This window comes from Balaenoptera musculus, chromosome 20, assembly GCF_009873245.2.
Source record: "Balaenoptera musculus isolate JJ_BM4_2016_0621 chromosome 20, mBalMus1.pri.v3, whole genome shotgun sequence".
Taxonomy (NCBI): domain Eukaryota; kingdom Metazoa; phylum Chordata; class Mammalia; order Artiodactyla; family Balaenopteridae; genus Balaenoptera; species Balaenoptera musculus.
The window spans coordinates 31088797-31232975 of NC_045804.1; the positions used below are offsets into that span (position 1 = coordinate 31088797).

Consider the following 144179-nt stretch of genomic DNA (forward strand, 5'->3'; position numbering starts at 1 on the left):
TAAGAAGGAGTTTCAGGAGTACAAAGGAGGAGGAAGTGTTTCTCAGGGTGCCAGGAAGGCTTCAGCAAGGAGTGGCAGCTGAGCTGAGCCCGAAGGTCAAGACAGGCATTCATCAAATGGGGAAAGGAAGGGAGCATGAGCTGTGAGAGCATGACTACTCATATTTATTGAGCTCATACTTTGGGCCAGGCTCTAGTCTAAGTTCTTACCTGTATTAATGCATGTAATCCTCGCCTGTGAGGTTGGTACAAGTGCTATTCTCATCCTATGACTGGGGAAACTGAAGCACCAAGAAGCTAAGTGACTTGCCCCAAATCATCCAACTGACAGATGGTGGAGCCAGGATTTGAGCCCTAAGGTTTTGTTCCAGAGGCTTCCACCTAAACACTGCATGCTGCCCCCTGCTGGTAGGACTGAAGTACAGGTGGAGAACAGCAGACAGGGCAGGAGCTAGAAGGAATCTGGAGGCTGGTGCTCAACTGGGACAGGGTGTCTGCTGCATGGTAAGAAGGCTGGGTTTCACTCTGCAGGTAGTGTGGAGACACTGAAGGCTCGTAAGTAAAATAAAACAAAATAAAACCCAATCACGCTTTTGGAAGATAACTTTGGTGGAAGACTATTTTGGGGTGGGAGTGAAGAGAGAAAGTACAGGGACGGCAGTAGGTAAGGAGGCGTCCCTCTAAGGAGAGCTGAAGCAAGTCTTAACCAAGCCAACAGCACTGAGGACAGAGGGGAGGGGGTATTTCTGAGAAACAGATAGAATCTGCCTTTGATTTTAAATATTGCATTTAGTTCTCAAAAAGTCAAATTAGGGGGGATGAGGAAGAAAGAAGGGTCAGTTCTGTAGGTTCTAACTTGGTGACTTGGTAAATTGGTGCCAGTGGCGCGGGGGGTGGGGGAAGGAAATACAAAAAGGGGAGGAGTTAGTTTATTTGAGAGCAGGAGGAAAGTGGAGTATAATTTAGAGTTATATTGCAAAGAGCATTAGATTCTCAGCTAAGCTTACTTGGTTTAATTAGAAAATTGTGCTAGCCAGGCCGTGTTGTTTCCATTTTCTATTTTCTTCATATTATGGTGGTTTGACATCTTAAAAACCTTTCTGGCTGGGGGGAGACTGCCCCTCTTGGTGCTAGACAATTGTTAGAGATAGCAGAGGACTCAGCTGGGAGCATGCCTTTGATTTACAAACCAACCAACCCAGAGCCATACCTCCTCTAACTGGCCTGCACACCCCTGAGGACAAAATTCCTTTGCCTTAATTATCCCAGGGCTGGGTGCTAGGCAGCTAAGGACCACCTCTATAGCCTGGAGCCCGCTGAAATTATTAAACTAGCCAACTGTAGACTGTGTACCCTTCCCTGCCTTGTCTTTCCCACAGAAACTCCAGTAAAGGCTGTGGCCCAGGTTCTGCCCTCACTCCTGCCCCTTCTGCCTCTTGACCAGCACTGGTGTTTTCCCATGTGGCCCCGCACGGGGTGCCGTGCCTCCCATTCCTAGGACCTGTGGTATAATAAACTTGTTTTCCTGAGCCTTTCCTTGTCTCCTCTTGTGGCTGCACCTGACTGATCATCACCTGAAAGAATAAAAAACAGGCAAATTCACCAACTCTGACGCCACAGACTGCGCTATTATCCTCGAGGGGAGAGATAGAAGAATATAGTTACCTCATTGCAAATCCATCTCTCCTCATGGAAAAACAGTTCTAGGCAGAGATAGTATGTAATCCTCATATACTGAAAGCATTTTTTTAGACTATCAACTTTAATTTTGATAAAATAATTTAGCTCCAAAGGGTTTGAGTTTAATTTTGTCCATTATTTGGCATCTAGTTAGCATTTATGTGCACGAGTTGAACCCAGCACTTGAAAAGAAGGAGGCAACTCTCTGACAGGGAAACTGGTAAGACTCAAAACCGAAAAAAAGGAGGTTGAGATAACCCAACATATTGTCTGTGAATGAATGGGGAGGAGGCCTGGGAGCCACCAAAGGCCAAGCAAGGCCCTTCGAGAGTGTGGGGCCGTGTAGGGGAGTGGTAATCAGTACTCAGATAGACCAGGGCTTCTCAGCCTTAGCACTACTGTCATTCTTGAGCCAGATCGTTCCCTGTGGGGCTGTCCTGTGCAGTGAACAATTTTAGTAGCATCCCTGGTCTCTACCCTCTAGATGCCAGAAGCAGCCCCACCCCCAAACCAGAGTTGTGAGGAGCAGAGATATCTCCAGATGTTGCCAGCTGTGCCAAGGGGAGGGCGCAAAATCCTCCCCCTTTGAGAACCACAGAGAGAGACTTAGATTGGATTCCACTTTCTGCTACTTATTAGCTGTGTGACTTCAACATGCTAGTCAGCCTCTCCAGCTTCAATATCCTCATTCCTAAAATAAAGAACGCAAGGGGCATAAGTGATTTTGTCTGCCAAGGACCCTCTCCTCTAACTGGTCTTCCTTCCACTCCTACCATTTCGTCCCAGTTGGGGTGATCACATTCTTACCATCTACAGCCATTGCTGATTAATCCCAGAACGGGCAGCCAACTTAAGCTGGGTCCATCTGAGCCCTTCTCTGGGATTTTTTTTTTTTTTTTTTTTTACTAAAACCAAGAAAGATCTGAAGTCAGGCAGCCTGATTCCTCCAGCTCTGTTTTTTTTCTTTCTCAAGATTGCTTTGGCCATTCAGGGTCTTTTGTGTTTCCATACAAATTGTGAAATTTTTTGTTCTAGTTCTGTGAAAAATGCCATTGGTAGTTTGATAGGGATTGCATTGAATCTGTAGATAGCTTTGGGTAGTATAGTCATTTTCTCAACATTGCTTCTTCCAATCCAAGAACATGGTATATTTCTCCATCTGTTTGTATCATCTTTAATTTCTTTCACCAGTGTCTTGTAGTTTTTTGCATACAGGTCTTTTGTCTCCTTAGGTAGGTTTATTCCTAGGTATTTTATTCTTTTTGTTGCAATAGTAAATGGGAGTGTTTCCTTAACTTCTCTTTCAGATTTTTCATCATTAGTGTATAGGAATGCAAGAGATTTCTGTGCATTAATTTTGTATCCTGCTACTTTACCAAATTCATTGATTAGCTCTAGTAGTTTTCTGGTGGCATCTTTAGGATTCTCTATGTATAGTATCATGTCATCTGCAGACAGTGACAGTTTTACTTCTTTTCCAATTTGGATTCCTTTTATTTCTTTTTCTTCCCTGATTGCTGTGGCTAAAACTTCCAAAACTATGTTGAATAATAGTGGTCAGAGTGGGCAACCTTGTCTTGTTCCTGATTTCAGAGGAAATGGTTTCAGTTTTTCACCTATGAGAATGAATGATGGTGGCCGTGGGTTGGTGATATATGGCCTTCATTATGTTGCGGTAAGTTCCCTCTATGCCTACTTTCTGGAGAGTTTTTATCATAAGTGGGTGTTGAATATTGTTGAAAGCTTTTTCTGCATCTATTGAGATTATCATATGGTTTTTATCTTTCAATTTGTTAATATGGACAGGACAGGAATAAAGACACAGACATGGAGAATGGACTTGAGGACATGGGGAGGGGGAAGGGTAAGCTGGGACGAAGTGAGAGAGTGGCATTGACATATATACACTACCAAATGTAAAATAGCTAGCTAGTGGGAAGCAGCTGCATAGCACAGGAAGATCAGCTCGGTGCTTTGTGACTACCTAGAGGGGTGGGATAGGGAGGCTGGGAGGGAGATGCAAGACGGAGGGTATATGGGGATATATGTATACATATAGCTGATTCACTTTATTATACAGCAGAAACTAACACAACATTGTAAAGCAATTATACTCCAATAAAGATGTTAAATAAAACAAATAAAAATAAAAATAAAAAACCAAGAGAGTTAGTCCCTCTCTGGTGGAAGAAAGCCAAAGAGTTTAATGAAACTCCTAAACAACTGGAAGTCACGTAGTGCACAGAAGAGGCCAGTTTGCAGAAAGAGAGAAGCAAGAGACAATGAGAAGGCAAAGAGGAGCCTTCCCAAGCTCCCCACACTTTCCTCAGCCAGTGTGACTTTCACTTATGACACCCCAAGAATTTTCATCAATAAAAAAATATTAGTGCCCGTCTCATAAGGTTGTCTTGAAGATGGTCTGTGATGATACAAAGTATTTAGTACAGAGCCTGCCCTGGTCTGTGTTCTGCAAATAGTCATTGTCATGGTTAAGATCATCAGTATCATTCTTATTCTTGTGAACTTGGCATTCCAGAAACTGAACAGCCCGTAGTTCCAACTGTGCTATTCCACACCTGTGTACCTTGTACCGGGCATACCTCTCCTGTTCCCCACCTTCCTAATCTACTGCTATGCTATCTACAAAACCTTCCCGAGGCCCCTCTCTGAAGACTTCCTAAGCCATTCAGACAGAGTCAGTCACTTCCCTCTTCACAGTCCCTTTTTCTCTCTCAACTGTTCAGATCATACTGACGTAGGTATCTAGTTAACTGGCTGTCTCCCCACCTGACTGCAGGGAACCCCATACTTCTCTTCTTTGCTTTAATCCTCAGCATCCAGCATGGCACTTGGCCCCGAAGGGTCCTCCATCAGTGTTTTGTACACTGAGGAGAAGAGGACCTGCAGAGTCAGGAAGACAGGCCCGCTGAAAGCTCCTCAATCTTCATGTTCCCTGCCTGACATTAAAAAAAGAAAAGCACTAACAGATGGGGAATCATGTGCTTGGAGTCTAGTAAAAGTGGCGCCCAAAGAGCCAGGAAGCCTGCTTCCAGCTCTGTGCAAAGACCGGTAGTAGATGTGAAGCCTGCGAGATATGACCAGTAGGAACGGTGAGCTTAGAACATGTCTGTCAGTGTGTGAGAAGACCTAGCACCACCTCTAGCCAAGAAAGGCCCTTTCTCCTGCTTCTCCCACTCTGGCTCTCAGCCTCTGTGATGTAAATGTCCACATCCTCACCGTTACTCAATGGGAGAGAAGTCCCAGCAAGACTGTGTGCACCTGGCTGGCACTGCCTGGTGGCATTAAGGCCATGCAACTCACTTGCCTCACTCTGACTCCATGCCCAGCAAGGATGCTCCCAGGGAGAGTGTCCATATGGGGCAGGGAACACACTGTCCAGCTGACACGAATTTTTAAGTATTGCTTGAAGTTCAACATACCTGGCATGCCCAGAGCTCCTTTCCAAAGGAAAGCTGTGCCAAGTTAATATGGTGGCACATGGTTTGTGCCACGTGTTTGAGTTAAACCAGCTGCCTTGGCCTCTAGTAATTGAATCGATTACCAATGTCCCAACAAAGACACCCACTTATAGGCATCAGGTTGGCCAATCACTTATGAGATGGCTCACTTGAAACTCCGCCCAGTGCAAAAACTCGATATAGAATGGTGACGATGCCTACGGATCAACCTTTGTCTTGGCGTGAAGACACAATGAACAGAGGGAAGTTTGTCCTGCATCTCTGCATGCGGAGAGCAAACTGTTCCTGTTCTCTCCAGGTCTGCAGGATGCGGTGGTCAGGGAAGTACTTGATCCATGACAGCGTGTGTCCTTAGCACAATTTTGTGGTCTTCCTCTCTGCATGTTTAGCCTAACATTAAATTCTCATCACCTCAGGGCATCTGGCCTTACATTTTCCATGCACCTAAAAGAGCCTAATGCGCAGCTTGGAAATTATATTTTAGAGAGTGACTAACGCTAATCGATTTTGCTGAGCCTGATTGACCCTGGATCCTGAGAAAACTGAAGACTAGATTCTAGGTCATGGCAAGTCCTTGCCTCTGTAGCTCAGCTGTCTCTAACTTCAGTTATATTTACTAGATTTGAAATATTGTCACGTGGTAATGAAGCCACAAATTTCTATTCCTCAGCTTTTAGTAAGACACAGGAAATGGGCATCCCTCCTCTACTCTGGCTAAAGAGCTATTTGGAATCTGCTTTACTTAATTCTTTCATTGAACTTCAAACTCATGTCTTTTGGAGTCTGGGAGCAATAGAAGGTGGCTGCCCTGGGGAAAGGGAGAAAAGGGTGAGAAGAGAAAAGGACATGTGTGTTTGGATGAAAAGGAGCATCTAATATCATGGACCAAATAAACAGAAATGCAAACGCACAAGTGGGAGCGCCCCTGCAAAGAAGCAGAAAAACAGAAAATGCAAAAATGCCCCACTAAACAAGTTCTCACATTTGTTTAGTTCTTCACAATTTACCAAGCACCTCCATGTGCACTATCTCATTTAGTCCTCCAAGCGTCTCTGTGAGCTTTAGTTTATATTTTACACAAAGAAAGTGGAGATCTGAGAGGTTTTTCAAGGTCACACGACAGAGATAGAATTTGAACCATTTGGAAGCCCAGCAAGTTTATTGGATGGATGATTACCATTCATTTACTGTATGGAGGTTAAGAGCGCAAGATTTGCAGTCAAGCAGAACCGTTTTCAACTACAGCTTCTCCATGTCTCAGCTAGCCATAGGACCATGGCAAGTCACTGACTTCTCTGAGTCTCACTGTCCTCAGATGTAAAATAGGAATAACAATGCTCCATACCCTATGCTGTTGTTGAAAGTAAAAAATGAGATAGTGTATTGAAAGTGTTTAATGCTGCGCTAGAACACAGTTAAGCACACAGTAAATGTGCCTTTTCCACCTTCATGTTGTTGTAATTATTATTTTAGTAGGAGCAGTAGTAGATACCGAAGTATGTCTCGCCCCAAACTCTGTGTTTATTCTACTGTAACACACTGCATTGATTTTTTTTCTCTCCCTTTTTCACATATATCTTTTTCTTTCCTTCTCTTCAACACAGTTTTTCTTCACCTTCCTTCCTATCACACATCCATAAAGCCTCTGGCTTTCAATAAACACACACATACTTGGCTTACTACCTATCTGTTTGTCCCAGTCTTTCTCACTCGCATTTACTAAGCACCCCAGGACCCAGAGCTGGGATAGGAAGCCCAGCCATGGTCCTTTGCACGAGTCATCCTTTGGAGGAGAGCTTAGCCTTCCAAACACATGTTTGATTGTTTTTGGTTTGCATGTTCCTGCACCAAGAAAACGGATTTGAGGGTCTCCAGTAGTTAAGCTAATTCAATATAATTTTCCATTTTCGGTGTTTTAGCTGGGATAGAGGTTTCAGGAAGGAGAGAGAGAAAGCTGGGTTAGGTGTATCCAGCTCAACGCCCATGTGCTGCCTTTTACTTCTGATTTAATTTCCTGGATAAAGTGCCCTTTCTGGCAACAAGATGAACATCTTCATCTAGAAGTTTGGCTCCCTGGCATATAAAGACTTTTATAACCCCAGTGCTTATCTCTCTCCACCCCAGGCTCCCAGCCCCTGGTAGGGTACAGTGGCAGGCATTGTGTGCTCAACAAGGTTTCACACCCATTGGGAATCTGAAACACAGACACTATTTACCCTGCAAAGACCTTTCTGCAGACCTGCAGGGCCAATGCCAAGGTGGTTGCCTCACATCTGCCCCCACTGGGCTGTGAGAAAGACATCCTTACCCAACCTCACTATTCAAACTCCTGAAATAAGACAGGTAGAAACCATTGGTTGGGCAGAAGGCTGATTTCCAGAGCTTCGGGCTGTGCTGGCATCTTTTAAGAAGTGGATTCTGAGAAACCTTTCTTCTATGGTCATTTCTATTTTTAGGAGAGTTCCATACCCCGGGAGCCTCTGTTATCCTTCCTTCCTTGAAGAGGCAACTGAAGAGTTTTCCACTGACTTGTCAAATGTTCTCCTTATAGTATTTATTTGTTTGGATTTATGCAACAGAGGTTTAGTTTTGACTTTTTCCCCCCCAAGCACATGCAGGTTAGGACAGGAGTGCTAAAAATATTCATAGTTGTAACCAAAAGCATTCAATAGACTTGATTATTTGCACATATACATAAAAAGCAAATTGGCCATTGCCTCTGCCTCTAGGCTCTTATTTACCTTAATGTGGACAACTTTGTAGAAGGTCTTGTAACAAACCAAACGAGCCATCGAAAGTGAGCCATTCATATCAGCTATGAACTTGGATGAACTTTGTTCTGTTGCTTGATATGAATCAGAGCCCAGGAAACTTAGAAATAGCGTTATTCTGTCCTTGGAAATAAAGCACCCACTTTCCCTTGGGGTCAAAGGTTTTGGTCACCCACAAATACACAGTCAAATAATTTTCAATAAATGCACCAAAGCCATTCAAGGGGGAAATAAAAGTCTTTCCAACAGTTGCTGCTAGAACAATCAGGTATTCCCATAAGAAAAAAATAGAACCTCAACCCCTACCTCAGTGCTATCCACAAAAATTAATTTGAGGTGGGTCATTGACCTAAAAGGAAAAGCTTAAACTATAAAAGCTTTAGCGGAAAATATCTCCAAAACTCAGGATTCTTAGTTCACAGAAAGTAATAACCATGAAAAAATTTTAATACATTTCATCAAATTAAAGTTCCATGAGTACATGAGTTTTTGCTCATGGAAAGGCAATGTTAAGAAAATTAATAGGCAAAACAACAGCTTGGAAGGAAACACAACACATATATTTGTCAAAGGACCTGTACCCAAAGTATATAAAGAACTCCTAAAATTCATAATAAAAAAGACAAACAACCCGATTTTAAAATGGGCAAGGAACTTGAACAGACACTTTGCACAGAAAGATGTACAAATGACTAATAAGCACATGAAAAAGTGCTTAACATCACTTGTCATCATGAAAATTCAAATTAAAAGCACAATGAGATATCCACCCACTTCAATGGCTAAAATACTTTAAAACTGACACCACCAAGTGTTGGTGAGAATCCAGAGCAACCAGAATTCTCAACTGCTGCTGGAAATGTAGAATAAGTCACCTACTTCAGGAAGGTGTCTGGCAGTTTCTCAGAAAGTAAAACATGTATCTACCCAATGAAACCAAGTCCACTCCTATTTGTTTATCCAAGAGAAATGAAAACACATTCACAAACTGTCAATTTCCTTTCTCCATATCTTTACCCATGTCATTCCCTTCTGGAATTCCCTTTTTCCTATCCCATCCCTGATTTCTGCATGTACAAATACTAGGCAGTCTTAATGTCCTGTTTTGAGGAAGCTTGCTGGTTCCCTTCCCTTCTCTTTATCCTCCAGACCTCTCCTGTACTCTTTCTGTGTTTCTCATAGAACATCACTTTTCACATTGGTTACATATGGCATATCGCCAGCCAGTCTCTAAGCTCCCATCCGACCTGATCCCTCTGGTCTAATTTATCTTTGCACAGCACTCAGAGCTTTACACAAGTTGTTTTGAACTAGTACCGAATGAATGACTGAGTGGACACATATTCATCCAATGACACGCTGGACTTACGGTCAGAAGATCTTGGTCCGAATGCTGGCTCTGTCCAATGATGTTGGATAAATTCTCTGATCTTATTTGCCTTTATTTAAGATAAAATAACTCAATGACTGTGGTAGACTCTTACTTTGGGGGCCTCCCAATGAAGTATGCCACCCAACTTCCATGCCCTTGTATAGTCCCTTCACACACTAACTCAAGGCTTGGCCACGTGTCTTGCTTTGACCAATGGAACATTAGCAAGAAAAGTCCTGATGAGCTCTGCACATTGGGGCTTCTCTTAGATGGCTGGCTCTTGGCAGCCCTGAGCTGCCACGTAAGATGTCAGACTACACTGCTGGAGAGACCACACAAAGAGACCATGTAAGGAGGCCACATGAAAGTAGAGAAACCTTGACACTCCATGGACAGGAAGAGAAGGCTGGCCATCTCAGAGTCCCAGCTGAGCCTAGGCCAGATTGCAAGATGATGAGAGAAAATAAAATGGTTGTTCTTTTAAGCCAGTAGGTTTTTGAGTGATTTGTTTGGAGATGTCACTTCCATCTATCCATTTTTGCTCATTTAAGACAATCTTATAAGGCACATATATGCCAGGCCCGAAACTAAACTTCCTTGAGGGTTAGATATGTCTTATTCATCTTTTTCTCCCCAGTTCCAGCATAGTCCCTGGCATACAGTTGGTGCTCAATAAATGTATGTGGCATTAGCTAAAAGTCTGATGTTTTTGGAATTTGGTTGAAATCTGAAATATTACAGCACCGTCTCACTTAGAACGGTAACTTATCTTTCGTCATAATTTTCTAGTGAGGAGAAATGTAGAGGTCACTTGATCATATGCCTTTTACGAGGAAACTGCAGCTCAAAGAGGGAAAGGCACTTGCCAGAAGTCACCCTGCCAGGGGCACCCTGCACCTGGTCTCCTGGCTTCCAGATGCCATCGGGGGCTCCAGGGAAGAGCCAATGAGACTCCAGCGTATCCCACCTCAGAGGCAATCTTTACAGAGGCCTTTCTGCCTCATTGAAAGAATATTTTCTTTAATTTGTGCCCATTCCTTCTTTCAGTCCCTTCCCCAGATGATGGTACCCTAATCTTAGCGAGGAGACGTAGGCGGGGTGGAAGACCCCGATGCCTGCTGCGAGCTCTCCAAGCCTGGATGCCAGCGCTCCCACCCAACCCACACCTGGTTGCACGCAGTGCTCAGCGACCACCAGCGCCCTGCGAACAAACTGGCAAAGCTGCAGCCGCTGCGATGGTCCTGAACGCTTATACCACTTTAAGGGAAACTTTACAAAATTATTTTAATTACCGTGCAGATCTCGTAACCCAGGCACAGTCATATGTTCTCTCCTAGAGCAAATACTCCTGAAATACCATTCCCTGTGTCTCCTGTCCTCACTCAACTTCAGGCCAAAGTTTATCCCTATGAATACACCCTTCAAAGCGTGGGAAACAGTTCACAGAGAGTCTCTGTCGTCCCCCTCTCTGTTTTTTGTAACTCATTAGAACTTCTAGCAAGTACGGGGCAAGAGAGAGGGTGCTAAGCTTGGCTGGCGCCGGGAGAAATATTTAGAAGGGTATTTTCAAGTCGATCTAAACCAATCATTGTCGAACTTGGTTGCTCCTTAAAACCACTCCGGGAGCTTTAAAAACTAATGTTGCCTGGATGTCAGCCCAGAGGTCTGATTTAATTGATCTAGGATGCGGCCTGGGCATCTGGATTTTTTTTTTTTTTTTAACTCCCTAGATTATTCCCAGGTTGAAAACTACTGAGATAAATGTCTCATTCCTCTTCTTACTCTGAAAAAGTTAGATTATCAGCCCGGGTCGGTGGCCCAGGGGACCTGACGCCCTGACGCCTGTCTCTTTGCAGCCCGCCAGAGCCGCACGGTCCCAGAAAATTGGCGCGCGCGACGACGCTAAACACGCAACGGCGGGCGGGCGGGCCCGCCTGGGGCCCCGCCCCCGCACGCCTATCGGCGCGCGGTGCGGGCCCTGACGTCACTCTTGTCAGGCCGCGGCACATGGGCGGCCGGATGCGCTGAGCCCGGCGCTGCGGGGCAGCGGAGCGCGGGGGAGCAGCGGCCGCCGGCTCGGGGAGGGGGTGGGGTCGGACGGCCCGCGGCCTCTGAGCTCGCGCGACGCGGCCGGGCGGTGCGGTGCCTTCCGCCCTCTGCAGCCGTCTGCATATTTTTTCTTTCTTTTTCGCAATTTTGAACATTTAACAAGACGAGGGGTTCGAGGCAAGTGAGAGCATCCTGCACGTCGTGGAGGAGCCCGCGGGCACTTGGCGCACTCTCTGGGGACTGCACTGGGAATCCGAAAGTTTTTTGTTTTTATATTTTTACGCAGATGTATTTATAAAGACATAAGTAATTTTTTTTTCTTCCCTGTCTCCACCGCCTTGAAAGCGAGAACTTTTGGCAAAGGACGGAGGAAAAAGCTCAGCAACATTTTGGGAGGAGGTTGGGGTTGTTTTTGTTTTTTTAAGAAAAAAAAAATTTGAGTGCATCGCGATGGAGAAAATGTCCCGACCGCTCCCACTGAATCCCACCTTTATCCCGCCTCCCTACGGCGTGCTCAGGTCCTTGCTGGAGAACCCGCTGAAGCTCCCCCTTCATCACGAAGACGGTGAGCGCTGCCCTCCTGGCTGCCCCGCTCTGGGAAGGAACAACGCTTCCGGGGCCCCCTCCTGGGCCGGGCACCCCCGCTGGAGCATCCATACCCCTCCATCCCTGCCCCCGGCACCCCGGCCTTGCTTTGATGAAATCGAGGAGCTCACCTATCGCCCCACCCCTCCTCCTCAAAGAGGGGAGGGGACCCCCTCGCTGAGCAACGTTTAAAATAGCGTTGGGGACCTGGCCGGGCCTTCCCGGGTCCCGCTCGGGCGGCGCAGGTGGGAGATAGAACTTGACAGGTCAGTGTTCCCTAGATTGAGGTTCACCCGCACACAGAGTGAAACCGCCTGCAGGCAGGCAGAGCAGAGCGGGCTGGGGAGAGAAACCACAGGGCCGGCTTCCACGCGGGTGGGGGCTCGAGTCGGGGGTCCCACTGCGGAGCCTGTGTATTGGGATCCTGCTTATCGCTGCTGTTAGTTGTTAAGTGTTTGGAACTCCCGAGGTGAGAGCGGAGACGCCTGTTCTCCCGGGCTGGGTGCTTCAGAAAGGGGGGTGGGGGGGTGCTGCGGTTGGCTGGGGGAGTGGTCTCTGGGCGGGATGCCGCGCACGCCCCCAGCGCTGCCACCTTCCCAGTGCACTTTTCCTGGTGGGAGGGGAGAGCGGAGCAGGCTCACGTGTAACCGCGCAGGAGCCTTCTCTGGCTTGAGCCTTTTCTTGGTAAGTCCCAAACCTTCCCCAGGCAACCTTGGTTGGAGCGGGCCAGGAGGGGTCGTGCGAGGAGGCGCCGAATCCAGCTGGTGCCGCCAGGGATTTGTCGTTTGGGTTTCATGCCTTCGATATCACAGTAGCAGACATGAACCGTGCGGTGAACCGTGCGGCTCAGAGTGTAAAGTCTTGAAAGATCATTTGGCTACAAGTAGCCCGGGATTACTCGCATCTTCTTTCCTAGGGCAACCTGTTGCATTACAAGAGTTGAGGGGTTTGGTTCACCGTCTGCAGAACATAGCTTCCCTCTTAACTCCCCTTTAAGGAGGAGCACTTGGGAGGAAGGTGCTGCCTGCAGCCTTTTGCATCTGTGGGTGTTTTAAAGTCAGATTCTTGGGAGATGAGACCATAGAGGATTAGAATGAATGGCGGTGGAGACTGTGTTTCTGTGAGGAAGAAGCTCAGAAGCCAAATTGCTTAATCCCAGATGCCACCTGCACCTGGGACTTGTCCCAGATGCCACCTGCACTAGACTTGTCCAAATCCAGAGCGCTGGTTAAAGACCTAATGGGGTGAGTGATACTTCCAGGTAGAAAGCAGCTGCACACCTCCATCACAGGTATACAGGGGAACCACCTTTTCTGATATTTGTGCTTTTGACAGGTTGCATACGTGTATAATTTTTGAGTTGGATCATACTTCAGTGTTTGGGGAAGAGGAGGAAGAAAACACTTTGTATTTAAAACCAAACCAAAACAAAAAACTCCTTTTGTAAAATACAACGTACCTCAGTGGCTTTAGAAGCAAACACATGTGGGCTAGGCAGTTCTCAGCTTTCCTCTCTGCAATGTGAGGCATTGGTCAAGCTCCTGTTAAGTCTCAGAGCCTCCATTACTTCACTGTGAATGGGGATCGTCGCTATTTGCAAGTTTATTATGAGATTTTTTGGGGGAAAAATATATGGAAAGAACCAGGGATGTTAGTAGGTGCTCAGTACATGGTATCAAAAAAGGGTGGAGAGTCCCTGCTTTACCAAAATTAGAATTATGAATGCACTGGCTTTCTAAATCTGAATGACCTCATATTGTTACTGTAATGAATTTTCTGGAGGATAAATCATGCCTGGTTATTGGCTGTTTTCTTAAAAATCACAGCAGTTGTATGTAATTGCAGGTGTTATTTTACCACTGTAGATTTAAATTATTGTCTCCTCAAATAATGCACTGAATCCTGTGCTGTCTTGTTTATATCCCAGATCAGTCTCTAGCCCTGTCCTGAGGACTAGTGCTTTCTCTCCAAAGTAAATAGGAAGATGTTGAAAAACAGGCAGAGATCCATGTCCTGCCTGAACTTTTAACTCTAGATCCACAAGAACCAGCAGCTAGAGGAGAACCCCGGCATTTGTGGGAAGTAGTTTTGTAGCAGAAGCCAGGAGGAGTGATTAAAAAAGCAAGACTTATTCAGTTTCTTTTTTAAACTCCAATTTCCTCCCCACCCCCCTTTTTGCAGCATTTAGTAAAGATAAAGACAAGGAAAAGAAGCTGGATGATGAGAGTAATAGCCCGACGGTCCCCCAGTCAGCATTCTTGGGACCCACCTTATGGGACAAAACCCTTCCCTATGACGGAGATACTTTCCAGTTGGAATACATGGACCTGGAGGAGTTTTTGTCGGAAAATGGCATTCCCCCCAGCCCGTCTCAGCATGACCACAGCCCTCACCCTCCCGGGCTGCAGCCGGCTTCCTCAGCTGCCCCCTCCGTCATGGACCTCAGCAGTCGGACCTCTGCACCCATTCACCCTGGCATCCCATCCCCAAACTGTATGCAGAGCCCCATCAGACCAGGTAAACTCTCAGAAGGTTCCCCCTTCAGGTGGGGAGGAGGGGGAAGGAGGGAGAGGGTGGGGGTGATATAAACGTCTTAATGATCAGGGGTGCTTTAGCACACTTGAAAAGTGGAGTCTTGTATTTCATTGTAGTGGTTGTCCCACTTCAATGAGCATATCATCTGGAGAGTCAGCTAAAGGCAGATTCTATGGAACCTACCCCCGGAAATTCTGATTTTTCAGGTCTGGATGAGGCCCAGGAATATGCATTTTTAACCGGCTCCCTGGGGGATTCTAATGCAGCTGATCCAAAGACTGCAGTTTAAGAAATATCAACCTACAGTTAATGATTTGGATAATTTAGGCATCCATCTCATCTTCTGTCTCTTTTCCTCATTCCCCAAATACACAGAAAATAGGACCTTGCTGAATGATTTGGGTAGACTGTCTATAAGGCTGTGGTTTACCTATATGCATTGTTCTCTGGCCCAAAGGAAAAAAATGTGAGTCAGGGGTGTGGGACAGATAGCTTTTCCATCCATTTCATCTTGTGTTGTCGTCGATTGAGAAACTAAATCTAAAAGCAGCTCTCATATTAAGCGTGGCTTAGCCTTCTTCAGCATCAGATCCCGTCTCTCTCTTTTCCCTATTCCTATAAACCAAATTGTTCTTATTTTTTTTTTTCATTTTCATCTGTTCACCACACGTAATCCACTTTTATCAAAACCCACAAGGCCACAAGGCTGGCTTTAAAAGGTGTTGAAATATTACACAAAAACGTTACCTGAAATGACCAGTACTTCAAAACCCACCGCCAAATGCTCAGATATAAACACAAGTTGAGGAAGCTCTGTCTTCGTGCCTTTAGCACCCTGTCGTACAAAATGAACAGGAAGAAAGGCCATTTCACGAGCGCAGGTAACCAGGAACAAAGATGCAGCCAGATAAATTGTCAGGAAGGTCGCTGAGCCGAGGGCCTTAGCTGCGGGGAGGACAGAAAGCAGGACGATGGGAGACTTGTGCTAGAGATCATTCCTGAAGTCTATGTCCTCAACTCGTGTAGAATTTCTGTGACACACAGAGCGAGATTAAAATGAAAGGAAACGGTGCGGAGGAGGAAGAGAACGCCCCTGCCTTGAAATGTTAGTGTTGGAGTTGAAGCTCTCCCATCAAATCTCTCTGTGCTGCCCCTTCTCCAAAACCCACCTTGAATTATAACTTCAAGGCTACTGGCTGGAATGGCTTTAAGTCTTAGCCTCTGACCACCTCAGAAGGCCACAGGAGCTTAGGGAAACACTCCTTTATGTGACCCTGAGCCCCTGTTACTTAGGACATACAGGCTGTTTTCCCAGGAACAGACAACAAAATAAATAACCATTCAGAGTGAGAAAACAACCAGGAGGAAGGGGACAGAGCCCCAGTGAGAAGGCGCAGTTATGCCTCAGTCATCTTCTCTGCAGAATGAGACTGACCACTTCGTAGCCGTGTGACCTTACAAAGTGATGCAGTCTTTCTGGGCCTCAGTTTCCCTTTGTGTAGGAGGGTATAATTTCTATTTGATTGGACTATTGTGAAAATTAGAGACAGTATGTATAAAGGGTCAAATGACTAGCACTAGTTATTTTTTAATGAGAGCAGTTACGATCATTATTCTGTGTCAACTTTCATCATTTATTCCAATTTCTGTCTTCTGAAATACCTTCATAAAGTAATTAGGTACAGTATATAACCCTTTATTCTGGAGAGAAATGTCAGGAGATTTTGAGCAGTAGTTTTTGGCTTGGGGTATTCTAAGCCTAACACTTATAATCAGTTGACAAGTATTTCTCAGTTTTCTGTCACGTACAAGATATGTGCCATGTTAGAAACTCTGTATTTTTTCCCAAGAAAAATGCAGATATTGGGACCCCACCCTTAGGTTTCTACTGAAAAATCAAGAATTGGGGTTTTGGAGTTTGAAGCTTCCTTAAAAGTCATTTGTCAGGGCTCACAGAGTCAGTATTAATTAATGACTTTCAGAAACTTCTGATGCCCGAATCAGGTTTGCAATCCATAACAAAGGACTGCTGAGTTTCAGTGGCTATCGTTTTGTTAGGTTATGGAATTAAAAGGCACTAGGATCCAAGGGGGCACTGGCATCTAGATATAAGCTCTTCATTTAAACGTCTTTTTTCATAATGGAAACACACTTCAAAATAATACTCTTGAATTCATTTAAACTCAGTGATAGTCCTGACAAAAAAGGAAAAGATGTTAGAGCTCTTCTTAAAATACCAAATGCAGGTAAAATAACACTGCTTTTCTTACAGTGGTGATCATTATAAAGGTGATAATGCAAATTAAAATTCCAGGGAATGTGGAATTGTTGGGTGGTATATCACAAGCAAACCTGAAAAAAGGAGGAAGTTATTGATTATTCTCTGTAATCACAGTGGTGACCAGAATAGAAATACCAAGTTAATCTTGAGGAAAATAAGTCCTCAGAAGGGAAGAGCACAGATGTAGCTGTGAACATTCTGGGAATTGTAGAATTTCAGTCTAGAGCAAGATTTCTCCGCTTTGGCACTGTTGACATTTCAGGTAAGTCTCTGTTGTTAGGACTGTCCTGTGCATTGTAGGATGTTTAAGGGCATCCCTGGCCTCTATCCTCCAGAAGGCAGTAAAACCACCCCCTCCCACAACCTGTGACAAGTAAAAATGTCTCCAGTTACTGCCAAATGTCCCCTGAGGGCAAAATCACCCCCGTTGAGAACTACTGATCTTGACTTTCGATTTGAATGACAAAATCTGGGCTTAATTCGGAGTCCTGTCACACACATGGATGCTTTTTACCTCCTGTAATGCTTTATGGCAAAACTTTTGAGAAGGTCAGGAGACCTCAAGTTGCCAAGAAGAAATATAATGTTAATAAGAGTATACTTATACACTTTTAGTTGGTAAAACTGAGACATCAGACTAATCAGGAGATAATTGCAAAGCAATTTTATTAAACATTTGTTTTCTGCTCTCTGCTCAGCATGCATCTTTTGAGTTACACTCAGTAACATTGTGCCATTAGTGCTGCCTGTGTGGTTGAAAGGAAATGAAGCCGTGAGGTGACAAATTATGCATTTCTAGGTTTACCCCAAGTGTGTCTTGGAATGAAAAGGTGAGCGTTCTTGTGAATTCTCGTACTGTTTACCCTGACTGCCCTCCAACCCCTTTCCTGTTTTATGTACTCATCCTTATTCCTCTGTCTAGCTATCTGATCAAAGAATGAATTAAATATCTGAATACAATTTTCCTTGAAGAAATGACCCAGGGATCCATTGAAACCTCCTGTGGCTATGGGGTTATTGCTAAGCTTTCTGGGGTGACATCTTAATGAAGGAAGAGTGGTGGTTCCTGGATGCTATAGCCACCTGCACGGGCTTCTCAGTCACCTGAGATGCAGCTTCCTGGACTTTCCCAGGCCAGCAGAGATGGCAGGAAATCATCCTGACCACTTCGATGTTTGCATGTCAGATGCTATCAGAGGTGGTACCCAGGAGTGCTTTCCTGGAGCTATGTGCTACATACTGGAAAAATAAGAATCAGTTTGCCCTGAGAATTGAGCGATTGCTTTAAGGACAGCAGTCCCTTTAGGGAAGTCATCTATAGCAGACAAAGGCAGAGTTATTTTTAAATCACATGCTTGTAAAGCCAGATTTGAAATTGTTTCCTCTGGTGGTTTTTCTTTGAATAGCTTGGGGGTGTCCTACCACTTTAGACCCATATTCAGCTGAGAATTACGAAGCCTCTCTTTCCAGTTCTGAGCACAGAGCCTAGGTTGTGATGAAGGCTGGTTATGGAGTGAAGTGAAAACCCTTACATGTGGTGGTGAGTGGGAAGAGGAGGGCATGAATGGGTGGCCCAAGGAGAGTGAGGAGGTAGGGGAGACCCCATGGTACCTTTGCAGGATGGAATCCGTGTCCTGGAATTGCTGACCTTGCCTTGTAATGAGCTTTTCACATGGAAGGAAGATGCTGGCTCTGGGATCTGAACAATGATGGAGGGGAGTTCTGTGCTGGTGGTTCTGGGATTATGAGAGTCCTGCTTAGGCAACAGGCTTCTTTTGGTTTTTCCAGCATCATGAGATGAAGCTTCAGTTTCTCCCTCCCCTTCAGGGCATGCAGTTCATATATTGTCCCTTCCAGCATGTTGATAAATCTGCAGATTGGGAGCGCCCTGATTGAATTGAGGTGCACTGCGCCCCAAGTATATCCTGGAAGTGCTTTTCATTCATCAGGATCAAGGAGATCACGAGGGGAGAGAGACAGCTTTGTTCTGGAAGCAGGCAGACTTTTTTCTGTTTCTTGTAAAGGTTTGTCTTCTCCACCACACCTTATAGAGGACAGGCCTGCCGTGTTCTCTTGGCTTTGTCGTGTGAAACATTCCCAGGACAGTGGATCCTAGCCTTCTGGCAAAAGGTATTCCCAGACAGGTATGGACAGCAAGGGTGACTGGGTGCTTAAGAGTATCAGCTCTGGGCCCAGGGACTTGGGTTCACATCCTGGATTTGTAACCAGAGGTCGATTCCTTGACCTCTTTAAGCCTTGGTTTTCTCATCAGTAGAATGGACACTGTAAATAGTCCCCCTTTTGTGGGGTTTTAGCAGGGTGTGTGGCACATGCGTACTCAGAGCCTGGAGCTAGAATGATGTCGTGGCTTGCAAGCAGGGAAAGGAATGGCTTATTCCCAAACCCGTTCTCCATTTAGGGATTTGTTTCATCCAGTGCCCTTCCCTCTGCAAAAATAGGACATGTGTTTTGTTTTTTTTTTTTCCCCAGCATGCCCAGGCCCTATTCCATATAGCCTGCCTGACTTTTCTCCTTTGTTCTGGGTTGGGACGAGCCACTTCCCTGATGTTACCCCAGCAGCTGCGCTTCTGGGTTAGCAACTCCTGTTCCTCCAGTGTGGAAACAGCCGCTCACTGGGTGCCCAGCCCCCAGGTCTCGTGCGAGCCCCGGGCACCCTGGCTGCCTGCCTGCATGACCGTGTGCTCCAGGCACGTGGCTGTGCCCTGTGGAGCTCACCCAGCTCCGGGTGGCGCGCTGGCTGCCTGCCACCCTCCCGCCCCCACTCTCGCTTCCCTTCCCAGGCGAACTACAGCGAGTGCCAGCGAGGAATTGTAATCCTGACCCTGGCATGAGAGAGCTGAGCTCTGGAGGGCCGTTCCCATGCCAGGGAAACCTGCTCTGCCCCACATTCTAGCCAGACCCCAAATGCGGCCCTCTCTCCTGCCTGTCTGCCCAGAGGCGCTGTGTTCTCTGCGCTGCTACAGGAGGCGGGATTCCTGCAGGCCAGCGCCTGCCAGGGGGCTTGCCAGAGTCTTTGCAGTTCAGCGCTGTGTCTACCAGACTAGAAAAATAGCAACATCAAGACAGAGCTCGATAGAGGAGAAGGAAGGGGGTGGGGGTGTGGGTGCGAAGAAAGGAGCTGTGATAACGTCCTGGTGTAGAGAGCCAGAGGATGAGAGACAGCGGTGACTTATTAGGTTTCTCAGAAACCTCCTTTCCAACCGGCACTAATCACTTTTACCCAGGAATCATTTTTTATGTCTCAGCAGTGGAAATGGAGGAAAGAGGGAAGGTAGTAGGGGAAGTAATGAGATTGAAAAAAACATTGGAAAAGAATACATGAGAGAGGGATGGGGAGGTACAGGGCCTGTATTTGATTCTGTAAGGGAATGATTGAGAGTATTGGTCCCATCTAATGTCTTCCTTTATTATAATATTTGGTGTCCCCGCAGCAAATGTCTTAACCTGAAACCACTAAACCATTGTTTTGGAATAAACTGAAATGTGCTGCAGACCTAGATGCCTGCTGGCTCACCATTCAAATGTCCATCAGAATGACCTGTGTTTGAAAAGACACAGATCCATCCAGGCAGTATAGCAGTGTTTTAGGGCATACGATCCGATAAACAAACACACCTTGTGTAAATCCCATCCCTGCCATGCCTGCTCACGATCTCAGGCAGGTCCTTCAAATGATCTGAGCTTCGGATTTCCCACCTGGAACTTCGGAGTAATCCCTGGACCTGCCTCCTAGGATTGTTGAAGTTCATATGGAGAATACTTGGCACAGTAACGGGCACACAGCAACGCCCAATAACAGCTGCTCCGAGTGGCTTTCTCATTCACATCTGATCTCATTTCTCATAGGAGGACCTCACACTGGTCTCCTAGGCAGTCTCCATACTTTTCCCTTCCTAGCCAGTTAAGGCCTCTGGAGTTGGAATTCCTCCTCTGCTTCTCTGCCGAGTCTTGCTCTCCCCTCTCTTCGCCTCTGAGTTTTAAGTAGCCTTGGGTAGCTAACTGTAACCTTTATTCAGTCCTCCTTGTTCATGAGATTAAAAAAATCAAACAAGCACAATGCAGTTCAAAGAAGTTCTTGAGTAGAGGATTTCTCCATGACATATATGGCTAGTAAATCAGTCAATCAATTGTTGTTACTATTGTGAATTTTTACTAGTAGGCAGTAATTATGCTTGAAGGAAATACAGTGACCTCAGGGGTAAAGGAACCATAAAGGCGTGTTAGGGTGCTGGGAGAGGAGAGGAGTCTAGTTCATCCTCCTGCTTACAAGTAAGACTTTACATTAGCATTCCAGAATAATAATTCCTCCTTCCCCCCAATGGTCCTTTAATGGATAAATCTTTCTCTTTCCACAGATTTATTTTCTCATCTTCAAAGTAGCATCTTGGTTGGGTTGATGTGAGCTTTCTCATGTGCATGAAGGGCCAGCATGGTACCTCACCTAGTTGGCCAACCCTTACCCCAGATCCATACTGTTACTTTCCTGCAGTCAATGGTATGAAGATGAGAAAGCCGCAGAGGAAGCTGGCGGGGTGGGGAGCCATGAAGACGGTCCCCAGCAATAGCATCAGCTTTGGCTTTGTGCTGCCCCCTGGGGAAGACAGACAAGGGTGTGACTTGGCTGCTGGTCTCAAGGAGATGGCAGTTTAGTAGGGAAGATAGAACTTGTACGTAAAAAGATGAGCGACAGGACAAGCTTGCATGTTCTCAGTGCCAAGTGATGTGTACATAGAAACCTCCAATATCTATTGAAAAGAGGAGGGTGAAAGAGTAAGCAAGAAAGTGAGTAAAACATTTGAAAATTAATAAGGGAGCAGTGCAGACGGTGAGGGCTGCTAGGCTTCACAGGAAGCAGTCAGTGCCTGGGGCAAGAGGGCCTGGGGCGAAGCTTCTTGCAGGAGTTGGACCTTGTGTTGGGCCTCTGAGTGAGTGGTGGAGGAGCCAGGATGGTGAGTGGCAGAACGTGGAGGCAGGGATGCCCACGGGTGTTTAGGGAACAAGCTGTGGATCCAGTTTGGCTGGTGCAGAAAATTCATATGAAGGAGGCAGGAGTGTGAGTCTGGAGAGGCAGGTGCCAGCCAAGCTGGCAGCTTCATGCGTGCCAGGCTACCGAGCTTGAACTTGATCCAGGAGGCAGTGGGGAGCCATTGAAGGTTTTTGAGCAAGGAAGTGGCATGTGGACGTTTCCTCTTGGGTTCAAGGTTGGATTTGAAACATTTTTAGATACTTCACAATAGTTTCCTCTGGCAAACCGGGACTTCCTTATTTTTGTTATTTTGAAAATAAATACTCTCCCTTGAACATAAAACAGCTTTTCAAAACACAATGTTCTAATGATCTAGAGAAAGTAATTCAAAAACACAGGGTTTAAGTTTCACTTATGAAGCCCATAATTTTGGCAATTGGGGGAAACACTCTTTGGCAAGAAAATAGTTTGAGGGATTTGAATGATTCAGAATTTAAAAGTCCAAAAGCAGGCCTGATCTCATAGGAGTAAAAAAATAGATTTTAATAAGCCCAATCCATTAATATTCATGACTTTACAATGCCTCTGTTATAAAGCTTACTGGGTTTGCAAACAAGTATGTTAAACCTATTTCTAGGAGTGTAGGTTTTTGTTTTTCTTTGCGTGTGTGTATACGTGTATGTGAGAGAGAGAAAGAAGGAAGACTTCGGTGATACAAATAATACTTGATTATAAGGATTACCTGCAGCAGTAATATCAGGCTGAAAACACTTAGGCAAGTGTTTGGCCAGCTTAGTAATTTTACTCCTGAGAGACAAAGGAGTCCTTATTACAGTTTTGTATTCTTGAGTCCTGACCTTGTATTTGTGGCTCTCTTCTTCCCTGAAGCCGGAATTAGCTGCACATCATGCAGAGATCTGGTGGCTGGGGTTGGGGGTTGCTGCTGGAGGAAAGGGACTTTGTGGGAGCAGACAGGCTCTGGGGGAGTGATGGGAGCTGCTGAATGGCACCTGCACGAAGTAACTCACTCAGGTACCCCTGAAGTGTTCTCTGAGATCAAGCCAACATGACAGAAATAAGGAGGAGTTGCCCTAACCCAAACCAGTTCCCTTAAGTAAAAGAAAAAAAACCAAAACAGTCAATGTGTGCAATTGCACCTCCAGCTATGTACAATAGACAATTACAGGAGTGTTGGCAAAATCAGGCATCTGTTGGGGAAAAACTATTCAGTACTCGTTTCTGTCAAATTGGCTTCTGGTGGATATACACTCCATGACTTAATGTGAAAATTCCTAAAATGTTTGTTTTCCTTCTTTTCTGACTTTAGCTAGTATTGTTACTGTTTCAAGTCCCTAACCATCCAGCTCATAATGGGAATCCAGTCTCATTTTCTGTCCTGAAAAATTATACAGTTCCACTGTCACACAGATCTCCTAAAAGTTTTGTTTTTAGAAGTTTAATCTAGGATTTTTTTTTTTTTCATGAATGATTTTTGGAAGAATGCTTTGGAATTTAGGGTCTTGTAACGAGAGATGGCTTGTGGCTAATTAAACCCCTTTCCCTCTCAAATCTTGCCTGGGAGACCCTAGATTCCTAAAAACAGTGAGTGCATGCTGCAGAAGGGTGCTCCAGGGAGCTACAACATTAAATCATCTGTGACAAAATGTTCTCTTAGAAAGTGAGATTGCATAAATGGTTCAGCAGAAGTAAGTGATTTGGCAGAAACTCCTTGAGTGGGAAAGAGCAGTGCTTTCTTTTGTAATTAGCTCTGGGTAACAGTCTGCTTTGATGTCCTTGCTGTGGAACCCAAGCATGGATAGTGGAGCAGAGAAGGAAAGCCTCACTGCTGCTCTGTAAGTGTTTTTGCACTTAATGGAAAGAGTTAAGTGAGGCTGTCCATTCATGCACAATAAATGCCTCTTGAATTGATTTGAATGGGTAAAATGAAGGTTTGTTTGGGGAAGGATGCCACCAGGCCCTGACCAATGGGAATCAAGGCTGTAAACCAGATGAACAAGATCATCTAGATAGGCAGTAATCAGATTGCCCACAATAGAGATCTCAGTACCCCAAGGTAGGAAGAGTTCTTCTAAGGAGAGTGGCAAAGAGTCAAACTCCATCTGCCCAAAGGATTGATCAGAAGACTTAGTTCACCTTAGAATGGATTCATTGTGTTGTGGGCTTAGTATCACTGAAGGAGATTATGGAGGCTTTTACTAGAGAAAACTTTAAAAATAGGATGGAGATCGCATATCCAGTTGGAATAATACTGCTTTTAGAGACCAAATGCCACTGAAAGATATATAGAGGAAAGAGTAAATAATATAAAATGTAAAGATAGAAATAAAGCCTTGATGGAGTTTCTGAGGCTAGAAAAGGAAAATTTGTAGAACTGACAATAGGAATTTCACAGAATTCATTTCATTACAGTTCATTTCTTTTTATTAATACACTTCCCCAGGGGAGTTGGATGCCTTTTTTTCCTCATAGAATCTAAAGTGTGTTTATTTCAAATGGCCAGTAACACATGAATGATTTTTAAAATAATATTTATATTCATTCATGTCAAAAATATTTTTTAGCATTGTAAATGAAATTGCCCCAAATATAACAGGGCATTGAGTGATATTTAGTTATTGGATTCCTTAGATGTTTAAAGGCAAAAGACAGGAAGTCTCAGTATTACAAAAATTAGGTATAAAGAAGCAATTTGAGTTTACTTATAGTCTACTTATTTCTCTTTTTACCCTCAAGCTTACCTGGCAGTAACATTGCATTGACTCAGATTTTGTGATCATTTGGTCTTACACTGATTAAACTGAAATTGGTATCTTTGTCTTCTTTATAGAGATATTGCCAAACACATTAATTATGCAAATATAATTTTAGGAGGCACTTATTTGAGTACAAAGTAGGCTTTAAAGACATTAGCTGCATGTATATACATTGATGTTCTTAATCACAGCGTATATTAGCGAGGAGCAAAAGAATTTCTGTCATTTAGACGTTTCAGTAATTCAGATTAGTCTTCCCACCAAATTGTTGCAGTTTATCTCTGTCTGCCCTTCTCCCCCACTTGTCTCTACCCACTAAATTTTCATATTTTTAAACTTAGATTTTCATATAAGGAAATATATGGAAACGAAAGAGTGTTTTTGTTCATTTATGTACCGTCAGAGGGGATGTCATAGACCAATCCGCAAGGATGGTGGTTTTCTCTCGAATTTTACTAATGAAATAATCATCTCCTAGGGCAGCCTCCTCTCATTCTTCCCTTCCCCTCACCGACGGGCAGCATAATGTGGCTAAAATTCCAGCCTTGGCTTAGATCTTGGCTCAGAGCCAGACTGACCCGCTCTCTAACTCTTCTGCCTTTGGTTTCTCCTCTGTAAGTGGAGGTGGCAGTATCTGCTCCAGCTGATTCCTGGACAAGTAAACGAGATGCTCTATGGGAAGCACTTAGAACAGCGGCCGATCTGAATGAAAGCTTTCACCAGTTTCATTTGTATTCTTTTTTTTTTTTTTTTAACTTTAGAGATTCTATTTCTTTTTTAAAAAATATTTCTCCATTTATTTATTTATTTATCTTTGGCTGCGTTGGGTCTTCGTTGCTGCGCGCGGGCTTTCTCTAGTTGCGGCGAGCAGGGGCTACTCTTCCTTGCGGTGCACGGGCTTCCTATCGCGGTAGCTTCTCTTGTTGTGGAGCACGGGCTCTAGGTGCACAGGCCTCAGCAGTTGTGGCACGTGGGCTCAGTAGTTGTGGCTTGCAGGCTCTAGAGCGTGGGCTCAGTAGTTGTGGCGCATGGGCTTAGTTGCTCCGCGGCATGTGGGATCTTCCTGGACCAGGGCTCGAAGCCGTGTCCCCTGCATGGGCAGGCGGATTCTTAACCACTGCGCCACCAGGGAAGTCCCATTTTTATTCTACGATTACTATTTTTCTCTTTTCCTACCTCCATCATCATCTTATGGACACTTAAGTGGGAACGAATCTTGTGCTGTAGTAGTGATGGCCAGCGATGATTGCTGTAGCAATGCTCTCTGCCCCTTGAGTCATTGTAGGGAAGAAAGGGTGATGGAGAGGCAGAGCCGGAGCATTCTAGGTACTGACATCTGTGAGAAGCTATACCCCACCCCCCAAAAAAAACCCGTTTGTGATCCCGTAACAGTGTAAGTGCCTGCTTCCTTGGATAGCTCCGTGGGCAAGGGCTGTGTCTTTCATCTTCACACCCCTTACCGTCCTCTGACTCTGTTCCTGGAAGACCTTGAGGGGGTGAAGGGGGAAATGGGACTTAATTTGTTTCTGTTAGTGCTCTCAAGCTTTTCCAGCGTGCTATAGGATTTGTGACTGGGGTTTCTTCTTTTTCCTTTTTTGGTGACACCTTTGGGTGGTGGAGTGGAGGACTGGCAATGCCCCTAGCTGTGGGTGATGGGCTGCTGAGTGGGGGAGGCGGGACCATGGGTTTCCACGGAAACGGACCCCCTAGCCTTCTGCTCCCCCTGGTGCAAATCTCTCAAACATTTTCTTAACCCTCCCTACAAGATGAAAAGCTGGCAGGGGGTGTCTCCAGAGAGGAAAAATAGACCCTTCTGTTAAGGTACAATGGAAACATGAGGAAACTGAGAAAACAGAAGTAAATTATTCGGAAGAAAAGTGTGAAAATAGTTTTTTACACAAAAGGGAAAGCTAGAAGTCAGTTAATTTAAGAATTGGGATTAACCTGATATAACTTTGCTTTGCAACCAGATCAGAGATGTGGAGTTCTTGGCATGGGTCTTAATATAGTACAGTGTGTGCATATGGGTGTGGCAGGATAAACCTTTTAAAGGTACAACAGTCCTGCCTTAAGGATAACAAAGTACATCAGCATCAAACTAGTCAAGACCGTTCCCTCTTGTGAGGGGCGTTTGAGTTCAGCTAAAGCTCCCTCAGCATATTTTTACATCCAATCACATATCTCTGAGCTTTTATAAAAGAGTAGGCACAACGCTCCTAAGTTTAAATGAGCTAAATGCATATGAAATCATAGCCATACCCATTATGTGTTAAAGCTGGGACGCTGCTAAGCACTCAGTGTAAGAGGTTGTAGGAAATCAAGTCAATCATATTAGAAATGAAATTGGGGGACTTCCCTGGTGGCACAGCGGTTAAGAACCCGCCTGCCACTGCAGGGGACATGGGTTCGAGCCCTGGTCTGGGAAGATCCCACATGCCATGGAGCAACTAAGCGCATGCACCACAAATGCTAAGCCTGCGATCTAGAGCCCGTGAGCCACAACTACTGAGCCCTCACGCCACAACTATTGAAGCCTGTGCACCTAGAGCCCATGCTCCACAACTAGAGAAGCCACCGCAGTGAGAGGCCCACACACAGCAACGAAGAGTAGCCCCCGCTCGCTGCAACAAGAGAAAGCCCACATGCAGCAACGAAGACCCAACACAGCCAAAATTAATTAATTAATTAATTAATTTTTTAAAAAAAGAAATGAAATTGGTTCCTGGAATTTAGTCTGCTTGCTAGAGGATTGGCTGTTTAGGATCCACTGCCAAAGCATGTTTTCTCTTTTCTTCGTCAGCCCTTCCATCCTGATTACAAGCTGCTTAAAAATAAATGTGGGCCCATCTCAGGGGCCAAAAACCATGGTGATCAGGATGAAATCATTTTAAGGCAGAAATAACAAACTTTGATAAAGACATTCAGAGAAACACAGTCTTAATAGTGTCAGCACACTCTTGTTGGAGCCTTTAGACACTAAACTATTATAAATCAGATTTGGAGTCAGAGGTCGCCTGAGAAGCCATGATACCCTGGGCAAGTCACTTAAATTCTGAGCCCTGTTTCCTCGTCTGGATCATAGCGGCCTATTTTGTAGGAATGCCGTGAGGGTTAAATGCTATTAAATGGGCTAATCAGTGAGCAGACCTGGGAGAGTTGCCACTCAGTAAGTTTTAACTCAGAGTGATAATCTGGTATTTAAACATCACTTTCTACAAGAATGTACTTGTAGTTCATATCTTTGGAGTCTCACTTTTAGATTTCCGAGTTGCTGGGCTGAGTCTTTTCAAGCCCCATGATGCTCCTTTAGGTACACTAACAGATCTAATTTATTGTCTCAGCTATGCTGTTAATTACCTTAAGCAAGTTGTCAACCTCTCTGGGCTTCACTTCTTCATTTGTAAGATGGGAATAATCTATGTTTTTCTAACTTACAAATAAATATAAAATAAGATAGTCAATTAGAAAATTGACCAATCTAAATTCAAATCAAAGTATAAATCATGTTAGTGTTTTTATTTACTTTGGGTTTTAAGTGGTAAGAGGGGAAAACACATAGCAATAATTTCAAAGTAGACCATTTACAAAGAACACAGAATTTGGAATCAGCCAATCTAGGTTCCGGACCTGGTTTGCAAGGATTGGTGGTGTGTCTCTGGACAGGGCACTGAATCTCTCAAGGCCTCAGTTTTCTTATCTATCAAACGCGGGTGCTATTTTTATCTCTGTGAAGTGGAAGACAAATATTCAAATTTTGGTGCAAAAAATGTAAAGCTTCTTGGGGTGATGGTGCTGCTCCCAAGCTGGTCGATGGATTAAGAGTCTGACGTTCTGCCACTCATAAAGGATGACAGAGTTCAAAAACTAAAACTGAAAAGCAAAAGGCATTTGACACCTTTGGGGAAAAAAAGCAACGGCATTGAAGCTTGTTATGTCCTAAAAAATGGTCTTCATTCTGAATGGGAACCGCTGACTTCTCTCTGGTGTTCAGCATTCCAGAGGAAGCGTGAAAGCAAGTTATCTGGCTAGAGTCATTGCTCCAAGGGTTAGATTTTTTTTAAGCAGGGTTTTATTAGCCAGAGAAAATAATTTTTAAAAAAGGAAAACCCCAAGACCCACAGCTAGCTTTGATGGCAACTTTTCTAGAAGGGCAGTTGCCAGCTGCACTTTGGCCTGCTCCTCTGGGTGGCGGGATTCCGGTTTGAAGGAGCTTCCCATGCAGCAGGTTTCACCTCAGCCGGTTTGGATGGATTAGTAGGTACCTGGAATGTCATCTCAAAAGACTGAAACTTGGTCTGGGCTCAATGGAAAGAGTTCTGTGATTGATTAGGGATGTCTGCCCTGGGCTTAGGTAGGACCATATTTGTGCCAGGTATTTGCTCTCCTGACAGAGCAGGTTGGGAAGATCCTTTAGTACTTATCCCTCCAGTGGGCAGAAGATCAAGGACTCGGGCCAGTGCTGTTTCCGGTGTCCTGGAAAAGTGTTTATCCAAGACCCTGGCAAGTATTGTTTTCTGTCAGCGGAAGTCTTAACTCTGGTTAGCTTCACTGAATGGAAGAAGGGAAGTCTGTTGATTCTGTACCATGGTCACAGGACAGGAGTGGCCAGGTGGAAGGAAGCTATAATTCCAACAGTCCCTGTCAGATGCCCGTGGATACTCCAGCGGAGCACAGACTGGGGTGCTTACTGCTCGGCAGAGGCAGCCGCAAACCACAGAGCCTGGCAGGCTGTGGCCAGCGGTCACGGCCGCAGAGTCCCTGGAAACCTGGCCCTTGGAAGGACCAGCAGGCTGGGCCCTCGGGACTCCACACACTGTGATTCTTGACATCGAATACAGAAGTTCTGTTACCTTCCTTAAAAAGCATTGGAGAATTTACCAGTCTACTTAGGATTGGAGATGACCTTCAGTTATCCATGTTAGTAATTCTGAAGTTTTTTTTTTCTCTTCAGCTTTGGAATGTGCTTTATGTTTTTGTGCTGTTGATCTGCTTTCCTAGGGATGTTTGAACACTTCAGATTTTTCTTTTAGTAAAGCATGCTTTGGGGGAGTGTAGTACTCTTCACAGCTCCCCCAGTGTGCTTCCCCTAGCCAGCCAAATGTCTTGGAGACCCCCTAATCTCCTAACTTTAAATCCATCAACTACACTAGTGGAATAATAGTTGCGATTTATTGAGCACTTAGTATGTGCTTCCAGGCACCAGGGTCACTGTGTGACAAGGGATTGGTGCAGGAGTGTATGGGGCAGTGGGGTGAAGTGGGCTCAAGTTTAAACATTGTCTATGGAGAAGCTACAAAAGAGTTCACTGAGAGTGGACCTGACTTCCTCTGCTACTGCGGTTTCCTGCTGTTTCCAGTGACTGCACTTGAGCTGTGCATATGATTAACTTTCAATTATCCTGAGCCGATTAACTGGTTTGCAGATTAACCAAGGTGAAGGCTCACCTGGGCCTGGGAGGTGCTCATCATCTCAACTGCTCCATAATTAGCTGGTTATGGCTGATTGCATACCCCGTGGTCCAGGAGCCTGAGGGCTGGGCTGCTGCAGGGGAGGGGAGACGAGGAGCAGTGTCTTCTAGGACCTTCCACTCCCTTCAACCAGAGGAGACCACTGGCTCATAAAATCCTGCAGTCTCTAGTACAGTCCCTGGGAGGTTCAGAGGCTCCTGGGGGTCCTGGTGCTCTGCCCCTGTCCCCGGTACCTTCCAAGTTGGGAAGATCAAGTTGACTGGAGGGCACAGTGCATTTGAAATTCCCAGAGATGAAGTGATCTAATATGTTGAAAGGGGCGCAGTGAGCAGGGGCACTCATCCCCCTTTTCTTCCTCAGCCCGTGAACCACCCCTCCATCGCCACCCCAAAGATGTAGTTGACAGGCTTGAGACCCTGAGCAGTGGATCCCTCCTGTGGTCATAGGAGGCCAAGGCCACAGTGGCAACGAGGTGAGAGTTGCCCACAAAAGCAAGGTGTTTGCCACACCTTACACCAGCCCAGAGTATACACAGTTTAACCCAGGAGCCAAACTCCTGCCGTACTTGGAGTGATCTCAGTTTTGTGGGGAGGAACCTTGAATCCCAGGTAAACTCCAAATCTTGAGAAAGTGTCCATGAAGGACTTTGGTCTATGGCCTGTCAAGGAAGAACAAGCCTTTGCACAGGATGGTGTTTGATGGGCTTCTGTGGATTATCTTTATGTCTTAAGCAGTGTTCACCCGAGCACCTGGCACGTCCTTTCACCTCTGACTCCGTGATCATCCTGCACCTGCCAGGCCTGGATGCCGTGCCTCAGTACAACCCAGTTTGCCAACAGCTGCGTTCCCTTCTCAGCCTGGGCCATGGGTTTCCTTGGGTCCTTCTCTTTGGCTCACGTTTTCCCAGGGCTGCTTGTGTGTACAGTCTAGAGATCACATTTTATTAACACAAAGAAATCTGCTTGGGCTGCCTGGCTCTCACAGTCACATGGAGAGAAATGTGCTCCTTCGCTTCGCCAGCCCTCCGCTCTCTGTGCAGAATACAGCCGAGAGCTGGGCACCGGGCCAAGCTTACATTTCACTTTGGAACACACTTTCACATCACTCGTTGGCAGGACATCCACGGCGGTGTCTATTTGGGGGGTACGTCAGAGAAGTGTTATTTCCCTCTTCTGCGTGTCGAGAGAAGGACCTTTAAAAAATGTTTGACTTTTCCCCATCCTTGTTGTCTTCAAGGTGCCCAGGTAGTTAGGTGATCCAGCGAAGTGTGGCAGCAGCGCGTGAGAGAAGCCCCCTCCCTCCCAGTTTCCCCTGTTTCCTAAATCAGTAAACATAGCCAGGACTGCCTGGGACAGAGAAACTCAGGCCAAGGTAATAACATCAAAACCAAAGTCCTGGAACTCTTGAGTAAACTAGTTACCCTCCCAGATAAAACAACTTTGTTGTCCAAATCTTCCTTTCCAAAGATCTAAGACTTTTCAAATGCTGGTCCAAGGCCAACCATTGAAAGAAAGAACTTCAGCAAGCCTCCTGGAATGGAAAACACTGTTAAAGTAAACAAATGAACCTCTTCCATTCAGTTTTCCCTTACTGGCCTATTTTTATTTCTTATTTTACCACCACCCCCCAACCCCGGTACTTAACATTTTGTAATACTCTCCCTTCTTCACTTCTACTCCCATCTCTATCTCACTTTTCTCAGGGAGCAAGCTGATCATTTTGCCTTCAGTAGCACAAATATCTAATTTCAAAAAGAGGAGTTGGGGGGCTTCCCTGGTGGCGCAGTGGTTGAGAATCTGCCTACCAACGCAGCGGACGCAGGTTCAAGCCCTGGTCTGGGAGGATCCCACATGCCGCGGAGCGGCTGGGCCCGTGAGCCACAATTACTGAGCCTGCGCGTCTGGAGCCTGTGCTCCGCAACAAGAGAGGCCACGATAGTGAGAGGCCCGCGCACCGCGATGAAGAGTGGCCCCTGCTCGCTGCAACTAGAGAAAGCCCTCGCACAGAAACGAAGACCCAACACAGCCATAAATGAATAAATAAATAAATAAATAAAATTAAAAAAAAAAATAAAGATGCCCAATGGTACCCTGGTAGTTGTTTTAAAAAAAAAAAAAAAAAAAAGAGGAGTTGGGGGAAAGAGGTGGTATAATTCACTTCTTTTGGTGTCCCCTCATACTCAGTTCTTACACGTGGATGCCTGAAGCCTGACTTGGGTTTGAAAAGAAATTTGGTCCTGGAATTTTAAACCCTTTTTAGGAAAGATTGGAATGGTTAGAAAACAAAGGTTTACTGGAATAATACTGACTTTTCTCAATGAAATAGATCCCTCCTGCAACAAAAAAGTTGAAAATAAACTCTTCCTTCCCCATCACGCCAACCCATAAATTCCATGGGGATTTCCCAAGTGCCAAAGCTTATTCTGATTCTGGTGTTGACCACTTTGGGATGTTGCTTTTGCCGTCGGTCCCATGCAGCCAAGCAACAGCTAATCAAGATTTAAAGAAACTTTTTCCCACAAGATGCATATGCCACCTGCTGCTTCATAGGACAGGCCACCCGTGGGAAGCCCCCTCTCACTGAGAAGGGTGCCCAGAACCTTGGGGACCAGGATGCAGTCTCCTGCCAGTCACCTGGTGAAGCCTTTGCTTACTCTGCAGAAGGGAGGGGGCAGAAACACATTCCACCTGCAAGTAATTAGCTTTAAAAATAATGCCAAGTTCTCATATGGTGGGTAGATGCCTCAGCTCAGTGCAGGGTGGAAAGAGTGCTACTTCACAGAGTAAAACCGTTGCAATCACATTAGTCATTTCAGGAGAGGTCAGATAAGGTTTATTGGAGAGATGAAAGTCACCCTGCAGTTTCAAAGAGTTCTCCTGAAAGCATCGAGAAATGGTTGAAGTTCAGAAGTTTATTTGAAGCTTTGTTTCCCTTCCCCTTATAAGAGAGACAGGTATTTTTTAGTCACATTTTCCTTTTTGATGGACAGAAGATCTGGCGGATGACTGGGATGGTCTGGTCTGCAGTCAGCGGCAGGTCTGTTGCGTGGGCCATCTGCTTTCTGCATGGGCCGTGGTGAATGTGTAACCTCTGGCTAGTTGCCATCTGCCACCCAGCAAGACAGCACCTCGAGGCTTTAACCCTCTGCCCTCGCTTGGGGAGGTGTTCAGGGAATGTAATTTCATGTCATAATTAACTGAAGCAATGTGCAGTGCTTTTCTTAGTGTGTTATAATGGCAGGACACTTATCACTCAGAATTGACTGTATCGGGACTGCTTTGACAATCAGTAGGTTAAGTGGTTGGGCCTGAGTTTGGCCTATTCTCGTGCCAGTGTGGGTACTTGAATCCTGTGAGAGTTTTGCATAAAATGGGTAGAGGTGTGTTGAACCCAGTTTTCCCCAAAGCACTTCTGTGGACTCTGCACTCGGCTTGCGAGTGTCTCAGAGGCACAGGAAAGGGTTTTCTCTCGGGCACCTAAGCCCATGCTTTACACTGTAGTTGGTGTAAGTGTTTACTCAGTAAACATTTGTTCAATGATTGAAATAACAAAGACATTACTTTCATTATAAATGGTTTTACAAGAGCACTTGTGCTCACTTTAATATCTTCAGTGATGCTGGCAGAATTCAGTTCAACATGGCGAGTCTTTGCAAAAGGTCACGAGAGTGTGATGAGCTCCTTTGCGGCAGAACTGAGTCAGGGTGGTCTTGGAGGAAGGGACATGCAGACAGAACCCTGTGGGCAGTGACACGGCCAGGGCTCACCACAAGGCTTCGGTGAGCTGCTCTTCCATGTGAACATTTTGCTATTTTTTGATTGGTTGTTAAATAGCCAAGGATGAAGTGTTTTCAGATGAGAGATCACAAATAAAGGTGGATACTCACCCCTGACTTTCCATCTTCAGTGACAGACACAACTGGAAGTCAGCAGCTCCAGACTCTACAGTATTCCCAGATCACCTGTAAGAGTTCTTGAAACTCATCGAACAGTTTTTTCTTTTTGTAAATTTATTTATTTTATTTATTTATTTTTGGCTTCATTGGGTCTTCGTTGCTGCATGCGGGCTTTCTCTAGTTGCGGAGAACGGGGGCTGCTCTTGGTTGTGGTGCACGGGCTTCTCATCGCGGTGGCTTCTCTTATTGCAGAGCATGGGCTCTAGGTGCACAGGCTTCAGTAGTTGTGGCACACGGGCTCAGTAGTTGTGGCTCACGGGCTTAGTTGCTCTGCGGCATGTGGGATCTTCCCGGACCAGGGCTCAAACCCGTGTCCCCTGCATTGGCAGGCAGATTCTTAACCACTGCGCCACCAGGGAAGCCCATCTAACAGGTTCTTAATTGGAATTTTTTTAAACATGGAATTCGTAATATTTTATTTTATTATTATTTTTTGGCCACTCCACGTGGCATGCGGGATCTTAGTTCCCCGACCACGGATCGAACCCAGACCCCCTGCAGTGGAAGTGTTAAGTGTGGAGTCTTAACCACTGGACTGCCAGGGAAGTCCCCTCTTAATTGGAATTTTAACTGAGCAAATAAGAAGTCCCATGTTGGGCTGGGGGAAGGGAGGAGTGGAGAGGGATGTCACTTTTTTTTAAAAAACACCAACTTATATTTCTTTGGTTAATAGATGCGGAGGAGGCCTCTCTGGGTGGCGTGTGAGGATGTAACTTCCTTGAGCATAGGATTTGACTGGTTTATGGAGTGGTGCTTCTGCCCTTACCTGCCAGTGGTTGGGGTCACTAAAACAGACACAGCCCTGCTGGAGAGGAGAGGGGCTTCCGAGGTCCACACCAGGAGCAGCTGCAGACCCCCACTGAGGGGTGGCAGGAGGCTGCCCTTCTGGCTCACTGCCCCCACAGCAGCAGGTCAAGAGTTAGAATAGGTGGGTGGCTGGACTTGTGACGTCCTCAGCAGTCCCTGAGCAGAATTCATTCTAAGCCCCCAACATGTTCTGTGCCCACACCAGGGAATACAGTGTGAAGCTTCTAGCAACACCTGGAGATGCTCGACCCTTCCCACGTGTGCATGTTCAGTTTGCTGTGTCTCAATTTAGTAGAACGTTGGGGAAAATAACCTCCCTCCTATCAGGGTGAGGTTGCAAAGGTCTCTGGAAGGAACAGTGCAGAAAATTATTCAAATAACTGAGGCATTTGAAAAATTATTTTGAGAAAGATTTAAAATATTTTTAAAAATACATAGCAAGCACCCTTCCTCCATTATCCAGAATTAACAACTTGGCATATTTACCATATATGTTCATATATAAATTTATATAGTCATCTATGAATTTAAACATTATAGATCAAGTTGGGGTCTTGGGGAAATTTTTTAAAAAAGCCATGTGTGAACTCATAAGGCAGAACAGAAATAACTCCAAATCTGCTTTCTCAGATGTGAATCCCTCCTGGCTCTTTGGGTCTGTTGTATTAATAAATAAGCCTGGTTTTAGTCTAGTTAGAAAAGAAGGCCAGGCTGGTGCATCAGAACGCTGCATTCCTTTTGGTTAGACTTTGTCAGAGGATAGGCAGGCGCCTCTTTGGCACAGAGTTTCTGGGTGTTTCCCTTTGGAATATAAAAGGAGTATCCCTTAACCCCAGGAGAGACCGCACCAGAGCCATCTTCTTCCCTCTGTGCTGAAGAAAAACAGACAAATCCACACAACCAACATTCAAAGAAGGGCATGGTGCACCCTGAAGACAGGTAGTGAGCTGTGACACTGGCTCACTCCAAGGACTGCGGTGTCATAGGGATGCCCGTTACGGGTGGCAGCCGGAGTGGTCACCATTGTGCCTTCTCTCCTGGTTGGTGAAATCCTGCGAATCAGGCAATCTACAGTGTGCACTAGTTTTTCTCTGAACACAGAGCTTCCATCAAACAGATGGGTGAAAAGAAACAGCGTGATAATAGCTAACCCTTCTCTAGTGTTTACTGTAGTCTGGGCACTAGGCTAAGTACATGTATTATATCATTAAATCTCAAAACAAACCCTGGGCACTGCTATTTTTAGTACTAGGTAGGTACTATTATTATGGTCCTTTCACAGATGAGAGAACCAAGACCCAGAGAACCGAGTAAATGCTGACGGGAGCCCAGTTAGTAGACAGCAGGGCTGGTACGTGCAGCCCCACGGTCTGGCACTAGCATCCATGTGCTGAGCCGCTACCTCTCCTGCTTCTCCGTAGGAGGCACTTTGCTCCATGGAAGGTGGAGAACTCCTGGGACCTCAGAACCCCCGTGTGGATGGCACAACACAGTGTCTTAGGTGTACTGGGAACCTGGGTGTGGAGGGGATGCAGACGAAAGAAGCAACAAAACCAGGCCAGTCAAATGCATTGTCTGTGGCGGCCCTGAGGTCTCCGCAGCCAGGGCCTGGAGAGGCCAGCTTTCAGAGCACAGGCTTTACTTTTAAATCATGAAGGGTTTAATTTAAAAATGGATTCTGTGCTTTGGTGTGACTCTCAAATCCACAGTGCCTTCCAATTTCTTAAAAGTGAAACTCTGTGAAATGATAAACACAGCCATCCAGAAAGAGTCAGGGACAGTCTAGAGGGGTATTGGGAACATGTCATGCCTTGGTGCCAAGCCCACGGCACAGTCCGTGTAAGGCAGAGAGCAGGAATCATCCTCGTGGTGCCCATCCTTTGCGGATCTGCCCTGGTACAATAGTGAGACCCATCAGTCCGGAGAATCTCAGTCTTCCACGCAGAGATCCCCCCCTTCAGCCGCCCTGAGAAGCCCACATACAGAAGCACGCATGGCTGTGTGGATGTGCTGGGCGGCAGCTCTGCACTTTGCCGTCAGCCGGATGGAAGGAGTGTTCGCCTTCACGTGCTTCTCAGAGATGTGCTTGCTGAGAGCTCCTTGCAGATTCAAAACATGGGGGACGTGTGCTCTTGAGAGCTGTGTATGTGAAGCAGCACAGAGCATGCAGCCGGCACTTGGTAAATATTAGTTCCCTTCCCCTTCCTGTGTGTAAGGCAAGTTGTACAAGTGAAGCATCAGCAGTTCGGATGCAGAAATAGATCTCCATGTGAGGACGTGGCCTCTTTTCCTTGAGTGTGGACCAGATGTCAGGCTGCCTGGTGAAGACTCCAGGAACGTGGCAGCTTCCTTCTTAGGGGCTTCGTTGCTTCTTCACTCTATGGAGAGGCCTCCCTCTCCATGCACTTCTTGCATCTGAAAAACAAGAATGAAAAAGAGGATGGTATAAAAGTCTCAGGAATGAACTTTCTGTATTCTCCTTCTTAAAAAGGATTTGCGTGTTATTTGGATCTTACTTTCAAGTCTGATAACCTGTTCATCACATCATTATCCCTGTTATTTAATAACATGATAAAAATTAATGTTGAACCACAGCAAATGGACATTTGTTTTGAGTGCGTTTATCCTTTTCCTTACCTGACATTTACTGAGGGCCAGCTATTTACCAGGCACTGAACTAGGTGTTGGGAATTCAGAGATAAGGAAGAGTCCATCCCTTGAACTTGAGCAGTTTATGAATTGCAAAGAGATAGATAAATAATTGCGAATAAAGTGTTAAGGGTATGTACAAGGTGAAGGCAAGAGAGGTCAGCTGTGAATGGGGTGCAGGGGGAAGATCAGAGATGATCTTTGAATTGTGTATTGAAGAATAAGCACAAATTGTTCAATAAGAAGGATACATTTAAGTGACTCATTGAATTTTTCTTGTCTGATATTAAGTTAATTTCCCTTAAATATGCTCAAGAATTAATTCAGATCATAGTGTTAAGGGACATGGGACTGGAATAAAAAAAAATGAGGGGGAAAAAGGAGAATAAAAAGAATGTATAGGGTGGTTAACCCACAGAGGGGCTAACTCCCTCCTACCCAGAGAAGGGAAACCTTGCTGCATGGTGAGGGACCCGGGCTCTGCACTGCCAGGTCAGCCGAGCCACGTGTCTCAAACATGGCAAGTTTAAAGAAGTTGGGAGGTTATAGGCGGCATAACAGATGTGATTTGACAGTTGCTGTGGCAACACACCCACTTCCAGAAAATCAGTTAGTGGGAGGGCAGGAGAACTCATGGTACTTGCCCTGGGCTGCCCTATGCCCCACACTGCCTGTTCTGGGCCAAAGGTGTGGACAGATTGAGAAGGACAAATGCCCCACATGGCTGACTGCCACCTGCCTTTGTGGAATTGACTCTGGAATAAGATAGGAGATGAGTAAACCAGAACAAAGACAACAGGGGAACAGTGTGGAGGAGGAGGGGGAGTTCTGAGCAAGCAGTGCCAACTCCTTTCAGGAAAATACCTCCCAAGCATTGTATTTGAATATATTGAATGACCCATGGATTTCTATGAAAAAATGCATATGGCATAAATGTGTATAAATCTCCCTTTATGGAAGCAGCAGCAGCAAAGAATGCTGTAGGCATAAGTAAAAGCATCCCTAGAGTAGCAAAAGGACTTGAGTTAATGAAAAATTGGTTTTGAAGTTTTGGCTGAAGAGCTGAGTGATTGCCTCTGTGGCACCACCTTCTGGCAAATCAGAGATATGACATGGTGTGAATCCTCGGACTGTATAGGTGGTGGGTTTTACAAGCTTCAGTGTACCAGCTACTTACCTCCACAGGGGCTATTTCCTCCAGACCATTGGTTCTCAACCTTGGCCTCACTCGAGAATCACCAGTGGAGATTCTGGGAAAAGTTATTTAAAAATATTTAATTACAAAGTAATATATGACCATTGTAAAATAAAGTCAGAACTGTGCAGGTGTACAGCTTGAGTTCCTATATCCCATTCCTAGATTTAACAGTCAACAGTTCCTTGGATACTCATCCAGACATTTCCTTTGTGTTTATAAGCATATGTGAGTGTGTGTATAAATATATTTGTACATATATTTATATAGAGATTGATTGTGTGTGCACAGAAGTATGGAAATATATGTATATGCACACACTATACATAGACTATATACTATACATAGTGCATATATACTATACATAATGTGCAACTTGCCTTTTTTACTTAATATCTTTTGGATATCTTTTCATACTAGTACATATAGATCTATCAGCTGCATGGAATCCCATTGCCTGGATATGCCATAATTTATTTAACAAGTACCTTTAGCTTGTTTTCATCCTTGGTTGCCATTCTCCGTACATTCAGCATATCTAAAGTTTAAATCCCTAGATGTGGAACTGTTGGATCAAAGTATGTAGGCTCTAAAAGAATTGTACTAGTTCATACTCCCACCAAAAGTGTGTGAGAAGGCTATTTCTCCTTTCATTAAAAATATAAATAAGTAAAACAAAACAAAAATACAGAGCCCCAGGCCCCATTTTCAGAGCTTCTGATTGAGGTGGGAGGGGTGCTGAGCATCTTTATTTTTTTAGATCCACAGGTGAATCTGGTCCATAACCAGGGTTGGGAGCTATGGCCTTAGATAGAGGGGGTAAAGTTAGGAGCCGTTCTCCTAAATGATGATGTCTTGGTTATGCCCTTTCAGACCCAAACAGCAAGATTTCCCTTACTGTGGCCAGCTGGGGAATAGAGCTACCCATTTCCTCTGAAGTTCTTGTTAAACTAGAGATCTTTATTTAGACAGACATAAAATTAAATGAATCTGTTATTTATAAGAGTAGGATTAAAGCTACAAGAGCCAGAGAAGTAACACCTAGGTACAGTTTGATACTTTTCTCACTATTCTGTAATTATTTGTTCATAAGTCATTTCTCCTTTAAAGACTTTTAAGAAATAATAGTTTAATTCCTTTCCGTGTGGCTTCAGATGCTATTAGAAGAGGTAGAGTTTGTGGATATTAAAGTCAGTACCTTGTTCTCTGATTTCAGTATGAAGAGCTCCTGGGCTGGTACGCAGCTGGCCAGCTTTGGGAAGTAACAGTGTCTCCTTTCTCTTGCTTAGTTAGCCTCAGTAGCTGGAGAGAGAGAAAAATGACATCTCTTTTCCAGAGAACCTATTGTAAGCATTCTCCATCTTGGGGAATGATTCCTCCTTCACAGCCTGTTTCATTCCTCCCCTTGAGGCCGTGCCTTGCCATCCTCTTCTGTGTCTCTGTCCACTGAGCTGCTACCAAGGACCGTGTCCCTTGCTCTGTGGCATTAGGAAGCTGTGTCACGCCTTCACTCCTCCCACCAACCCGAAGACCATCATTCAATCTAACAGCAAGTCTGTCTTTGCCGTTTTGAGGAAACACCCCTGCACCTTCCCGTTTGTCGTTTGCCCACATTTCTTTTCAGTTGGTCTCTTTATCTCACTTCCATGTTTAGGTAAGAACTGCCTTCCGTTAAGTTTGTATTAGGAAATCTGAGCCGATTGGGATGGGGGGGGTGGGGTGGGAAGGGGGAGGAAGGGGACAGGGGGCTGGTGCGCACTGGAATGACAAAGGATCTTAGAGGTGCTGGGACACTCTGGATCCACAGAAAGCTTGCAGGCTATGCTGGGCCTTCCCGTCTCATGTATCATGCATGGTCCTGACGGGCCCCGGCCTGAAGCTAAAGAAGAAGGTGTGCCGCAACACTAAGGAACCCGCACAAGTGTTTGATAATGACTTAGTGTCTCGTTTCTATTTACCTAAGAGGCACACAGACCTCACCTGTGCCTGTGGAATAGAAAGGCAGATTTCTGCCCCATACAGATTTCTCTACATGAGGCAGGAGCCAGATGGGTTTAGCTTGGCTAATCTTAGTACAAGCTGGAAAATTCCAATTTTTCCAAAACAACACATTTCTAAGAAATTGTCTGGTTTAGAATATTATTCTAGCATATGTAAGGGAACCGCATGACTATGGGCTGACTTACTGCGGGCTTATAAATATGTATGAAAATTTACCTGCGGCTCCCTTTATCCCGCACCAACATGGTGGTGGTAAGAACTGCACTCAGTAAGCCCCTCCATTTATATTCCTTGTCAAAATCAGTGGCTGTTGGGCCATTTTCCCCTTGTGTGGGACTTGAAGTTATTTGAGAAAACCTGCGTGTACGCCTTTTCCCAAGTCTTGGCTTGCATCTGGATGTAAAATCAGACGCATGACGCATGCTCGTTGAATGTTGATTCAGATTATAGATCACTGGAAACTGTATATGTTGCTCTTTAGTCTTCCCTTTTCCTCTGCCCAGATGACTGAGACCGAGCTGTCACTTCTTTAAAATAGAATTCCTCCCGTGATACCTCATCACAAATGTATATGCCGGTCAGGCGATAACAAGACCGATGAGTACCTACAGGAAGCAGAGTGCCTGGCAGCTGCTGCAGAGGCTGGCAGTGCTCACCTCACCCCGGATGAGACACTGGGGGGCACAGAATCCACTGTGTTTAGTTACCAGCTGACTCTGTGGAATTAAGTTGATTTTCCCCCCAAGAATCCAGATCCCTGACTTAGCGTAACGCCACCCCTCACCCCCACCGCAGCTTCTGTTGCCTAGCAATAGTTATTTAGTAACCTTTCAGAATTATCGTTAACTAATAAAGGAAGAGGAAGAGAACATCCCTATTCCGTGTTATATACACAGCCTGCGTTACAGACCTCTCTGTCGTAGGCTGGAAGGGGTGTCTACAGGCATTTTAATCTATCACCCTCCCTCTCTCTCCATAGCCCCTGCCCTCCACCCCACAACATACACTCTCTCTAGACCAAGAGTAGAAAAAGATGTCACAGGCCAACAACGTAATAGGCTGGGTCGCTCAACACCCCTCACAGAGATCTCCCCCAGAGAAGGCAGAGCAGACAGGAACGTCCTGAGGACCATGTCAGAGCCCCAGGATTCCTGCCACAGGTGGGGTCTAGGTGTGGGCTGCTTGAAGGGGATTGTTGGCTACCAGCCTGTGGCATTACTTTTGTGGGTGGGCACGTGCGGGTGGCAGTGGAAGTGTAGAAAGGATGGTTAGGGCTTTGGAGCTGGCCCTGGTTTGAACGTAGGCTCTTCCAACTCACTAGCTGTTTGACCTTGGGCAAGTTACCCAAGCTGGTTGATTGCTTCTCCTCTGTTCAGTGGAGTTGATACAGCTCCCTGGTTTGGCGGCGCAGGGACTGCCTGTGAGGGGTTGATAACATAGCTAGGAGAACCCTTCCTCGGTCAGTCCCACTGCACCAGCCTATCCAAGGATTAGTTTACCTCCTGCCTTTCTGGCTCCTCTAAAGTGCTGTCCACGGAGTCCTCTTCATCTACCCGTCTCTAAGATGTCCCTGGTCCCCCAAGGCCTTGTCTTTGGTTTTCTTCTTGCTCTGTATTCTCTCCTGGGGGAATCTCAAGGCTATGAAATCTGTATCTCTAGTTAGGATTGCTCTCCTGCAGCCTGGACTCATGTTTAAAGCTGAGATCCACGTCCTTTAGCATCTTTATATCTGTAGCCCAGAGGTGCCTTGGACTTGATGGATCCACAATCAGATGCTGCCTTCTCCTCTGAATGTGCTCAGGACACTGTATTCCGTATCTCAGTGAATTTTACCACCTCCTTTCTGGCTGTCCAAGCTAGAAACCTGAAAGTGAATCTTGCTCTCTCCTTCTCTCTCCCCTATATGGACTTGACTGAGATGTATATTGATCCCACCTCATTAATAACCCTTAAACCTACCTGGTCCTCTGCCATTGATGTGGGCGAACCTCTCACCATTTCCTGTCTCCCCTCTGATGCCTTCTCCTCTTGGTTGCCACAGCGTTATTTCCTCGATTGCTCACCATTCCCTTGAGGATAAGATCTGACCATCAAGGGCCCCTCTCTGTCTGGTCTCAACTCTTCCTACCCCTCTCCTTGCCCTCTGAGCTCCAACTACCAACTGCTTTCAGTTCCCTGCCTGGCCCATGAGTTCTGTCACATCTTTATGCCTTCACAGATTCTGTTCCTCTGCCTTGATTACCCCTTATCTCTTTACTTTCTGGCCAATTTCAAGAATCCACCAAGATACCAGCTCCCTCTGAGAAGCATTTCCTGATGCCCCTGCACTCCCTCCAAGGATCTGGATTAGTGATGCACCTTTGGACTCCACCCTTTGGTTCCCTGGGCAAAGCCCTCCCATAGCACTTAGCACCTGTACTATGAACACCTGTTAGCTTACCTATTTCCACGTCCAGACTGTATGCTCCCAGGCGTGGGTTTTATTTATATATTTCCAGAGCTTAGTCCATAGTATGTCTCAATATATGTTTGTTAAACAAATCAGTGTTTTAATCAACAAGCCTTTGTTAATCATCTTCTATGTGAGGCATCGGCAAGGGCTTTGCCTGAAAAGATTTCCAGTCTAGTTTGAGAATAGATAATTGCTTAAAAGCTGTAGAGTCACTTAACCTGATAAAACTTCCAGGCCAGCATATGCTTAAGTGCAAGAGGATATAGATATTAAATGTGAGGGAAGTTGGAAGTTGTCACCAACACTGGGACAGTCAGCGGGAGGAGGACTTGACTTAGGCCTTGAGGGATGGTGCGACAGGTAGAGGCAGAGAGGATGAGAAGCGAGAATGTCCAGGACACAAGGCTGACCAGTGTGCCTGGAGCAGAGAACAGAGGTGGGAGTGAGGATGTCCTTGACCTCCAGATGGAGAGCTTGGACTGGGAGGCAGTGGGAGGCCACTGCTGCCTTTGATCATGGTAGAGATGTTCCAGGAAGAGGAACCTGGTGGTCGTGGTGCAGGACAGGATTGCAGGTGGCATAGAGGCCAGTGAGGAAGGCACTGAATTTGTCCAGGTCCTCAGAGGAATGGCCTGCCCTGGCCTGTGACAGGGATCTGAACTACAGCAGAAAACCTTCACTGAACTTAAGGATAATTTATTGCAAGAGCTAGAATGAGCCTTTGCTGTCATCCCAAACTCTTGTCCCATTACATAACGGGTGGTCAAACCGAAGCCCAGGGAGTCTCCCCCACAGTTCCCGTAACTGGCATGGTCTCTGGATTCCGATCCTTCTGCATGAGAGGGGTGTGGTTAAAGTTCAGAGCCTGACGGAAAGGAGACGACAGTTCTCAGGCTGATGGTCCCTGGGAGCTTGGAGGATGAGTTTGGCTTTGAGACGACGCTGAGCAGGAGGCCATGACCAGCAGCGCCCAGACTAGTGCAGGATTCTCTGTGAACTTTGGGGTGAGAGAATTTCAGAGAGCACTGGCCAGGCGCCAAGGCAGGAGGCTTTAGAAAAGCTTGTTTACTTTTGGGTACTCAACTTGGAGACTCGCACAGGAAGGAATTTTTGTGGATCTCCTTGAGCAGCCGCAGAACCACAGACACACCTGAATCCTATTCATGTTCATCCGGAAACTCAGGCTTTAAAACAATTCTGTTTTTCTTCCTATGTTTGTTTGGACTGGTTGGGGGGTTGAGAGAGGAGGAAGGGTGTTGCTCAGGAGAGTGTGGGCCACTTGTTTGCAGTCAGTTCCTGGGTTCACAGTGGACGTCAGCAAGCCCTGCACTTACCTCATGCTCTGCTTCACTCCTCTAAATCCAAACAAAAAACTCACATGGCCCAAAGGAGAATAGTCAGTTTAATAACTCACCATGACAGCACTTTGAAAACTGCGGGTTTCAAATGACTAGGCCTGCACATTTTCACCAACTCAGACAATTAAAGAGACTCCAGGGACCTAGGTGGTGCTGATTCCAGCGGTGCATGTTGTCATTAAAGATGGAAAGAGCCTCCAGGTATGGAGAGCTTGTTTCTCTGCTTGATAAGAAGGTAGCCCCAGCCTAGGGGGACCTCAGTAAATTGCTTAGTGGCTCAATTTCTCCGTAGGTAAAATGTGCCCATGGGCCCTACGTGCTTCGCAGGGTTGTCAGGAGGGTGGGATGAGGCTGTAGATACTCAGCCTGCACTTGAACCAGGTCCAGATGCAGCATGTAAATGCAGGCAGGAGCTTCTCCTCTGCTCCTGCCTGGAAAGCTGACATCACCACCGTGCACACATGGGGGCTCTGAGGAGGGCCTGAGGTTAGGACTGTAGTCCCCACTTTATCCTCTCCAGATGTCTCTTGTTGCTTATCCTCTAGCGTGTGGAGTTGCAGAGGGGCTTGAAGTGGCCATTCTGGATTATAGCCACTGTCACTGTTACAGCCTCGGGAGGATTGGGCCTCTGCTCTCTCAGAAGAGACGGCTGCGGGGACTTCCCTGGTGGCTCAGTGGTTAAGAATCCTCCTGCCAATGCAGGGGACACGGGTTCGAGCCCTGGTCCGGGAAGATCCCACATGCCGTGGAGCAACTAAGCCCGTGCACCACAACTACTGAGTCTAAGCTCTAGAGCCTGTGAGCCACAACTACTGAGCCCATATGCCACAACTACTGAAGCCCACGCACCTAGAGTCCGTGCTCCGCAACAAGAGAAGCCACCGCAATGAGAAGCCCACGCACCGCAACGAAGAGTAGCCCCCGCTCGCCACAACTAGAGGAAGCCTGTACATAGCAACAAAAAGCCAGTGCAGCCCAAAATAAATAAATAATAAAAATAAAATAAAAAAGAAGGGATGGCTGCTGCACAGAGCATTTGAAGACTGGCAAGCAGGCAGTTGGTGGGACTCAACCTTGCATTTCCCAGGTCTTCACCCACCTGCGTTTCCTACAAGTGCAGAGGAAGCCAGGAGGCCTGCTTTTCTCCAGCCATGCATGTTCCATGACTTGGGGTGGAGTGGCACAGGGACATGAGTGTGTGGGGGGGAGGGACAGCACACCTTGTTTCCAGTTTATGACACTCCCTACGCACCTGTGGCGGGGCAGGGGTGGGGGTCAGTGTCGCAAGATCTGAAATCCAGTTCACGCAGGCTTTGGTCTCTGGCACTGTGAGTACATTTCTGGCCACCCTATTACTTGTCTGCACACGGAGGTGCTGTGACAGCAGTGGGGAGAGGCTCTCAGTCCCTGGGAGAGCAGGTGGAGGGGACTCTGCTGCTCTGTCTTGGGGACAGTGGCGTGGTGGCCAGGGGGCCCACAAGTGCCCTGACCCCTGGATGGAACTGATCTGCCCCATGTCCCTGACTGCCAGCGGGCGTGGCTCTGAGCCGCTCTGCTCTCGCCTCTCAAGTTCACCTCAAGGAGGCAGGTTTCTTGCTGACTCCACTGGCAAGACATGCACCGATCCACACCCTTGGAATGAGAGGCCTTGCTAATCCAGTCCCAGCCTCTGCCAGATCAGGCAGCCTCTGCCAAGTCAAGTCAGGGCCATTTTGGGTACTGGTGCACAATCCCAGAGCAGCGTGCTGGTCCTGGACACGGGTCACACTTGGTGACGTCCAGCAGGCTTTTCTTGGGCTGCAGCTGGAGGGAGGTGTGTGCTGGGGGGCTCAGGGAGGGATGTGTGGACTCCACACCCCCGCCCCCGAGTGGCCTCCCCACATCCTGCCCATCCCAGCCGGCCCCAGCAGACAGAGGAGGGAGCAGGGCTCTGCATGGTGGAGTGGCTGGCCCCAGGCCACAGAGCTGTTTGGGGGCAAAGGCACCGTGAGTCCAAGTCTGTCTGTGCTTTCTGATGAACCGGGCCATCTCCCAGGACGGGTCAAAGTGAGGGACGAAGGCCGGAGCAGGAGCCTGGAACAGTGTTCCAGCTGTCTCTGCCCAAACCCAGACCCAGTATTAATTGGCATACTGATAATTCAAGGGTATAGACGTGAAACATGCCTCCCCCATGACGTGGCCTCTGCAGCCATAGCCCATAACAGAATAAATGAGGCGTGGTCTCTGGCTATCCAGAAGCTCTTTAAAGATGCCTGAGTGAGATGTAGTGTTGACAGGAGCCCTAGCCCTGAGGGTCATTAGTTGTTTTGTCATTGAAGGAGTGCCCTTGGCAGGAGCTCACCATTCAGGAGGACGGAGGTAGTGGAGGAGGGAAGGGACGGAAAGGAAATGGGGTGGCTGGCTGCCCGTAAGTTCCTGGGGCTCTTGTCCGTAGCCGGAGGCATTCCTGCCCCCTTGGGGGACCATCTGCTGCCCAGGAACCCGGTGGGCCATGGGAGACTGAACTCCACCAACCTCCCGCCAGCTTTCTGGCTGCATGACTTTGTGTATGGGTGTTGGGGGCGGATTTCACCTCTGACCCTCCACTCCCTCATCCATAAAATGTGGGGCGGGCTGATGGGTCAGTGGAACGTTGTACTTGAGGCCAGGAGACCCAGGTCCTGATGCAGAACTCTCAGTTGAGAAGCACACAGTCCCTTGCTTTCCTTTGAAGCATTTACATGATTAAGAACTTGGGCTTTAGAATCAGAAGAGTCGGGAGGTGAGATTCTGTTTCATCTACTAGTTGGGCAACCTTGGGCAAATCATTTAGCTTTCTGAGCATGTCTTAAACTGTCTGGAAAATGGGGTTACTAATGATTCCACCTTCACACAGCTATCTTGAGGATTAAGTGAGGTGATACACTGGCAGGGCCTTGGCGAGGGGGTGCTCCTCCCGGCCACTCGTCACTGTGACTAACAGTGGTTACTCAGCGGGCAGGGGAGGCTTGTCTGCCAGCCCACGGGGCTGCACTTCATTCGCCCTCTCAGTAAATGGTAACAGACAGACCCTTCCTAATGTTCACACGTAATGGATTGGGCTGGCTCCTCAGTGCTGTGCTTTACCCATATTTCTGTTGACAGCCGGTTACTGTGTGGAGAGAGTTGTTGGAAAAGAGCTGCTTTGATCAAAGCAATCTTTATAGAGGACCTTTCAGTGTATTTGTTCCACAATCACAGACGGCACTTACTGGGCACCTTGTCTGGATATGGCACAAATGAAGTGTGTGTGTGTGTGTGTGTGTGTGTGTGTGTGTGTGAGAGAGAGAGAGAGAGAGAGAGAGAAGAGAGGAGAAAGAGAGAGAGAGGGAGGGAGAGAGAGAGAGAGAGGTGGTGGGGGGAGATTTGGTTTTGCCTTGAAGTCAGTGTATCAGCTGAGTAAGGCTCAGGACACTTGAAAAGTCTCAGGGTTATGACAGATTCCCAGCCGCTGGAGTTGAGAAGGACACTTTCTAATATAATCTTTGGTTAAGCCTTTTCTTTCTCCTCCTCTTCTTCCTTTCTGGGGGTTTGAATGGTCTTTTCTTGACAGTATTTAAATTTTATTTATTTATTTATTTTTGGCTGTGTTGGGTCTTCGTTTCTGTGTGAAGGCTTTCTCTAGTTGCGGCGAGCGGGGGCCACTCTTCATCGCGGTGCGCGGGTCTCTCACTATCGCGGCCTCTCCCGTTGCGGAGCACAGGCTCCAGACACGCAGGCTCAGTAGTTGTGGCTCACGGGCCCAGTTGCTCCGCGGCATGTGGGATCTTCCCAGACCAGGGCTCGAACCCGTGCCCCCTGCATTGGCAGGCAGATTCTCAACCACTGCGCCACCAGGGAAGCCCAAGAGGTAGGTTTAAACAAAGGAAAAAAATTCACCAGTAGTTCCTGTCCTCACAACAGACCTTACTAGGAAATACGGAATATTTCTTTCTGGTCCTTTATTCACAAACACCCAAGTTTATATCGTATAGGTGGCGGAATGAGAAATCAAACCGAAGTCTGACTCACTTCACAGCTTAACCACTACCCGGTACATTTTAAAACCTTACTGTGATATTAATGTTATTGTATAAGCATGTCCCCAAATATACTAGCTCAGCTTGTAGATCAGTCCTCTCTTGCCATGACAGTGTTTACCAAACACTCACAAATACTTGGTAGCATACACAAATGAGGGTTTATTGTTCACTCGTCTGAAATTGCTGTGGGTTGGTCAGGTAGCTCTGCTGATCTTGGCTGGACTCGCACATCTCAGGAACAAGTGATCTGGGCTGACCTAGACTGGCCTGCCCCACGTGCCCTTCACCCCCCCCCAGGAGGCTAGACCAAGCATGTATATGGTGGTGACGAAAGTGCTGCAGAGAAGCAGCAGGACATGCAAAAACTCTTTAGGCCCAGCCTCAGAACTGACACTCTGTCACTTCTGCCACATTCTGTCAGCCAATGCATGTCACAAGGCCAGCCCAGATTCAAGGGGTGGGGAAATAGACTCAGCCTGGAACTGCAGAGTCACGTGGAACAGGACACGGGTAGAGGGAGGGATGAGACCTCTGGCCATTAGGACACTGTTGCCTTTGCAGAGTGCTTGTTGGACAAGTTACCAGGTTCCTGCCATCGGAATAGAGACTAGCTAAATCAGCCTCAGAGTTCAGAAAGCCTGCATCCTTAGGGTGTACTTTTGAGGCCTTTATTTAATCTCTGTACCTAGTATGGTAACTCTTTACATACCCTCAAGTGTTAACTGCAGTCTTCTAAGTTAATTGGCACCCTGTAACGTAAGGATTCTCGGAAGCAGGGTGTTTTGCTGTGAAGGGAGCCCTGATGATGGTTTTCTTCTGAAAGCAGTTGGTACAAAGAGGGTCAGAAGTGCTATTTCAAACTCAAATTATGACTCTCTAGGGTCAAAGAGGTCGTGAGAAGCAAACAGACCACAGACTGGTTATGGGAAGGAGAGGAAGATCATGAACCAAACTGAATCACAAGGAATTTCACCCATCAGTTCTAATAGAGAAACCATTGGCCAAAACCAAATCATTTTCTCTCTTCTCAGCATTCTTTATAGAGAATAATGTTCATCAGCTGGCTGATGCTCGTCAGTGGTAACGCTAGGATATGGTGTCTGTCCTGACAGTACGGCTGTGTTTAACTTCCTGAATGGGGAGCACGTCAGAAAGGTTGGAGATGCTGTAATTAGTCTTGACGGTTAAGTCGTAAATGTAGCTACAGTTTATTACTTTGATGCAGCCATAAACTAAAGAAATAAACCATCAACTTGAGATTGGGACACGGAACACAGATTGTGGCTGTATCCATTCATTGATGACTTCTAGCTTATCAGCTAATTGAACGTGAGATGCTAAATTCTTTTTAAGTATGTAAGAATAAGAAACAGCCTATCTTCAGTTATGCTATTTGGAGGTTTAGGCATGCCTACTCTGTGACAAAAGTGGAGGCCAATTTTGGGTTTGAAGGTAACTTCTAATCTTCTAGATTTAAGCCCTTTGTTCCACCCTTTCCACCAGAAATCCTCCTTGGCTCTCCTGGAAGTGACTTTCATTAAGATGCTTTTAAAAAGAAGAAAACAATGTTCCAGCAAACTGCAGAGTCTACACCGTGGGGTTGATCCTGTCCACCCCTGATATTTCAAAGAAAGCCTTGGAGAAATACCAAGCTTAGACTTAACAAATACAGGAAAAAACCACATGATCATCTCAACAGATACTAAAAAAGTCATTTGAGGAAATTTAATATGTGATTTCTGATTTAAAAAAAACAACTCTCAGTGCAGTAGGGCTGGAAGGGCTGGAAATGCCTTAGCTTGCCAAAATGTTATCTGCTAGGATTCTATAATAGACCTTAAGCATATGAAGCATTAAAAGTTTTTTCATTAAAGTCTGGGACAAGCAGGGACCTCCAGTCTCATCCCTTTTACCCATTGCCTTGCAGATCCCAGCCAGCGCAGTGAGGTGTTTTTTTAGGTAGGAATTATAAACACTGAGGCAACAACTGTCTCTAGAGGCAGAAAAGGTTATTTACCTAGAAAACTCAGAGAAGTTAGAACTATTAGAACTGATAAGGGAGTAAAGTGGCTGGATATAAACCCAGCATTTTAAAACCAGCAGCTTCTTATATGTCAGCAGTAACCAATTAGTAAGTCTAACAAGGGAAATTTACACTAGCAACAACTATGAGAAAACATTGAAGGGATAAACTTAGCAAAAAATGTGAAAGTTTAAAGTGGAGAAAACTGTGAAACTTAAAGATATAAGAAAAAGAACAAAAAATAAAACTGGAGAGTATACTAAGGTTATATTGAATATTTAAAAGGTATCAGTTGTCCCTAAATTAACCTATGGCTTTCATGCAATCTTCATTCAAAAATTCCATTAATAATTTTAAATATAACTTAATATATCCTGAAATTCATCTAGAAGAGTGTAAGAATACTGAATAAAATTTTACAAAAAGAACAATAAAGAGGGAAGAACTTACCCTATCAAATATCAAACCTTACTTACCATTATATTAAGACACTTGGAGAATACTGTGTAAAGCCCCTTGCATGTACTTTATACAAAAATAAATCTTAGGTGATTCAAAATCCTAAAAATATAAATTAATTATAGTTGTATTAGAGAAAAGTATAGAGTAATATATGTACACACACGTATGTACACACGTGTATATGTATACATACATACTTGTATACGTGCATGCATATAATATAATTTGGGGATAGAGAAGTTATGAAATTAGAAGCCATAAAGGAAAAAATTTTAAGACATTATTACCATATTACAGTGTAAGATCTCGTCAATAGTGCAAAACTCTATAAGCAAAGTTAGAAAACAAACAGTCTGGGAGAAAATATTTTCTACAAATAAAACAGATGAAAGGATTATATCCATCATCTATAAAGAGTTCTTTCTATAAAGAATTCTTACAAATGAATAAGCAACAAAATCCTTTAAAAAGAAGCAAAAGATATGAAGAGGGTGGTATACAGGAGAAGAAACAGATCCAATAGATATGTGAAATGCTCAGTCTCACTAGTAACAAGGAAATGTAAATTCAACAATAGTGATATTTGTATATATCAGATTGGCAACATTTTAAAAATTAATATTTAATTGTACAAAAATGCACTCGTAGGAATGTTGGTGCAACTATAAATAGATAAGATTTAGCAATGCTTTTAGAAATATAAAATATACATGTCTTTTGCATGAGCAGTCTCACTTCTAGACATCCCTTCTATAAAAATACTCACATACCTAAAAATCCTTCCGTTGGGGAATGATTAAGTAAATTGTTACATATCCAAGCTACGGAATACTACTCACCCTTTAAAAAGAACAGCGTAGTTCTGTTTGTACTAACATGGGAAATTGCATATGGTATACTGGTATATTGAAAAAGTAATTTAATATCTGTGGGTAGTATAATCCTATTTGGGTTAAACCATTTATATGTAAAAACCAAGGATTGAGAGGTTCACACCAAGCAGTTAAGGGTGGTCTCCTCTGGGAAGAGCAGCAAGGTAGATTGGGGGCAAGGGAGACACATTTCTGCATTTGTTGAAATTTTGCAATGAACATCTTTGGTAGTTTAAAAAATTAATGTAATGATGCATTCTTAACTTGAAAATTCTTATATTAAAAATTTGCAAATCCACAAAAGGTAGGACAAAATAATAAAGATCCTCCTCCCTGTTACTCAGTGATACTGTGGACATTTAGGAATAAAGGGGGAAAAATGAGTCCAGCAGAGTTAATACAGTAGAAAATATAGACAAACAAGATGATGCAAGGATATCTTGGGAGAAAAGAGACCCAGCTCTGTTTCTCATGTCCTTTGCTGGTTGCTCTGTGATGCTGGGGAAGCTATTGAAAGCCATTGACTCGTCTGTGGTCCAGTTAGGTTTTCTCTGTGCTGCAGGTAGGGCTGACCTACTTCCATTGGAAGAAAGGGCTCGAGAGAAAGAATGCAGATAAAGCTTCTGCCTAAATGTGAAGTGTTATTGTTAGAATGTTCATGAATGAATGTCAGCGCCCAGCATCTCAGAGGGCCCCCATTAAATGAGGAGTATTCTTTGTAGAAGCAGAACTCTGAAGTAGGCACCACCGTGAGGAGTGGGGTGGGGATAAAATAGAGAAAACATGAAAGACCATGTGGTCTGGTAGAGGAGGCGGGGTGTGTGTGTAAACCTTAACATGTATAAATCAATAAAGGGGATTTAAATACAACATAATTAACAGAATACTGAAGTACTAGGGAAGAACTTGAAGTAACTTTGAGCAATTAGATTTGGGAAATATTAATTAAGAGATGCTTCCAGAGGGGAGCAGAGGGTGTATCTACCTGTGGGTCTGTGTATGTGATGCGGGGGTGACGCATGGGGCGTGGTGGTTGAACTGAGAGGGCATTGGGTAGTTTTATTATTAAGTTCAAAGAGAGTTTCTAAAGGGAAAGTAAAATACCCGTTTGACTCAGATATGGTCCATTTTCTGAGGCAATGTCGAGAGGCACAAGATCAAATCTAGCTTGACACCATCCAGTGCAGAGCTCAGCAGCCTCTAGAAGCTGGAGCTGAACTGAGCGTGGCTAATGAGAAATCTCCATCCTCTGCCAATGCCTTGGGACCCATCTCTTCCTCTTTGGCAAGCAGAATACAAAGAGAGCTCAAAGCAGAGTGGGGACCAAAAGGTCCCCAGAACGTTCATTCTGCAAGCTCCCCACCAGGCCTTTCCGGAAAACAGACAAGCCTGGTTTCACAGGTTAGCCAGAAAGCAAGTCGATGGCTTTGCCCTTCAACCCGGGGTAGTGTCTAATGGCACCTACAGGATACTCCACATGGCGTCCAGCCTTCAGCAGTGAGGGAGAAGAGGACATGGGCCAAACCGAGCTGAGCTGTATCCTCTCATTTATTCTCTGGGCGTGAAAGGGGTGATTGTAAAATTCAAATGAAACTAGAAGTTGAGGTTCAGAGCTCCCCACATAAACGCTGCAGTCTGTTATTCCGAAATGCAGTCAACCCTTTTTCGAGGACCTTTGTGCGTTTCAGTGGTTTGGTTTGCAGAACTGTCAAGTGGAAGTTAGATCATCTCCATTGCGTCTTTTCCATTTTGCTCAATATTCCTTGAATGCACACATGGTTTAGCACCACAGCCTGGTAGCTCATCTCCTGTCTCCAGTCCTGCCCCCTTCAGTTCACTCCTCACACTTCTTTCCACACTTCAGCTCTGCTTATCACTTCAGTGCTCAGAACCCCTCAGTGACATTCAAGGCCTTTTATAACATCCCTACTGCCCACCTTCCTTGACCACATCTCTTGCATTTATGCCTCTCTCCTTTCCATCTTGTGTTCTGATACAGCTACCCAAGACTACTTGTGGTTCCTCAAAAATGCAACCCTCTGTCTTGTATTTGTCCCTGGATTACCTTTTTTGCTAATTACTGTGTGTCTCAAGATGCCGCTATACCAAGCATCTTCTCTCGGAGTGTTCCCTAACCTGCTTCGGGTTACGTCCTTTCCCCCCACACTCTGGAAGCACGTGTGGTTTCCTTTCATCCCTTCACTATATCTCACTGGCTAGTTTTGGTCTGATTCCCTGACTCACCTGGAAAACACCTTAAAGGTAAAAAAGAGAGTACCTGACACATAGTTGGCGCTTCATGAATATGTTGTAGGACAGAATGAATGCATGTATTTTTTAATTTAGTTTGTGAATATGTGTATGTGGGTCCTTGTTTTCCCTGATCTGACATGAGTAAAGCCATTCAGCCCGCTGTGCCTCAGGAACGATGTTAGAGTCACATTTAAGTAAGTTTAAGACTCTTGCCCTCGTCCTGAGCATCATCAAGTAGCTGTCTCCTGGGCCTCCATAGAGCGTGCATGAATTAAAACTCCTGTGTTGTTCCAGGCCAGCTGTTGCCAGCCAACCGCAATACTCCGAGCCCCATTGACCCTGACACCATCCAGGTCCCGGTGGGCTATGAGCCAGACCCGGCCGACCTTGCCCTCTCCAGCATCCCCGGGCAGGAAATGTTTGACCCTCGCAAACGCAAGTTCTCTGAGGAAGAACTGAAGCCACAGCCCATGATTAAGAAAGCTCGCAAAGTCTTCATCCCAGATGATCTGAAGGTAAATTGGAACTGGTAATTAGGCTGTGGGCAAGTGGAGAGTGGGATCAAGAGGCAGATTAAAAGGGTGACTCCAGGAAAATCACACAAGCTAGTGAACAAAGACTTGTGATTTCTGATCCCATTTCTTGGCATGTGACGAGGCAAGTTGCTTCCTCTCTGGGTGTCTTCTGAACTACGCCTTTCATATCTTGATAATGCATAGATATAAGCAAAAGCAATAAAATGGAGTGCTTTGCAGCCCATGAAGGAAGCAAACCCATTACTATCTGCAAGGAAACCTATGAAAGCCTAATAAAATCAAACCAGGATCTTTCAAGGTTGAAAAGAGAAAAAAAATTATTTGGGAAGGGCATCTGGACCTCATAGTCTCCAAGGGTTACCTTCCCTTTGGGAATTTAACACTAATTAACTGCTGCCATTTCTCTGTAGGCCTCAGGGAGTAACAGCCAGAGACAGGACCTCTCTCCACATTGCCAGCCTTGGATGCTAGGGTGGGACTTTTAAGGAAGCTGGTGGGTTTCCTGACACTATTTATAAGTAATATTCACTCTGTGTCTCAAGTAAAGATCACTTGAGTATCTCAACAAAAGGTTAATTTGGGGTTGGTTTTTCTCTACTGTGTTGAAGGCACACATTATTTATAAAGGAAAATAGCCTTACCTTAGGAAATCAGATACAACTTAAAATTAATCTGACACATTTAATGATACCTTAGGAAGAGAATTCTTTCTAAACTTATGCCATGCCTACTAATACCAAAATAGAACCATTTTTGATTACCCATTGCTTAGAATTTTTTGTGTTTATGCTACTTTCCAATCATATGGACAACAGAAATATGATTGTATACATTCAAGGCATTGGAAGCAGACATAATTTTCTAACTGCTGACCACCATTTCTGAAACCTAAATATGGTTCACACGAAGAGACACTCCTGTTGGGAAAATGGGAGTTTGGGACATTGTCCTGGAACTGATTTAGACCATTTACTTCTGCTTTTCATATATACAAAGAGCACTGGAGGAAAAAGTACCCGGCAGATTTAAGTCACTGCTGTCATCCAATACCTCAGATTACCTTCAGTGATGCAGAATCATAAAATGTCCGGGTTTTGGGACTTCCCTGGTGGTGCAGTGGTTAAGAATCCACCAGCCAATGCAGAGGACACGGGTTCGAGCCCTGGTCCGGGAAGATCCTACATGCCGCGGAGCAACTAAGCCCATGCGCCACAACTACTGAGCCTGCACTCTGGAGCCCGCGAGCCACAACTACTGAGCCTGTGTGCCACAGCTACTGAAGCCCACATGTCTAGAGCCTGTGCTTCACAACAAGAGAAGCAACCGCAAGGAGAAGCCATCTCACCACAACGAACAGTAGTAGCCCCCGCTCGCTGCAACTAGAGAAAGCCGGGGCACAGCAACAAAGACACAATGTAGCCAAAAATAAATAAATAAATAAATCTATTACAAAATAAAATGTCGGGTTTTAAAAGGGACCTCAGAGATTCATTAGACCAAAGTGATCATTTTACCACTGAGGAAATGGAGACACAGAAAGGTAGAGGTGAACACTGCTAGTTAGTGTAAGGCCCAGCCTCGTCCCCAAGTCGGCTAGCTTCCAGAAAGGTCACTGAAGCACGTTGGCCCTGACAGGAGCTACATCGGGAGCCTTTGGGTGACAAACCAATAGCTGTCACCCTGAGAATCAAAAGAGGAAAGTGCACAGTAAACACGCCAGAAAATTGAAGCTAGTCAGGGAATCGATGGTTAGACTAAGATGGGGTAAGAAAAGGGCCCCGTGGGATTAGGTCCTGGGCGATTAGGCATCTTCTTTCAGCTCATGCTTTTCCTCATCTTGTGTTCTTAGCCATACAATTCTGTGTGCATTTTGGAACTTGCCTCTTAAACTAAACCGGGGAGCCCATTCAGTAGGGATTTCCTCTTGAATGGAGGCAAGTTTGAAGGGATGTTGCTGAGTAGTAGATACAACTTCCAGCCAGACCTGCACATGGTCTCCAAATTTACAAATTTAAAGCAAAGAGCAAGCTTACTTAATTACCCTGGTAACCTCAGCAACAAAGAGGCCACATGAAAAACGTCTGTGCTGGAATTATGCATGTCACTGCCACCATGGCTGGGCCTGGCCTTCTCACGTGCCAGTGAGGGGAGCAGGCAGGAACACTGTCCTGCCAGGTGTCCCTGGATTCCTTCAGTTGTGAGTAAAGTCTCAGGCCCCAGAGCAAGAGCACTGGTGAAGCAAGAAGCAGAGCTGTAGGATGTTTCTCGTGTGGCAGGAGGACTGAGCTGGGGCAGGTGACCTCCAGCCCTGGATGAGCAGACCGAGTGAGTGAGGCGGCCCTCCCTGCCGCTGCCTGCACTCTCTCTCTGGAGCCATTCATTTGGGTTAGCGGACAGCCCCAGGAGGATGAAGGGGTGGCATACTGATTCCTAGCTGAGAATCACTTTAATCGCCTTGGTGTCTTTCACACATCCATTCATTCACTTGACAAATATTTTTCAAATGCTAGTGTCTGCCAAGTCCTATGTCAGGGCCTGGGGATTCCAAGGTGAGCCGCTACTGACATTGTTCCTGCCCCCAAGTGAGAAAAAGGGAGTGTTGACATGTCAGGGGGCGCCTGCTGGGCAGAGGTGGCATCAAACACCAGACCCTCAAGAAGATGGGACTGGACTGAGGAGTTCTTTGCCAGGTAGAGGTACCTCCGTAGCCAGATGGCATCTGCCCCTGGGAGATAGAGGGAAAGGGTACAGGCGATGTATCAGCCCCAACTCAATATCCTGCTCTCCCCGCCCCCCATTTCTGTGCTGACAAAGGTGGGAAAGCTGGTTTTCCTTGTCTGGGACGGTCCTCCTATCATGCCTGCCTTCTGCAGCCTCTGCCCCACTCCTATTCCCAGCTCCCCTCCCACCTGAGGTGGTCCCCATTCCACACCTTTCCTGGCTCATCTGCACATGTGGACAGGTGAGGCTGGGAAATGAAAGCACCTTAGAAGTGAGAAGAGCTCAGAAATTGGTTGCCCTGAGGTCAGCTGGTGACTCCCCTGGTCCTTAAGACCCGGTCACAAACCACCAAGTCCATGGCCTATGGTGGTACCTCTTCCCCATCCTCCTGCCCGCCGCACACAGCTCCTCCTTGTTCTCATGTACCCCTTCACTCCCCGGCCCCTGTGTGCAGGTTCTGATACATCCTAAGCCAGCCCCTCTTTCAAATCATCTTGGAAACTACACTCCTGGGAACACTGATGAGTATGGTAGATTCACTGATTGACCAAGGGGGTGGAATTGGGGCTTACAAAGTAACGCAGACAACTTCCATCAGAGCTGGAGGTTTCATTGGTGTTAACGTGCCTTAGGCTCTCTCACCCCTGTGGAGTCTTGTGCTCTCTTAGCTCCTCCCAGCTTCTCTGGGCCAGCGCCCTAGTCTCTCTCCCCTTCCTCCAGCTCCTCTGCGCCCTTTCTGAAGGAAAGCAACAAATCCTGCCCCAAGCTTAATTATCCAGGTATTTTCCAAAGGACAACCTCCTTTCTAAGAAGAATTCTGGTACTAGCTATTATGAAGATCACCTTTTTCACTTTGTTACACATTATTATGAAATGTGTAGCAAGCTGGGAGTGGTTTATAAATAAGAGAACAGTACTAGCTTGGGAAGGGCAGATAGAAGGTGCCTGCACATGCTTTCTGTCTCACACTTCCTGTCTTTGTGCTGGGCAAGTGTTGGCTCAGGGTAAATGGCAGGGATGGCGCAGACCACTGACCTTGGACTTTGCTCGCAGCCTTGGCCTCAAACCATGTGACCTCCAGTGCCAAATGCCTCTTGGAATCCTGGGGGACGGGAAGAACTGGCTCACTCACTTATTCTGGGTGGCACATAACTGCAGGTATTAGCTTTGCTAGGATTGAGGAAGTTACTGTTGCAAGTTGTTGAAAAAAGGGGGTTGCAAAACCCACCAGGTGGCACCATAAATGGAAGAAGACTTACATTTCTTAGTCCTCCTAGGAAGGTTTTCCCTTTTTTGGCAGAGGGAGCAGTGATGGGGGGGAAAGGAGGGATTGCTTTCATGTTGACCACAGTTAAACATCACTCAGGCTAAGACAGCCTAGAAAACAGTTAAACAGGAAATTAGAGTAAATTATTTAAATGTTAGCCACCAATATGAGTATATTGATCAGTGGCAGGTGGAACTTTATTTGTTTTTAATTGCCAAAGTATACATGCCCATTATAGAATATTCTAGTAGTTCAGAAGGATATAAAATAAAAGGTGAAAGATCCTACCTCTCTCCTTGGCCCCCTCCTTCAATCCCCCTTCCAAAGCCACCACTTTGAATAGCTGTGTATAAATCTTCTGGGCCTCTTTCTATGAATATATACTATTATAATTTTTTAACCAAAGTGGGATGAGGAACCTATTGACCTGCAAATTGCCACTGTTTCTACCCACATAGTGATATGTCGCTAGCATCTTTCTGGTTCAGCTGAATCATTATTTTTAACAGTTGTGTGACTCTATCATGATGTAGTTATTAAAGCTCCTGATAATTAGGGGGTTTTGCCCATTTTTTTCTATTACAAACAATGCTGCAGTAAAAATTTTGTGCCCGTGTGTGTGCACGTGCGTGAGGACTGCGCTAGGGTGCGAGCCCAGAGGCACGGTGCAGATACTGCCAGGTCGCCTTCCAACAATACTGTATCAATTTATTCAGGAAAGCACGCTCCCAGGGAAGAAAAGGGTTTAACATTTCCCGCAAAGAGAGGGAAGGAGTTAGGCTTGTCCTTCAGGGAGTGCAGGAGGCCCGGCTTTGCTTGGGGACGTGCGCTCTGCTGGGCTGGAGAGGCAGCCCGGCGAAGGGCGGGTGCCCTCGGCTCGCAGAGCCGGAGCCGGAGCCGGGGGCGGGAAGCCCGGTGGGGATGCGGGACGCGGGCCGAGGTCTAACCGCGTCGGTGTGTGTTTCCCCCGCCCCGAGCAGGACGACAAGTACTGGGCGCGGCGCCGGAAGAACAACATGGCGGCCAAGCGCTCGCGTGATGCGCGGCGCCTCAAGGAGAACCAAATCGCCATCCGCGCGTCCTTCCTGGAGAAGGAGAACTCGGCGCTGCGCCAGGAGGTGGCCGACCTGCGCAAGGAGCTGGGCAAGTGCAAGAACATCCTGGCCAAGTACGAGGCCCGGCATGGGCCCCTGTAGGCCGGCGTCCGCGGGCGGCCTCAGGCCCCGGACAGGGGTCTCCTGGTTGATCGCACCGTACCTACCGACCTTTCCGACATCAGCACTTTACCAGATGCATCAACAGGACGGACTCACATTTTGGCGTGGGTGTGTGTATGTGCTTGTGCTCATGTGTGGTCAGCGGGTGTGTGTGTGTGTGTGTGCGCGCGTCCCTTTGCACTTGCCATTTTGGTAGCCCTCCATCGTCTTTTAGTTCCAAAATGAAAGGTGCCATGTTTTTACTGGACTGCGGAGACCTCTCGTGGGTTTCCTGACCCCCTTCCTTCTCCACTCCTGCCCTTTCCACGTGGCTTCATGTTGGCACTTACCTACTCTTCCAGGACCCTCTGGTTGGGTTCACTAAGAAGGGCCCTGGTGAAATAGTAGATCTCGGTTTTCGAGACCACAGACTCTTGTTTCTGTTTAATCTGTAAGTTACCATGCTAATAAGGTGCACAGAATAATTTAGCACTACACTGCAGCTCCATTCAGTTACAGGTTGCTTCCCTCCTATCTTCAGTTTTGGTGATAATCGTCTTCAAATTTAAAGTGCTGTTTAGATTTATTAGATCCCATATTTACTTACTGCTGTCTACTAAGTTTCCTTTTAACTCTACCAACCCCGGCAAGTAAGAGTACTATTATAGAACACAGAGTGTGTTTTTGCACTGTCTGTACCTAAAGCAATAATCCTATTGTACGCTAGAGCATGCTGCCTGAGTATTACTAGTGGACGTAGGATATTTTCCCTACCTAAGAATTTCACTGTCTTTTAAAAAACAAAAATTACAGTAATGCATTTGAGCATGCCCAGAACATCCCCAGGACAGAGAAGCAGAGGGAAATGCCAAGTCTAAGAACGAGGGGTTAACTTATCAGTATACAGCCAAAAAATGCATCTTGGAACAGTTTTTGACATTGATGTGTTTGCTTTTGTTTTCTCCCCTTTCCCATACCCTTAGCCCCCAATTTTCTAGTTAACTTTTTCCACATCCCTCTTGATATTCAATACAATTCAATTAAGATTCAGTTTTCCCCATTTTTTGTAATATATATGTTTTTGTGAATTATACCTTGTCGTTTTTAAGAATCAGTCAGTTAAGTTAATAAGTTGATGTTTTGTAAAACCCTTTTTCCTAGTGGTGTCATTTTTGAATGCTTCATAAATTAATGGTTTTGGAGCTTATGTTTCTTATTCTCTGTTTGCTTTTGAACGTATATGCTCTTATAAAGTGGACTTCTGAAAAATGAATGTAAAAGACACTGGTGTATCTCAGAAGGGGATGGTGTTGTCACAAACTGTGGTTAATCCAATCAATTTAAATGTTTACTGTAGACCAAAAGGAGAGATTATTAAATTGTTTAATGTTTATACAGAGTAATTATAGGAAGTTCTTTTTGTACAGTATTTTTCAGATATAAATACTGATGATGTATTTTGGAAGACATATATTATATATAGCAAAGAGAAAAGGAAAACTATTCCATGTTTTAAAATTATATAGCAAAGATATATATTCATCAATGTTGTACAGAGAAGAAGTGCTTGGGTGTTTCTGAAGTCTTTAATATTTTAAGCCTATCACTGACACATCAGCATGTTTTCTGCTTTAAATTAAAATTTTACAACAGTATCGAAGCTTGCTGTGACAAATTCTGCTCTAAAACATCTAAGGAGCTTTCTTATTTCCTATTAGGTCTCAGAAAGAAGTCAGTTAACATCACCCAAAAGCACAAAATGGATGTTAGTCAAATATTTATTGGATGATACAGTGTTTTTTAGGAAAAGCATCTGCCACAAAAATGTTCACTTCAAAATTATGAGTTCCTGGAATGGAACATCACTGCAAGCATCCCAAACAATTCTGTTCTCCTCTGTGGGCACGTGCATCTTACGCAGTATAAGGTTAATATTGGTGCTATGTGTATGGTTTATAATTTGATAGATGTTTTGACTTTAAAGACGATTGTTCTTTTGTTTCACTAACTTGTGTCAAGAGATTCTGGTGTTGTTGCAAAAAAACATTTTCCGCAAGATTAAAATACCCTTTCATCAGTGGGATTTTCTAGTTTCCTGTGTCCAGAGTATGTAATTCTTTAGTGACCTGGTGGTCTCCTTGTCAATCCATCAGCAATGCTTCTCTCATAGTGTCATAGTCTTGGGAAATCTGAATAGTAAAATATTCCTGCTAGGTATCCATTTTGTCCCAAGCTACAGATTATGGTGGGAGATGGGAGAGTATTGGAATTGAAATACATTGTTCAGGTAAATAACCAATAAAATAAACGAGACCTTTGGCAAACTTAAGCAGAACTGAATAAGTGTTATTCAGAGAAACAAGTGGACATGGAGTTGGCCTTTTTATAGGTAAAGAGACTAATTGCAGCAGAATTGTTAAATCGTCACTAAAACAGAAACAAATGACATCTTTAAGTGGAGAAGTGTTGAAGGATTGTACTGAAGACCATCTAAATTCATTGACGTTTAAAATGGTAGCTGAAAAAACTGTATTTGAGTACTGGTCTTTCTGAAATTAGGTTGTTTGTATCAAATGAGCATCATAAATGTTTTCTGCAGAAGAAATAAGAAGATCATAATAAAACATTCTTTGGCGTGCCAGGGGAGGTTTCAGAAACCTACCTCGTCTTAAAAATTTAAAAACTTTGGAGTCTGTACAGGTGCCTTATATGTAGGTCATTGTCACCACACACATGAGCACTCAACCCCTGGACTCACTGCGTTCTGTCCAGGGCAGTCAACTAGTAAATAAAGCAGTTCTGCTAAATAGTATGGGAAGCCCGGCCCAATTTGGAATGACTTGAATCATCCAGGGTCAAATGAGTTCTGCAGACTGAAGCTATTAAAAGAGTCCTGTTGTCATTTTTCACCTTTTCATCATAAGCATCTTTCAGAGATTAATTACTTGGCCATTAAAAATGAATCCAAATCATATTATGCCAACATCATTTAGACATGATTTGGAATGAGCGGCCTAGGACTTCCTGACAAGGTCACATCATCATTTCTTTTGACTAGACTTGCAAAGAAAGGCAAAAATTGGTCAGCCTATCCTTCTGCTTGTGCCGCCTTGAGAACATAGGTAGGGAATGGGAGGGAGGTAAGTGATCACTTCCTCCCCTTGAGAAAGTGGCCACTTTTGACCATTCAAAACCCACAGCGAGCAGGATAGTGACAGGCCTTTCATCTTCAAATACAACAGACCGCTGTGAAACCATCCTTTGAAGCAGAAGGACCATTTGTTTGAGGAGCCTGCAGACGGAATTCTGGCATTGGGTGGGGAGGAAGCCGTATGAGAAAGCCCAGAGGTTCCTTCCAACTCACCAGTTTTGTGAGGGAACTCACAATAATTCTAAATGTACATTTGAAAGGTCTTGAGTCTGTTTTCAGAAGAGTCAAGAAGAATTTTAAGTAGAGTCCTTCCCACCTCCCACCCCCACCCCAAAGTAAAACAAAGGTCATTCTGTAAAACGCAGGGAGTTTATCTACTTTTCCCCTAATGTTCCTTTTAGGAACATTATCAGCGTTAATCAGACCAATCCCAGAAGGTGGTAGACACCTGCTCTCAGTCTGCCAGCTTCCTGCTGAGGGCTTCTAGGACCCCACTGGGAAGGCCAAGATCTCCTCTAGGCTTTCTCTACAATTAACAATGTCATTTTTAAATGAGCAAAGCCATGTCTTCAATTTTGATGCATTGGATTTGGCAACTAAAGTCAGTACATTTTGCAGAGGGCCAAGTGTATGTAGAGGAATCTGTGTGTGTGTGTGTGTGTGTGTGGTTTGTGTGTGTGTGAATAGTTAAGGCATAAAATCTTTCATTTTGGAGCACCTTACCGAACATAACAATAATCACCGTTATCCTTTTGGCAACACCACAAAGATTGCATCTGTTAAACAGGTACAAGTTCACTTGAGGTCAGTGTAATTGTACACCATGGTATTGGTGGTGTTTATTCCTGTTAAGTCCAAACCTTTATCTGTCTTGTTATTCTTAAAGTTTAATAAACTTTGGATTGTTTCCTGTCTTTCCTTTATTTTTGTTGACAGTCTGCTGGAAATTAGATTCTGTTCCCAATTCTATCATCAAGAAGCCATTGACAGATTAATTACATAGATGATAAAGTAATAATACTATATAATTAGTGAAAAATCAACATTTATTGAGTGCTTACATGCCAGACACTGTGCTAAACACTTGCATGGAATATTTTATTTAATCCCATGTCAACCCTATGAGGTAGGGACAATTGTTATCTCCATTTACAGAAGAAACAGAGAAGGTTCGGGAGCTTAAGTAGCTGGTAGGAGTGACAGAAAAGTGTTCTGATCCATCAAATGGGCATCATTTAGAGTGGTGGTTCCCAAAAACCAGTTCAAAGACTGTTTTCTGGTTGGATGTATAAGAATCACCTGGGACCATATTACAAGACTGCAGATCCAGTGATTCTGAATCAGTACATCTGGGATGGGGCCTGGAAATCTGAATTTCTTAAAGGCTCACAGCTAACTCCCATGTGTAGCCAAGTAATTGGAGCCAAGGATTTACAGACTTGACCTTAATTTGAGTTCATGACCTTGGAGGATCCATGTAGAAGCTTCAGAACTTCCATAATTACCTGAAACTGTATGCAACTTTTTGTGTATAAGCATTTATTTTTCTGTAGAGGAGATCCATAGCTTCCCTACCCCCCAAAGGAATCTGTGATGCAAGATGGAATAAAAACCCCTGATTAACAGGAAGGCTGATGTAGAGTGGTGGTTCCCAGCCCAGGCAGCCTATTAGAATCACCTGGGGAGCTCAAAACACTGGCGCTCATGTTCCATGGTCCAGGCCAAGGAGCTCAGCATCTGTGGCAGGAGAGAAGGGAGCTCTGGTGAGGAGCTCAGTGGTTCAAATCTGTCACTTAACGAGTGTGTGACCTTGAACTGCTACTAAGCACTTTTAAACCTAAATCTCCCATCTGTGAGAAGGTCGGCTCTCCACCCCTGAGGGTTGTGGGGAGAACTAATGACATAAATGCATAGTCTCTGGTACATCATCAGCCCTCAATAAATAACTGCCACAGGGGCCTGGGGAGTAGAATGTGTGCCTGTTGCACTTTTTCCAGTTCAATATTTCAGACCATTTGTTCCTCCAAAGAAGTCAGAAGACAATTCTGTGCAGAAGAAGGGGTAGGTGGCTGGTGGCGAGGGAACAGGTGAGGCCCCAGCATGGGTGTGGTTCATACTCTGACATCCCTAGTAGATCAGAGCTTTGACCACAGGTTGGGGGACGTCCATCCAGGTGGCACCTTCCAATTTAAGCAGCTACAAGTCAGGGGTCAGCTCTTTTTCACCATTAAACAACTTTCTGCTTTCTCAGAGGAATAGGTACAATGACCTTAGCAAGATTCTCTTTGAGTAACTGATTTTTTATTTTTGCGTCTTCAAATCCCTTAGAGGAAGTGACTGCTTCTCCACACCTGGAGAGACTTTTGACTTTAGGATGGCAGGAACTGGTGTGAAGCCCAGCTGTGTAGATGCCCAGTCACTCACAAGCCCTCAGTCCCCAGGGCCCGTCACATGCTGCCCTGGGATGGCTTTTCCATTCCCATTTAAACATAACAAACCTTCAACTGCCAAGCCCTTCTCTTCAAAGCACAGGAATTCCATTCCCTCTTTGAAAATCACTGGCTTAGAAGTCTCCTTGGGCATCTTTAGCGAGGATCTGGGTGGGAATTGTGGAAGTCTTGCCTTTGTGGTCGGGAGATGGCTTCTTGGTAACAAATGTAAAGGACCCTATTGGAGGAGAAAGGCCCAAGTAAAGAAGGTGGTGAGTGTCCTCTGCCTCTCTGGGTTTTGAGTCAGTGAAGACTTGCGTCCAAAGGCCCCTCTCTGACTTCTCTTCATCCTGCAAAGCCTGGCACGATAGGAAAAGCTGACAGTTACCAAGTCCTAAATCCTGTACCTGCCACATCTCACTTCATTCTCATGCTATGAAATTGCTACTAATATTTTTCCTGTTTTACAGATAAAGAAACAGGCTCATAGAAATGAAGTAAGCAGAATTTAAGTCCAGGCAGGAAGCCTGATTCCAGAGTTTGTGTTCTATGCTACTGTACTCCATGGCTTAAACTACGGGCTCAGCAAAGGCAAAAGGCAATCACTGTAATTAGGAGGGTGAGCCCGGAGCAGGCAAACCTGGACTTAAATCCCATCTCTATTATTTACTGTGTGACCATAGAAAATTCACCAAATTGCCCTGAGTTTTACCTGCAAAATGGACAAACTACAACCCTCCTTATAGGGTTGTTACTAGGATTAAGTGAGAACATGCATTTAAAACACTTGGATCAATGTGCAGAGTATAACAGGAATTCAACAAATATTTGCTTTTTGTAATAATAATAATAGTAATTATTAATAAATATAGCTTGATTTGATTTCACTGGTGATGTGTTACAATAGAGTCAGACTATATATTGTGTATTTTAGGGGGTGCATTTTTATTCTGCAAATACTAGATTCAAGAGCCTCTTCTACATTTTGGTGACATCCCTGTTTTATGGATGAGTAAACAGCAGAGAGAGTGTGGTCACTTTATGAGCGAAGTTGTGTTTCTGAGATTGATTTTATAAACATAAAATTCATGAAGCATCACCACTTTTAAGCCAACTCTGTTGCCTCTGATATTGTTGGGATCTTGGAGACCTTTACTTTAACGAATGTACTGAATGGTACTGAAAGTCTGACCCTTGCAGTGTGACGGAAGGCTCCTGCTCACACAGAGATGAGAAGTCGTGGGTGGTTCCCAAGGGTCTTTTGTTAGCTTCTGCCTTTATCTATACCTCTATCTATCTATCATCTATCTATGTATCTATCATCTATCTATCATCTATCTATCTATCTATCTATCTATTTATCTATCATCTATCATCTATCTATTTATCTATCATCTATCATCTATCTATCATCTATCTCTCTCTCTATCATCTGTCATCTTTTTTTAGCTCCTGCTAATCACATGTAGAGCCAGGCCCAGACCCCCGTGGTCTATGATAAGGCTGAGAACTATGTCAGCAGCTTACTAAACCCATTGCTTTCCCTTCTAGACATTCACCTAGACCACCTTTTCCAGCCTTCCTTGCATTTCGTGTGGCCAGACAACTGAATTCTGGCCAATGGAACATGAGCAGGAGTGATCCTGGGTGTCACTTCATGACTCGCCCACAAACATCTCCATCTACCCTTCTTCCTCTTCTCCTTCTTCTGGCTCCAGCAGATGCCCTGAGAAGAAGGAGACTTAAGGAGGAAGGGACCTAGGCCTCTTGAGTCACTGAACTGTTACATGAGGGAGAAAAAAACCTTCCTGTACTTAGCCTTTGAGATCCTGAGGTTGACTGTTGCAGTGGTCAGCCTACCCTGATTTGAGAACCTTCTTCTGCAGTCCAGTGTCCTTATTTGAAGTCCTCACATCTTTGCCAGCCTCCTCCCCAGGCTGGGAAGTGGAGGATGTTTCCTGGTTAAAACCCAGACTCGTCACCTCTCACATACAGGACTTTGTGGTTTACCTGCCTCCAGGACAGACCTCCCACCCTGGTTTGGCCCAGCCTGTTGGGCTGGACCTTCAGAATATCACTGCCTGCCTCTTGCCTCAGTTTTTCCTGCATTTGAACAGCGTCCAGAGCTGTCCAGATGTCCTCAGGGGACCAGCCTCTACATCCATCCCTCCCCTAGCCTAGACTCTCTCCCTGGCCACTTGGTCCCTCCTCCATCCCTCACCCCAGATATTCAGATACTTACCTAGAAATGAGGCCTAATGTTTCTTAGAGCACTGATTTTCCCATTTTTAAAAAAATAAATTTTATTTATTTATTTTTGGCTGCGTTGGATCTTCGTTGCTGTGCGCGAGCTTTCTCTAGTTGTGGTGAGCGGGCTTCTCATTGCGGTGGCTTCTTCCCATATTTTAACTCACATAACTCCCTAAAATTCTTTGCTAACCATGAACCCACATTGCACATTATAAAGCTAACATCTAAAAATTTTCACCACAAGTATAAATAGGTACAAACAGAGCAATAGCTGCTCTAAATATCAGCATTTTAATAAAGCACGACATTGCTCTTCTTAATGTAGCCAGTGAGGTAAAAAACCCCAAGTGATCGGATACCTGCCAACATCCATTTGAAAAATGCAGGGCTTCCCTGGTAGCACAGTGGTTAAGAATCTGCCTGCCAATGCAGGGGACACGGCTTCAAGCCCTGGTCACAGAAGATCCCACATGCCGTGAGCAACTAAGCCCGTGTGCCACAACTACTGAGCCTGCACTCTAGAGCCCGCGAGCCACAACTATTGAGTCCGCGAGCCACAACTACTGAAGCCTGTGTGCCTAGAGCCCCTGCCCTGCAACAAGAGAAGCCACCACAATGAGAGACCCGCGCACTACAACGAAGAGTAGCCCCTGCTCGCTGCAACTATAGAAAACCCACGCACAGCAGCAAAGACCCAATGCAGCCAAAAATAAAATTAAATTAAAAAATTTTTAAAAAAAGCGTAAAAAAGAAATGCAGTTGGAATTTGTACATCACTTCTTTTTCCCTCAAAATCGTTATTTTCATGGTATTGTCCCTCATTGAATTTGTTTCTAATGTAATATATTTTGGGGCTTAAAAGTCTTGTATTGACCCTCCATATTTTTCAGCCGTGAAACCGTATCTATAGACTGAGATTATTATTTTTATTCTCTCTGAACATAAGGCTCAAAAAGTTTTAAAAATGTTTCTTTAGGTGTGATTTAGTTACCTTGACTACTACTATGCAATTGATCAAAACCACATATATATGTTAAATTTTTTTTAATTTATTTTTTTGAAGTATACTTGATTTACAATGTGTTAATTTCTGCTGTACAGCAAAGTGATTCAGTTATACATATATATACATTCTTTTTCATATTCTTTTTCATTATGGTTTATCATAGGATATTGAATATAGTTTCCTATGTTATATAGTAGGACCTAGTTGGTTATCCATTCTATATATAATAGCTTGCATCTGCTAATCCCAAATTACCAATCCATCCCTCCCCCACCCCTCTCCCCCGTGGCAACCACAAGTCTGTTCTCTATGTCTGTGAGTCTTATAAATTCATTTGTGTCATATTTTAGATTCCACATATAAGTGATATCATATGGTATTTGTCTTTCTCTTTCTGACTTACTTCACTTAGTATGATAATCTCTAGATCCATCCATACATATGTTAAATTTTTTGATAAATTTACTACTGACCTTAAAAAGCAAAACTTCAGGGCTTCCCTGGTGGCGCAGTGGCTGAGAGTCTGCCTGCCAATGCAGGGGACACGGGTTCGAGCCCTGGTCTGGGAGGATCCCACATGCCGTGGAGCAACTGGGCCCGTGGGCCACAATTACTGAGCCTGCGCGTCTGGAGCCTGTGCTCCGCAGCAAGAGAGGCCGCGATAGTGAGAGGCCCGCGCACCGCGATGAAGAGTGGCGCCCGCTTGCCACAACTGGAGAAAGCCCTCGCGCAGAAACGAAGACCCAACACAGCCATAAATAAAAAAAAAAAAAAAAAAAAAAAAATTGAAAAAAAAAAGCAAAACTTCAGTGGAATTGCAAATCTTGGGAACTTCCTCTTCATCCCTTGGTGCCCCAGGCATTTTTACACCTGGAACCAGAGCCCCCCAAGTAAGACATAGACTGGGCAGGAAGCATACTTATTTTTGGTAGATAGAGAGGAGTATGATTTTGAAAGGGGAGGAAAGGAAAGGAGAAGCAGCATGAGGCCTCATCAACAGCACTTTCTTGGGCAGATCAGTTTAAGAAAAAGTACATATAGAAGTTGAGGATCTAGAAATTCCCTTAAAATTTGCCTATGCACACATATCCCACTACTTGCATGGCTCCTCCAATTTGAAGATTATGCTAGATCAAAGCAGTGTGTTGGAGTGGGATGGATGGGGGGGTAGGGAGCAGGGAGGTCATTTGGCCAAGTCTTACATTTTTGAAGGGTTTAGGATGTTTAATTAGGATGTTTGAGTTGTCATCAAATGAATATACACTCACAGAGATAGAATGGCAATTTTTTTTGTAACTTTCTCTGGGCACTTCTTCATCTTTTGGAATATACCTTAAAAGCCATAAAATAGGAGTGGCCCCAAGCCTCCCTCACTCTCTGATGGGGAGCAGGATGGGTCTTGGAGGGCTCTACAAGGGAGGGTGATGGTTGAGCTGAGTGAGGAAAAGCAAGAGTTTGTGAGGAAAAGATGGGCAGGGATATTCCAGGTAGCAGCACAGAGGTGAGAGAAACCAGAACCCTCACTGGGCTGACAGCATTGTTGGATCATAGGGTCTTAGGGGCAGCATGGTGGAAAACGAGGTGTTGCCAGACCATGAATGTCCTTGCACATCACTCCAAGGCCTTTGGAATTTATCCTGATCAGGAGAATGACATTAGCAGATTCCTTATTAGAAAGATTATACTGGCAGCTATGTGGAAGATGGATTGCAGGGAATTAGGAAGAGTTGGAGGGTGAGGGAGGATCTTACATTAGTCTCTGAATAAGGCTCTAGGGATGAGATGGATGGATAGATTGGGAGGTTGAGTCCACAGGATTTGGTAGAAGAGTCAAGGATAGCTCTAAGGTTTCATTTACATGACCTCAGTTGATCAATGGATCACAGCCAGGGATGCACAGAAGGATCATCTGGGGAGCTTGTAAAGACACCCTTGCCTGCACCACCCTGAGACACGCAGCCTCTGGTGTGGAAGACCAGCCTGTTTTCCCTAGAAAACTCTCCTAGTTGAGTCTCCCTTGTACACCCTTGGCTGAAGAGCACTGCACTGACTCCCAAAACACCCTGAGAGGGATATGGATCCAAGATTGGCAACTTTTCTCTGGCAAGCCTCAGAAAGTAAGGGAGGCTTGAGGCTATTTCTATTTTATGGATGTTAAGGTATATTTCAAAAGATGAAGAAGTGCCCAAAGAAAGTTACCAAAAAAGTTTCCATTCTATCTCTGTGAATGTGTATTCATTTGGTGGCAAATCAAACATCCTAATTTGAGACCCTTCACCTTTGACTTAAAGAAACCAAGGTTCAAAGAGTTCTGAAATTAGAATTTCTGGAGCAGAGCTTACAAATAGGAAAAGTAATGCCAGGATTTGCACCAAGCTTTTTGGACTCCCAAGCCCTCTACTGCTCCAGATGTGCTTATCCTTGCCCACCTGTCCTATATGGTCCCAAGTGGGGCTGGTGTGTTTATACCTTGTGAGCCCCAGCTCCATCCATGGCTGCCTGAACTAGGAGGGACACCTAACTCCAGAGAAGCCACTCCCTCTAATCAGCTGAGAGTTTGATCTAAGACAGTGGCTCTTAAACCTTGCTCCTCATTTGAATCACTTGGGGAACTTTAAAAAATATCCTGATTCCCAGGTCACATTCAAACTGGTTGTTATCAGAATCTGCTGGGGTAGGTGGAACCCAGGCATCAGTAGTTTAAAAAATTCCCCAGGTGATTCCAATTGCAGCTTGTGAATTAATACTCTAATGCTTTGGAGTTTACACTTGGGTTTAAACCCTGCTTCTGACATCCATTTATTTAATAAACAAATATTCATTGAGCATTCACTATGGAGAAGCTCTTTTTAGCTAGTAACACTGTACTTAATTTTTCTGAGTCTCAGAGTCATTTAATGCCATCTTAATATTGTTTGCATTAAGCAACATATATAAAGCACCTGGCAACTTGAAATATTAGACATTCAACAAGTATTAGTTCCTTCTCTCACACTACCCAACTTCTCCTCTCCTTGACCTTGCAGGAAGTAAATAAGAAGCTCCAGGTAGGAGGGGCCCAGAGTTGGAGTCCTCATTCTGGCCTTTGAAATTCAAATGAGTAACACAGGATCTGACAAAACACAATGAGACCTTTTAGCACTTTTGTCCCTTAGGCTAGATTTACTTGTAAGATTCCTATTCTAACATATTATAGGAGAGTGAATGGATTAAAAAAGGAGTCTTGGAGAATCTCTCATCTACTACCCTTATTTTAAGATTAGAAATCAAACATTTACTAGTGGAGACTGGATTCCATCATAGGTTTGCAAACTCCTGGTCTAATGCTCATGCTGAAATATCAACCTTGCCTCCTAAGAAATGAAACCAAGAAGGACCCTGTGGGGCTCCTGGCCGTGGAAGTCTTTCTATGTCCCCCATTTCTTATTTGTAAAGACACCCTTTACAAATAAGGAGACTCCAGCCTCCAAGACCTTCCCTGAGTTCCAAAGGGCAGATTCCAGCAGTTGCTAATCAGGAAAGGGAGGGAGCAGTCAAGAAACAATAGTGGGGCTTGGGGGCAGGGTCCTGATTCTGCCTTAAGGCATACACATAACAATATCTTTGAGCTCTTTACAGAACTAAAACCCCCAACAAATGGAAGATGTTATCATTCTTCATTCCAAATTAAAGGAACCAGAGAAACTCATCAAGATTAAGAGACCACCTGAGACCAGATTAAAGGAGTGCAGGCCCTGCACACCCTAATCCTTATCAGCAACCCTGCCCTTGAACCACTGCTATAAAACTCCTCACCAAATCCCGCCGGGTTTCGATACACAGTTTTTGAGGTGCACATGTCTGCTGTGTCCCCCTTTGCCTGGCAAAGCAATAAAGGTATTCTTCTCTACTTCACCTAAAACTCTGTCTCAGAGATCCCATTCAGCTCCCGTGCACAGAGGCCAAGTTTTCGGCATCAGAACCATCATCACATCTTTAATTTTTCACTCCAAGATAAACTGGTAGCAGAGCATCATGGAATATTCTACCCCATGATCAGCACTAATTTCTGAAATCTTCCCCAAATTAGCATGTAAAACCATAATGCTTGCTTTACTAACATGGCTGCACCCCACTCTCCAAACAGATTGCAGCCCTTAAGCTACTTCTACCTAGAAATTCTGAAGCCACCCCTGAAAATGAGTCCTAGGATGTAAAGATTTAGAGATGTATGCCCTTCAGTGTGGACCCACAGTTAAACTGTGCAATTTTCCTGGGGAGTAGGTGGCTTCCAGCATGACGCAAGGTCCAGCTACAAGCCAGGTTTCTTCTCCAATTCTGTCCTTTCCCCTGGCAGCCTCCTGTGACTTGAGAAGGGGGTGAAAGGAAGGAGAGAGAAGGGCAAGTCTCTTCCTGAACCTCTCACATGAGGAAGACTCACTCAGAGAAGGAAATGATTCTCTTCCCTGTGCCGAGGCTCCCGACATGTCTGAACACCATTGCACCTCAGAATGGTCCCTCATCTGTTTCTCATTCGGGCCCTTTCAGCAACCCTGTGAGGTGCTCCAGGTAGAATAAACAAGGAAACTGAGGGCTGGCCCAAGTTCAAAGAGGAGGGGGCAACCTGAGCTGCAGAGTGGCTTTGACATCCCTACATTCCCTAAGGGACTGTACTGACCCCAGCCCATCATATGCCTCCTCAATAATCTGAAAACATACCCCGACTTCCTCAGCTATAATTAATAAATTTTGAATATATTAAAAAAAATAAATGTCTCTGACAGGGTGCTGGCTCCCCAGCTTGCACCTGGTGCTTCGTCACCCACAACCTCTGAGATCAGATTAGGCTTTGAGAGCGAGAAGCCAGGGCTCGGGTGATTTCATCCGCTATAGGACTGCCTTTCCTAAAAATGAATCTTCCCCACCTATACCCTTATTCTCCTCTTCCTAACTTTTTTGTTCATAGCTTTGAAGGCCAGAACATGAGCCCTTTGACAAGGCTTCTGTGACAGCCCAGGGATCCCTCTCCTGCCCTGGAACCTTGCAGAACCCCTTCTTTCAGGTGCCCCCTCCCCCTGTTGCCTCCCCAGAACTACAGAGGGATGTGGACACCCACAAAAGCCTCGTGAAAAGGTACCCTTAAAAGACCAAAGGGCCTTTCTTTCTTTTGAATGAAGATGAATCTCAGAAGTAGAGGAAAAATTTTAAAAAGGAGACAGAGGTGGGTGAGCGGAAAGGAGATGAGACTTCCCTTGGTCTCACAGTTCTCGGTGGGAAGCTTGGATTTGAGCTATTTGTGCACTGAGATGGTTATTCTCCCCTCCCTCTGTCTTCTGCCGTCTCTCCCCTCCCCCTCCCTCATTCTTTCTCTCCCTTCCCCCACTCCCTCTCTCTCTCCCTTCTTACTTCCCTCCCTTTATGTGGAGGTGGAGGGGAGATGTGAGTGGGTGGATGTGAATGAGAGGTGGGGATGACTACAGGGAAGTGGGGACAGAGATTCAAGGCCCCCGGGCAGGTGGATGGAATAGGAAAAGCCCAGACTTCCTGGCCCCCTCTCTATGACCTTGTAAACACCACAGCTGACTCCCTGAAGCAATACCCATTCGCTAAAGTGACTATGTGAACAGGAAGCCCAGTGCCCATTCTCAGAAATCCACCCCAAGGCCCATTTAGGATCATGCAATAATGTTTGAGTCAGAGGATGCCTTTGAGATATTTCAGCGGGTAAACCCTATCGTTTTGTAGCCTAGAGAAGGAAAATGACTTGCTGAGTATCACACACAGCTAAGTGCAATGACAGTGATCCCCTACCTCCCAGGCCGGGCTCTGTTCAGTAGAGCACCTGTCTCCTCTTGTGTTATTCTCCATGTAGACCCAAGGGGCAGAGATGATGGAGAAATAGAGGCCCTGGCTTCTAGGCCTTAGCATAGTCTTTAAGTATCCAAATCCTACTCATTCTTCAGGATAAACTGAAATGTCACTTTTCCTGTGAAATCTCCTCTAGTCTCCTGGTTGGATGCAGTTACTTCCTCCTCTGAACCTCACCCCATTTCCAACCCAAGCTCTCCACCTGTCCCTCTCTTGTGACGGCTAACATCCTACAATGACACATTTGTCTATAAAGTAGCCCCTCCACAAAGACATCAACATCTTTGTGGGCAGAGATTGTATATTATGAATGGAAAACCGAACATAACCCTAACTAACACAATGTTTCCTTTTTATTCTTTAATGTGTTTCTGTATTTGCATATCTTGTATGCCAAGAGTGAAAACAAAGTGAAAAAAGAAGGACCTCATGGTGGAACACTGGTTCCATGAAGGCTGCCTGACCACACAGATCCTCCCCTAACAAAGTAAAAATGGAACTTACTTCCTCCAGGAAGTGTCTACCGAGGGCTGGGCCGGCTGGGGGGTAGGATAGGTCAGCCCTGGGTGTAGGCAGTAAGGGGTTCATTGTTTGAAGTGATTTTTTTTTAATGATAATGTCAATGTTCTCTGTTATTCAGTCATTTTCTGTTTTTGCAGAAGAAAAATTTTTCAAAGTTTTTATCAAATGCAATGAAATTAGATGGATTTTCTGCAGAAGGTATTTTAGTAGAAATTCTCAACTGTGGAGACTTTGGAAAGCTGCTAGAATACATCCTGAAGAGAAACAAAGACACGAGGAGTATTGCAATTTCTGGAATTTATTGAGAAATGGGATATTTTATATATCTCAGCCAAACTCACCCTTAGGTAGGTATTAAAATTCTTATTTGTAAAACTGTTGCTTTGTGTGAAAGAAAATTTCAAAATTAAGACTGTCTAATAAAAAAATTCGTTGATCTACAATGAGTGAAGATAGCTTGACAAAGCTGGCTGCATTGTCTACTGAACATGAATATGCAAAGAAGACTAATTTTGACAGAGAAGACTAATTTTAATGAAATCATTGACAAATTTATAGAAGTCAAGGCATGAACATAGAAGCTATAATATTATTCATTATTGCAGAAGACCAATATATAGGTATACTTTTTTTCCTTTGAAAGAAAATACATTCAGGGTTTCCCTGTTGGTGCAGTGGTTAAGAATCCACCTGCCAATGCAGGGGACACGGGTTCAAGCCCTGGTCCAGGAAGATCCCACATGCTGCGAAGCCACTAAGCCCGTGCGCCACAACTACTGAGCCCGCGCTCCTAGAGCCCATGCTCCACAACAAGAGAAGCCACCACAATGAGAAGCCCATGCACAGCAACAAAGAGTAACCCTGCTCGCTGCAACTAGAGAAAGCCCGTGTGCAGCAACGAAGACTCAAAGCAGCCAAAAATAAATAAATAAATAAATAAATTTATAAAAAAAAAAAATAAAATACATTCATATAATTTAAAAATATTAATATAGTACTCTTTTCCTTTTTTACTATATTTATCTTTTTATTACTGACAATTATGTATATGATGTTCAATTAAAAAAATTGTCTTCTGGCTGTTATTATTTGTTTTAATTTGATTGTTACTGAATATAATCGTGTTGTACAGAGGAAAGGAAGTTAAAAATGATCTGTTCCAAATACACCCTGGGTGCCAGCTTGCCCAGGGTGCACACAATTTCCTCTTGATCCAGTAAAGCCTTTGACTTATCCATCCCCCACAGCATTTCAGAAACGAAGCTCCAATGAGGCTATGTCTCTGGTAAGTTAAGTTTTATCAGTTGTGTCTTCCTTATTAAATAGTAATCACCTTGGCTCTGGGTCCTCCAGTGTTCTCTGGTAAGTTAAGTTTTATCAGTTGTGTCTTCCTTATTAAATAATAATCACCTTGGCTCTGGGTCCTAGCTCATTTTCACAAGTGTGAAAGGAGACAGAAAATTTCTCCCTGATCCAATAAAGCCTTTGACTTATCCATCCCCCACAGCATTTCAGAAACGAAGCTCCAATGAGGCTGTGTCTCTGGTAAGTTAAGTTTTATCAGTTGTGTCTTCCTTATTAAATAATAATCACCTTGGCTCTGGGTCCTAGCTCATTTTCGCAAGTGTGAAAGGAGAGAGACAATTTCCCCCTTGGAATCAATCCCCTATAATGTATGTATCAGAGGGTTTCTTCACCTTGGCACGAGACATTTGGGGCCAGATCATTCTTTGCTGGGGCTGTTCTTTGCACCACAGGTTGTTCACCAGCATCCCCGGCCACTACCCACTGGGTGCCAATAGCATCCCTCCCCTCAGTGTGACAACCAAAATTGTCTCCAGAAACGGCCCCAGTCGAGAACCACTACATTAGGCGGAGATTCAGCAGTTGGTATTGAAATGGACATGGAAGAGGCCCTCTCCTAGATTGTCGAACTTGAACAAGGCTCTGACCATCACTGAGCCTCTGTTTCCTGCATCTATAAAGTTGGAATAAAACATCTACTTTGATTTGATGTCAAGTTCAAAAATGATAATAATGTATGTGAAGATGATTCATAGGCTCTAAATCTGTTTGTGAATGTGTTAAGCACATCATTATAGAGAGGTAAAAATTTTTACACTGCAATTCAGTTGTGCAAAAAAAAAGAAAATTGTAGCTCTAAAAGTATCTATAATTGATTTCATCAATTTATTTGAGTCCCCAGAAAATTTAATTGGCCAATTAAAAGTAATTTCCTCTTTTCCAATTTAAAACAGGCTCTTTCATTCAACTTGAATTCTTTGGGTTAAGAATTCAATCAATTCAAAGTACAAATGTCCAGGGCAGTTTCTCTCAAGATATCTTTCCACCTTCCTCTCTTTCTCCAGGGTGGAGGTGGAGGTGTCTGGGTGGAGATGGAACTTAAAAGTCCTACAGTAGCAGGGGGTAATCACAGTTCCATGTGCTGCTATTGGGTATGTGCTGACCCGTGGGCCATTCTGGTCTGGTTCCTGGGTATATACCTGGGAAAGAGATCCTGCCTGGTCCTTCGGAGCTTTGTGTGGGGTCCCCGACTTGGCCTCCAGAGGTGAGTTGCCACTCCCTGCAGCCATCTTATCTACCACACAGATCTATTCTGGTGCTTCATTTATTTCAGCCTCTGCATCCCCCTATGGGTTCAGGAACTCTCAGATGTGTACCCCGCACCAAGCTGGAGTCTGCAAGTCTCTGCAAGTTGGATCTCCTGGAAACCTTCCTCAGCCCTGGTGCCTGCTGCCCTGGGCTAAGACATTTGCATTTCCTGGCGTCGGGGGTGGGTAAGTCATCCTATTTCCCTATCTGGGTGTTTCTAACCCCTGATAAATATCTTTCCTCCCCTCCTACCCCCAACAACCTGAGTTTGACCTGGAGTGGAGGAGCAGAAACACCCACGCCTCATACTTCTTGCCCTGACTTCTCTCTCTTCTAAGCCCCCTTCTCAGACCTGCAAATGCATTTCCTCCCCTTTACTGCTGGGTGTGGAATTCCCTTAATATCCTGTCTTCCTTCTTTGCTACTCCATAGCTTTCCTCTCCCTCCCAGTGGCCATATGGCTGAAGGGATCCTGGGAAAGAAACGGATTTGTCAATAAGAGAAAATACATTTAGATGTATTTCAAAAATATTACAGTGAGGGCTCAGGGCCCAGTGGTGGGAAAGAAGAACTCTCTGAACATGAAAAGCATGCCCCAAAGTGTCTTCACCCTTCAGCTTACTGTTCTACACAGAGACCAACTCCTGCCCTTGCAAAGCAAAACCCGTCCTCAGAGAGAATGTCTCTTAAACCTTTTAGACCTCCTTGCCCTTCTGAGTTTTCCTTTCTTTTCTTTTCCTCCTTGTTTTTCCATTGTCATCTCCTCTCTATCTGGATTTGGTTTCCTGTATGGTCTGCTCTTGGGAGTTGTCCCCTGGAAAGAGCCCCCTGGGTTAGCAGAGGGGGCTCTGCTTGCTTTCCCTTCTTTTCTGGGGAAGCTGGGCTGACACAGCTGCTCTGGCAACCATCGTTTCCAAGGAGAGCCGCCAAGCATTTGGATCCTCCGCGGAGGGAGCTGGGACAGCATCTCCTCATGGAAAAGCCATTCCAGTGGGTTCCTTCAGAGCCACCTAGAAGGGCCAAGGCAGCCCCCAGAGTTACTCACCAGCCTGAGGCGCTCAGGAAACAATCCCCAGTGGCTCCATCAACAGCTCCCTTTGAAAATTCATATCCTACAACCTGTTCAGGGCCAACTATGCATTCTTGATAGCACTCCAAACTCACACTATGAGCGCACGTGCACACACACACACACACACACACACCCGAACACATCTCCCCTTTGGCTCTGTTGAAAAGCCTGGATTAATATAATGGAACTTCCTCTGCCTTATGAACTAAAATAACTCTGGCATCCCCCTTCTGGATGGATCTTAATTAGGAAAGACACAGCATTTAAATTATGCTTATTACTTGCAGTTGCTTGCTGTGGGTTTAGGAAAAGGCAATGGAAGTCATGTGAGCTGGAGTTTTCAATGGGATGCCTCTGGAAGGGAAAAAATGCCAAGGGCATTTTTAATCTTTTCTCCCCTTGTAATCATCCTGTCTGAGAAAAGAAGTCCAGGTTCTAATATCATCATCATCATCATCATCACTAATATTCCTTGAGTGCCTACTCCATGCCAGAATCCCAGCTAATAAGCATTTTATATGCATTGTCTTATTTAGTCAAAAGAATTAGAATTTGACCAACACAAACTATTAGGGACCATCCATTTCTAGGGGAGACCAGGGACAAACCCTTAGCATGAATCAAGGGTTCCTTTCCTCCCTGGAGCTGCCAGGTGCCTATCATAGTACCTGCTAAGAGTACGTATGTGATGAATCGATATATCAATAAATAAATGATTGAATGTAGTAGATGTGCTCAGAATGAATCAGATGCAGAAGAAGCGTGTGTGGGAATAGAGTCCATCACTCCTTGGGGCTGAGTCCTGGTCACAGACCTTGCTTTTGAGTAGACCAGACAGGCAATGTATTATTCCATTCTCCAATGGATGGATAACGTGATGGTGGGATTTAAAATTCGGAAGAATAGAGAGAATTTCTCTCCCCAAAAGGTCTATTGGTATCTCAAAGGGGATAAACTTCCAGGCCACAATTATGATTTTAGGCAAGTTGTTAAACTCATCTGATTTTCCATTTCCTCAACTGTAAAGTGGCTGTGATGGTAACATCCACCTCAGGGAGTTTTCTGAGGATAATAAAAGATCAGATATGTAGCTAAGGAATGGGGGCTCCAATATATTAAATGCCTTTCCCATCATTACTCATTCAATCATTCAACAAATATTTGATTATCTATTATGGTCCATACCCTATTCTAGATGCTGGGGATACGACAGTGAAAGGGACAGACCAGGCTCATTAGCGGGTCAGGGGAGGCAGACAATAAACAAATAAAGTAGATAATTCCAGATTACAACAAATACGAGAGTAAAAGAAAGCAGAGTGAAAAGGCTGTGATGGAGTAGGGTGGGGAAATTTATACGAGATCCTCAAGGAAGAACTCTAACAAAAAAGTACCTGTTAAGCTGGGATCTGAATCATAAGAGGGAGAAGCCATGCAACTGGTGAAGAGCAGTTCAGTCAACAAAAACAGCAAGTGCAGAGGCCCTGAGGCAGAAAGGACATTACCGCAATGTGGAAACAGAAGGTCAGTGAGCTTGGTGAGTGAGGAGGAGGGGGTCCAGGATAGAGCTAAACAGGTAGGCAGATGCCAGATCATGGGAGGTGTTACAGGACTTGGTGAGGAGTTTGCATTTTATTCTAAGTGCAGTGAAAATATTTGGAAAGTTTTAGTAGGGGAGTAGCGTGTTCTGATTTACATTTTTAAAAGATCCCTCTGGCTGCCATATGGAGGATGAAGTATAATGAGACGTATGTGGAAGTTAAGTAGAATAGTTGAGGGCAGAGGTGATGGTAGCAGGACTATGGGACAGTGACTCAAAGGAAAAGCTTGGGTCCAGGCAGTAAGGGAACTGGGAACAGAGCCTGGCCTGCTGCAGCACCTGCCCTTCCGGCCCACTGTGTGTGGAGAGAAATATTCCTGCTTTTCTTTTCTTTTAAGTAGATTTCCCATTTAACAGTGTTTCTTGCAGAGCCAGGAGGTCCCTGGGAACTGCTAAGGTCCACACCTGAGCAAAATTAGCGTGCTGGTGTGATATGCATTCATCAGTGTCTCCACAGTTCACTCCCCTGCAGTGCTGGACCTGAAAGGGTCCAGGAGGCCCCAGGAAGGGCAGGAAAAGAGGGGCTGGTGGGATTCCAGGGCTCCTGCAAAGTATGGGTTTTCTCATCCAGAAGGTGCAGATCTGAGGAATACACAGTAGGGGTTACAGCCCATTCCCACGTAAGAGCAGCAAGCCTGCTGGCAGCACAAGGAGAGAGACCCGTGTGGAGGGTGCTGGGGTGACGGTCAGTGGGAGCCCATGGCCTCTTTGTTCGTGAGTCCATCTCCTCCATGGGAAAGTAGTCTCTCTGAAAGTGTCTTATTGACTTTTGCATCCTTGGACCATATCAAAGGAATTGGTAGGCAGTTAGCAAAGACTGCTGAACAGTTAGATGTATGACATTCCTAAAAGCACAGAGCCAAAGAATTGCTCCAAGTTGGATGATAAGAATTTGTAAATCAATAAGTCATGGGATTCTAAGCCATTGTTGGTCACAGATCCTTTTGAGAAAACGATGATATCCATGGACACTTTCTGCAAAATTCCACATATAAAAATTCTTCTAATATGCAATTTTTTTAACAGATGGGAAAAATGGAGGAGCAGAAAACAGAAGTGTCTTATCCAAAGCCACCAAACTTGTCTATGACAGTCATATCCGGAAGTCCAGATGTCTTGACTCTCCCCTCCTGTGCCTGGACAGAGCATGTGGACTCTTCCACATCTCCCCTCTTCCAGAGGGTACAAAGATAACAATCAGAACCATTCCAAGAACTGGCCCCCCGGGAGAGTTCTTAGAACACAGCTGATTGCAGAGATAGTAAGCTACTGCCTGGGGCTGCATGATCACCTATGCCTATCCTGGGCAGGCTGGGAAGAGCCCATAGGGTATTCAAGTCCTGAAAATGAATGACTACTCAATTGTCTCTGAGAGTGAAGCAACAATACCAAGTGTGTGTTCAGGAATCCAAATCTAATTGTAACCACTAATGAGCTCATTTTCAACCTCCTGGCACAAACACATCGAAGCAGCAAAGCTCCATCTTTACATAGAGGTTTATTTAGGACAAAGTCACAGGGCAATGCAGGGACCTGGGCCTGTCCTGTCTTTGTGGCTGAAGCAGGTTTATCTCACCCCCTCCCACGTAGAGAGAGAGAGAGAGAGAGAGAGAGAGAGAATGTGTTGGAAGAAATGAAAGAAGAGGAGGAATTAGTATACGATTCCCTAACAGTTCTCTGGGTCTTCACGGCCTAAAAACGCCTTCTCAATCTTACGTCACAGAATCCCCCAGCACTGGTTGTAATGGCTGAGAAGACCTGGAGAAAAAAAGAGAACATTCTCTGTAACCATCCTGACCATTTTCTTCCTTCAAGAGCCATAAGGCTGGGTTCTCAGGAAAACAGAACAAAACAAAACACTCAAAAAAAGACAACCAGCTTCCCTCTGAGGATTGTCATTAAACACCAGATGTCCAGGAGGGAGACTCTAAACCAAAGCAGCTGTGTGGACAAGGCTGCTTCCAGCCTCTTCAGACTACAAGTCCCTGTGCCTTTCAGCCTGATGGCAGTTGCATCCCCGGCCCCTGCCCCTGATGGGTGGGGATGATCCCAAGGTGGTTGTTCTCTCCGCCTGTGGGCAGGCTCCCTCCCTTCTCCGGCCGTCCAGGCCTCTGGCAAATTCTGTTCAGTCTTATTCAGCTCAAATGTTATCCCTTCCATGTTGCTTTTATTCTTAGACCCACTCTTCCCTCTGTGCTGAAGATGAGGATGGCTAACATTTATGTGTCTATTGTGTATCCACCATGTGCTACATACAGTCTCCTAAGTCTCAGATCTAGGAATAGCTGGGCTTCTTCAGAACTCCTCTGCATTTATCTCAGCACTCTGAATCATAACTAACCATATTTCCTTTCTTACTGCCTTGGGTGCTAAGAAGCTCAAAGCCAAATTTGTGCCCCGTCACTAGCAATTACACAGACGCTTACGATGGGAGCTAAGATCCTAACCTTGTCTCTTGTTTTTTCTATCCTTGATTTTAAGACCTATTCTATAAAAAGGTCATTGGGCTAATTTCTGTTTTTGAGTGGGTAAATTCAAATCCTATCTAAAATGGGACATGATACAAATAAAAAGTGAAAGGTACTTGTATACACATTTCTGTAATTTTCATGACAATCTTTTGACTTACAAGGCAAGTAGAGCTCAGAGAGTTTACATAACTTATTCAAGATCATGCAAGATCTTAAGTCAAAGAGCAAGGCATCAAATCGACATCTGACAGACTTCAAAGCTCAAGCCCTTGACGGTCATAATTGCTTATACTCACAGGCGTGCTTACTATGTACCAGGTTTTATGCTTATTATCCTAAGTATATTATCTCATTTATCCTTACAACAATCCTATGAAATAGCCACAATGATTACAAACATCTTTGAGATGAAGAAATTGAGGCTCAGAGAGATCAAATGTTTGTCCGAGGTTGCTCAGCACTCAGATTCAAATCCACATGCCTGAACTTTGAAACTCTGCACTCTTTCCAGGTTCTTTAACTTATAACAGAGGTAAACATATAAAAAGCCAGAGTCCTAATTAAGTGTTTGACTTCTTTGGAATGCCCAACTGCCTGGTTATATCACAAAGGCTTAACAACTGACAAATCCTAGTGGAGAAATGGGTGTCTGGCTGGAAGTAGGTATTTCTGAGTTTCACAGTTCTTCATAGAGCAGATGGATCAAAAACACAAAGTCTGTGTGCAATGCTGGATTTTAAATACCAGCCTGAGCACTGACAGAGGAAGACAACTACCTCGCACCCAAGGGGTGGAAATGAAAGCCTTTGGAAAGGGCAGCGCTGCTCACAGGCGCCATCTTGCAGTAGAGGAGGGAAATTGCTCCCAGAAAGAAACCCCCATACAAAATGGAATTCCCCAAAGTACAACTTATTGGGCCCCTTGTGTTCTGAGTGCTTAATGCACGTATTTTTCTTTCATACCATTCCTGCAAGGGAGAGATGATTATTTTTATTTTACAAATGAGAAATTTAAAACTCAAAGATATTCAGTAACTTGCCAAGATGTTTGACCATAGTGTGAGTAGCCTCTCTCAACCTCCATTCCCACTGGACCAGGTAAACTCTCAACAGCAGTGCTCCTTAGGGGCCCCTGCCTTCTCCAGTCCCGCTCAGCTGGAATCACAGGTGCTCCGCCCTCCACCTTGAGCCATTCGTGGAACGAGCAGGAGCCACGTCAGCAGTGGGATCAATAGGGCTGTGCCCACAGTTGCCCGACTCATAGCACAGGACTCCTGCCCTGCGGGCTATGTCAGAAGCTCCACCCCAAACTGCAGTCAGCTTAGCTGGGCCTTATTATGCCATGCTACTCTCAGCAGCCCCCCTCGTAGGGAGTGGGGAATGCAGGATTCTCCTCCCTCTGTCCACTAATCATTGACTAGGTGCTCTCATGATTACAGAAAGAAAAAAAAAAAAAAAAAAAAGCCAGCTCTGAGCCCCACCACAGCCCTCTGAGTGCAGTTTGGAACTCTGATCTTGTTGACTTCCCGGGACACCACACCTGGAACTGTGGATTAGCTGCCCAGGCTGCCTACACTGGAACCAGCCTCTGTGGCTAAGCCAGCTTTTCCCTGACCATGCTCCTCCCGGCCCTCTCTTCATCAGGAATAAGACTGCTGAGGATGCAGATGAATTCTCACCCAGTTGCTACTGTCCTTTGGGAAATATGTGAAGAGATGAAAAAGGGGCTAGGAACTTGAGGGCAGACCAACGTTGCCTCAACTTTCAGAAAGGGACAGTGATGGCTCCTTGATATTTCACTAAGTATAACGTTCTTCAGAAAGAAATGATGTGTGAACAGTAAAGAAACAGTGAAACATGAGAGTTAGAAAATTTTGCTATGAATAAATCATGTAAAATTAACCAACTTTCCTTTTGAGAAAACGTTGTCTTACTAGTAGATTTTGGAATGCTAGAGGCACAGTTTGGAAACAGGTAAGGATTCCAAAAGATGTTAATGGATTAAAAGTCCCCCTGGAGGGGTACCTGGTGAAGCACCAGAACACTGGTCTGTGCTCTGACTCAGCCAGGGATGTTGTCCGTGACTTAAATGAAACTAAAAAGCCCACTGACTGATGCAGGATTCACAATTATTTGACATCTTGGAAAAACAACAATAAAGAAAAACGAAATTTAATTAGTGAAGATGAAAAGTCTTAAGCCTCCTTAAAAACAAATACAGGAAGGAGCAGCCAGCAGCTCCTGACAAAAGACTGCAGCTTTTGATGATACAAGCCGAGTATGAGTGAGAATGTGATGCTGCTGCTTAGAAAGTCCTGCAACCAGGCTTCCAGTCTGCACAGCGGCAGCGTAGAGACTTTGAAACTCTGCTCTTCCACAAAGCAATGAGAACACTGACCGTTTGGTCAAAATGGTCGGAATCAGCATTTTCAGAACTCTGGAAATTAACCAAAGTCTTGCAACAATCTGAGGAGTATTTATTACGAAAAAATGCCTGAATCTCATCAAAAACAAACAGTGTCCTTTGTGCATGTAAACTTGTCCTATTCCTATCTGCCTCCCTTATAGTTATATAAATATAAATATATATATATATAAATACATATATGAACTTAGCAATGTACCTGGTACATAACCACCACTTAATAAATATTAGCTTATCAGTAACGTTTCTTTTTTCCCTTCCTGTAGTAGTTCTGCCTCCAAATGCATAAACATATATGTAGATGCATCTACATATATGTAGATGCATATATATGTAGATGCATATACATCGTATATAGTATTATACACAGTATATATGTATACACATAGTACCTACACAGTATATAGTAGTTCTGCCTCCATATATGATCACTTGCTAGGTCTCCTTCATCTTTCTTTCCTAATTTTCACTGGAGCTAGAAAATCCTGGCAAAGGTAGTGGTCTCCTAGGTGCATGCTAGGGCTCTAATGTTATAGGGCTGGGGCAGGCCGGGTTGCCTCTGGGGAGGGGAGGCAAATGTGAATTATAACCAAGGATCAGACCAAGATTAATGCCAACGGGGGCTCAGACCCTGAGCCTGTGCTGGTGTAAGACAATGGGCAGAATGCAGGGGAGCAGGAGAAGTGGGGCAAGGAGTCAGGGAGTGATGTGCACAGGCTGCAGCGTGGACCGAGCAAGGCTGCCGGCAGCAGCTATAAGTGCTGCTCACCTTTCCGCTCCATCCTCTTCATCCTCATAGGCATCCTTTATCCTGTGTCTCCATCCACTCACTGTACTCTTTGGACAATTGCAGGTGTTTTCAAATTGTGCTACCTAGAGGTGCACCCAAGGTTCTCCCAACATTTGATTTGATTTTTAAAAACTCTAGCCAAGGGCTTCCCTGGTGGCGCAGTGGTTGAGAATCTGCCTGCCAATGCAGGGGACAGGGGTTCGAGCCCTGGTCTGGGAAGATCCCACATGCCGTGGAGCAACTAGGCCCGTGAGCCACGGCTACTGAGCCTGCGCGTCTGGAGCCTATGCTCCGCAACAAGAGAGGCCGCGACAGTGAGAGGCCCGCGCACCGCGATGAAGAGTGGCCCCCGCTCGCCGCAACTAGAGAAAGCCCTCGCACAGAAACGAAGACCCAACACAGCCAAAAATTAATTAATAAGTAAATAAATAAAAATAAAGGAATTCCTTTAAAAAAAAAAAAAAACTATAGCCAATTCACCATTTGCGAGCTGTAAGAAGCTAAGAAAGAGGCCTAGCAGGTGAAGACCCAGGTTCCATACTCCTATTTCAGTCAGAACAACAGCTTCATTTTTATTTCTCTTAACTACTGGGGTTTCTCTTAAAATTCAGCTTTATTAAGAGTTTTTGCTGTAACAATGTTTGGCATCACATTGGTCTACTGCAACATTGCCAGGGCATCCCTGATTTTGCCACTTTTTTTTCTGCACCCACTCTAAATAAATCATTCTAAGTGCTTCTTCATTAAGGTACCTCCCCCCGATCCAGAATATTTGTTGACTTTTTATCATCCTCTGAACAAATCAAATCCCCAGCTGAGCCCCTGGGCCCTCTTCAATCGGAATGAAAGGAATGGGGGCTTCCCTGGTGGCACAGTGGATTAGAATTCTCCTGCCAATGCAGGGGACACGGGTTCAGTCCCTGGTCCAGGAAGATCCCACATGCCGCAGAGCAACTAAGTCTGTGCACCACAACTACTAAGCCCCCGTGCCACAACTACTGAAACCCGTGCTCCACAACAAGAGAAACCACTGCAATGAGAAGCCCTCGCACTGCAACGAAGAGTATCCCACGGTCGCCCCAACTAGAGAAAGCCCGCGCGCAGCAGTGAAGACCCAACACAGCCAAAAATAAACAAACAAATTAATTAATTAATTAAAAAAAAAGAATGAAAGGAATGGGGTGATGCCTGACACTGTTTAGAACACTTAGTGCATGACAGGCACTCAATAAGTAAATACTAACTTATGATATTTGTTCTTTAAGGGAAGTTTTGCATCCTCCCAACTCCTAGAACACGACCTTGCATGCAGGACCTTCCTCTTCACAGCATAATTCCTTGTACACAGCTCAATTTCCATGGGGAAGCGACCTGGTGATGCTTAGGAAGGTCCCGAATTTCTATTTTCTGTGGAAAATGGTGTGGTGATGTTTAGGAAGTGCCTTCCACTTCCATCTTCTGTTGTCTGGAAAAATACCTACTTCTGGTTGGCTTACAGATGGAACTATTGGGATGACCTAACTGAATCCCTGGGGTGGTTCATCATTAACCTGGTTCTTGGTGCCCCCTTGTGGCAATCTGCCACCATGCAGAGTTCAACAAGAGAGGGTGAGAGCCATCCTTTAGTGGGTGGCGAACTCTGAGCCGAATATCACACTAGGCTTAGCTCATTCATCCTCACCACACTCCTCTGAGGTAGCTGCCCTTGGTTTAATAACTCGTTCTTAGCCACATAGCTAACAAGCGGCAGAATAGAAACTTGAACCCAAGCTGGTTAGACTGGGGCTTGTGCTGCTGATGGCTGTGCTAACATGCCAAGAGACATTTTGGTGGGCATATAAAGATGAATTAAGAGGCAGCATTTCTGGAATAAAGGAGTAGAAAGCTTGGCAGACCTTATCCCCAGCAAAATAACAATCGAACTGAGAATATTATTTAAAATAGTCATCATTGAAAGTCTCTGGAAAGTGTCCTAAGGGCATACAGCAAAAGAGAAACATTCGTTCAAGAAAATCTATAATATCTCAATAAAAACCGTGAAAGTCTGTGGTGTTTGAGCCCCACTCTGCTCCATTGCCCTCCCCACTAGCTCCGTGTTATGGAAGTTCTGCCCAGGGCAGGTACGGCCAAGGGCTCCATCTCTCCTGAGATCCCAGTCTGGGGTTGTCGTTTGACTCTAGAAGAGGCAGGATGCTGGTGCTTCTTGGCCCCCAGCCCCATTTTGCATAAGTCGTATTGCAGATAGGCACTCCAAGAGGACCAGGCCTCCCTCTTTTCATCTGGCCCCCCACTTGTGGGGCGGAAGCTCTGCTCCAGGCTTGGCAAGTCAGGGTACTAGGGCCCTGGTTGCCCACACCCCAGCTCACTTGCAGGGCAGAGATTCTGTGCTGAGATGACAAGCGGTTTCCACATCCCCCTCCCCCAGAATCCACTTGTAAAGCAAGGACATCACTCTGGGAAAAGAGTCTCTGGCCCAGCTCCAGTGCAGTGGTAGAGGGGTGCTGCCTAGTGGGAAAGGCAGGCCATAAGGAGGAAAACTTCCACAGCTCTGAGTTTATTTGGAATAAAGAGTGGAGAACTCCATGCCTAAGAGTGTTGTTGAAAATACCCTTGATCTTTGTGGAGAGCAGTGAAGGAGGCTGATATCTGCATGATACAAGCAAAGCGGTAGAGCAGCCAGAAGCCTAATGGAGAAAACCAGGGAAAGAGAAACACAGAAGAACTCCCCGTTGATCACAGCCAACTCTGGGGGTCATGCTGCCCCCTCGGGAGCAGCCAGAGTAGGATGAGGACAGAGGAATCACTGTGGACTCAGAGAGGAGCCATTCTGGAGTGGTGAGGGGAGAAAGCAGACCAGAATGGGCACAACAGTGAAGGGGAGTCTGAATGGGAAGAGAAGACGTGGAGACAGACCACCCATCTGAACTAAATGCCCCAGAGAAAGGCAATGCTTGTCTACACAGGTCTGGTCTGCCCAACAGCCGAGTCAGAACTGTGTCCAGCCATCCGCTGCTCTGAATACAGGACAACAAGCCCTCTGCAAAGGCCCAGCTGTTGATCAGCAATGGCATTTGTTGGGACCACAGAGACCCAGTTCCTCTTCCTCTTGCTAAGAAACACTTAGAGCCGTTCACTGGGGCCTTATTTAAAGATATTACATTGATAAATTAAATGGAATAATATATCCAGCTTGCCTAGCACATAGGAAGGCTACTTTCCTTCCACTTCAATTGTTATAAAAACACAGTGAAACAATGGAGAACACACATTGCTCTAAAGAATTGTTTTTCCCTCTGAATTCTAAAATTGCAATAATTGTAATACTGAAACTATTATTGCTATTGTTGATCCTAGATCACTCTCTTGGCATTGGCTGGAATTCCATTTGAAGTGAGTCTTTCCTTGGCCCCTACCAAATAGGCTTAGTGATGCAGCCTGGTCTAGAAGGTGTTCTCGCAGAAATAATGGTAATTACCACCCGTAGTGAGATGCTCCTGCGTGTCAGTTAGGTGCTGTGCTTGACATACATTATGCCCATTTTTCCAGAAACTCTGTGAGAAAGGTAATCAGCAGCCCAGCTTAATGGATGAAGAAACTGAAGCTTAGGAGAGTCTTGGCCAAGACTATTTTATTAATGATGAAATTCATAAATAAAAGCTTTTATTTGATGCCTGTCATGTCATTGGTGAAGCATAACTAACCTTTGATTAGAATCTTCTGAAGAATTTTAAAGTTCTTTGAAACTATTTCCTAAGCTTGGGTCACTATGATCAAACACAAGAGGCATACAGTTGAAAGTGGCAAGTGGAAATTCATGCCTATCTTATCTTTCTTGAACACTGCTGACTTTGATCAAAACATAGCTCCAACTACGGGAATCTGCCCTTGGGTTTTCCCTTCTCCTTTGCCACTGTCTCTCTGTGCAACCTCACTCATGCTTAGGGCTTTAACTGCCAACTCTATTCTGAGGACTTCTAAATCTTTAATTACAGTTCAGTCTCTTTCCTGAGTTCCAGCCCACTTATATCCAGTTACTCATGTGGTGTCTCCTCCTGGGTGTCCCTAAGGGACCTCAAACTTAATAGATCCCAAACTGAACCCATACCATTTTGTCCCAAACAAGCATCACCTCTTCTAGTTTCCATGTACCCAGACACCTGTGGCAGAAACCTGCAGTTCACAGAATTCTCCCACTCCCTCTCTCTCTCTTCCTGTTATCCTGTTGGTGGCCAAGTCCTGTAGAGGGGAGATTCTCGGAGTAAGGTCTCCAGATCACCAGCAGCAAGAGCATCTGGAAACTAGTTAGAAATAAAGATGCTTGGACTCCATCCTCATTCAGAACCAGCATCTTTGGGGCTGGGACCCAGCAATCTGTGGTGTAACCAGCCCTCCAGGTGATTCTGATGACGCTCTAAATTGACCTTCCTTATCTCTCTAATTTCTCCATTCCTAAAGCTCCTAAGTCAGGCCCTCCTCTTTTCACAGCTGAACTATTGCAATCATTTCCTAACCGTGTACCTTTCTCCAGCCTTAGATCCCTCCACGCTTCCTCTCCTTTCCTGCCAGAATGTTCCCTCCAAATGCAAATCTGATCATGTCTCTACCCTACATAAAATTCTTCAGTGTTCCCCCAGTGCCTAAGTGGCACTGTCCCCAAGGAAATATAATGCAGGCTCATATGTAATCGTTTTATGTGGCTGCTAGAAAAATTTTTAATTAAAAAAAAAAGAAATTAATTTTTTTCCTTTTTTCTTTTATTGTTTTGGCCATGTGGCATGAGGGATCTTAGTTCCCCGACAAGGAATCGAACCCGTGTTCCCTGCAGTGGAAGCAGGGAGTCTTAACCACTGCACTGGACTGCCAGGGAAGTCTCCAAAAGAAATTAATTTAAATAATATATTATTAAATCAAATATATCAAAAATATTATTTCAACATCTAAACAATATGAGAGTCATTAATGAGATATCTTACATCCTTTTTTTCATGCCAAATCATTGAAATCTGGTATATATTTTTACACTTACAGGTGTATCTCAATTCAGATGTTAAATTTTCATTGAAAATACTCAATTTATATTTAGATTTCATAAAATTTACAGGTGAGTTGAAAGAGTAGTTGTACTTATCCAAGTTGCTCCAAACATACTTAAGCGTTTTTCAACAATTGAATTAACTCCTTTAAAATTTAAATGAATTAAAATTAAAAATTAACTTCTCAGTCACGCTACCACATTTCAAACGCTCTATAGTCACGTGTGGTTGTGCTACCGTGTCGGTCAGCATGGCTTAAAGGACAAAATCCTAACCCTCAGCCCTCCCTCCAGGACCTGGCTTCTTCCCCTGGTCTCCAGTCTCATCCCTGTCGCATCCCTGCTGCACAGAGTGATTCATTACAGGGAAGCACATTTCCTGAGATATTTCATGTCATTTCCTGCCTCAGGACCTTCCCCCATGAAACCTCCTCTCCCTCCACTGTCCTGTCCCTCATCTCCTTCTTCACATGGCCAAACCCACTCATGTTTTAGAGTCAGCCCAAGAGGCACCTCCTCTATTAAGCCTCCCACCTCTCCTCCCCAGGATTGACCAATCCTTCTCTGAGCTGACCTGAACTGTATATCAACCTCTAAGACTCACATGAAGATTGAATTTTATTTATTTGTTCACGTGTCTCTTTTTTTTTGAGATTTAAAAAAAATTTTTATTTTATATTGGAGTAGAGTAACAATGTTGTGTTAGTTTCAGGTGCACAGCAAAGTGATTCAGTTATATATATACATGTGTATGTGTCCCTTGTTACTAGGGAGTGAACTCCTAAAATCTTGTTATTCATCTTTTTTATCCCTAGCACCTAGAACACCATCACTAATAGACATTAATAAATGTTGTTGAATGAACACATGATTAAAACCCAAATTTGCGCCCTTTTGTTATCACATACTCCCCTCCATGGACCTGAAGGGCAGCAGTTCACTGTCACTGAAGAAGTAGTGCTCTTGTAATTGTCACATCATGGCAATTTCCCCAAAGCTGAAGGAAAGAGATAGGCTTTTCCCTTTTTTTTTTTTTTTTAACATCTTTACTGGAGTATAATTGCTTTACAATGTTGTGTTAGTTTCTGCTGTATAACAAAGTGGATCAGCTATACATATACATATATCCCCATAGCTCTTCCCGCTTGCATCTCCCTCCCTCTCACTCTCCCTATTCCACCCCTCTAGGTGGACACAAAGCACCGAGCTGATCCCCCTGTGCTATACAGCTGCTTCCCACTAGCTGTCTATTTTACATTTGTTAGTGTATATATGTCAATGCCACTCTCTCACTTCGTCCCAGTTTACCCTTCCCCCAGCCCGTGTCCTCAAGTCCATTCTCTACACCTGGCCTTTATCCTGTCCCACCCCTAGGTTCTACAGAACCTTTTTTTTTTTTTTAGATTCCATATATATGTGTTAGCATACGGTATTTGTTTTTCTCTTTCTGACTTACTTCACTCTGTATGACAGACTCTAGGTCCATCCACCTCACTACAAATAACTCAATTTCGTTTCTTTTTATGGCTGAGTAATATTCCATTGTACATATGTGCCACATCTTCTTTATCCATTCATCTGTCGATGGACATTTAGGTTGCTTCCATGTCCTGGCTATTGTGAATAGAGCTGCAATAAACATTGTGGTACATGACTCTTTTTGAATTATGGTTTTCTCAGGGTATATGCCCAGTAGTGGGATTGCTGGGTTGTATGGTAGTTCTATTTTTAGTTTTTTAAGGAACCTCCAATACTGTTCTCCATAGTGGCTGTATCAATTTACATTCCCGCCAACAGTGCAAGAGTGTTCCCTTTTCTCCACACCCTCTCCAGCATTTATTGTTTCTAGATTTTTTGATGATGGCCATTCTGACCAGTGTGAGGTGATACCTCATTGTAGTTTTGATTTGCATTTCTCTAATGATTAGTGAGGTTGAGCAGCCTTTCATGTGTTTGTTGGCAATCTGTATATCTTCTTTGGAGAAATGTCTATTTAGGTCTTCTGCACATTTTTGGATTGGGTTGTTTGTTTTTTGATATTGAGCTTCATGAGCTGCTTGTATACTTTGGAGATTAATCCTTTGTCAGTTTCCTCATTTGCAAATATTTTCTCCCATTCTGAGGGTTGTCTTTTTGTCTTGTTTATGGTTTCCTTTGCTGTGCAAAAGATTTTAAGTTTCATTAGGTCCCATTTGTTTATTTTTGTTTCTATTTCCATTTCTCTAGGAGGTGGGTCAAAAAGGATCTTGCTGTGATTTATGTCATAGAGTGTTCTGCCTATGTTTTCCTCTAAGAGTTTTATAGTGTCTGGCCTTACATTTAGGTCTTAAAAGTATGGAACGCTTCACGAATTTGCGTGTCATCCTTGCACAGGAGCCATGCTAATCTTCTCTGTATTGTTCCAATTTTAGCATATGTGCTGCCAAAGCAAGCACTGGGCTTTTCACTTTGCCATTTGTTCTTACTCCAAGGTGATGAGGCACACCTTTGAGTGTACCCTTCACAAAGGATTTAGAAACAGAAGACTGTAAGCTCTGATGATTGTTATCTTTCTCTGGTTTGCCCAGACCAAATCCCTTAACCTCTCTGAACCTTGGTGTCCTTTTCTGTAAAATGGGGATGTGATAACCTAATGCACTAAAGGATGTAAAATGCTTGGTAGACTACGCTGAGTAAAGCACACCTAAGGTTCTATTATCATTTAACCTCAGAAGGTCACCAACACAGACGAGAAGAGAGGAAACACCTCCTTTATGCAGGAGTCTACACAGCCTGGGGAAGCAGGTGAGGAGTGAAGTGTGTGTATGAAGTGTGGATGAAGACATGGGCTGCCTCGTCCTGTTTCTTCATCACATTATGTTCCTAGAGGGAGAAGATGCCACTTTGCACTCTCATTGGTGTTGGGTGTTACCTAACTACTACGTCTGGCTTTTCCCCCTCCAAACCTTCTTTTACCATCTTGAGATCTTTCTATACACAGGCCGCTACATAAAAGGTCTCTGGAGTTCAAGGTGGGACTAAAAAGCAAGAACAACATTGTCAAATTACTGGGTGTTAAGATCACCATCATAATCCAGGTGTAAGCTGTAGTGATTTAGCTCAGGATACTTGCTGAGCTGGGTTCCCTCTGCCCATCTCCATCTCCCAAGGGGAAGAACGTTAGAGGGTTGGAAGGAAAACAAGAAAGAAGATGGTGAGTGTACCCGAGAAGGGACCACCCCCCCCCCTCCCCAGAGTCAGCTTCAAGGGGGGTGAGATGAATGTCCCCAGGTGAGTGTGAATATCCAGGAGTAGGGGAGCCCTGCCCTGGGCCTGGGACCCAGCGTGCAGGTGTTCCTTACACCTCTGTGGCTTGAGAGCAGTAGGTAGAGATTATTATGCCAGAGGCTGAGAGTAGAGAGAGTCCAAAGCAGCCACTCATAGTTTCCTAGGCTCCACGGGAGCGTGGGAGAATTCTAAATTTCCTTGTGTGTCCAAGAAGGATTATGAGAGACAGCCACCTGGTAGACCCTGATGGTGTCTGCGTCACAATGAAGCAGATGGTCAGGAAACCACACCTGAGGATCAGGTGGAGGCCAGCACAATAGTGACAGGTGCCACCCAGGCATCTGATGCCTCCCCAACCTCTAATGCCCACTCAGCATATGATGCTTAGAACTCAGACGCAGTCCTAGGAAGTGCTAGGAAGGAAAAGTAGAAAACACGGGATTGACTGGGACAGCCTGGAGTTGGCTTGACTAAGAATTCAGTCAGAAGTGGGTGAGGCGGGGGATGGAGACTTTTATAGACATGAAGTCAAGTTACAGAAGATAGCAAAGTAGAGATGTGTTTCTGGCATCCATGAGATATATCACATCCTCTGTGGACAGTTGTTTGTGTGCCTGGATCCCTGCTAGATTGTAAACTCCTTCATGGCATGTTTTGTGTCTCGTGCACCCCTGCTCTCCCCAAGCCCAGGGTCTGCACATCAGAGGTCCAACTGAGAAGTTTGCTCTGAAATGAGATGAGGTGGAGGTATGTTTGCCTGGCACACCTGGGCTGTGTCGTGTCTTTTCCATTTGCTCACCTACTGTCACAGCTCAGGAAGTGTGTGTGCATTCTTTCATTTGCTCACTCATTCATTCACTCAGAAAATATTTATCGAGTGCTTAAATTGTGAAGCTTTACAGAGTGAGTTAGGAGGGGAAAGGAGATTTAAAATGTATTTGCATGGTTTGTTTTTAATTTTCTAGAGTCCTTTCCTACCTACTGTCTCACTTTTGCTTCACAGCCACAGTAGAGGTAAAGGGGAGAGGACTGTGTTAACTTCACTGTACAGGTGAAGAAAAAAGAGAGACATGTTGAGATTTGACCAAAACAACACAGAAACCTGTGGTAGAGGTGGAGTGGGGGTGGGGTGGGGGGAACCTCTGTTCTTCTGGGTCTTTGCTTCATTGCTCTTAGGTAAAAAGACACCAGAATGTATATTCAGACAATGGAAAGAGTTCCAAACGGCCAAAACCAGAACAATCTGAGCAATTAAAATAAAGTAGTATTGGATTATATCCATGAGTCTATAGTGATAGAGACAAAGGATTGAATAAGTAAATGGGAGAGAATAGCTAACTTTCCCTGCAGAAGAATTCCAGATAATTGATGTAGATATTCTGTCCTCAAGGACGGGGAGCAAACTCCCCGCTCCTTAGTGTGGCTGTGCATGGTGACTTCCTTCCTAAGAGCACAGTGTGGAAAGAGAGGAAAAAGGGTAACTTGACAGTGGAGAAAGCCGACAGGCACTGCCTCAGCCAGGTGACCCAGGCCAGCGTCAGCAGTGGTAGGTCATATGGATAGTAGGCACCCCTGGTATGACGTGATGAGAACGGCACTTCACCTCCGTTGATCTCCCTCTCAAAACCCATAACCCTGTCTAATCATGAGAGAGACATGAGACAAATCCCAGGTGAGGAACATTCTACAGATACCTGACTAGTCCTCCTCGGAACTCTCAAGGTCATGACAAACAAGGGAAGTCTGAGAAACTGTCACAGCCAAGAGGAGCCTGAAGAGACATGATGACTAAATGTATCTTGGATGGGATCCTGGAGCAGATAAAGGGCATTAGATAAAAACTGGGGAAATCTGAATAAGTATAGACTTTAGTTCATAATAATTTATCAATTTTGATTCATTAATTGTGACTAATATACCATCTTAGTGTAAGATGTTAATAACAGGAGAAACTGGGTGTGGAGGTACATGGGAACTCGATACTATTGTCGCAACTTTTCTGTAAATCTCAAATGATTCTAAAATTAAAAGCTTATGGGAAATGAATTTTTTTTGTTGTTAAAAATAAATGACTTTAATCCCAATCTCCCAATTCATCGCACCAACACCACCCCCACCACTTTCCCCCCTTGGTGTCCATACGTTTGTTCTCTACATCTGTGTCTCTATTTCTGCCCTGCAAACCGGTTCATCTGTACCATTTTCTAGGTTCCACCTATATGTGTTAATATACGATATTTGTTTTTCTCTTTCTGACTCACTTCATTCTGTATGACAGTCTCTAGCTCCATCCACGTCTCTACAGAAAAAAAAAAAAAAAAAGGAACGAAATTGGGTCATTTGTAGGAATGAATTTTTAAAAAAGATTAATTGGGACTTCCCTGGCAGTCCAGTGGTTAAGACCCCGTGCTTCCACTGCAGGGGGCATGGGTTCAATCCACATGTTGCACGGTACGGCCAAAAAATAAAAGATGAATTGCACAATGAAAAAAAGTGCTGTAAACTTATTGCTGGCATCATTAGGGTGGGGGTGGGGGTGGGAGTCAGCTGCTGTATAAACCTTTATCCTACTTTCCCATGAGTCAAGAGGGATTCAGTCAGCTTTGGTTGAAGTAACACAGAAAAGAGCTCTTGTGTTCCTGTCACAAACATGTGGTCCCTCCGTGCCTGGCTGATTCTGGATAAACACATTTTCCACACCATCATCTCCAGAATCTTTGCTCTCCGAGGTCAATAAGGCTATGAACGTCTCTTTGGTTGTTCCTGGAGCCTGAATATATACTTCATGAACCAGCTTATTTTCAGAATCCAGAAAAGAGTGGGAGACTGGGAGTCAGAGTATCTTTGAGTATCACCTGATCGCCATGCTCCTTGACTTGACCTTTCTCATTCCTTACTTCTCTATCCATAAACTGACGATAATGATGGCCCCAGGGGTAGTACAAGGTTAAATGGTAGAAGGTATGTGAAAGCTTTCTGTGACCTAGAAAGGGCTGCGACATTTTATTTTGGAACGTCTTTGGTTTTGGGAGACTAGGGCTTCCGGTGTCTCATCCCTTTTTAAGCAGCGCTCTGGCTTATTCACTCAAGTCATCTCCACAGACAATTGTCAAGTATCATTAATATGTCAGGCACGTGAAGAAGTGCCTTACCTGGGTAATGGCAGCCCTGGAAAAGTAAGAAGTGGAGAAACTCAGGTTTGTCAGAATCTTCATGGCTTTGAAGAGCTGCACATGGCTGGATGGATAAGCTGCTTGTATGGGGATTATAACACACAAGAGGCATTCATTAGTCATGATGACTTTGGTTGTTGGGCATTGAAAACCCAAATCAAAATGTCCTGGACAAGCTGTTGGCTCACCTAACTAGGATGTCCAGAGTTAGGTGGGTTTCAGGGTTCAATGATGCAGTGGCTTAACCACAGCACCAAGGATACAATTTTTCCTTTTTCTGTTATCTATAGTGTTGGCGTTATCCTATAACTAGCTCCTTTTAGGGTAGGGGATGGCTGCCAGCAGCTAGTGGAGCTCTTAGCTTCCTTGTTCATGATGAGGCAGGGTGGGGAGGGCACTTACAAAACTAAAGCCACAACTCATGACCTTGGCCATCCTATATTAATTAGCCGCCCCTACCTCCAGTCTCTTGCTCCAGTCTCTCTGCATTATCTCTTTCACAGTTTGAACTATTATTTATTTTTCATTTTGCTTATTATTTATTTGTATGTTTACTCATTTATAGTCAGCTCCCTTTCTGGAATATAAGCTTCATGAGGTCATGGATTTCATCTTGTTCACCACTGGTCCCTAAACCACCTTCTAAGCAGATTGGGGTCCCTCCTCAACACACAGGAGAGAGGCTGAGTGTGCAAAAGGGGTCTTCCTTCCCTGCCATCCTTTCTAAGCTCACGATGCTTGCTGCCTGGGTCGTGACTACTGACTGGGAGGAGGTACTGCCAATCAGAATATCACTGGAATATGAGGATCACAGGTGCCACTTGGAAGAGATCTTTCTAACTTTTTCTTTTTTTTTTTTTTTGGCCATGCTGCGCAGCATGTGAGATCTTAGTTCCCTGACCAGGGATCAAACCCATGCCCCCTGTAGTGGAAGCACGGAGTCTTAACTACTGGACCACCAGGGAAGTCCCAGAAGAGGTCTTTCTAAACAAAGGCAATCTGAGTTGGTCTAGTCTGGGTGGAAAAACAGAACTGCGGACAAGAGAAACCTAGGTAAAGTTGGGAAGACAAGACTGATGGACAAATTATCCTTGAAGTGAGAAGGAAAAGAAGTAGTGGGCAGCAAGGTTGGTAGTCAAATGGGTGAAAAGCAAAATGGCATGAGATGACCGGTTCAGGACCAAGTCCAAACAGAGGGGGGCATGGCAGACAGAGCTGCTGTCCCACAAACCTCTGTCTACGTTCCTGAGCACATTAACTACACTTTTGCATACACCTTGGCGATGCTCCAAGGGCCCTGTAAAAGATTAATAATAGCTCTTCGCAGTTTAAGAGCATTTCGTAACTTACCAAACATATTCCCAGACATTATCTCATTTCATTGTCATAGCCATTCTGTGGGGTTGGCTTGATTACTCCTATTTTGCAAGTGAAGAAACCAAGCCTCAGAGCGACTTTCCAAAAGCCACGCAGTTCAGAAGAGGAAAAGCTGGGTGCAGACATTTCCCTTCAAATCTTGAGTTCATGCTGCCTCAGTGTAGTTGAAGAAAAATGGGCTAATAATTTCCTGAGATGAAAATATACTTAGGCCTAGGTTTTTTATTTTGCACTATTTGTCTTTCTGTTTAGAGTTGAGGTGCTGTGTACTTTTGTATACATATGTAATTTTCCATAATGAAAAATTTAAAAAATTGAAAGGATAGGGCTGAGTGGCTTGGGCAGCCCTCAGCAGAGAGAATCAAGGGAAGGTCAGGCCCCAAGAAAGTCAGGTGCTGAAGGGCTTGGGCTTCAGTGATTTAAGATTTCACTTATTTAAAAAAAAAAAAAAAAAAAAAACATTTGGGAATAAGAAATAAGAAAAAATCATACGTGTGCTCAAGCAGCTAAAAAAAAGGCACAGAGGAATGAGTTGTTCCCTCCGGGTTTTATATTCCCTTGCCAGATCCTTTAATTATGCTTCTATTCCCAAATTTAATTTTCCCCCAGACTTAAATAAAGAGCAGCTGATGCTTCATAGAAGACTTGGTGAAGCAGACTTTCAGAAGGTATTTTTGCCCAGGTGCAGGTCCTGGTTTGATGTCCATTTCACTGTGTGATCTTGGGTTATTATTTCCCTCCTAAGAGGTTCACTTTCTTCAACTGTAGCATAGGAATTATGTTATTTGCCACCAAATGGCCTCCCAAGAAAACTGAAAAAGAAAGCGGGGTGATAGCCATGAAGGCTCTTGGAAAATTTCCAAAGTAGAATGTCTTAAGCTGGGAGACATTATTATTAGAGCATTCCTTGAACTCACCTGGGTTTGTGGGTTACTAGAGTCCAGGGCTCTGGTAGCCTCTGCTGCCCTGGAATTAAATCTGAAAGGACCTTATTGATTGACCTGGCTGGAATGGGACCTCAGAGCTTTGGAAGCTGGATGCCTCCTGGTTGATTTGGTTGGTTGGACACAGCTTTCACCCCATAAGGTGTTATGAATTTGCGCTGATGCTTCAGGAAGCAGAGTGTCCTGAGAAAGAGATGTGGTCTGTCCTTGATTATCCATGCTAAGGGGCAGATCAGAATCTCAAAGTGCAGATCATAGTCTCAAAGGGCAGATCTTCTCGAGGAATGGGATCATTTTAATTCAACATTGCAATACTACTATTTTTTTTTTTTTTTTTTTTTTCTTAAATTTGCTCAGGCTTAGCTTTGCAAAACAGAAGAGAGAGGTGGCCCAGATAGATACTGAGTGGGGGGAGGAAGGTCATCTGGGATTAAGCGTGGCTCAAGACTTGTCTCTCTTTGCTTTCACTTTCAAAGACTTCAGTACACGTGCTGATGGCTCATCTGACAGCCTGGTCTCCCAGCTTCTTGTCTTCTCAGTGTTACTGATGTTCTTTCAACAAATGTTCCCGTCAGTGCCACTGACCATCAAGTCTTCATTTAATCGTTCATTCATTTGCTTATTCAATGTATGTTCCAAGTAGCTCCTATGTATTGAGAACTTCTTAAGGATCAGGTGTACAAAGATTAGAAACCTTCCTTTACCTTGAGGTCTGTTGTGGGAAACAGATGAGAACCATATGGTGTGATTAATAACTATCATAGGGGAATGCCTCCGGTGACTGTGAAGGAGGAGCACTTTCTAAGCCCAGTGGAGTCAGAAAAGACTTTCAGGAGGAGGTAACACTTGGACTTGAAGCCTAAGTAGGAATTTATCATGTGGATGGATGAAGGTGAAGGTGCGGGGAGGGAGGGCATTCTAAGAAGAGGGCACAGCATGTGCAAAGCCATGAAGGCATGATATAGCAGTGGCATAGTTGAGGAACAGCAAGCATTCTGAGTGGCTGGAGGGTACCTGTGGAGTGGCAGGAGAGATGAGTAAGTAGGTAAGTAGGTGCCAGATCCAGCACTAGGCTTATCCTGAAGGACATGGGGAACTACTTTGGGGAATTGAGTCAGATTCTCATTTTAGAAAGAATACTCTGGCAGAAATGTGGAGATTAGAATAGAGAGGTGTGAGATTGAAGGAGTGGGGTGGGTGGCAGAGAGACCTGTTGGGAGCTTTCACCATGAACCAGCTGAGAATGGATAAGGGCCTCCACTCAGCTAGTGCTGGTGGAGGAGGGGAGGGTTGGAGAGAGAGATCTGAGCGGAGGGTATGAGACTCGGGAACTGATGGAATGTGGGGGATAGATGTGAGGGAGGGAAAGTCTAGAGTGGCTCCCAGATTCCTGGTGACACCGAGCAGGGCCCTGTGGGGCTCCTGGGCACAAAGCCTTCCTGTGTCCCCATTTCTTTGATTACCTTCATTCAGCCTCCATGACCTTCCCTGTGTTCCAATGGGCAGGTTCAAGCAGTTGTTCATTAGGGAAGGGAGGGGATGTGAGACCAGAGAGAAACAAACAGTCAAGAGAAAAAATAGTGCAGCCTTGGGGCAAGGTACTTGTTCCCCATCAACAGATACCCACAACAATATCTTTGAGCTGTTTTGCAGATACTGAAAGCCTTTACGGGTGGGAGAAGTTAACGATTAACGATGGTATGCTGCCGACAAACATGTAGACCCCAGGCCAGCTGGAACCTGAAGGTTGATGATGCTGACTGCTACTTACCTCACCACCAGCCCATCAGAAGAATGTCCACGAGCCGATCACACCCTCTTTAAACCATTACTTTAAAACTTCTCACTATCCTCTCCAAGTTGGGACACATAGTTTTTTGAGGCAGGAGCCTGCTGTGTCCCCCTTTGCCTGGCAAAGTAATAAAGCTATCCTTTTCTACTTCACCCACAACTCTGTCTCCAAGATTTGATTCAGCACTGGTGTACAGAGAAGCTGATCTTTCAGCGTCCCTGGCTTAGGTGACTGTAGATGATCAGACTGCTGGCACATAGGACACACAGGAGGAGAATCAGGTTTGGGAGAAAGATGATTTATTTAGCTTTGAAAAGATTGAGGTGAGTATGGGACATCTATGTGGAAATAGCCAATATGCAAATAGGTTTGAGGATTTGGAAGACAAGAGTGAGACTAGAGACCCTCACCATGGGCGTCAGTGAGATCTCTGAGGCTGAGTAAGGGAAGAGAGGAAGCAGGAGGGCTGAGGAGGACCCCAGGAAACCAACATTTTAGGTCAAGTAGAGCAGGACGATCCAGGAAAGAAGACTGAGAAAGAGAGTCCAAAAATGCAGGGGGGAACCGCGAGACAGCATGCCAGGGAGGACAGGGCAGATTTCAGAAGGGAGAGTGGACAGTGCTGTCAGGTTCCTAGGGAGGGCAAGTCTGATGAAGGCGAAAAATGAGGGGCGTGGTTGGTAGAGCATGGGCCCCATAGCTGATGGGCTTGAGGAAGAGCCTTAGCTAGGAGGAGGGCCACCCTTCACTAACGTGGCATGAGAGGAGCTGGGGAGGAGAGCCATCTGCCTTACCCTAGTTCTTAGACAAGATCCTAGCCAAGAGCTATTTCACATTCTCCAGAGCACCTCTGATGAGGAAGAGCATTTGGAAATGGAATTCGGCACCTAGTGATTGTCAGGTCCTGTGTTGGACATTTCATGCAAATAATCTCACCATAGCCCGGTGAGGTGACAGCATAATCTTCCCTTTCAAACTGAGGACATCAAGGCTGAGTCAAGTCACTTATTCATCTTTCCTCTCCACTGGCCAGGTCACAGCCCCCAAAACAGATCTCTGAAGAGCCAGCCTTTCATCTCTCACTGGCTCAAGTTCCTAAAGCTGATAAAGAATAAGGATAGGCTTGGGCCAGATACAGAGTAGATTTCCACCACTGAGGCCTCCACATGGACAAGTTAAATCAATGGGCAGAAGAGAGGTGGAGACCCTGCACAAAGCAGCTTTCTTTTTCAGGAGCAAAGATAAGCCTGGGAGGGGTGGAGGTGGGGGTACTTGTAGGGGAGGAAGGTCAGCTCCCTCCATGACTTAGCTGCAAATCTCCCTCCTAAACAATTAGACAGTTCAAGGCTGCTTGGGAGGAAATACACAGGACCACTTTTTATCTCTAAGATTGGTGCTTGTTTTTAAATGAATACTTTTACCATGTTTCACTATCCTCTGAGGTTGGTCTTATTACTAAAATCTGCATTTTAAAGATAAACAAGCCAAAACTCAGGGATTTGCCCATGTCCTTTCTGCTATTTAGGAGCCAGAACTCAATTCATTATGCAGAACCCAGCTTTGGGATCTCTCTAACCCTGAGGTGTGGATGATCCCACAAGGAATTCCATCACTAATAACAACCCCACACATGCACCCGGGGACCTTACAGTGGCTTCCAAGGCCCTATGTATCCGTCATTCCGTTCCCCTATTAAAGAAAAAATTATCCATGACACTTGTTAAAGATGGGAAGTCAGACTTCATTCAGGGGCTACTGCAGTGGGGTTTTGGAGTAAGGAGACTCAACTCAATACAACGACAAGTGAGGAGTTATAGCCCAAAGACCAGGGGGGGGCGGGGGAGGGGGGGTGGTCAGAGGATGGAAAATTACTAAGATATCAATGGTTGGGGGATGAGGAATTTCATTAGCTATCAAGGGTGGGGGATTTTCTACTGAACTGACCCAGCAGGATTCTTGCTAAAACTGGACTAAATGAGCCAAGGACAGAGCCCAAGGTCAGGGACTATTCAGAAAGAGGACTCAGGAGGCTGACAAGTTTGGTCAAAGCAGATGATAGTTTTTATCAGCTTCTCTGACCTCATCTCCAGAACTGCTCTTCCCTTGCTCAAAATGCTCCTTACAGGCCTCCTTCTGTGCCTGGCACACTCCACCCTCAGGCCTTCCCAGGAATGCCTTTCCCAGCAGGAATCATGGCCCCCGAAGGTCTTTACTCAATCTCCCCTTCTCAGAGAAGCCTTCCCGGCCCGTCTGTGAGCGTAAGTCCACCCCTGCCCTCGCACTCCCCCTGCCTCTTTCCTATTGATTTTGCTCCATAGCACTTATCACCATCTAACACGCTGAGTGTTTTACTTATACATTTTATTTATAGTCTGTTTCCCCCCCAGGAGAATGTCAGTCCCATGAGGCAGGAATTTGTGTCTGTTTTGTTCACTGTTGTATCCCCAGCACCTGGAACAGCATCTGGCACGTAGGAGGGGCTCATTCTTTGTTGAATGAATTGGATGCCTGGATGATGGTCTCCATAATAGCCTCAAATCTTGATTATCGATGTCAACAGCAAAGGATAACAGTCCCCAGTGTTGGAAGACCCATCCAACCAACTCATAATGTATTTTACCATGCGTTATTTCAAATTTTATACAGTAACCCAGGAGTTAGCTCAGATGAACCATGGAATATTTGCCTCCCATAAGAATTCTATGGTGTTATGTGCTTAGGAGAGGTTAAAAAAAGGAAAAGGAAGCCCAGAAATACTGGAAAAAAGAAACCCGTCTAGGATTCAGAGTTTGTGGCAGAAAAATCCATGTGAGTATGGGATCATCTTCCTCGCTCTCCAAAAGAACAGATGAGTCAGTCTCCCTCTCTCTCTCTCTCTCTCTACCCTCTCCAGAGAGATCATGTATAACAGGCCCTTAGTTGGCACTCAATCCATATAAGCTGTTACTACTATGTTATCATCGTCTTCCCTCCAGACACCCTATGCGGCCGTTTCCCAAGTGTACCCCATGCTGTTCCTGAAACTTGCCCTGCTTTCAGCTGCCAGGCGCCCCTGCACTTGCTGTTCCTATGCTTGGAATGTTGTCTTCCCCCACCCTGTCTCTACCCACTGCCCCTTCACTTCTCGTCTCCCTAGTAATTCTTCACACACCCTTCAAGTCTCAGCTGAAATTGCCTCTACAGGGAGGACTTTGGGCTCCCCTGGGTAGAGTTAATCACTCCTCCAGTAATAGCAGCCAATATAAACACTGATTAGGTTGCATTATAATTGCTAGTTTGTTCCCTTGACCTCCCTAGGAGAATGTGGGAGCCTGGAGGGCACAGACTTACCTTATTTGGTACTGTCTCCCCAGCCACTGACACATGTCTGATACACCCCAGGACTGGGGTGAACAATGGGGGGCTACAGGCAGCCCAAGCACTGTCAACACCAAGAGAAACATCTCGCTGGTCAGGTGTTTCTCACTCCTCACCCTTTGCCTGGGAGGCTGGGGAAAGCCTGCTTCAAAGGCACCCTGACACACTTGAACTTATGAGCTTCTGGGGTGCAAGGTGGCTCGCTCCCTCTCAGGGGTCACACATCTGAGGGCAGAGTTCACACAGGGTTCCTCTAAAGCATAAGCTGCTTTCAGTGCTCTTCCAAAGCAAGAACTGATTTTCAGACAGGGAATTCGAACCCGGCCCAGCAGATGCAAACCTATTGAACCAAGCAAGGCACCCCTGTTGAAAAGCTAGTTAAACCAGCATCACTTTCTACTTGCCTGTTCACACTGTCGTGTTCACTGGCTACATTCATCTGGAAAGTGCCAAAAACAGGTCAGCAAAACCCCACCAAGGCCTCGGAACCAGATAAGGGAGTGGAGCCAGGGGATCATCTGGCCTGAGTGACAGGCAGGGGTTTTGTCTTTTTATAGCATCCCCAGTGGTGGATCAGTCCCTAGCACAGACTTGACACCCATTAAATATTTGACGAATGAATGTGCAACTTCACTGGGAAAGAAACAAGATGGAGGAGACATTGTAGCACTGTAGTTAGAAGTAATTCTTTAACAAGCCAACGAAGGTGCACCTGGTAGGTGAGCCTCCCAAGTGGCACGCTCAGGTAACAACAGACAGTGACCACATTGCTGTCCAAGAGTGTGGGCCCAGTTAACTAGGGGCCTTTGGGTTGACTAAGTGGAGGAAGCATCCTCTCTGTGCACAGAAGTAGAACTGCCCAGCCTTCCTTGTCCACTCTTTGTCCACATAGTGTTCAGCGTCTGTTTCAAGAAATATTGAATATTGAAAGAACATTTGTTACAGAGGGCACAAAATCATTAGAAAGCCAGGGGTGACCACATGCCTCCGTGTAGCTTTGGCCACACTTCCGTACATTTTTAAGAGCTAAAAACTGCATAAGACTTTTTAAGAGTGCTACTAACTGTTCCTTCAGGTTGCTTCTGCATGTAAATCTCTGCAGGTGGGCTACAATCATTTTAAAAGCTCAGCCATATGGGAAGGAATCTAACATTTGTCTAGTGCCAGTCACATGCCAGAATGCATGAACTAGACACTTTGGGGGTATCATTTCATCCTAGGGCTGCACCACGAGGGACGTGCTGGACCCCTTCTGCAGGTAGGAACGGAGGCTCCAAGGTCACGAGGGACTTGCCTAAGTTCACCGGCCAATCTGTCCCAGGCTGGCTGATTCCACGCTGACTCAACACACAGCTCGCAGATGAGATCAGAAAACACTCATGATTTTAAGAGAACCAAATCTTTTTGATGGATAAATTTTCCTGACCCTTTCAGTGGCTGCCACATTTGTTTGGGTGTACTAAGTTTGGCCTGGCACAGAACAGCAAGGGGACCTGTGACCTCTCCCAGGAGATAAGGTAAGGCTGAAAGCATGTTTCCCAAGTCCCCCTGAAGCCTAGCCAATGTTTTGACTTAGTCTGAGGGACAGTGAACTGTGTAGGAGAATGAGAATGTGCTGCTGTGTTGAACAGGCCCCTGAAGGGAATAAACTCCCTTTGCAAATGGCTACACTGCACAGTGGCACTGTTTCTTGGAAAAATCACCCATCACTGGGATGTAGGAAGATGCACAGAATGTAAGAACAGGTTGGCACTGTCTGTTCCAACCAGCAAAAGCAGCAGAAAGACATGAATGCAGTAATTCTAACCTTGTTAGACTAAAGACATTCCTTGTGTCCTCTTGGGACACTTTATTTTGCTTCCCAAGGAGGGAGGTGAATCCGCTTCCTCGAGGTCAGTTTCATTTGGAGATTTTCTTCTTCCACTCTCCATTTAATTGGCACATGAGAAGAGCAGACATAACCTGAAGATGCCAAGTAAAAATCTGGAGGTTTGGAATGAGTTTTATTTTTAAAAGGTCTTCCTTTGGGTAAACCCATTAATAAAACTTTGACCCAGGGATTACACTCCTGAGAATGAAAACACTAAGACTCCAGGCTTCCTGGGTTTAGTCAGGCGCTAACACTTACCTTGGACAAGGAAATTCATTCATCTGTGCTTGTCTCCTTATCTGTAAAATGGAGATAATAAAATTATCTACCCTTGAGGTTTTCTGTAAAGAGTGAGATAATCCATGTAACTAGCACAGGACCAGTCCCCCAAACATAGGAAGCACTCAATTGTTTCTTATTATTAACTTAAAAGTTGTTTCTTATTATTACCTTAAAGACCCAGTCACAAACATGGACAAAGCTTTATGCAAAGTTGTTCATGCAGCATTGTTTACAATAATGAAAAATCTGAAACTAAAAACCCCAAATTAGGTGAATGACTAAGCAAAACTGGCTGCATGTCTGGTCCGGAAAGATGATGGAGCCATTAAAAATTCTGGCTATGAAAACTATGTAATAGGGACCTCCCTGGTGGTGCAGTGGTTAAGAATCCACCTGCCAATGCAGGGACACGGGTTTGATCCCTGATCCAGGAAGATCCCACAGGCTGTGGAGCAACTAAGCCTGTGTGCCACAACTCTGAGCCCACGTGCCACAACTACTGAAGCCCATGAGCCTAGAGCCTGTGCTCCGCAACAAGAGAAGCTACCACAATGAGAAGCCTGCACACCGCAACGAAGAGTAGCCCCCGCTCGCTGCAACTAGAGAAAGCCTGTGTGTAGCAACGAAGACCCAATGCAGCCAAAAATTAAAAAAATTTTAAAACTATATAATAATTTTTTAAAGTGTTTATAATGTAGTAAGTGGGAAAACGCAGTGTAATAATTGCAAATGCGGCATACTTACAAATGTATAAAACAAAAACCAAATCCCATAAATAGAGGGGCAAGAAGAATGGCAGGAAATACATGAACATGCATTAGGAGGAGTGAACTCTATGTAATTTTTAGTTTTCTGAGAGTAAAAATATACAAAATAATATGTAGAATTATGTTAAAGTTGTTGCTTTCTGAGTGCAGTCTGCACCGAGGTTCAAGGGTTGCAGAACTGAGTGCTATTTCAGTTTATTATTATGTTCAGAGAAGAGGACCAGAGGGATGCAGGGTAGGCAAAATCGTTTTTCAGACTTTTAAATGATGGATAGTTGGTCCTCTGGACCCTTCAGTAAACAAGCTTGGATTTTTCCTTATTTAGGACACACTGTCTAATGTTTCCACGCCAATTTTTCATCAACTCTGCTGTGGTTGCTACAAATGTTCTAGCCGGCCCTTGGTCAGGGAAGCCAGTGAGGCCAAGGAACTGAAAGTCAGGCTTCAGCCAGTCAGTGAGAGCCACCTTGACTTTCATGGACCAGATCAACAGGGTGAAAATCAAGTCCACCCTAAAAACACTTTATTTTCAGTCTCTCTCTTCCGTGACGCCATCCTCCAACCCACCTCTCTCTCTCTTCTTTCATTCCCAAGCCCTATTTCCACTCCTACTGTGAGCCCAGAGCTGTGCTGGGGACAGAGGTTGTCGAGACTCAGCTCCTGCCATGAGAGAGGGCAATCCCCAGCCACAGAGGGAGCAGACAAGCAAATGCATCCCAGTGCAACATGACAGGGGCCACGAAGGAGCGTCAGTGCTGCAGCGTCAAAGAGGCCTGGGCCTGGCTGGCATTGGTGGAGGTTTGGACCCAGCAAATGTTTCAGGGCAGGGAAAGGGCTGGGGCAAAGGCATTCCAGGCTGAGGAACAGCAGGTACAAAAGCAGAGTTACAAAAGCACCATGAGGGCAAGGTGTTGTCGTGGGACTGGTCTGTGGGGTTCAGCAGGGGAGAGGATCAGGACGAGTTAGCATGTGACGAGGCCACGAGAAAGAGATTGGCTTGAGTCATGTAGACTCATAGTCAACGGCAGTTTCGAAGCAGGGGAGAGACATGCTCAGATTCTTTCAGGAAGATAACGCTGGTAAGTGTGGAGGATGAGCCTGATGGGTGTGACCAGGGCAGGGGTACAATGAGGAGGTGGCTGCAATAGTCTGAGGACAGCGAACTAGGGCTTCTTAGGGCCCTGCAGTGGGAAGGGGGTGAGAAACCAGATCAGGGAGTTGGGCCTAAAGGGGAGGTGACAGTTCTGGCTGACTGGTTGGATCTGGGGCGTGAGAGAAATCAAGGATGTAGATGGCTATGGCCATGCCATTAACCAGGATAGGACGCTTCAGATAAATGGGTTTGGTGGGGGAATAAAGAAAGATAATGCACTCAGTTTGGGACAGGGTGAGTAAAATGTTCCGGAGGTGGGGAAGGGGGGCATCTGGGCAGTTGATTAGAGAGGTCTGGCCTTCAGAAAAGTTTTAGGCTGGAGATGCTGATAAGGAAGATGATAGCACAGAAGTGGGGGCAGATGCTGCTCTAGAGAGAGATGAGGTTACCCTGCTGGACTAGACGACAGAATTCTTGGGAAGAATAACGCTTCAAGACACTCAATCTTCAAAATTAGACTCGATGGAGGTTTCCCCGAGGGTTTTTTTAGGCTCTAAACTGCGTGACTATTTGTTTTCTTTTCCATGTGCATGCCTGATGAATTTTCAGTTCAATTTTTTGGATTCATTTGTTTTTGCTGACTCTGACGAATTTTCAGTTCAATTTTTTCGATTCACTTGTTTTTGCTGTGGTGTAAAGTGAATAGGAGGCTTCAGAGCTGGAGAGACCTGGGTTCCTGTCTCAGTTCCCTAAGCATGAAGCAGTCAGAGCAGCTCTGACTCTGTTTCCCACACTGTAGAAGAGGGAGAATGAAATCTAACAACACTCACAGAGTTCTTACATTTGCAATATGTGTGTCTGCTTGGTAACAAAAAAACGTGTAACCTCAGTCCTACGGTATATTATATAAACTAAACCAAAGGTCTTCTCTGGGATGAAGATACATCATCTATAAAATTTATAATCTTTAGGCCCAGACTAGTATATTTTAAACTGAAAACGTGGTTTGATTTTAATGTTTGCACTGTTTCTGGCAATTCAATTATTAAAAAGTGGACTAGAAAATTCTAGATGTCAGGGTACATTTGTTTTTCTTCCCATCCTGGCTTTTCAGAAAAAAAAAAAAGGCTACTATACGAATTACATATGCTAGATGAGCTCAGGCTTTCAAAAATGCATTATCATTTTCACAGTCATCTAATTTAGAGACAGTGGAACAAATCCAAGTAACAATTTTATTTTAGTCTACAGCACTATTTTTTACATACATTTTAGTGGTTTTGACAGTGGTACTTTTGAGCAGACTTTAAATGAATCCACAAAAGTTAATACATTTAAAATAAAATATACACAATAAAACAAGGGGCATCCAGATGTTCAGAATCATGCAGAAGGGGTGGTCTGGCTGGTGCTATCACTGGATACCTTGCCTATTTAAGAATTCACCAGCAAGAGGCCGTTCTTCTGTTCTTCATTCCCACATAATTTACCAAAGTCAGAGAGTTCTAAACATACACACACAAAATAAACTCTCATTTAAAGCTACATCAGTACAAAATTTCAATGAATTGACTTCAATGTATTGACAAACCAACAATTCCAATGATCAAACCCATCACTAGAAAACAGGCAATATCAGCACCTGATCTAAAGGCAAGGTTATCTCATTTATTAAAACACCAACAGGAGATTAACCAACAAAGCAACTAATATGTTAATCTTAATATAAGACACTGAAGGAAAACCAAAAACAATATATTAAATACCACTCCACTGAGCCAGGATATAACCCATGGACGACAGACACATGAGTTTATCTGTCAAACAGTGCTTTAAATACTTTTCCATGAAAAAGAGGAAAGTGTATCAGAAGATGCAAAGGAAAGGTAGAAATGTGAATTTATGCATCTAGTTCCATAATTTAAAATGACTATCAAACTGATAATATAAAGCTAAGTGACAATGACAACCATTGGGCACCAAACAGGCATGACCACTATTCGCTGTAATCCATAACACTCTTCAGGAGTTTCCAGTGGATGGCCAACCCAACAATATTCTCTTAGTACAGACTAGATACTCATCCGCTGTTGAAAAGGACCCTGAAGAAGACATGGCAAAGGCATAGAGAAAAAGTTGAATCTTTTGAAAAAGTTAATGATATCAAAATACTTTTCCATCGCTGGGAAACCAAACTAGGTCAAGTATACAGCCCAAAGCAACATGGAATTCAGAGTCAGAGGCTGGCAGAAGAGTTTTGGAAAACTTGTAGTTTTTAAAAATTGGCAATTTCTCCATGCTTAATAAAACTATCAGAAGAGGTATAATGTTTGTTCATTTGTGGAATGTTGACAGCTTGCTGCAAAAATTCACATGAATGAGGAACTGCAGAAATGCGTTTCAATGAAGTATTTTTTAAAAATTTACAAAAAACTCAAGTTTCTATTTAAAAAATAACCATGTTATGCCAAGATGAAACATGGTAAAAAGTAGTGTAAATTCTGTCCATGATTCTTCACACAGCTAATGGGAAAGTGATAGAAACCATTTTCTCTTAAAAAGGAAGTTTTGTTATTGCACTGACTTTTACAGCCTGACCTAGTAATTTAGAAAAATTATGTAGTAAAATCTGTAAAATTAAAATACAAAATTCTGGTTTGTAAACATCAGTTGGCCAAGTCTATCCAGAGTACTTCAGATAGTGGAATGGAATGAATAATTAATTCACTACCTTATTTATCTGCTGTGAGGGGGAAAATTCCAGAACACAGCTATTATACTTTCACAGTAATTATATTCAAAAGATATAAAGTCAGTACAGCTGTCTTCTTTTTTTTTTCCCTCTGTGCAGTTTTCAGCTCTTACCCCGCTCCTAAGTGCCATAATTGAAATAATACTGGTTTGGAGACCTAGTAAAGATTGGTCATAAATGTCGCATAAAGTCTGTAGGACTTCGGTAAAGATATTTCCAAATGGCATAGTAATGCACTGCAGCTGCCGTGGCCACGAACAGGTGCCAGATGGCATGGGCAAATGGAATGATGCCATCGCTCTTGAAGAACACAACGCCCAGGCAATAAATTAAGCCCCCATAGGCAAGTTCCTGAAGTCCATCGGTGTTACTCTGTCAACAGAGGAAAAAATTTAAAAGGTTTTGATGTTATTCTGATATGACAAGCTAAAGAGATCACTGCAATTTCCCCTAAGTCTCCTGATTTTCTAGGCAATGAAGTAGCTCTGAACAGATAGAATCCTCATCTGTAAACATGAATTACACTTAAGTGGACCTGGGTTACCCTCTGAATCGGCCAAGCAGTCAGGTTACAGGTCCCGTGGGAAAAAGAAGCACCTTCTGCTCATTTATACCATGTTTAAGCAGACTGCAGTCGCATCTACAAGGAACAACAGTTCATTTTAATAAAGTACAGTCCTTGGCTTTCATCTTCCTCCTTAGGAGCTTTCTTCCCTACACCCATGCCACTCCATTTATAATCCACATCTCAGCCTGGTTTTCACTCCCTTTGTCCTCCTCAAACACTGTTCTACACTAATCGCTTTTCCCAGACTCTTCACTTGCTTCTGTGAGCTTATGGCTTCCTTATGGCTGACACAGGAAAATCATAGCTAGGAGTGACCTCTGAGATCTGAGACCATGTAGCACAATATATTTCCTAACCTTCTAGATGTTGCCAGGCCTTTTTGTCTTTGTGCCTGGGAGTTTCTTAGCTTAGGAGGAAATTAACAGTCAGGTGTGCTTTAGCACAAAAAGGAATATTTATAGGCTACTCTTGGTTTTCAAAGACCTCGACCCATCTACAAGATTAGACTGGGCTGTATGACTGAGAGGGGAAGAGAACAGAGGTAGGGCTTAAGAAGCTGACAGAGAAACAAGTCAGGATTTCTGGGGACCAGGAATAGAAAGGTCTCAGGTTCTGCAGGGTGAGTGGAAACCTAAGCCAAATCGTGGCAAGGCCTTGGAAGGAGACAGGTGTGTGGGTGTCCCAGAGGCCTGGGCACTGATGGCTGCAACGCTGTTAGCCTTGGGGCAGGTCCTGGTGGCCAAGTCCAACAAGGAACATGGGGAAGCTCCAGTGCAGCCACCTATTTGAATGGCCCCATGGGCCTCGGCCAGAGCAATGGCTGCCACAGACACGAGCTAAGAACCAAGCGTGAGGATCCAGGGCCAGGGGTGAGGATTAGCCCTATTTTCAAAGTTCACATAAGCACCACGGTTTTCGTAAGATCAAAAGATGAGGAAGGAGCCAATCCAAACTGACTGATACTGGACTTCTCCTTAACCTTGGTAAGATGGCACATCAGTCAGATTTCATTTTATTTAAAAAGTAAAACATAGCAAAACAAAACACCAGCTACATTTATTAGTTCATAGAGGTTATAAAACAATTAGTATCCATTAATTATACAAAATTCTCTGTGTATGTGTTATTAGAGGCATTTTCCTAGAGAGGATTGAGGTTTTCATGGGATTCTCACAGGGGCATCTGACTCCCCAGTGAAGACTCACTCATCCAACACAACCTCCTTAATTTAGAGATGAAGAGGCTAAGGCCAGAGAAATAAGTAGCCTGAACAAAGTCACACAGCTGGTTGCTGCCCTGAAAGACACCACTCCTTCTTCTTCCACTAAAAGAATAAACAAGAGACCAAACCAAGCACACAGTTTGGTTTTGACATACATTCTGTTAATAGGTAGTTCCTCAAGATACCACATCTGCTTATCAACTTTCAAAGAACCAGACATAGTTAATCCTAAAACAAACAAAACCAGGTATGTTTTCTTCATTATCAATGTCATTACTATGTTTCTATGTACCAGGACTTGTCTGAAGCACTCATTTAATCTTCACAACCCTAACTTAGGTACTAATTTATCCAAACTTTACAGACGCGAAAACTAGAATACATAAAGGTTAAATAATCTACCAAGGTCAAGTAACTTTTAAGTGTCAGAATCAGGATTTGAACCAAGAACTAAAGTGTTTTATTTCCTGAACTTATATTCCTTTTTTGGGGGGAGGGGGTGTTTTAAAAATTGATGATTAATTTACATAGTGTAATGCATAGATATTAAGTGAACAGTAAGGTTTGCCCTTCCACTAAGGCAACTACTGTTCTTATTGCAATTACCACAGACTAAGCCTCTCTGTTCTAGAACCTCACATAAATGGAATTATAACTGTATGTACATTTTTGTGTCTGGCTTCCTTTTTGCTCAAAATAATGTTTTTGAGATTCATGCATGTGCGACTGTATATCAGTTATTCATTCCTTTCTATTACTTAGCATTCCACTGATTTATTTAACATAATTTGCTTATCCTTTCCATTTTGGGGCTATCATGAATAAAATTAACATTTATATTGTTTTACAAGTCCTTTTGTAGATATATGTTTTCATTTTTGTTGTCATAAATTTATGCTTAATTTTATAATAAACTGCTAAACAAATTTCCAAAGTGGTTATACCATTTTATACTCTCCCCAACAATGAATTAGGGTTCTAGTTATTTCACGTCCTTGCTGGGTTTTGGTGGCATCAGTCTTTTTAATTTAATTTTAACTATTCTATAGGGTGTGTAGTGGTGGCATGTTGAGGTTTTAATTTTCATTTCCCTGATTTCTCTGATGACTAGTTACATTGAGCAGTTTTTCAAGGGCTTACTGGATACTTGTATCTCTTTCTCTTTATAAAGTGTCTGTTCAAGTGTTTTACCCATTTTTATAGGATTGGCTTTTTATTATTGACTTAGAGTGCTACAATATTTGATACACATCCTTTGTCAGATACATATAGAGAAAGCAAATATTTTCTCCCAGTCTGAGGCCTGACTATTCATTTTCAAGTTCACTGATCTTTTCTTCTGCCGTATCCCATCTGTTGTTAAACCCCTCCAAATAAATTTTTTTCTTAACATATAGTTTTCAGATCTAGAATTTCCATTTGGCCCTTCTTGCTTGTCTAGTAGTATTTGTTTGGATAATGGATGCCGAGTTGTTAGAGTATAGATTTTGTTGTCTTCCTCGAAGGAATGTTGAGTTTGTTCCAGTAGGCAGTTTATTTACCGAAGGATCAATTTTATCCTTTCGAGGTTTCTGGGCTTTGTTATGGCAGTGCCAGAGCCGCTCTCACTCTAGGGCCAGAGTAGCTCTTATCCTAAGGTGTGGTCTTGCTAGGGTCAATGGAATACCTAAGTTGTTCAGCATGGTCTCCTGCTCTGGCTGGCTGGAACTCTGGTATCTCCCAGTACTAGGCTCCTTCTGGAATCTCCATTTATCTCACAGCCTTCCAATAGCTATCCTCAGCCAGTGCACGCAGAGTGTTGCCCTGCACAAATGCAGCTTAGTATTCGGGCAAGGACTCAAGGAAACCCCTTGTAGATTTCTGGAGACTCTCTGTGAAGTTCCCTCCTCTCCAGTACCCTGCCCCAAAACTGCAGCTGGCTCGGGAGCTGAAATGCTGATTTGTTTCCTCCACCCAGACTGCTGCTCTTGGACTCCATTTTCTTTCGCAGTTTGGAAAGCATTCCGGGGAGAAAACTGCAGTGCGTGTGAAGCTCATCTTTTGGTTTCTCTCCCCGCAAGCATCATAGTCCTATATGTCTGTGTCCAATGCCAAAAAATAGTTGTTTCACATACTTTTCCTACTTTTATAAGTTCTTTATGGTAGAAGGGTAATTCCGATACCCATTATTCTGACCAGAACACCAAAGGTTTGAGTCTTCATCACTTGTACTGTTTCTTTGTTCCTTCAGATGGCCTGTGTGGTTCTTTCTGATCTGGTCTCTGTCTAGCTCACGAGTTTTATCACGAGACTTGTGCTACCTGCATAATTACACCCCCTCATGCATATATGCATATTCAGATGCTTGTGCTCTCCGCATCTCTGGGGCTTCCTTCATGCTGTATCCTTTTCCTGTACCACCTGCACCACTCCTTCCATCTCTTGGCTCCTATTTGTCTTTCTGAATCAGCTTAAATAGCATTTCCTCTGGTACATCTATCACGTGCTCCCATAGTAGGCTGTACTTTCCCCAATCAAAGACATTGTAAAACTTTATGGTAATTTCTTATTTTATATGAATTGTATTTTTCTGCTTGATTCTAAGTTCTATCTGGGCAAGTGTGGGGATTTTCCTGTTTGATTAACATAAACATTAGTCACCTGCTATTGTACTACTTGAAAATGTCAATGAAAGATTTAGGCTAGTAAAAATACTGGATAAACTTGCTCTTATGATACCCAGAGGGAATTTACTTGAAGTTCCACTCTAATGATTAGTGACCCATCAACACAGACCTTGCTCTGGGTGTCTTCAATCGCCCTCTATCTATATGGCCTTCAAGGCAGATCTTCTCATTTCTGACTTTCACCTCCCTCTCCTCACTATTCCCTGTTGCTTTTACCAGCTAAACTGTATGTATTTTTGCTACGAGGTAATTATTAAAGCCATTATAAATCTCATATCTCAAAGAACATATCTTGATACATTCTCATAAGACATACCCTCTGAAAAAACATAAGCAAACCTATAAATCCTAAACCTTTTACAGGTGTTTTTGTGACCAGGGCAAGAACTATGCACAGCAAAATTACATTCTTATAACTTGCCTATGAGCTCAGGAGGAAATTATAGGTACAATTCTGACCCTTGTAGGCTGAGAAGAGAGTTCAAACTAAACACACACTGGCTGGTGCCCCAAAATGCAGAGTGTAGGACTGGGAAAACATAAGCTAAAGGCACAAGTGACCAGTAGATGGGATCGTGAGGTTGTTATGTTATTGTTTTAAATTGAGAGATAAACATTGATTTCTCAACAGTAATCAGTCTGAATGGGAGTACAAAACACATATGTGCAAATGCCTACTAAAGGTAATGAATGCCACACTTTCACCCATCAAAGTCTCCAAAAGAAAATTTCAAGCAAAGTTAAAAAAAAAGCACTTTCCTGAGAAAGAGAAATAATATGACTTAAAGGCAAGTGAAAGGAAAAGTAAGAGTGAAGGGATTTGAGAAATATCCAATAAAATGTTGAGCCAAATGACCTTTTGAGGTCCTTCCAATTCTTAAGTTCTAAGAAGTCACGGGACTTCCCTGATGGCACAGTGGTTAAGAGTACGCCTGCCAATGCAGGGGACACGGGTTCGAGCCCTGGTCTGGGAAGATCCCACATGCTGCGGAGCAACTAAGCCCGTGCGCCACAACTACTGAGCCTGCGTGCCACAACTACTGAAGCCCGTGCGCCTAGAGCCGGTGCTCTGCAACAAGAGAAGCCACCACAATGAGAAGCCTGCACACTGCAATGAAGAGTAGCTCCCGCTCGCAGCAACGAAGACCCAACGCAGCCAGAAATAAATAAATTAAGAAAAAAAATTTCTGCTCTAAAAAAAAAGAAGTCACTAATTTATATTTTCTTCATTGTAAGAAACCTCCAAATTTACCCTCGCCATGGATTTAGGGTTAAGACACTAAGTAATCCAAGTAGAAATTCCCACCTTCACATAATCTCACAGCTCTTTGGGAAAAGGGTGGGAGTGGAGGTGGGGTGAACAGAAGGGTTATCCCAAAGAACAAATGCAGCAGATTACCATATGGAAGGAGTCACACTTAGATGTATAGCTTTTCCAAACTACAGACAGTAGGTAGTACAAGTTGTGGCACTTTGTAATTTATATATTTTTTCTTTTGAATCTCTAGTTATTGGACATGTCATAACTTCAGAAAGAAAAGCTTCGGATCGTATCTATAGACATATTAAGAGTCACAGCAATTTAAAAGAAAATAAGGTGAAATAACTTAAATTATAAAGCAACTTCTTACCATTGATGTCACCACCAAGGCTGGAGAAAACCCCATTGTGAGATAGAAAAAGAGCTCAACCACCTTATACCTGCAGAACAGAAATGTGTTAATTTAATTTAAATTAATTTAATATATCTATTCCTACAACACTCAGACTATTTCTTTACCAGTTTTTCCCTTTTTCTTCTGAAAAACAAATGTAAACTCTTGACTATTCAAATGAAATGTATTTTCCCTGTAGGAGACCATTAGGGCTCTAACTGAAATACCGTAGTTGAGTAAAAATGAACTAGCATTTCTTTCAGGATGGATAAGGCATCAAATTCCACATACTACATGCAAAACGTTCTCTGCCAAAAGCTGTCATTGAATCCAGTTCACCATGCATTTTCCGTTTCTAATCCCAGAGTGTTTGCCTTCATCGCCATTCCAATCCATCGTTATGAGACACTGAAATTATGAAGCTGCACAGGGAATAGCTTGGAGCAGTTTATCAGTGGCAAAGGGATGGGAGCCCTAAGGAACTAAGGGCATGTGTTTTTTGTTGTTATTGGTTTTTTTTTTTTTTTACTTTTTAAAAAAATTTTTTTATTTTTTGAGGGCATGTGTTTTTGATTGTCTCTTAATTTTGTATCTGTACAAACTCCAGTTTGTAAGGCTCATCACCTTAGGTGCAGAAGTCTGAAAATGCTAAAAAACACACTGTACTGAAATTCAACTTATATTTATGCCTAATCAAACTAGACTCTAAGTTCCTCGAAGGCAGGGACAAAGTTCTGTTTATGTTTGGGTCTGCAGGGCCTAGAACAGTACGTGGCACCATTTAGGTTCTCTGTAATACCTGCCAAACCCAATGGCCAAGGGTGACTCGCATCTCATTCTTAGTGTTTTATACTCAAAGTCCACCATGAAGTAATCATATCAGGGAACTGGGGAAGAATGTGGGTTTGGTTTATATTAGAAGGCCTGGAATAGGAGAAAAGAGAGTTGTCTTACTTTACTTCCTAATTTATCCAAGGATATAAATTAGGGGTTTGAGCCTGAGAAGCAAACTGTTCCCTTGGATATATATATAATGCATAATACCACTCAGAATTGCTAATTATGGTCAAAAATGCATTTAAGTGAATTTCAAAGTCAGAGAGAAGTTAGCTAAAACTACCACTTTCTTCTGAAAAGAGAAAACAATTTATTACTTTGTGACAAACACAAGTTATGTTTAATTCTGAGGGCCATTCTGCCAAAAACAATAGATAAAGAATTTAATAAACTGTATCCAATGACAATTATTTCACAGTTGTGAGTTTCTCAAGTTCAGGCATGTGAAATAATGAAAAGAGCCATGGAATAGGAACTAGGACACATGGGTCCTAATTCCAGATGAGTCACTAATTTGATGCATGTACTAAATGTTCTCATTTTTTAAACATGAAGCACAAATAGATGACCTTGAAGGTCTCCTCTAGAACTAAGCTGCTAAATTTCAATAAGTTTTCTTTTTATATTGCTTCACACTTAAGACTAGGAGATATGAATAACGGGTTAAAAAAGGTGTGTCCCATGGTGAGGATACTAAGGGTTTAGATGCCCTTCCAAATGTACCCTTTCTCAGGGAGTCCTAGGTTGGAACATCCTCTGGGTTCCTATCTAGGTGTTCTGTGGGGGCTAAATAGCTATTATCTTCAATCTTCAAAGAAACTTAGAAAAGCAGTTATTTTTCTCACGTGGTAACTTAAGTCACAGAGGATAAGGCTAGTTTGCTGATAAGACTAGCCTGGCTGAGGATGTGAAATGAGGTCTGACTGACTCCAAAACTGTCGTTTTAGATGAGGGACAAGTGCACCCTGTCCTTCAACTATATCATATATCACACAGGCACCATTCATTTCTGTCTGCAGCAGTCTGTAGACCAATGATGAATATCAAATGGTTCTAAAGATTTGTTAAAACAATATATATTCTATTTATGTATTTCTACTATTTTGAACTGCAAATATAAAGTAAATTGTACTGTAATGTAGATAAAATTTAGGAAGTTAATTTTAAAGCTATCAAATGTAAATTATTTTCTCTTACTTTTCATGGTAGAGAAATACATAAATGGTTCCTCCAGCTGCCATGAGCCAGATAAACCAACGCATATGAGATGCCAGGGGTCCAAGTTCACGGAGATTTAACCTAAAAATGTAAACATGACAACAAAGAACAGAAGTGATAAATGAAGGGAATTCATACAACCTGTGTTTTCCTCTAGTCTTGAAAACTGGGAGAGAAGGTACCAGGACAAGACCAGAAAGAAAAAGCAGTCAACATGTGGTTGGACGTATTTGGGCAATTGGGATAAAATTAATAACTCAAGGATAAAATTGTCATTCAAGCTTTAAGACTTAGAATTAGTTCCAATGTGGTTTAAAAATAGAACCAGCTAAAAGGAGACTTGTAGAAGTAAGTCCCAGCACATCTGTGATGCCCGACTTTCCTTATTAGGCAGACTGCTGTAAAGGCTACTTGCCTTGCTGTTCCTGACTATGTATTTGGGAGCAGATTGTTTACAAAGCTTACTGAGAATGCAACAAAACCCTGAACCAGATCACATACACACAGTGGATACCGAATACACAGACCAAATGTCTCCATTATCAATTTCTCCACCAAGAGAGAACATGAGAAGATCTAGCCCAATACATGTTATGGAAGATACTTTGTAGGTTAGAATTTAACCATGGACTCTTGTGAGGCCTGAACTTAAAATGCTGCAAATTCACCTGTACTAAATTCAGATTAAGAATAGATAAGAAAATAAAATGTTCTGAATGGCTATTACTACAAAATTAATATTTCCAAATGGAAAAGGTACCACCTGCATATCGAAGAGTACATGCGAACAAACTGCCTACTGTAATATTTGATTCCTCAGTCTACATTTAAAATTTTTATTTACTTATTTTAAATTGAGGTATACTTCACAAAAGCCTTTAAGTATTCTCGCTCCAATATGATTCAGACCTATAATTTAGTAACAGTTACTGGGGAGAGACAGCACTTACTCTTTACTCCAACAGATAATTAGGTTTCTTTTGAATGATGGATGCTGCATTAGTCAGAATCTAGAGGCCTGCTGTTTCTAATGATATATAGTAGATGGGATAATATGAATTTCTGAGTGGTTAAAACTGGACCATATCTTGACAGAGGAAAATCAGTGTTTCTTTAATTATGGGCTTCAGAGCAGCAAAAGACTCTATCTGATCTATACCAAAAAGGCAGGAAGAACAAGGACATTGAACTGAATACTAGGTATTTTAAATAGCTAACTAATTAGGCTAGTTCTCTTATTCATATAGCTAAAGAAATGAGAAATGCACTCCATACATAGTAGCTACTGTGCTGTGAAGACCAACAGTATAAATTTCAAAAGTGAGCTTGTTTTCTTTGTACGTATTTACAGTATTTCCACTTAAACAATTAGGTGTCCAGGTTTTCTGAGCAGCAGCAGAAGCATATACAAAGAATATGGAAGGCAAAGGTAACGTTTCAAAAGTCAGCGTGCTGCCTACACACAACTTAGTAGCACTTCTCTCAAACAATCCAGTGCCAGATATGTATTCTGAATGGCAGTAACATTCTCCCCTTAAAATCTGCAATCTGACCCAAGTAAATCAAAATGGGAAAGAAAAAAAAAGCATGTACGTGTGTTGGGGTAGGGGAACCGGGGAGCAGGGATAGGAAGAAGGGAGGGAAGAAGGACCGAGAATTCTCTCATAAAAACACTATCTTCAAAAATATAAAGACTGTATCTTACCATGGGGCGTAAGATGCAGCAATGAAGAAATAGATAACCATTCTATCACACATGTGAAAGCAATGCTCCACTGTCCTGTGGGGGGGGGAACAAGTTAGAGTTTTCAGAAAATTTTACGACTGGAAGTAGGGGTTATCACTCCACTATGTCACAACTGCCACTCTTGTTCTTGGTTCTCATGGCATTTATAACTTGGCCTTCAAAGTCGCACAGCTATTTTTAATAATATGGAGCCACAAGTAAAAGCTTTATATTATTTTTAAGATTGCATATACCATAGATCCTCTCCATGTAAGAACCCCACAATAATCAGGAATTCAAAATCTGTCTTTTCTGATATTTTCTATTTTTTTTAGATCCTATCTAATAGGAAAATGAATTTCCTTGAGGGCAGACCACCTCTCAACCCCTATCATAGTGCGGGGCACAAAATCATGAAGGCTCAGTAAATAGTCCCCAAAGCCACATTCTTTTTAGAATGTCTTAGAAGCAGCTTTTACTCCAAATCTTAGTGTAGACAGTAAGCTGCAATAAAGCAAATTTAGAAACTAATTTAGGAACGGCAATAACACAAACCAGAAAAAAAAAAAAAAGGCGCATTTGCTGTCAAGAGGGTAGCCACCTGGGCTGCTTCTTCTTTTTTTGTTTTAACAAACTTATTTATTTTATTTATTTTTGGCTGCACTGGGTCTTTGTTGCTGAGCGCGGACTTTCTCTAGCTGCAGCGAGCGGGGGCTACTCTTCGTTGCGGTGCACAGGCTTCTCACTGCAGTGGCTTCTCATTGAGGAGCATGGGCTCTAGGCGCACAGGCCTTAGTAGTTGTGGCTCACGGGCTCTAGAGCCCAGGCTCAGTAGTTGTGGCGCATGGGCTCAGTTGCTCCGTGGCATGTGGGATCTTCCCGGACCGGGGCTCAAACCCATGTCCCCCTGCATTGGCAGGCGGATTCTTAACCACTGTGCCACCAGGGAAGCCCCGTGATCTGGGCTTCTAAGCAAGTTTTTCCTTCTAAAACTGAAGAGTCAGGAAGTGTACAAAGATTTGGCTCACTGAGGTCTATTCACAAAACGGATTAGACAGAATCCGCCCTTTACCGAGGTTATTTATTTATTTATAAATTTTTGGCCACACCGTACAGTGCGCGGGATCTTAGCTCCCCGACCAGGGATCAAACCTGCGCTTCCTGCAGCGGAAGCGCAGAGTGTTAACCACTGGACTGCTAGGGAAGTTCCTGAGGTAATTTAAAAGTACAAATGCATTGCATTGTCTTGAATCCATTTCCAGTCCAAGGGGTAGTAGCTGTGGTTTGGTGGTGCACAAGTACTAGATTTTGCCTCATCACACACTCTGTGTCGACCAAAGCAGGCTGAGGATGTTTTAGTCACATGTTAGTGAAGAAGTGAAAATAATTTAGATCTAAAAAAGCAAACACTAGATTAATGTTTCTCAAACTTAACTGCCTTTCAGAATCGCCTGGGAAGCTTATAAAATACAGTCACAAACTCCAGTCCAGAAGATCCTGATTTAAAAGGGCTAGAAGATGAGGTAGAAGATGCAGGGAAGAGAAGAATAACTCCTTGGATGACTGTGATTCCAAGCCAGGTCTGGGGTCTTTCTAATTCTGCTTTCTAGGCTGTTATGCACTGTTGCAGCAGGTATAGTCAAGCGTGCAGTTTTATTCAAGACCCACCACCCATCTCTGACCCTCACTCTCCTCAAGGGTGAAGCAGAAGTAATATCATCTCTATCACAGAGTGCGTGTGAACATTAAATGAGACGATGTAGCCATGCATTTAGCACAGCACCTAGCACATAGTAGGTACTCAATAAATGCTTGTTCCCTTCCCTCTTTTACTTAAATTAAGGCTATACTTGGGATATTTTACAGAATTAATGCAGAGCAAAAATCCACATGTGGCTTATGATTCTAGCAGTGCTATTTCAAGGTTCAAGAGAGACTAGTTTCTATTACACTTTCTTCTCAGGCCCTGGCAGCGAGGCCCTGAATAACGAAGCAGGCACCTACAACTCTTTGATTCAGATATCTAGACAGCAAAGCCAAGTCAGCAAAGGCAACCACAAGCACTGGATCGGGCCAAGAAGATAATGAAGTGCTCCTGCCTCTGGGCTCTGCAACAGTGCATCCTGAAGAGCCAGGACAAGTACTTTTGAGGCTTGCTTTTGAGTGTGTACCAGAGCTCCCTCGTGATTCAATGCTGTAGTTTTATGTTAAGCCCTGGGAACTGTCAGCTTATAGGCAAAGGTAGCAGACTGCAAACTATAAGCAATATTGTAAAGGGTGCAGCGGAAATAAACCTCAGGACTGGGAGTCAGAGATCCTGGGATGATCAGATTCTGCTGGAATCACTGAGTCTCAGTTTCCCCAGGAGAAAATTATGGGGTTTGGATCAGATGTTCCCTAAGGATCCTTCCAGCTCTAAAAGTCTGATTTTACATGTGAGGAAACTAGGAATCATCATATGAATCCCAAATCCTGCTCTTAAATAAAGCATATCTTTTTAATATTAGATTGTTTGAATAACGAGATTTTTTTGAACATTCTATCTATAAAACCAAAAGTTACCTTGTTTTTAATTTTATTTATTTATTTTTTGATTGTGTTGGGTCTTCGTTGCTGCACGCAGGCTTTTCTCTAGTTGCGGCGAGCGGGGGCTACTCTTCGTTGTGGTGCGCAGGCTTCTCATTGAGGTGGCTTCTCTTGTTGTGAAGCACGGGCTCTAGGCGCGCAGACTTCAGTAGTTGTGGCATGCGGACTCAATAGTTGTGGCTCACAGGCTCTAGAGCGCAGGCTCAGTAGTTGTGGTGCACGGGCTTAGTTGCTCTGCGACATGTGGGATCTTCCCGGACCAGGGCTCGAACCTGTGTCCCCTGCATTGGCAGGCAGGATTCTTAACCACTGTGCCACTAGGAAGCCCCCAAAAGTTATCTTCTAATATTACATTAAATCACTCTTAAGTCTGTTCTGAGTCCTCCTTTTTGAGAAGAAACTTTGCCCTTTTGGGTTGTGCAGAATCCATTTCATAAGCAACTAGATGGTGTGCTGCTACCTTTGTATCACCCAAATTAACCCTTCATTCAAAGGATGAATGCTTTTATGTCCTTCTCATTGGGAGGCTAAGGATCACAATATTGTTGGAAACTGCTTGACAGCTAACTGTAGCAACATATGTGAATTTTGTTTGAGTAGATGCACGGGACCTAATTCTGAAAGCTGAACTTTGCAAAACAGTAAACCCTAGCTGGAATATACCTGTAGTACAGCTGTAGTGATTTGTAATTTTCAAATCATTCTCACATGCATCATCTCATTCACCTATCACAACAGCCCGCCAGTCGGGCATTACCATTCTCATTTTAGTGATGAAGAAACTGAGGCTACACAAGGCTAAGTGGCAGGGCTTGGACTCAAAGCCCATCTGGTGACTGCAAGTCCAGAGTACTGGTCATCACCCTGCAGCTGCCATGCTCTTCCTTAGTGTGCTGACACACTGGAAAACAGGTGTCAGGATTTTACATTGTAAGTCCTGAGGAAGCAATGTGGTTTTGTTCGGTTTCTGAGTAAAGACCTGCTTTCTTAAGACACAGATAGGGGTGCTCAAATTCTGTCCAATCCATAGGAAATTTCCTGAGTGTCGGGACAGCATTAGACTCTACCAGGCAGGAAAATGTCCACTCTTTGCCTCACCTGACCAAAGCATGCCAGCGTGAGAGGCTAACCCGAGCCAAATATTGTGAGTGACCTGTTGAAACAGCGTACCATCCACTGTACCTTAAGTGGCTCTTTTTCCATGATACGATGTGAAATACTGTGGAAACAATGAAGAGGGCACAGAGGCCCATTCCATAAATCCATGCTGTTATCTTTTCCCAGCAGTCATCAGACAGCCGGTGGAGGAGGGCACTGCCCACAATGGCTGGAACAATGAGGAACTGAGAGAAAGGGAAAGAAAAGTAAACATTCAGCAAAACACTGAATTGAGAACTTTATTAAAAATACATAGGTTTACCAGGGGCAATTTTAGGAAGATCATTTTAAAACAAACATTTGCCTTTCCTGGATAATCATAACGAGAGCCAGATGAAGTTGTCCGTTTACGGCACTGAAAACAAGTACTGCTGTTTAGGGCCCAGGACCTGTGTCCACCAATGGGTACACAGTCAAGCAGTAAGAATGAAACATTACTCAATTGTTGCAAAACAAATGTCCTCTATCCTAATTTCGTTAATTAAGAACACATTTCATCGTATTCTCTAATGTGATTTAGGGTAGGCACTTAAAATATTCAAATGGCAAGCATGTACCCAGATTTCCCAGGGAGGTCTTGATCTTTAAATATTCTTTCCTGTTTCCCCCATGTGCTACTGAAATCCCAATATTCCAGCAAAGGGTAACTAAATGAATCAAGTCAGTAACTATTATGTACATACCACACTCAAATCATTTGTTCAAATCATATGTCCTGATTTCTAGTTTGGATATCTACATTCCACCAATTTGCGAGCTACTGCAGAGTGAAAGGGTTATTTCATTTTTAATAGCACCTTTCATGTAGGCAAGAGTAATCAACTCCTACTTATTCAAATAATTTTAAGAGACTAGAATCTTAGAGAGAACTTTGCTTTCTGCACCACAGTTTACACTACATATGGACACAAATTTCAATGTCTAGTCATATCAGTGTGACTAGTAAACATTTTATAATAACAGAAATCATCAGAAGAAATAAACTACTTTATTAGATAGCGGAATAAACATACCTGGCAAAGAATGCAAACTTTAGCAATCTTATCTTTTTTGTCTCCAACACCTTCTATTTCCCTCTTGAAACAGAATATTAAATCCCCCAGATGAGATCAGCACTGAATTTCAAATGCTGAAGTATTCAATGGCCCAGAACAAAGAGAAAATTAAGGACAACAAAGATTTTCAAAAAACAATTTAATTAATTTTGAGATTATGTCCTTTCTACTTTTTTCATGTTAAAGTATCTTCTCTTTAATGAAATGATGACATTAGATGGAAGTTTCTTGTTTTGTCAGTTTTAGAAATTTTACTGCTCTCTGAAATCCAAAAATCAGGGATACAGTTTAGTAAGTTTAATAAGATGACATTTTCTGTTCTAAAAAATTAATGTGGATGTTTTGTCAGTTTTTCCTTAACTTTGGTTTCTACAAGTGTTCCTTGTGACAATCCAGAAGAGATAAACTAAGGGATTATTCAGGTCTATCTCAAGCAAATATTATTCGTAAAGGTGAGCTGTGCATCTCAACAGCCAAACCATTATATTTAAATGCTCAACATTATGCTAAGTAATAAGCATTTCATTGGTTGTTTTTTTAAAAAAAATTTATTATTTATTTATTTATTTTGGCTGCGCTGGGTCTTCACTGCAGCGCGAAGGCTTTAGTTGTGGTATATGGGATCTTAGTTCCCCGACCAGGGATTGAACCTGGGTCCCCTGCGTTGGAAGTGTGGAGTCTTAACCACTGGACCACCAGGGAAGTCCCTCATTGGTTGCTTTTATTGGTCAGTATTATGAACACTATCAGAGCACTATTTTTGTAACTTTTATCAGTGTTTTGCAGTTGGTAAAGGCATATCCATAAAATGGTGGATGTACATTGGAACAATAAGTGAAGGAACAGGCCATATAAACTGTTATTCAAACTTCTATATTCTTTATATCCTAATGCTGACCTAGATTTAAATACACACACCTCTACATTTTCTTAGGGGCCTGTGGACAATTAACTTCAGAAGTAGCTTTAATCTCTGTTAAATTCATCAGACATTTAGTTAAGAATAAAAGATGGAAAGAAACCAAATGCCCATCAACAGATGAATGGATATATATGTTACACACACACACACACACACACACACACACTGGAGTATTACTCAGCCTAAAAAAGCATGAAATATTGACAATTTGCAGCAACGTGGATAGACCTAGAGATTATCATACTAAGTGAAGTAAGTCAGAGAAAGACAAATATATGGTATCACTTCTACGTGAAATTTAAAAAATAATATAAATGAATCTATATACAAAACAGAAACAGACACAGATATAGAAACTTAAGGTTCCCAAAGGGGAAAGGGAGTGGGGGATAAATTAGCAGTATGGGATTAACAAATACACACTACTATATATAAAATAGATAAGCAGCAAGGACTCACTGTATAGCACAGGGAACTATATTCAATATCTTGTAATAACCTATAATGGAAAACAATTTGAAAAATATGTGTGTATGTGTGTGTGTGTGTATATATATATAACTGAATCACTTTGCTGTACACCTGAAACTGACATAATATTGTAAATATTATATTTATACTTCAATTAAAAAAAAAAAGAATAAAAGATGGATATCCAGGCAGGTATAGCTGACAATCAAATTAGGCTGTGCATTCTTTAAAACCAAGTTTGGACTCTAAACATTTTGACCCTCTGGTGTTGTGAAGCTCACTTCACAAAGCATTCACTAATGCAAAGACAGGGGTCAGCTCAAGTCTAGAGAATTCCACTAAATCCTTCCTGCCCCGAGAGTCCAAACCATGGGTCCAGGGAGACTGTCCACTAGTGAGGTTACTCCAAATTTCATTATTGAAGCCCTTTTATGGAATCCAGGGCAGGCATGTCAGGTACAAACTTTTTTCTAAAGAAAAAAAATTTAGTAAGATTTCAGCATATTAATTATTTAAATAAAAATCTTTTGAGCATCTAAAGAAAAAGGACAGTGATGAGAATAACGTTTCAATATTACCAAGTAATATTTGAATTCCACTATTACAATACATAAAACTGATACTGTATAAAGTTTGATTTCTGCTAAGTAATGACTAAACAGCATTGTTCTATTAGATTACAAAGAAATCCACCAAAAACTAGCTTATTTCAGGTTTATTTGGCATCATGACTCCTTTATAGAAATACTGACTATTCTTTGAAGACGGGTTCAAGAAATGAAAAGGCACAACTTGAATTCAAGCAAGTTTTATTCTAATAACATATGTATATAACCTACACATTGTACTAACACTGTCTAAAATAAGTAAATTAGCCTGTTCTAACACTTCACTAAAGGAATAAATTGGCCTCCTTCTCTAGTTCTTGTCTTCAGACTATACACCAGCCACCACTTTTCCCTCAAAAGTCTCACTAAATACAGCTTTCAAAGGGAATAATGAAATCATAGATAAAAGGAAATTTATAATGACACAAGAAAATGCCAATAAAATGAAATTAATAGGAAAACTATGAAAATACACACATATTTACAAACACCACAGACAAAAAGAAGAAATGCACCCAAGTGTTAACAATTTATTTCTAGGTAGTTCTGTTTTTCTCATATATTCTTCAGTATTTTCTATGTTTCTTATAATGAATATGTTTTGTTTTTATAAGGAAGAAAAAAATTAGGAATTTAGGGATTAAATCAGCCTTTTCTTCTACTATCAAAAAAATTAAGAATTTAGGGATTAAATCAAACTTTTCTTCTACAATATGGACTAACATCTGCTCTGAGAAGCAATGACCACAGTGGTGATGGAGAGGTTGTGGCTACCTGTTTTAGGGGATCACTCAGGGAAAAAACCCACCTTTTTCAACAAATGGTGAATTCTTCTTGCCAATAAACACAGCTGACTGTCTTGAAAAGGTGATTCATTTCATTCCAGGGGTGACAGTCTTCATAGTTTTCTTTGGCTTTTTTTTATAACTAAGGTACTTACTATTATTATTCTTTCAAAGACGATCTTGTCTGAGAAAGCAAGTCCAGGATAGACAGAGCTGACTGTAGTCAGAGCACTCAAAGTGTCTGACATGCTCACAGTTTCTGGTGACGTGACCTAGCACTGACACTTTGGAAGGTAAGGTCACAGAGATGGGTAAACCCGACTAACGGGGCTGAGGTTAACAGAGATGATTGCCCCTTCCTCCCACCAAAGCCCTTTGGGAAGGATGGAAAAGGCAGAAAACTCATACTCACTGCATGTGTGTAACAGTTAGCAGCATGTTCATAGCAAGTTGGTTTGTAGCGGCCATTGGCTGGGGCCCGGTGGTTCATGAACCTGTAGAGACAAAGACATCACGTGAGAAAAGCTCAGAGCGTGTAGAGAACAATGGTGAAGCTTGTCAGTGGTTGTCTAGTCTATTCTAACTGAAGAGGTGACTGCTGGAAATACCTAGTTGCGGGAACAAAACCAAAGCCACTAAACAGTTGTAAACTGAGCCAACAGCCATAATCCTAAAGCGAATGCCCTAGTTTATCAGATTAAGTATTCTTTCAGTTCATTTAAAAGAAAAACTTTCTACCAACCAAAAACAAACAAAAACCATATCCACCCCCTTCAACTGGCATCCCCACAGTAAAAAAATTAAAAATAAAAAAATGGTACAACCAAATCTTATATCTTAACAGAAAAAAAAAATCAAGGTCATTTTTCTAAACTTAACAAATACCAGAAACCACCATTTAATGCAAATTCAGTGTATTTGAAAGGTTTCTATTTTTTCTCTCAAAATGTATAAAGCTTATACATGTAGATCTTTAAAGCCTCCATCCCATGATTAGCAGGCCTGTTGAACTAGTTTCCCTATATTGCATTACTTGTTCTGGCACCAGACAGCTTAAATAAATGATACCTGGCTGCCTCCTGGCACCTGAAACAAGAGGTACGTTTTCACCTGCATTCTTCCTGAATTAAAAGAGTTTCCTTCAAAATCTAAATATGTGACTAGCACCTGATACACTGTCTATAAAATTCATACATACACACATGTGTATGTATCTAAATATCAAAATCTGTTACACATATAGACATATGCCCATATTCCATATCCCCTTTGGGCTAATTTTGTGGCAACCGGCAAAGCAGTGAAAAGCACAAATACCATCAGACATGAAGAGATAAACAGCCTTCTTCTATTTCAGTGTGTGGGTGAGGATCCCCCCAGCCCCAATTCATACCCATGCCATGTTTCATGAGGGATTCTGGTTTAGTCTGTGTGTTCTTTAGAAGGAGGGAGATGTAAACTCAGGAAGATAAAAAGGCAGCTGCCTGAAAGAAGCAGATGCAGAGAAATCACGGAGGTAAGAGAGCCATGATGGCATTCAGGTCTCAGCATTCCTGTGCTTGGGGCATGCAAGATGTCAACAGCCTTTGCACAATAAAGTAGCTTTTTGCTTGAGCTAGTTTAAGGGGGTAGGGGGAGGAGATTTTGCTATTTGTCACTAGTCACACCTTATTAATTAACATGATGAAAAAATGGTACCAGGCTAAACCAAACGGCACAGCCAGGTTGCCAAAAACTGACTAAAACACATGGTCAAGCGATTCCAAACAGTGCCCATTTTAAGAACAAAAGACTAGCCAATACTTTCTCCCTGAATTAAGAAGGGCCTGTTATCCCTAGAGCAAATATATAAAGTGGCAGTCCCTGCTAACCCAACATAGAGAGTTCAAGTGGCAGATCCACTAGGAAATGGATTTGGGACCTTGAAGATACCTTACTTGGACCACCAATGGGTAGCTATCTAACTAGCGTGCAAAATATACACATATGGAATGGAATTCACCAGATGGCTTGGAAACCGTTTAAGAGAAATGTGCAGTTAACAGCTTCAGAATTATTCCAAGCTATTCTCACACATAGATAAATAAATCTTTTCTCCCCTTACAATCCTTTAAATAATTTTACTAAATTTCCTAAGGAACGAGAGTGTTGCTATATGGCAGTTATTAGTAAAAAGGAAAATAATTACACTCTTGGGAAGGATGCTTTAAAAGTGTCCCTAGCATTCAAGGATCTACCAAATCATTAGCCTGAGACATAACGACAGGGCTGTAAGTAGCATATCGTATTAGGAATTGCAAAGGGTAAAGAGCAAGGCTCCGGGATGGTTGAAGGTAGATTAAACTGCGAGCACTCTGTGCAGGGCACAGTAAGTAGGGTCTGACTACCCACCACCAGGCTGCAGACTAAAATAGCAATTTATATCTCTGGCAGCCCAATCTAAAAATAGTCAGGCTATTACACAGTGACAGGGATAGACTTTCAAATTTTCTCCTAAAAGCAGAGAAGCTCAGTGGCCACGTTTGTGACAACTTAGTCCCTGCCCACCTGGAATCACTCAGGTTAAAAATAAACTCAGAAGTTGCAGAGAAAAATATCCCACCCATGTGACTTAAGGTAGTTTCTCCTTAAGGGCAGGGCCAAGATTCCGGCAATACGGAAAGGGAAGAGCAAGTATTCCAGGCACAGATCACTGTCTGGGGCCCCATGGGACAGCACATGGTTCTGCCGGGAAATTTACAATGCATTTTTCCATTTCTCTCTGATCTGCCAGGGTACAATCAAGCCTCCAACAAGGTCTCCTGCAGAAATCACTATGAAGAAATTAGTCGCCCAAGACCTAAATGGAAAAGCAGATGTAAAATGCAAATAAACTCCCACACACTAAACTCCCACACAATGAGCCTATTCTCTTCCCCCCAAAAAGAATGAGGAAGGTTATCAAGAGTTATGGGAAATAGCACCCACTTATGGAAGACACCTCTACTTAAAGCAAAGCCACCCTAATGGTTATCCAGTGCTAGAAGAGAGCATCCAGCCAGCTGCAGAGGGTTTGAGGGAAGGTGATTAAAGTTTTTAGTTGACGAGGGTTTGTTCATTCATCCCCTCACTTTCTCTTTCAACACTCTCTTCGCTTCCCCTGGCCCAGTGTCCTCATGCTCTCCCTATGATAGAATTTCAAAACTATGAAGAGAGGGACCTGGGGACACTCCTTAGCACACTTTAAATTTAGCTCAAAGCAGTGGCCTTCCGAAGGTAAATCTGCAACCCACCAGCAGATCTCAGAGGCCTAAGATCAAATCTCAGAAGTTGTCCTTGATTCCTCTGTGTTCCCCATATTCCACATGCAAGCGCCATCAATGCTACCTTCAAAATATATTCCAAATCAGTTCCCCTCTCTACAGTTCCAAAGATCCTACCTTAAATCAAGACATCAACACCTCTGGTCTGTAAACATACAAAGTCTCTGGTCTCCCTGCCTGCCCACACATGGACTCTCTTCTTTACTCAGCAGCCACAAGTCTATCAGCACCAGATCACATCAAACACTAACCACAGCTTAAAATCTGTCTGGCTTCCCAAAGTGCTTGGGATAACACTGCATCCTCCGCAGGCCACAAGCCCTCACCACTTCTCCAGCCTGGTGCTACCTTCCTCTCACTCTCCGCCTCCAACCAACCGCATCCTTTCTGCTCCTCAAACCACCCAGGTCTTATCTGCCTCAGGGTGTCTGTGTTTGCTGTTTACTTCTAACTAGAACATTCTTCTCCAGAATGCCCAGCTCTCCTCTCACCGGTCAAGCTCAGCTCAAATGCAACCTCCTTGGAGAGGTTTCCCTGACCATCCTACCTAAAGCATCACTTCAGCCCTCCTCACTCCACCAGAGCCCTTAACACAATTAGTAAGAATTGGACTTTTTGAACTTGTTTATTTTTTATTTCATCTTCTCCCACTGTAATGTGAATTCCATGAAGGCCATCTTGTCCACCATTTCATTTCCAGTTCCAAACACAAGGCCCAGCTTATTGCTGGAGTTTAATAAATAAGTGCTGTATGAATGAATAGAAAGACAGACATTCTGCCTGCTGCTGAAGTATTTTATCCTACCCGAGAAAGATCCACTCGTCAATTAGTTTCACTGGGGATTCTGTATGCAACAAAGAAAAACAGGCAGTCTTAGAGCAAAGAGAATCCTCAATCTCATGAAAATAAAATTCTCAAAGGCCAATACCATGGACATTCTAAGGGCTCCTTCAACATCACTTGATGGGGCAACATAAGCTGACCCTGTGCACAACCTTACTAATTAGCTTCCTTATATGAATAAGCATGATGTTTAGGAAAAGTGTCTGCTGCCAGAGGTAGTGATAGTGGTGGGATACATTTAACTTAAATAAGGGAAATGGCATACATAAGGAAACTACCCCATGCCTATGATTCAGTGCTCTGAGAACACGCCAAAAAACAAACAAACAAAAAAAGGCCCAGCTCCTAGAGAAATGGAAATAAAAACAAAAATAAACAAATGGGACCTAATGAAACTTAAAAGCTTTTGCACAGCAAAGGAAACCATAAACAAGATGAAAAGACAACCCTCAGAATGGGAGAAAATATTTGCAAATGAAGCAACTGACAAAGGATTAATCTCCAAAATTTACAAGCAGCTCATGCAGCTCAATAACAAAAAAACAAACAACCCAATCAAAAATGGGCAGAAGACCTAAATAGATATTTCTCCAAAGAAGATATACAGATTGCCAACAAACACATGAAAGAATGCTCAACATCATTAATCATTAGAGAAATGCAAATCAAAACTACAATGAGATATCATCTCACACGGGTCAGAATGGCCATCATCAAAAAATCTAGAAACAATAAATGCTGGAGAGGGTGTGGAGAAAAGGGAACACTCTTGCACTGTTGGTGGGAATGTAAATTGATACAGCCACTATGGAGAACAGTATGGAGGTTCCTTAAAAAACTAAAAATAGAACTACCATACGACCCAGCAATCCCACTACTGGGCATATACCCTGAGAAAACCATAATTCAAAAAGAGTCATGTACCACAATGTTCATTGCAGCACTATTTACAATAGCCAGGACATGGAAGCAACCTAAGTGTCCATCAACAGATGAATGGATAAAGAAGATGTGGCACATATATACAATGGAATATTACTCAGCCATAAAAAGAAATGAAATGGAGGTATTTGTAGTGAGGTGGATGGAGTTACAGTCTGTCATACAGAGTGAAGTAAGTCAGAAAGAGAAAAACAAATACAGTATGCTAACACATATATATGGAATCTAAGGGAAAAAAAAAAAGTCATGAAGAACCTAGTGGCAAGACGGGAATAAAGACACAGACCTACTAGAGAATGGACTTGAGGATATGGGGAGGGGGAAGAGTAAGCTGTGACAAAGTGAGAGAGTGGCATGGACATATATACACTACCAAACGTAAAATAGATAGCTAGTGGGAAGCAACCGCATAGCAGAGGGAGATCAGCTCTGTGCTTTGTGAGCACCTAGAGGGGTGGGATAGGGAGGGTGGGAGGGAGGGAGATGCAAGAGGGAAGAGATATGGGAACATATGTATATGTATAACTGATTCACTTTGTTATAAAGCAGAAACTAACACACCATTGTAAAGCAATTATACTCCAATAAAGATGTTAAAAAAAAATTGAAAAAAAAAAGGCAATAGGCAGTCCTGGAAGACTTCTAATGCTTTAGAATTATATGCTTTGCCACATATTCAATTTGAAGCTAACCAGTGGTCATGAGGCTGGGGCTAAGGAAAGGAGCATCCTTTTCCTTGGATTTTTGGTTGCCAGACTGGAGAAACGAGCATGCACCAATAAGATACCAATAAGATACATTAGAAGCTCTGGGTCCTAGGCCTCTGCGCTGTCATACAGATGTTGTGATGTGGGTGGGGAAACAGAGGTGAATGGCTGCATGGGTGGTAGAGAGGGACATGAAATTGAACCCTTCAGTGTGCCCCTTCCTTGCTGTGTGATGATGGCAAGCTCTCTTTTATTCTCTAACCCTATTTGTTCTTCTATTAAATGGGTATAAAATTTGCCTTCTAGGGTTACAGTTGAGGATGAGCACCAGTAAGCACTTAATAAATGTTAGCAGGTATTCTAATCAGTCAGAGATGCTGTGAAAGGGAGAGAATGACTCTGTGTGGAGGGGGGTTGGGTGGGGGGGGGTGGAATCAAGTGTGGAAGGGATAAAGCACAAAAGATAAAAGATGTCCCACTGGGATTTTTCACATCCTAAGCTTTTTGAGAAGCCATGCCTGCATAAAGCCCTCCACTTATTACACTGGGCTAGGCATCCTTACAGCCCTCCTCCACAGATATGTCAGAACTCTGGAAGTTGATCCAAAGCCACAGTGACCACCAAGTTTCCATTATGAACAAACCAGCAAGGTGTTCAGGTTTTCTTATAATTTAGACATAGCCACAAACTATGGCCTAATGAAATGTTTTTACTGCAGTCAAATGCTCTTCAATGGAGTCCTGGTAAATCTATCAGAAGGAACACATGGGTTCAAAGACAGTGTGTTCCTCTTTCTAGTTCCTCTGTCATTTACCTACTTGTATGGCTCCTGAATGCTCAAAAGATGTATAATAAACACAGCTTTTAAGAGATGTATAACAGTACTCTCAACATGTTAATGTATGGACCACAAAAACCATGATTTTTTTTGTTATATTACTTTTTATTTGCAGGCTTTATTTCTAAGTTCAAATTGACTCTTAGAAATATCTTTCCACTCTAGCCTATAATACAGAAAAACAAGAAATTATGGGATCATTCACTGTTCAAAGAAAATTGGGGTAGGTCTAGATGTCATCAAGAAAATAACTGTTAAATATCCATTGATATTGTGCAGCCGCTGAGAAAATTACAATGTCTATGCTGCACTAAAAGATAACGCCTGTATTTTTTCATTTTTAAATGAATGAAGTAGAACGCAATATCACCTTACAACTGTGATAATAAGGACTGGATAGATTAGTGTCGAGCAAAAAGAAAAGTTCAGGGCTTCCCTGGTGGCACAGTGGTTAAGAATCCACTTGCCAATGCAGGGGACACGGGTTCTAGCCCTGGTCCAGGAAGATCCCACATGCCACAGAGGAACAAAGCCCATGTGCCACAACTACTGAGCCTGTGCTCTAGAGCCCGTGAGCCACAACTACTGAGCCCACGTGCCACAACTACTGAAGCCCGCGTGCCTAGAGCCCATGCTCCGCAACAAGAGAACCCACCACAACGAGAAGCCCGTGCACCACAATGAAGAGTAGCCCCCACTCGCTGCAACTAGAGAAAGCCCGTGCGCATCAACGAAGACCCTACGCAGCCAAAAATAAATAAATAAATAAATTTATTAAAAAAATAAATAAATAAAAGTTCCACCAGCTGAGATTACGGTAGGGTCCTAAATAAGGTTTGTTTTTCATTTCTCTTAACACTTTTAATGTTTGTGCGACAAACAATAAAACAGGTTCCTTTTCTTTTTCTTCTTTCTAGAGAAGAACTGAAAGGATAGAAAAGAAATACAACTCTTAATCTAACAAAAACCAGTAATTTCACAGAATATTGCCACTGTTCTCTGAAAACAGGAAGAGCAGAGATGTGCAGAGAAGTAAAACCAAATCAAACAAACCACATGCACAGGGCTTTGCCAACTATTACTGAACCTGTGTTACATCCTCCCTTAAAGCCCCTCCAGTCCTCGTGGCTGACTTCATGTTCTCAAGCCAGAACATCATGGTTTCTTTTTGCCTTTAGAAGTACTGATATGATATCCCACGAGGGGAATTCAACACCCTGAGTGATGAGCAATATTCGGAAGTTAATCCAAGTCTTCAAACTGATCACCCTTCTGATGGCACAATCCTCCACAACTCTCTCTGCACACTTCCCTCCTTACCCTGTGGGACTGGAGGAGGAATAAGATCAGAATGGGAGAGGGGGCGTCAAGGGATTAGGAAGTTGGAAAGAAAAAAAAAAGTGCACTTTAAAATCTTGAAATAAAAAGCAGTGCCTAAAAACTCAACAATAACCTCCTTGGAAGACTTCACGCATTCTTTGTCTTTTTTCAAATTCCCCCTGTCACTGCACACTAAGCTAGCCTGCTCAGGGTGAGGGTCTGGGAATGGGGATGGCTGCCTGATTCAGACAAAGGGATGGAGAGTTACCACAACACAGGAGAGGTGAACTTTCACCCACTTAAACGAAGGAGATTAGAAAAAAAAGCCCAGAGCTTCCTCTCGGAACTATGGCCAGCCTCCATCCATTGCTAAATGGCAGAGACCCGGGGTCGGGATTAAGGCCACGGTACCTTCCCAGGCTGGCGTTACCATCGGCTCTCCAGCGAAAGGGCAGCCGGCCAGCCTTCCGGTGGTGCCTCCTCGGTTCCTCCTCCTCGTTTCCTAACACCGGCGCCTCAACAGCAGGTCTCACCACCCGGACGCTAACTTGCCCCTTCGCGGCGCCCCAAATAGCACGCCCTGGGACTCTAAGCCTGAGTACCCTCAGGGCCCGGACCTGGCCACGCAAGACTAAACCAGCAGAGCCTGCCTCAGTTTCCCCGTTGCTACGGCCGTTCAAAAGACAAAGCACCTAAAACGGCCAGCACCTCCGCTTTACCACAACTCTCGCTGCAGGGCGCAGCAAAGAATGGGCCCCGGTTCCGCGCGCACCGGGAGCCCTCCAAGCTCCCGGTAAGGGATGGAGGACAAAGCCGGGGTCGGAAGACTCGGGGGCGGCGCCTGCGGCTGGGGTTCGGGTCCTCAGAGCAAGCAAGAGCCCCGCCTGGATGGGGTGAAGCCGGGTGAGCAGTGGGATACCACGGGAGGAGGGCAGGCTCGTGGTCCGAGGTCTGGGAATCCGACGTCCGCAGATCGCGAGGGGGGACCCGGGTCAGGCACGAGATCCTGGTCTTTGGAGGAAGGGGATCACCCAGGAATAGCAGGGAGGCGAATTCCCCGGGAGCCGGTCCCCGGCCGAGGCGCGGGATCCACAGGGGATGGACCCAGGTGAGGAGCCGGGACCCACGCGGGAAGAGACGGGATCCGGGACCCGGTCTCGGCACGGGCGGTGGGGCGGGGGCGCCATCCCTCTCACCGCTGGAATCGATTCTGGAACCGCATTGATCCTCTGCTCCTCCTCGTGGGCCAGGAGCTCGGTCTCGTCAGCGCCGGCGGCCGGGCGCGCGGCCCTCATGGGCTTGGGCTGCTCCGGAGGCCGCCGCGTGCCCGGCGGACCACTCAGCCAGGCAGGGTCGGAGTGGGCCAGGCCGAGGGTCGGGACAGGGCCAGAGCCAGACCAGGCGGCTGGGGGCGGGAGGGAAGCCGCTTAAACGGCCCCGGCGCCTCCCGCCTCCAGCCTCCCGGCTCCTCCACCCACGGTCGCCCGCGCCCCGCCCCGGCGCGGAGCCCGGCTCCGCCCCCGTCCGCCCCGCCCGTCTGCGTGATCCCGCGGCCGTCGGCGCGCCACCGCGCCGGGCGGCCAATCAGCGCCCAGAGTGGAGCAGCGGTAACTCTGCCATTCATCCCGCAGCGCCGGGGCGGAGGGGAGGGGCCTCGTGGCGGAGGAGCGGAGCACGGGGAGGGGCGGAGAGCTAGAAGGGCGGCTCACTTGTAGAAGGGGTGGAGTTGGAGCGAGAAAATAGAAGAGCCAGAGGACAGAGGAAGAAAAATTGTAAAGGAGGAGGTGAGACACGAAACTTGAAAGAAATTGTAATGAAAATAGCAGCAAACAAGGACCTCTGTCTGCGTTCTAGTCCTGGCTCTGTGTCATTTATTCCTTCCTCATCATTTCTCCATCCCTCCGTTCATTTATTCCTTCGTCATTTTCAAGGTCAGCTACACCTAGGCTGTTGTGCGAGGTTCTGGGGTAGATTTTAAAAAAACCTTTCCTTGTCTGTCATATGACAAGCACTGTCTAACTCAGATTCTATGAGAAACTCAAAGGAGGAAGTCCTCCGCAGGGATGCTTGTGTTATCCTTTTATTTATTTATTTAATCCAAGCAGCTTCCAAATAAACCAAAAAGTAGATTTGAATCAGGGTCCTGTGGGAAAAACCTAAACTCAGAGGGCTTGCTGTATAAGAGGTCCAAAGGATAGTGAATGAATCGCTGAGTTTTTTGGGGGGGGAGGGGTAGGGTTCTTGGGATGAACTAAGCTATGTACAACTTTTAATCATCTTCAAAGTCGTAAATGATAATGTTTGTTTTTATTTTTTATTTTTGATTTTTAATTTTAATTTTTTTTGGCGGTGTCACGTCACGTGGCATGTGGGATCCTAGTTCCCCGACCAGGGATCAAACCTGTGCCCACTGCAGTGGAAGCACAGAGTCCTAACCACTAGATGGCCAGGAAGTCCCAAATGGCTGATTTCTTTCTTTAATTAATTAATTAATTAATTAATTAATTAATTTTTTTGCTCTGTTGGGTCTTCGTTGCTGTGCGCGGGCTTTCTCTAGTTGCGGTGAGCGGGGGCTGCTATTTGTTGTGGTGCATGGGCTTCTCATTGTCGTGGCTTCTCGTTGCAGAGCGCGGGCTCTAGGCATGCAGGCTTCAGTAGTTGTGGCACGTGGGCTCATTAGTTGTGGCTTGTGGGCTCTAGAGCTCAGGCTTAGTAGTTGTGGTGTGCGGGCTTAGTTGGTCCGCGGCATGTGGGATCTTCCTGGGCCAGGGCTCCAACCCATGTCCCTTGCATTGGCAGGTAGATTCTTAACCACTGTGCCACCAAGGAAGCCCTATGGCTGATTTCTTGATCCTTTCCCTTATGACCCCTGGAATGTAGATGTGGCCCCCTCCAGGTAGCCTATCCACACCTTTCCACACACCCTAAACTTCAGACTCTCAAGGGGACATTAAGCCAGCCTGTTAGGAGTGTTTACTTTGCATTCAGTGAGAGCTTTGGAAAGCGGGGAATTCTTTCACCCATAATTCTAGTTTCCTTTCCTTTAACACCAGCCAAGTTGGTGAGCTCTAGAAGGGTGCTTTCCATGGTTATATTTCATTAATTTCCCCAAGAACTCCAGGAGATAAACATTATCTTACTCATTTCACAGATAAGGAGGCTAAGAGGTTTAGAAACTTGCCAAAAGCAAAACTAGGATTTGTACCTAGCTTTGTCTAACATTAAAGACTCAGATCCCTTCAGTGTGCCAGACTGCCTCTCCCTAAGTTTCAAAGTAGTATATTTCTTTAAATTTTTTTTCTAAAAGTCAGAAAAATGAACATGGATTGAAGGTTTACTGAACTGCTCTGTCCAACCCCTGGGCTCAGTGAATTGGTGGGAGAGGGAAAGGTCACAAAGGAAATAACTAATAAAAATAGGTAAAACATAATGATATGAAATAACATAGGAAGGATTAAGAAAACAATGAACCAGCAGATGTCAGGTCACATCCTAGCAATTACTTAGGAACATGCCGAAGACAGTAAGGAGCTAGCAAATTGTGGTGAGGCTAATTAGGTAATGGGATGCAGGAGAGAAGGAAGTGTGGGGATGGATTTTGAAAGAGATGATGGGCATGACGACACACAGCCTTTCATACAGTACAACAGCTTGGTCAAAGAGGGGATGTGGTCAGTATGGGGAAAATTTGTGAATGGCCACCTAGGTTTAGAAACATCAGTGTGAATGGCATTTACCCAAGGGGAAAAAAAATGAGTGAGATAAAAATTAGATCAAATCAGAATAAAATACCTTGACCTACAGTGGTGTCTTCCATAGAAATATTGAAGGAATATAATATGCAGGAGTATTAACTGAAAGTGGCTTGTTTAAACAATATGATCACAAATTTAAATCAACCTCATTGTTGGTGACTCTCCCCCAGAAGTGAAAGCAATTCTCAAAAGATAAAAATAAAAACCATGAAACAGCTTAAGATTATTTACATAAACACTGCTACATTTTTTTCTTTTTTTTTTTTTTGGTGAGGTGTCCATTTGAATCTTTCTGAGGAGAAGTCCTGAGTATGTTTGCAGAAAAAAGGTACTAGAATCGACTTAGAGATTAGCGTTTTGGAGTGGAAGAAAATGGAAAGTTTTTCACATTAGTAGGATGTGACATTTTTGTTTAGCTCAAAAATATACGAGTTCTTCTTTCTGCAAAACTGCAGAAAATTATTTGCATAGCCTCTGCCTAGAAGAAAGGATTTGTGAAGGAGCAGATGCCAGCTGCAGAGGAATCTGTTGGGAGAACACCTGCCCTGCTTGTTGAGGGACACAGAGTTCCTGGACTGGATGCTGACCATACTAGGAAGCACCTGGAACCTAGTCCTTCGGCTGCCATCATCCAATCAGAAAGTAGCAGCTCTGCTCCAGACTGTGACTCCAGATGCCCAGGAAGGTTGCCTGAACCTCTGATTGCAAGTCTTGTTCTGTGACTGGCTTTCAATATGTCTCTTTACGAATATGACAAAGTAAAGCAATTATTAAAATGTAAATGCTCCCATCCTTTCCCCTTTCCTGAAAAGAGGAATGCTATCTTAGTCTTAGTCCTTAGTGTTTTGCCCACATTCCCTAATTGTCTATGCCCTCATCCCAAAATGCATATGTTGAAATACTAATGCTCAATGTGACGGTATTGGGGGGGGGGGGATGCTGAGAGGTGATTAGGTCAACCACCACCCTCATGAATGAGTTTAATGCCCTCATAAAAGAGGCATGAGAGAGCTCGCTGGCCTCTTTCACCATGTGAGGACACAAGAAGTCAGTCTGCAACCCAGAAGAGGGCCTTCATCAGAACCTGATCATGCTGGCACTCTGAACTTGGACTTACAGCCTCCAGAACTGTGAAAAATAAATTTCTGTGGTTGATAAGCCACCCAGCCTTTTGTTTTTTGTTTTTCAATAGTGGCTCAAGTAGACTAAGACACCTGACCTTCGAGGAGTACCTGTCTCTTTCATGCCCAGTTCCTAGACTTTCATGATGAAAACAATTGGAGAAACCAATGGGAAGAGAGATCCAGAGAGAAAAAAGAGGCCTTGGCAGATAGGCTGTTTTGGTTTACCTGATGAAGATGAGTGAAAGAAAAACATTCCATAATCTGGGGCATATTGACCTTTTTTGACCCTTGTGCCTTCAATCAACTAAAGCTTGGACTCTGTTGACTTAAGCTCCAATTCTATTCTGAATTCCCCTCTGCTTAAGCCATGAATATGAATGTATATGCATGTACCCTTAGCTTAAAACTTCCCCAATTTTGCTGTTTGGGGAGACATTGCTTTGGGAGAGATCCCTGGTGTTTTCCTTACTTGCTGCAAGTAATAAATCCTTCCTTCTCCTGCTCTTTGGCTTGGTTGTGTCTTTTGGCTTGACACCCACCAAGAGGTGAACCCAGTTTTCCAGTAACAAATTTTGGCCCAGATGGGATATCTCGCCTAACCCCCTTGGATTCCTCCAGCTCCCAATAGGCTATGCAGTGGGCTGTGGCAGCTCACCCAGGTGAATTTATCTATGTTGCTGGAGGACCTGTGGGGAAGGCCATAGGAGAATCCCTCTTGGCACCTGACTTGTCGAGTCTGTGCACCTCAACTCACTGAACAGGCTCAATGGCCACTCTGGACATCTTGATTTAAGGAGTCCCTTGGGGAGAGGTGAGTGACATTTATCCCACAAATTGGCTTCAGGGCTCTGTCCCCATCTCAAGGGGGGAGAAGGATGCCTGATTGTGAAAGCCTTCAGTGAGACAATCTGTGTCTCTCCTGGTACTGGCCCTTGCTAGGGGGTCCTGGTAACTTGAATTATTTCTAGAGGGGTGCCAGTTTGGTATACCTGAACAACCTGCATATATACTTTTAAACTATTGATTAGAAGAAATTATTACTAACTCTATAGAGAAGAAAATTTTCAGTGGGCTAAGAGTGGCTGAATCTGTGTCTCCATCAGCCCTTATTATAGACCTCTTGGTAGTTGAAGACAAATCCTCAACCAAGATCTGAGGATATGGGGAAACAGATATTTGTTCCCTCAGACAGCCAATTAGCGTGCATTCTGAGTCATCAGAAACTCTGTAGCTATACCCCAATGACAAAAAACAACTTATTTTCTTTTGTAATACTGTCTGGCCACAATACCAACTAGGCAACAAGGAGAAATGGCCAGAGAATGGCTCATTAAATTATAACACCATCTTTCAACTTGAACTGTTTTATAAAAGGAAAGGATAAAAACCCCTCCACCTTTTTGGAGAAGATTAGAGAATGACTTAGGCAACACCCCACCCTGGACTCTGAGGATCCAAGAAGTGCAGTAGTAATAAACACCTAGTTCATATCTTAGAGTGTTCCAGATATTTGCTGCAAAGTTCAAAATATTGCAGTGGGACCTAACACCCCCACCTCCCAACTAGTTGAAGTGGCCTTTAGAGTTTTCAGTAACTGGAACATGGTGAAAGAAGAAAATGAAGACAAAAAGTGAACCACCCCAGTATGGATGAATGGCCCCTGCCCCCAACGTGAGACATGCAGGCCTCCAGCAAAACTGGGACCTAGTCAATGCACTTACTGCAAGAAAGGGGACATTGGAGGAGGGAATGCTCTGACTCTCCCCAGAGAGGGAAGGCCTGAGCTCACCACCCTTCCTTTCAGCTCCCAGTAGCCAAAGAAAAGGACTGATGGGGCCTGGGGGCTCCCCAACTGGATCTTCAAAACACCATCCCAATCTCCCCTGAGGAGCCCTGGATTACCTTAGAAGTAAGGGAAGAACCAATTGAATTTTTGTTCTATACCAGAGCCACACTTTCGGTGTTGACAACCCGAAGGTGTTCCCCTCTCCAAGAGGGAATACATCATCAAAGGGGCGTCAGGAAAGAAAGATACTAGGAAATTTCACCCTGGAAATGGCCAAGATGGGGCTCCTCTGACATTCTAAAACTGGTTTTGCTATGCAGTTAATAACAACTGGCTTTCTAAAAGTAACCTGCATTTCTTTCCCTGTGCCTTTGAGATGTAAATGTTCTACCCAGGCTCTCAGGAACTTTTATCTAGACCAGTCTTAATTCCTGA

General features: G+C 44.1%; 2 protein-coding genes and 1 non-coding gene across 9 annotated transcripts; 1 reads left to right on the plus strand and 2 right to left on the minus strand.

Annotated features, from left to right (window-relative positions):
* Positions 1-11308: 11308 nt before the first annotated feature.
* Positions 11309-63841, plus strand: HLF (HLF transcription factor, PAR bZIP family member). 3 transcript variants are annotated; one of them, XM_036836523.1, is made up of 4 exons: positions 11309-11915; positions 14117-14452; positions 54342-54562; positions 59549-63841. In XM_036836523.1, exons 1-4 carry the CDS (start codon positions 11801-11803, stop codon positions 59765-59767), a joined length of 891 nt encoding a protein of 296 aa, XP_036692418.1. In that variant the 5' UTR covers positions 11309-11800; the 3' UTR covers positions 59768-63841. The 3 variants fall into 3 exon arrangements, with proteins under 3 accessions (XP_036692418.1, XP_036692419.1, XP_036692420.1); XM_036836524.1 differs by having other exon boundaries at positions 59552-63841; XM_036836525.1 differs by lacking the exon at positions 59549-63841 and adding an exon at positions 54994-55781.
* A 29461-nt stretch (positions 63842-93302) lies between these two features.
* Positions 93303-93409, minus strand: LOC118887618. Its single transcript, XR_005018093.1, has one exon. It is a non-coding gene; the product is annotated as a U6 spliceosomal RNA (small nuclear RNA).
* Positions 93410-104793: 11384 nt separating this feature from the next.
* Positions 104794-138591, minus strand: MMD (monocyte to macrophage differentiation associated). 5 transcript variants are annotated; one of them, XR_005017792.1, is made up of 9 exons: positions 138276-138591; positions 129538-129619; positions 125309-125469; positions 121520-121594; positions 119794-119895; positions 117736-117805; positions 107013-107053; positions 106692-106867; positions 104794-105786 (listed from the first exon to the last, which is right to left on the minus strand). XR_005017792.1 is itself a non-coding variant. In XM_036837007.1 (8 exons), the coding sequence occupies exons 1-8, from the start codon at positions 138299-138301 to the stop codon at positions 105780-105782; spliced, it is 564 nt and encodes a 187-aa protein (XP_036692902.1). In that variant the 5' UTR covers positions 138302-138591; the 3' UTR covers positions 104795-105779. The 5 variants fall into 5 exon arrangements, 3 of the variants coding, with proteins under 3 accessions (XP_036692902.1, XP_036692900.1, XP_036692901.1); XR_005017793.1 differs by having other exon boundaries at positions 104795-105786; positions 106692-106846; XM_036837007.1 differs by lacking the exon at positions 106692-106867 and having other exon boundaries at positions 104795-105786.
* Between the last annotated feature and the right edge of the window lie 5588 nt (positions 138592-144179).

Coding starts and splice junctions, on each gene's coding strand:
- MMD (XM_036837005.1), bottom strand. CDS start 138,301: ATGCGGTTCCAGAATCGATTCCAGCG. Junction 129,620..138,275: donor TTCCAGAATCGATTCCAGCG/GTGAGAGGGATG, acceptor TTGTCTCTACAG/GTTCATGAACCACCGGGCCC. Junction 112,021..117,735: donor CCTTGGTGGTGACATCAATG/GTAAGAAGTTGC, acceptor CTCTGTTGACAG/AGTAACACCGATGGACTTCA.
- HLF (XM_036836523.1), top strand. CDS start 11,801: ATGGAGAAAATGTCCCGACCGCTCCCACTGAATCCCACCTTTATCCCG. Junction 11,916..14,116: donor CCCCCTTCATCACGAAGACG/GTGAGCGCTGCC, acceptor CCCTTTTTGCAG/CATTTAGTAAAGATAAAGAC. Junction 54,563..59,548: donor TCATCCCAGATGATCTGAAG/GTAAATTGGAAC, acceptor CCCCGCCCCGAG/CAGGACGACAAGTACTGGGC.